General features: G+C 59.1%; 3 protein-coding genes across 4 annotated transcripts; all 3 read right to left on the reverse strand.

Moving 5' to 3' along the window:
- Positions 1–12,105: 12,105 nt before the first annotated feature.
- Positions 12,106–72,318, reverse strand: CACNA1S (calcium voltage-gated channel subunit alpha1 S). Its single transcript, XM_060088688.1, has 44 exons — positions 72,167–72,318; positions 70,487–70,592; positions 57,623–57,762; positions 55,430–55,572; positions 55,138–55,290; positions 53,577–53,782; positions 52,218–52,321; positions 50,377–50,522; positions 49,863–49,944; positions 47,928–48,088; positions 45,782–46,007; positions 45,096–45,303; positions 44,069–44,189; positions 43,634–43,748; positions 43,058–43,151; positions 42,295–42,364; positions 39,426–39,558; positions 38,691–38,820; positions 37,682–37,741; positions 36,393–36,499; positions 35,897–35,984; positions 35,530–35,637; positions 33,444–33,496; positions 33,081–33,227; positions 32,464–32,665; positions 31,898–32,056; positions 30,508–30,618; positions 29,773–29,856; positions 24,001–24,057; positions 23,049–23,177; positions 22,823–22,888; positions 22,056–22,147; positions 21,303–21,462; positions 20,195–20,322; positions 19,104–19,200; positions 18,686–18,788; positions 17,833–17,934; positions 17,461–17,585; positions 15,744–15,872; positions 14,826–15,076; positions 13,616–13,701; positions 12,782–12,873; positions 12,475–12,603; positions 12,106–12,357 (listed from the first exon to the last, which is right to left on the reverse strand). Exons 1-44 carry the CDS (start codon positions 72,316–72,318, stop codon positions 12,106–12,108), a joined length of 5,607 nt encoding a protein of 1,868 aa, XP_059944671.1.
- Positions 72,319–73,821: 1,503 nt separating this feature from the next.
- Positions 73,822–74,364, reverse strand: ASCL5 (achaete-scute family bHLH transcription factor 5). Its single transcript, XM_060088689.1, has one exon. The coding sequence runs from the start codon at positions 74,362–74,364 to the stop codon at positions 73,822–73,824; it is 543 nt and encodes a 180-aa protein (XP_059944672.1).
- Positions 74,365–90,162: 15,798 nt separating this feature from the next.
- TMEM9 (transmembrane protein 9) lies at positions 90,163–102,124 on the reverse strand. 2 transcript variants are annotated; one of them, XM_060091491.1, is made up of 6 exons: positions 102,074–102,124; positions 101,527–101,628; positions 100,404–100,495; positions 97,529–97,637; positions 95,016–95,147; positions 90,163–91,059 (listed from the first exon to the last, which is right to left on the reverse strand). In XM_060091491.1, the coding sequence occupies exons 2-6, from the start codon at positions 101,590–101,592 to the stop codon at positions 90,913–90,915; spliced, it is 546 nt and encodes a 181-aa protein (XP_059947474.1). In that variant the 5' UTR covers positions 101,593–101,628; positions 102,074–102,124; the 3' UTR covers positions 90,163–90,912. The 2 variants fall into 2 exon arrangements, with proteins under 2 accessions (XP_059947474.1, XP_059947473.1); XM_060091490.1 differs by lacking the exon at positions 102,074–102,124 and adding an exon at positions 101,811–102,041.
- Positions 102,125–116,892: the final 14,768 nt, after the last annotated feature.

Raw genomic sequence — 116,892 nt, forward strand, 5'->3', positions numbered from 1 at the left:
CGCGGGCCGAGGAGCTGACCGCGCCGGAGCCTCGGACCCCGGAGCCGCAGACCCTCAGCCTCGGTGGGACCCCAGCCCATTAATGCGGAAGCCGGGACGCAGAGAGGGGAACTACCGAGGTTACACAGGAGTTAGTGGCTAAGCCAGGGTAAGAACCCCGGTCTCGGGGCCCAGCACTTCTCTGCAAAGGGTCCCACAGCGCCTGGCGGTTTGTATTCTGAAAGCACCCAGAAAGCCTCCCTTCTGCATTTATTCCAGTGAATTTGCCAACCTTTATTGAGGGGGATTCTTGCTAGTGTCTAACTAAAATTCCCTCCACCTACACCCTGCAGCGTTTTAAAGTTCATCTTTGGGTTGATCCCCGGCCCGACGGACCGTCTCTTCTGTGAGACCACGGAGGCTCCAGTGACCTTTGTGACCCACAGATAACCCCTCTCCCCGCCTGGCTCACACTCCGCTTGTTGTGGCCATGGGGGCAGAGGGTCAATGTGGGAGGCCTGATCTGCCCCAGGGAGACAGGGAACAAAGGGGGCACTCAGCTCCGGGCACCTGGGTAGAGGTTGTGCGGAGGTGAGTGGGAAGGGGGTGTGGAGGGTGTAAAGGACACGGGGAGCCCCGGGAAGTTGACACACGGGGCAGGGCTGGAGGTGGCCAGTGCCGTGGGAAGTCACAGTGGCCTTTCCAGTCCCTCTGCCCTCCATCTGAGCCCGGCCCCTTCTCCCTGCCCCCCAGCTCCCAACATTGGGGCCATTCACGGGGCCCCTCACCAGCTGCCGTCCCCGCCCCCGCCCACTTCAACCAGCTCCCTCCCTGGAAAGAGCCCAAGAGGAGGACCCAGCTGCAGCTCCAGATGTGGAAGGAGCGCTCTAGGGGGGCGGGGGGGGCGGCGGGGGAGGAAGGGGAGTCTGACTCCAAGCCTCTTGCATCACCCACAGATGATGAAACCATGCCAGAGATTTTGGAAAGGGTACGGGTTAGGGGCTGAGGATGCATCTTTGGTGCCATCCCCCTTTCTTTCCCTCCCCCAACCAACCCACAGATAACTGCTCCGTCTGTAGCCCAGATCCCAGTTTGGTTTGACCTACTATGGTCAAACCAAAAAATAAAGATAATTTCTAGGGCACATTTCAACAGCAAATCAACACCGCCTACTCCCTACCCAGTCCTGATGGAAAAGAGCAGTGCCCCAAGGTGGAGGAGGGCAGGGGAATGGGGGAGGTCTGGGGGGATCCTGCACCTTTCACTAGCATTTGAACCTAGAGGAAGGTCTTTCTGGGGCCAGTAGGTTACTCCTGCCAGAGCAGGAGGCCAGCAGGGTGCTGAGTGAGATCCCGCACGTTCTCTTCCAACCAAGATAAGGTGGGGAGGAGACTAACCTTTAGGGACCAGCTACACAGACGAGGTACTTTACATGCACGTTCTCATTTCACGCTCAACGCCTTGTGAGCTAGGCTTTATTCTTTTCCAGTTTTGCCGACAGGGACACTGAATCTCACCCAGCATATAAGCAACAGACCCAGGATTTGACCTCACGTGTCCGGTTCCAGGCTCCCAGATCACCTCCGAGCAGCTGCCCAGGGAGCACAGCTCCCCAGCTTGTGTTCCAGGCTTGTGCTCTAGGATGACACAACGTTGCATTTTGCAAAGCTGCTCTCCTGCCCACCAGACTCTGGGCTTCTCCGGGGCCCAACTCTGGTTTCCTGCCTCCAGAGGTCCCCTCTGATTTCCGAGAGTAGGTGACCTTCTGACTCACAGTTTCACTGCTGGGAAATGGCGCCAGAGCTGCTGTCTCCCCACCCCCACCCCCCATCCCTCCAGGTCACAGGGTGTCGAGCCAGGAGGAGCAGGGAGGCACATGGGATGGAAGGTCAGGCCTCCTAGAGGTCAGGGCCTCAGGGCAGCTCCCTCCTGGGCCACCAGGGAGCAACAGGGCAGCTAGATGTCCAGACTCCTGGAGCTGCTGTCCCGAGGCGAGGAGGTCAGATGGGGATCCAAGGGGTAGTAAAGAGGCCTAAACCACAGCCTGGGCAGATTTAGTTACAGGGTCAGGGGAAGCCTAGGAGGGCGCCCGCCCTCTTAGTGGGTGTCCAGCCTCAGCACAGCCGTGCTTCCTCCTCAGGTGTGTTCTCACCCCACCCCCTCCTCCCGCTGCCCCTCTTCCCTTCCCTCCTTCCCAAACCCTGAGGCTTCTCCGCATCAGCTGCCTGCATGCGTATCTCCCCCCTCTTATACACACACACACACACACACACGCACGCACGCACGCACGCGCGCGCGCTCCCCTGTGTTTGGCCCCATCCTTCCCCCTACTGGACTGCAGTTTGAGCCTCAGCTCTTGTCCCGAGCCGAGGCCCTCCCCCAGGCGTCTTGGGCCTCCATCATCTCTCCTGACGGGAGCAGTGGGCGTCTGGGCAGATGGGACCCTGGGGAGTTGTGAGGGGAGCTCCGCGGCAGGAGGCTCCCAAGCTACTGCGGTGACAATACTCCGGCAGCACCTGGGGGCGGCCATCTGGCCCAGATCTCTCAGGTTGGCCTGGTTCTCAACCCTACAGTAACAAACCAAAACACCTAAGAGATACCCTTAAGCCCTAGAAAGCTCCCCGATGGTGGCCTTTACTTGAGTCCCTTTCTGTGGTTCTTCTTTAGCATTAGCACCAGGCATTGGCATTTGGAGGAAGTATCTGAGCGTTGACCTGGAGTTCTGGGTGTTCAGGATGCAGAGCTCCCGGCCTCCAGCTGCAGCCCCCAGCCTTGCCCGGCTGGGTTCCTGGGAGATCAGGCCTTAGCCCACCCTGCTGGCAGGTGGCCCAGCCAGAGACAGAGCCCAGTCCTGCTAGCCAGCAGGAGCTCCGAACCCCAGAGAGGGCCTACTGGGGTGCAGACGTGGGGACCTCTGCTCAGCGAGGGCGCAGCCTGACTTCCTCTGTTATGGAAGGAGACAGACTTAGCCATAGAGGAAACCAGAATTTGTTATAAATAGCAAGAAAGAGAGAACTGCTGTGGATTACAAATACCCGACAGTCTTTTTAAAAAACAACAACAGCAACACACTATTTTTGGTTTCAGATGTTGGTGAGGGTTTAATACACCACGTAACCTCAAATACGGGATCTTCGTCCATTCCTCTCTGCAGTGCTTTCTAATACGGTGTTAGAGCCAAAGGCGGGAGCAGGTATGGGCAGCCTCAATGTCCCAGAATCCTAGGGTCCCTAAGGTCATCTAGTTCAACAGCGTCATCTTCAGGTGAGGAAACTGAGGCCCAGAGAGGTGAAGAAACTTGTCCAGAGTCACACAGCAAGCCTCTGAGCTGGCACTAAAAGCCCCAGAGGGGGCAGTTTCCACCACAGAGTGACAGGACCCGAGGGCCGAACACCCGAGCCTGGGCTGTGTGTGAGCTCATGATTTGCGTAAAAGTAAAGTCTGCACAAAATAACAGAAAACAGCCCGGAAGCCGGAGTCACAGAGATCTGGGTTCAGGTCCAGCTCTGCCACTTGAAGCTGTGTGACCTGGGCAAGTTCCCTAAGCTCAAAACGAGGACGGTCACACACCCCCTCATCGTGGTCTATTATGAGGTCAAAAAGGGGTAACCTGGGTGGAGCACCCAGCACAAGGCCCTGCACAGGACAGAAATGAATTTCCTTCATTTCCCGTAGAATCTCCATCCCTTGTTTTATGTGCCCCTGTCCTCTGACTGGACAGAAGGCGAATTTGTCATAAAGACTGACAGGAAGTCAGAGATGAGTGTGGGTGAGGCTGGGAGCAGGGGGTGTGGCGGTGAGATCTGCCCACCAAGGGGGTCCTTGTTGATCTGGGAGGAGGAGAGTTTCCAGCCTCTGCAGGCTGCTCGGTGGAGGGGCCCTGGGAGCCTGGTACGTGTCTGCAGAGGTGGGAGACCCCTGCAGAGCATGGACGCCGCTGGGCTCAGCCTCCCTGGGGGCCACCTGGAGGAGCATCTGAATTTCATTTTACTCACCCCAGGGCTGCCCTGTGCCGAGGGTGTTACGTGTGCTTTTTATAATCCTCACAACAGTCTGTGAGGCAAATACCGTCATTGTCCTCATTTTGCAGAAGAGGAAATGGGCTCAGAGGTCACTTGGCTAGTGTCGTGGTCATTAGCGCCTCGACCACATATTTCCGGCCCTCTGCCTCTGGCACAGGGCAGGCCGGCATGTCCTCACTCTGGTGTTAGACGTGGCCCTGTGACTTCCTTTGACCAATGAAATGTGAGCAGAACTCACATGTATCGCTTGTAGGGGGAAGCTTTCTGCGCCCCTGGCACAGCACACAAGTTGACGTTGTTTAGAGCGCACGCGAGGAATGAACTTTCATTGTGTTGAGCCACTGAAATTACGAGCTTGTGTGTTACCTTGGCAAAGCCCACCCTACCCGAACTAATGTCCTTAGTAAGGCACAGAGCCAGAATTCTGGCCTGGAAAGATGCCTGAGGGCCCAGAGCCTCCCAGGGCTCTAGCTGCCCACCTCGGACTCACAGATGCCCCTTTGGGCTTCTGGTCTCCGTGCTGCACGGAGCCTCGTGGGCAGGTAGAAGTGGGTAGCAGCCTCTCTGCTCCACCTGTCTCCACCCCCATGATGTTTGCAGATTGCTGGCTCCTGGGGACCCACCAAAGGAGCGTGGTTTCCCATCCACCTCTGGCCGCTGTGCTGAGCTTCCCTCAGCGGTCCTCAGGAACCACTAAGAAAAGCAATTAGAAAAATCCCAGGGCCTTTCAGTGCCACTGCCCATTGCCTGCCGAGGAACGGTCGTGAAGCCTGGCCCTGCTCAAGTCACTCTTTCCCTCAGCCCTCACTGAAATAGGGCTGCCGCAAAGGGTTGGGTAACTGCCCAGAGACCCCAGACAGATCCAACTTGTCAGAGGCAGCGTACCAACAGCTGCCATTTCTGAATGTGGTGCCTGGTGCCATGCAGAGCGCTTCAGATCTGGGCCGTCCTGTACGGCTCACAGCTCCCCAGGGAGCTGGGAGCAGCTATCATCCCCGTAAAACAAAGGACACCGAGAGTTGCCCAAGGTCGCACCACAAGGGCAGAGCCAAGGGGCAGAGCGGGGTTCGAACCCAAGCAAGCTGGTTTCCTGCTTCCTCCTGAGTCGGATCCCTGTGGAGGCAAAGGATGGTGGGGCCTCGGCCGCTGCGGAGCTGCCACCTGCCGCAAAGACTCGGATGTTCCAGCAGCTTTTTGCGGCACCAAACTGGGATGAAAGGGTAAATGTGGAGTATCGCACAATGGACGCTACTCAGCAATGAAAGGGACAGGACCACCGGTACCTGATAGGGCGCGGATGAACCGCAGGATAACTGTGCTGAGTGGCAGACGCCGGCCCCAGAAGAGCCCGTGCCTTGTATGTCCAGTGAGGTGAAAATTTAGAAAATGCAACCCGAGCCATCGAGCGGCCCAGCGGGTGCCTGGTTGGGGGAAGGTCTCTAACAGAGTCGGGAGGGGCGGGGGAGGGGTCACCAACAGGCGCCGAGAAATCATGGGGGTGGTGGGCATAGCTATTATCCTGGTGGCGCTGGCAGCTCCACGGGGGTAGACATTTTCCAGAAACAATCCAGCTGTGTACTTTGATTATGTTCAGTTTATTATAAGTTAATTATCACTCAACAAACTGACTTTAAAAGAGGTCATTTGCTCTGACTTCATTGCTCACACAGAGATGCAGAGCGGCTGGTGACTTACCCGGGTCACTAGGACAGTCACCTGGAGTCCTGGCCACCTGAAGGTTAGCTGAGCCCTCTGCCTGGCCTCATGTGGCCTGTGGGCTCACTGAGGGTCCCCCTCCGCCAGCAGGAGGACAGTGGTGGGGAATTAGGAGCACAGAGAGGGAAGGTAGATGTAGAGAAGGAGGGTGGACACCAGCCAGGAGCCGCGCTGGGGGAGCCAGAGACCAGGTGACGCCACAGGCCTGGGGACCCGGAGAGACGAGGCGTGGGGGTGGAGCCCCCCGCCCCACCTGGTGAGGAGGGGGAGAAGGCCCTAGCCAGGGCCCGAGAGGAGCCATCCCCTCCCGCTTCCTCTCGTGAGATTAACAGATAACCCCACCCTGCCCGGGAGCTATGGATTTCTGTCCCAGATGGAGCATCCTTTCCCTGGGTTTTAATAGATATTCGCTTCACCCAAAAGCTGCAGAGCCAGTGGCCAGCAAAGGAGCGTTTAGCACATTAAAAATAGGAGAGGAGGCGGTGGAGGGCGATCACGCAGGATTAACCCCTAAAGTGCCAGCTCGCCAAACATGCAGCCAGATTGAGGATTTTGTGGACAGTCTTGGGTGCCAGCACCCCAGGTGGTGTGTGTGCTGAATCTCACAGGACAATTTTAGGGGAATTTCAAAGGCCCTTTGACCGTGACAGCCTGCATCGGCCTGAGGTGAAATTATCTCTTGAGTCCCTGGTGGGGGGGGCACCCCCCATTCCTGACTCCTGTGCCAGTTGACAGTGGGGACTCTTTGCCTCGAGGGGATTAGGGAGGAGGGAGGGCGTGGAGAGCCTGAAAGAACTTCCTTCCTCTTTGACTTCCAACCTGGGTTGGAGGATCCCAGGAGAAGGCCCGCCCTGGGGGGCCTTCGGGGGTCTAAGTCAGGACCTGAGCTAGCATGAATGCGGAGGGGAGGGGCGCCCAGGTCTGCCTCCCACCCCCAGACCAGACTGATGAGTGCCCCTGGGTCTGGCAGAGGAGGGGTGCCTCCCGGAGAGACAGTTAAACTCACAGTGCCTGGTGCAGAAGCCGCTGGGCCCCCCTGCAGACTCTCCTCATGGCCCCCTCTCAGAGGGGGCCCCTCAGTGGTGACCGGTGCCGGGAGCGCCCCTCTCAGTTTGGGCCTGCACACTGCTCGAGAACAGCCCTGACCTGGCGCCCACCTTGTGAGACTCTCTCGCAACCAGTGTGTGTGATCAGGACGTCAGGACACATATACACAGCCCCCAAGAGAAAGGTGGGGCTCTGTTCCCCAGAGGGGCAGGGGTGGGCTTGTGGTGCTGGGCAGTGGGGAAACCCACCCTCATTGTAGTAGGTTAAATATTGTCAGATGGCTGATTTGTAGACCAAAGGGGAGAATGTTGGCCATTTCAAGCGATTCAATCTAATGCCTGTTGTCTAGCAGTTTACTTAGTGTGTCTCTGGCGGTTGCCCTCCCCCCCCACCCCTCTCTTCCTTTCTTCCTTCCTTCCTTTTTTCCTTGCTGGGGATACAAAGTTGATAAAGAAATCTACTACCTTTGGGAAACACTGTATACTTGGAAAAGACAAGCTGTAGTGTCCTAGTTATGATACAATGTAACAAGTGCTACACTAAAAGGGAGTGCTTAGAGTCATCAACTGAATAAAAAAGCACACGTCGTGGGAGCTGTGAGCTCAGTTTTGTTTGGGGATTTACTGAGGACTGCAGCCCGGGAGACAGGCTCTCCGTAGCTCTGAAGGGGGGTCAGCATGTACGTTATTTGGAAAAGGGGGCGGTGCACTCAGGCACACCTCTCGGTAAGGGGCTGCTGGTCACCAGGAACGGATGTTTCCAATGACGATTTTAGTGCTTTTCTAAGTATGAGAAGATGCACGAAGTTGGGCTCATCAAATCTGAAACTACATAACTCTCTGAAGGCCTGTTCTGCCGGTTCTCACAAAGCACAGAGAGCCTCATCGCTCTGACCTCCTTTCAGGGGGTGTCGAAGGTCGGCGACGCAGCATCAGTGACTTCATTCTTGTGGAACCGGGTGGTGAGTGGCCTTCTCTAGTTGGCAGAGTTTGCTGGGGCCATCAGAGGGGCCCGGCTGAGGCGGAGGACGGAGGGCCACCGGGTGCAGAGGGGAGCTGAGCACGTCGGACTTCGTGGGCTTGGACGGGCGCTTGGCAGGGTGTGGGAAGGGGCTTGGGCCAGATCTGTAGAGGACGGGGTGGGATTGGGTCAGGGATTGTCCTGCGATCCTCCTGATACTACAGGGTGCCGGCAGCTCAAGAGCAGCGTCCAGGCCCCTGTTGGATGCCTGGCCTCACTGCTTCTCAGTGGGTAATTGACTTGGCTTTTCCCGGAATGGGCTCAACAGCAATACCCACTTCCTGGACGGTGTTGCGAAGGCTAAATGTGATATTGCGTCCGTCAGGCACGGTGTGAACTGGCCTTGATATGATGGCAGCTGTTACCATTCTCTGCGTGAGGACACTGCTGGTGGAGATATTTTATTTTATTTTTTAATTTTTTTTTTTGCGATATGCGGGCCTCTCACTGTTGTGGCCTCTCCCGTTATGGAGCACAGGCTCCAGACACGCAGGCTCAGCGGCCATGGCTCACGGGCCCAGCCGCTCCGCGGCATGTGGGATCTTCCCAGACCGGGGCACGAACCTGCGTCCCCTGCATCGGCAGGCGGACTCTCAACCACTGCGCCACCAGGGAAGCCCTGGTGGAGATATTTTAAAGGGCCCACGACTAGAAGTGGGCTGGGCTGGGCTGGGTCTGCAGGTCTCACTGGCCTCCTTCTGGAACCGGGCTCCTTGCACGGACTTGGACGCTGGGCTCCACGGCCCTTTCCTCCTCTGGGTCTTGGTTTCCTTTCTTAACACGGTGGAATCTCCTCTGCTGATCATTTTATTTAAACAAACAGCCCTCAGCTCTCCCTCCTCTGAATCCTCCAAATCCCCGCATCTGACCCTCCACATGCTGCTCTGACATCCTAGCGTTTTGAATTCGTGTTCGACACGAGAATTATTATTTTGCCCTATGTATTTATGGCAGGCTTCTTTTAAAATGCTTCTGTTCCCTGGCTTACTAAACTGGATTTAAGTTCCATTTAGGAGACGGCAGCATGGCACAGGAAAAAGAAGCCATGGGATGAGAAAGCTTGGGGACAAATCCAGCCCTGCCCCTTCCAGCTGGGAGACCCTGCCCCTCAGGCACCTCATCAGTAAAACGGCAGCAGGAACCTTGGTGCAGTGGGGAGTGTCACTTGCCACCATAAGCTGTCAGTCCCAAGGCAGGAGTGGCGTGTTACTGGGATCAGATGCCAGAGAAGGGGTCAAGGTTAGCTCTGGGTTGTCGGTGCCTTTTCTAGTGACCCGTGGAGCCGGCCTCCACACCCGAGGGCTACGGCTAAGAACTGCAGGGCCTGTGGGGGGACCAGGCCCGACGCTGAGATGCTGGGCTGAGAGCCGAGCTGCCCCGCATCCTGTGAGACATTCAGTCTCCTGCCGTCGTAACCTCTGGCTTTTTCTGCAGCCAGCATCTGACGGAATCAAAACAGCAGCTGCTCACCGAGGGCTGGGCCCTTCCAAGGTCACTTTCACACCTTCCAGCAGCCTGCACGTAGGAGTTTATCCCCATTGTACAGGAGGACGGGCAGAAGCTTGAAAGGGTCTGTGAGCGCCTCGCATCGGAGCACGGAGGCAGGTGGAGGGACTGGGGGCCGCACGGGTCCAGCTCCAAGGCGGTGCTCCTTCACCTTGCAGAGGGCAGCCACGCCCCTGCTTCAGGGACCTCTCGGCCCCATCCAGAGCCGGGCCTGGAAACGCACTGGGACCACAGCTGGGGCACCCCCTGCTCTGAGGAGGGCCTGGAACCGAGCCCAGCCTCCTTGGTCCAGAGATGCTCCAACTGAGCTCCGCACCTTCCAGAAGGCAAGGATGGCTCCCCCGGTCCCCACACCTGGCATGAGGCTCAGTGCCCAGCCCTCCCCCAAGCTGCACCCCGCCCCGTTTGGCAGATTCCCCCTGCCCCCACCCCCCAGCAGCGGGATCCCAAGTCTGCAGGGAACTGGCCAAGAGAAGCTAGGCGTGCAGCAGACAGCACCCTGGCCAGTGCCCCCAGGCGACAGAAGGTGGCCTACCAGCCCCTCTGGACACTGGCTCTGTCGGATGGCCCGGCTGACAGGAGGGGCCTGCCTGCTCCCCCCATGGCCCCTGGACCTCAGCCTTCCACACCCGTGTTCCTTTTGTACTTTATCTGAGTGGCCTGGTGGCCCTCTATGGAGAAACCCAGCGATTATTTGAAGGGGCGCTGGGGAGAGGCAAGATTCTGTACATTCTGACAAGTTAGAATGTCCTGCAAGTTGCAGAGGAAACTGCCTGAACTCTCGGAAAGGGTGAGAGCTGGAAGGTTCCTCAGAGCCCGTGTGCACGTGGACACCTGCCACGTGGGCTGGGAGGCCCGGCACAGACGTGCCAAATGGCGCAGCCATTAGGGCTGTGGGGCTGGAGCCACGTCGCCTGAGCTGAATCGCGCCTTGGCCCTCCTACCCGCTGCGGGGCCCTGGGCACGTTACCTGTCCTCTCCGTGTCATACTTGCAAAAGGAGGATGATACTTCCTCGGTATCAAGAGGATTAAATAATTAATCTATGCAGAAGGCTTGGAGCAGGGCCTGCTGTATTGTTGGTATTCTGTACACGTTAGGTATTGATATAAGATGCTCCGGTCCCACTTGTAAATGGAAACATCCTTCTATAGACCTTTGCAGCGTACGAAGCCCTTTCACGTGTGCCCCAGGTCATTTAGTTTTTCAGCCATGCTGCGAGGTGGATTATTTCAGCTCCCCGCCAAGAGGAGGCAGTGGAGGGGACAGTTTGAGCGGCTGGCTGGGTGGGGCTGAAACTGAGGAGTCAGCCTGCACCTCTGGAGGCCGATTCCTGCCCCGCCTCCCCGGGGACTGGGCAGTGAGGGCGCGAGGCTGCACCCTGAGCAGGTGACCCTGGGCGGGTGGGCTGTCAGCCAGGGCAGGGCCACACTTCTCAGCATTTCCCTGCATTTATCTGACAGTGATTGAGCCTCTCGTCTGTGTTGAAAAGTGCTCAGCTCTGGGGTTAAGGGCCAGCCTGGTGGACCTGCTCCTGCTTTCGTGGAACTTGGCCTCAGTCTGGTGAGAGACGGCAGGTAGACAGCAGGTAGCTGGACGGCGGGGGACGGCCAGGACAGACGTGCAGGTGGAGGAGGGCAGTGAGGAGGGGCGGACGGTGTCTGGGCTGGCCGAGGGCCGGCTGCAGGAGAGTGGGCTTCCGCTGGGTCAGGGGGCCGGGCGGGGAGTGAGGGGCACAGCGGGCTGTCCATCAGGCTGGTGACGGGAGCTGTGGGAGGGATCTTCTGGGGGCATCTCTGTGCAGGAGGGAGCAAAGCCTTGCTGAGGGTGGAGTGGGGGCGGGTCCCTGGTGCTGAGGTTTGAGGAGGAGACAAGTGGAAATGGCTCCTCTGACGGAGACCCTGGGTCTGCAGGGCACCGGGGGGGTCATCCCCCTGCCCCGTGCGGCTCCCAGTCTGGGCGGCGGGGTTGCCAGGAGGCGCACGGGAGGCCAATGGGAGAGCTGATGGTGGGGGGAGCGTCTGCCCAGGGAAGAGGGGAGGGCCCCGGTGGGACCCCAGTGCTAACTCTGCCCCTGGCTGGCTGTGTGACACAGGCACGCGAGCCACCTCTCTGGGCCTCCAATGTGGCATCTTCAACCTGGCCTCTCCCGCTGCTGGAGAACGAGCGGGTACCGTGTGCGACCGTGCTCTGGGGCTAGGATGTGTCTGCAGCCGGCATACAGGAGGGAGTGGGGGCCACAGCCCGTGCCTCATCCTGTTACTCACTGCTCCTCGGTGGTGGGGGGAGGGGAGATGGGCACTGCGGGCCCTGCTCCCCCAGGCGGAGAGCAGGGCCCCCCTGAGGCTCTGGGGCCGGGCAGGCCGTGGACTCTGGCCAGGACGGTGGGGAAGGGTGGCTGCAGGGGACCTGCCGGGGGGCTGCCCGGGGACGTCCAGGAGCACCGCCTCCTCCACGGTGGCCCCTCTGCTCCTGCAGGAGGACGACGCAGACGGGCCTCCGTGGAGCGGGGGGGGGAACGTGTGGAGGGTGTGGAAGGGCCCCCAAAAGAGATGAGCAGAGACAGGTGCCCTGTTGCAGGCCTGGAGGCTTTAATGTCCTGCTGGCACTGATCAGGCCTCTTTGAATGACCCCAGAAGCTCCATCCCATCACGCCTCTTGCTGGGGAGAAGGGCCTGTCCATCTACCTCCAGACCTTGTGGGTGGTTCCTGTCCGTTTGTCCGTCTAGCTGCTGAGACGAGGGGCTGCCATGCTGGGCCCACCCTCCCGCGCCAGCCCCCCACCCTTGGCCACGCCGGCTCCAAGCCCGTGGCCTTCACAGCCTGCAGGGAATGAGGGTCTCCTGGGAGCCCTGATGCTGGTCGAGGCTCCCCAGGGAGGACGCGAGGCTCCAACACCCCTGGGCACCGGCCACACCCTCCAGGGTCTCTCGTCCCTTCAGAAGCTCGGCGGCTGCCACCTCCACTTCCTGCAGTTCCATCTGGCAGGCTTCCACCAGGGTGTGGCCCGTTGCCATGACGAAGTTAGCATCAGCCGCCAAGGTGTCCAGGCCCCCTCGAACCAGAGCCTGCAGACGCGAAAGGCGGCCAGGTGGGTCTTCCTGCGGAGCCTCAGTCCCTCTCCACCCCAGGCCATTGCAGGGTCACCCCAGGATGCAGTCCAGTGCCTTCCTAGCCCCCCTCACCTCTCGGATCAGCTGGGCCATGGCTGGGGCCGGGCACCCGGGAGAACGATCCTTGGGGGGCGCTTCCTCGGGCAGGGACCCTGGGGTGGGGCTCCTCTCCTCGGGCACCAGAGACTCTGTCCCCACAAGCTGTTCCAGGTGCACAGAAGCAAAGACCCCTCAGGAATGCCGGAGCCCACTGGGATCAGGAAGCCCCGGCTCTTCAGAGGGAGCCCCAGCCAAGACCCCCAGGAAGGGGGGGACCAGGGGTCCCGTCCCTTCTGCTGTTGAATTACCACTGCAAGCTCCCCGGCCTCTGGCCCAGTACCTGGCGGGGGGCGGCAGGTGCCTGAGCTCCGGGTATCGCCCTCCGGGGCAGCTGTCCCTCCAGCCTCTCCCCATGGGACTTGCTGTGGGGTCCTGTGGGCACGGTGGGCCGAGGGCCAGAGGGGCTGCTGACTCCTGCTGGGAGCCCTGGGTCCACAGAGCTCCCCTTGGCCAGTCAGCCCCGCCCTGAGATCCTCGGGGTCCTAGAGGGTGACACATGCCGAGGCCCAGCCCACCCCAGGCCTGGCAGGACTCCCCACTGCCCATCCCCCCAACTCTATGTGCCCTGGTCCCTGTCCTTGTGGGTTTGGGAGGGGATCAGGGCCAGAGCCTGACCCGCTTTGGCCAAGCTGATCTTGTGTTTGTGTGCGTGTGACTGTGCGTGTGTGCGTGTGACTGTGCGTGTGTGCGTGTGGCTGTGCGTGTGTGTGTGCATGTGTGTACACACAACAAGCACCCTCGTCTCCTGTGAACTCCAGCCTCCTCAGGCCCCCACTGTCACACACAGCGGTCCAGGGCCCACTGAGAGGCTGCCAGGTCACCTGCTGAAAGGCAGAGCTGAGGTGTCAGTGAGTGTGTCCAGGGCTGTCTTCAGCGGGGTGGCGGGGTCCGAGCTTCCCGGTGTGCCAGGGAGGGCCCTTTCACAGTGCACCACCCGCCCCCGGCTCCCTCAGTCACCTGGGTGGCCCCCTTCCTCTGCCTGGGTGAGGAGCTGGTTCCCATCGCCACAGGCTCCCAGCCCTCCCGGCCGCAGGCTCCCCAACTGGACAGAAGAGCGGCTCCCCAGGCCTTCCTGGGAGAAGGTCAGCCCCTCGGGAACACAGGAGAGACTGACCCAGGGCCCCCTGGGGCCGGCCGGAGGCTCCTCCTCTGGTGGCAGGCGTCTCTGTGCCCCCTGGGAGCTCCCCTTCAGAGTGGACGCTGAAATGGAAGCACGGCTGATGGGGCTACGGGCTCCCCCACCCCTGCCCTCTGTGGTCCCCACACCGTTTCCCTCAGGGTCTAGGCCCATCGCTGTGGAGTGGCCAGCCTCCTCTCCTCCGATCTGCACCCCTTTGCTCTCTGGCCCCTCCCACACCTGCCCAGCTCGGGCCTCACACCCCGGAGGACACAGCATCTCAACCTCGGTTGCACATGGGTCACCTGGGAGCCCTGACATCTGGTCGCGGGGGGTCCCGCCCAGAGCCCACAGTTCTGGAAGCTTCCTCCATGCCCCTAACCAGTGAGGTCCTGGGCCCTCTGCCTGCTCAGGACCTACTCTTTGACATCATTTGGTCACAGTCGGATCACATGGCACATTCTCCCAACAAGACTGCGATCCTCTGGGGGCTGGGCCGGGTATGCACATCCACAGCACCCAGCACCGCGGTGACCCCACGTGCAGGCGCCCTCCAAGACTTGTGGGCTGAATTTGAGGGGTCTCAGGCCAGAAGGGGGTACAGGTAGCCCCAGCCTGGGAGGTAGTGGTTCCCCTGGCCTCTCCCCTGTCCCGCCCATTCCTGAGGTGGGGGAACCCAGCCTCTCCGGGCCAAGGAGACGCCCAGTCCCTGGGCCCTCTGTCTAGAATAGAAGCTCTGCTTGGAGCCCAGGCCATAGGCCACGATGGCCGAGACCCTCTCTGCTCATCCTGCTGTTTTTCCTGACACTCATGTAATCACAGGTTATATTCAGCCCTGGGTTGGTGACATGGGATCCACCTGGAACCCAGAGCCAAGGGTTGAATCTTAATTCAGCTTTCGTAGGATGTGCCCTCTCCTTCTAACCTAACGTGTGCCTTTCCGGGACCCGCCAAGGCCACGGAAGAAAAGCACCTCTGGGCACTGACCGACACTGACCCGAGGCTGCCCCCTGCTGGCTATACACGTCTCTGCCGTCCAGGCCGGCCTCCTGCGCAGCAAGGCGTGGGCTGGACCCCAAAGGGCGCCAGGCAAGCAAAGCACACCCTCCACAGTTCGGGGTGCCCCCAAAGGCTCGGAGCCCACTAACCATGTCTGCCCAGTCTCACCCCAGCCCCTACATGCCAGGCTGACGGTTGCCACCACTACCTGGAAAATGCTGGGCTGTTGCCATGGTTGCTGTTGCCACCGGCAACGTTGGCGTTGGCATTGTTGGTGTTGGCACGAGCAAGAGGGTTGGTGCTTGGATGTTGAGGGAAGTCCTCCAAGAAGACGGGCGACTCCAGCTCCTGCATCTCTGTTTCAGTAAACTGGAGGGGTCTCTGGTTGGCCATGTGTGGAGGCAGGGAGTTGGTCCTTTCCAGGAAGTTGTCCACCTGGCCAAACAGGCCTCCGGTCCTCTGGGGGCGAGGAGGACAGGGGAGGGACTGAGACCAGGGACCAGGGATGGATGCGCGGGGGCTGCCACCCTGGACGACAGACAGCGCCGGGAACAAGGCCCCAGGAGAACAGAGCGGGCTGTGAGGCCGGAGAAGAGACCATCGCCCTCAGGGCGTGCTCAGTTTGATGGGGTACACGGGACACCCCTAAGAAGTGTACGGGGACCAGACACCAGGACGGGAAATGCGGGGTGTCGGGGAGCCCGGAACCAGGCAGTCTGGAGGACGGGCTCTAGTCCCACTTCCGAAAGTAACTTGCTGAGCGGTACTGGATTCAGACGGTCTCTCTGGGCCTCCATTTCCTCATGAATAACCTAGAAGGTTCAGCTGGGTGGTCGTGAGGGACCCTCCAGCTCTAGGAGGGAGGACGGTGAGACGGGAAGCAGCTGGGGCATCTGATAAGCGGGGCTTCGGATGGATGGACGTTGCCTCAGGCTTGTGGGGAGGGGAGGCCGGGGAGGCTGGGCAGAGGAAGGTGGGAAGGATGTGATACCTCAAGTAGGTGGGTTGTTGGTTCAGAGTCCTGGGAGGTGCGGGCGGCGGGTATCCTCAGCCCCCCGTTCTGGGCGGCCTTTACGCTCCCTGGCCTGGAACGCACACACACCGGCGTGGCCAGGGCTTCACTCACCCGGAATATCCCTTCCTCCATCGCGGCCTCCGCCATGGCTCTCTCCAGCTCCTCCTCGGCCGTCAGGTCTCCCGAGATGGTGCGGCGGATCTCAGGGGCTGCTTCTTCCTCAAGGGTCCGCAGTCCGGCCTGGGGGCAGAGAGGGACTCAGTGGCCCCTCCAGGCCAGGAGGGGAGGACGCACTGCTTCTCACGGCCTCCCCCGTTTCTAATCCCGGCAACCAGGGCTTCCCTGAAGGCCCAGCTCCGCCCCACCCCCTCCTGCCCATTCGATCCCCCTGGGCTCCTGCTCTGGCCGCCGGGATAGTCCAAACCCTGATGGCTCCCAAGGCATCTTCTCTAGGCCTCACAGGGGGTTTCATCCCCCGCCTAGGCCTCCAGGCTGGGAAATCCTCTCATCAGTACAGTCTTTTAGACAAATGATCTCTTCCGATGGCACGTGACATTTATACCATTTTTTGAGCTGATCAAAGTTCATATCACCAGCAACGGGACAAAGCAAGATAGGTGTCACCTGACAGTTTGCAATGACAAGGCAGCATCACTTCTGGGACATTCCTGTCCAAGATGCAAGCCCTCAATCTGTCACGAGGCAATACTGCACAAACCCAGACCGAGGGACGTGCTGGCTGGGACTCTTCCAAGTGTCAAGGTCATTTCAAGGAAAGACTGAGGGACCACAGACTAAAGAGACGTGACAACTAAACGCACTGTGTGATTCTGGATCCGATCCTTTTGCCATAAAGGACATTATTGGGACCACTGGTGCAACTTGCATGGGGCCTGAGGATTCCATGGGACGAATGCCTCAGTTTCCTGATTTTAGTGGCTGCATCGTGGTTACGTAGGAGGGTTATGGAGGAGAAGGCCCTTGTTGGCAGGAAATGCACGCTGACCTGTTCTGGGTTGATGGGAATGACTCTCAAAACGGTTCAGAAAGGAAATTTTTTTTGTATCATACATGCAACTTTTAAAATTGTGAGATCGTTTCAAAGTAAAAATTGAGATACGTTTTTGAACACACAGCGCAAATACGTGAATATTTTTTGAATGTATCCTTTAGGTGCGTTATACTTAACATAAAAAATTGCAATTAAAAACAGGCAAGATGGGGCCTCCCTGGTGGCGCAAGTGGTTGAGAGTCCGCCTGCCGATGCAGGAGATACGGGTTCGTGCCCCGGTTTGGGAGGATCCCATATGCCACGGAGCGGCTGGGCCCGTGAGCCATGGCCGCTGAGCCTGCGCGTCCGGAGCCTGCGCGTCCGGAGCCTGTGCTCCGCAGCGGGGGAGGCCACAACAGTGAGAGGCCCGCATACCGCAAAAAAAAAAAAAAAAAAAAAAAAAAAAAAAAAAACAGGCAAGATGACCCAAAGCTCTACGTTTCTTTGCGTACCCAATGGGTCCTCTCAAGCACCTCCCCTCCCCCAGGAAGCCTGTCCTCTTTGGAGACCACTGCTTTCATCTAACCTCAATCTCTGCCTTGTGTTCAGGGGACAGGACCATGGTTTTGGGTCGTAGCATCCAGGGCTGGAAGGGCTCCTGGTTCTTCCCTCGAGGTCGAAGCATCTTCCATCCAGAGCTGTCATCTCTCCCCCTACTCATCCCGGCTCCGTCCTGCCCTCTCTGCCTCCACCACTGCCCCCAGGGACACAGAGAAGGAGCTGGAGTCTCGAGACCATCTCAGCATTGGAGCTCCCTGGTGCTCGGCATGGGCTTACCTGGATCTGCACGGTGTCCTTCTTGGGCCGGTACCCATAATATTCCTCCTGGCGCCTCATGAACTTCCGGAAGTGCTCCTGGATGAGAAACGTGGCGTAGAACTTCCCCACCGTCACCTCGTCATCTGCAAGGGGGGGCAACAGGGGCCGGTGGGCATCTGAGGCTGGAGTCAGCGTGCGGGCCAAACGTAGCCGGGTCCAGGTGCCCCTCGCGCCCCCTCCTCTGCTTGCAGATGTGACCCCGATGACTGCCATGGGGTCCACCCAAGGCATTCACGGAGGGCCAGGCTGCTCTCAGACTCCCATGGGGCTCCCTGGAAGCGACCTTTCCCCTGTCCTCGGCCGCCTCTGGTCTCCGAAAGCGGCACCCACCTCCTATGGGAGGGATGAGCTGGTCCAGGAGCTTCATGCTGGTCCTCTTCCAGATCTTCTTGATGATGGTCCGCAGCTCCTCATTGGCCTGTTCGAAGTTACCTGGGGGCAAGGGACAGGCCAAGCCAACCGCACCTGACAAAGCCACCTAGCACTCCCCGAACCTCTCGCTCAGCAAATGTTGGCTGGGTTTTCCCTTGTGGCGGCTGCTTTGTGGGGAGGGCATCGCTGTTCCCCTGGGGCGGCCCGACCCTCGGGTCACATATGCACTCCCCACAGGCCTCGGCTCCCAGCACCTGGAGTGGCTGATTGGAGTGGCTCTCGCCTCCCATCCTCCCCTCCGCCCGCCCAGCAGCCCTCCATCCCCCACACCCCGTGGTCTGTCCCGCCTCCTCCAGGCAGCCTTCCTGCTCCTCTGCTGCATGCCTGCGATGGTCCGGCTCACCTGGGCGGTAGCTCTGATGCCGCTGGGTCCCTGCGTGAGGGACACCCCCATCTCCTCCCCCCTCCCATCCCGTCTGTCCTCCCGGCAGGGAGGCCTGCAGGTTCAGTGGGGCCCTGTGCGAACCCAGCGGCGGTCCAGCAGATCCCGGGGGGTCCCACCCCCGTGCTCACCCCGCCACTCCCTGGCCCACCCGCATCAGACCCGGCTGTGTGGGAACAGAGCCTTGGTGGCCTTTGCCCTGCAGAATTTGGGGGCTCCCGCTGTGCCCTGAGGGGCATGAGAACGTTGTGGCCATGGCCTGGGTCCCCCCTCTGCTTCTCCCCGTGACTCTTGATTCCGACCTTTAGCTCAGATTCTGGTAGAATCCGCTAGAAAACTCAGCCCCTGAGAGGAGGGGACTGCCCGCACCTTCCGTCTTGATCTTGAGCGCTGTGCGGACCAGGGCGAAGAGAGTGGCGTTGAAGGTGACGGTGCCATCGCTGTTCAGAGGCATGTTCATGCCCACCAGCCGCTGTGCAGAGAGGGGGCTCACTGCCAGGCCGGGACCCCTGAGCCAGGGGGTCATCCTCACCCGGTCTGGGGCCCGGCAGGGGAGGGGCGCTGGGGTGAGGATGAGCAGGACGCCCTCCGTGACAGAGGGGAGGATGAATTGGAGACACTGTTGAGAGTTTAGGTCCCAGGGATGCGGGGACCCAGGAGACGACTGCTCTAAAATGACTCACCCAGTCGGGCCCTCGCCAGTGTCCCTGCCCCAGGGCCCCTGTGCCTCTTCCTCCCGGGGGTGTAGGCCAGGTGGGGGGCACCCGTCGCTGGCAGCTCTGGTTACCTTACATGCTACCCTGTGGGGGCAGAACTTCCCGAAGCCCAGAGGGGGCTGGATCCTTCGCAGCAGGGTCACCACGTCCAGGTGTTTGATTCTGCCCCTGAGGGAGGACACCAGACCCGTGCACCTGGCAGCCCCACCCCGACCTCCCTTCCTGCTCAGCAAAGGGCCGAGGGCAGGGGAGCCAGGAGACAGGGGGACGCTTCCTGATTTCCAACCATGCTTAGGGAGTGGAAGCTGAGTGTCCGTTTTAAAGAAGAAACGATGTTTGAATTCACTGTTGCCCACCACCAGGAATGGGCTCTCTTTTTTGGGGGGTGGTAAGAGGCCAGAATCCCCTCAGACATGGGATCTCCGGGCTGGAATCCGGACCTCATTTCTCCCGTGGTGGAGCTTTCGCTGGGTTTTAGTCAAGCTGCCTGGGGGCTCTTGGGATGTATTAATAGAAGTAGAGGGTATGGATCAAGGGAGGTGGAAGCTCACTTCCAGGGACTGGTAGGGAGCTGGAGACCGTGTCATAGGTTGGGAGATTAAGTGAGATAATGCATGTCGTGGTCAGCACAGCACCTGACACCTGGGAAACAGTCATCGAATGGGAGCTTACTACCTTCTTAGAAAGAAGGTAAGGCAGCTGTGCTTCCCAGTGTTAAAGTGCACCCGAATGCCCCGAGGGCCAGGTTAACAGCAATGCAGATTCTGATTCCGTCATTCTGGGGTGAGGCTGGGGAGGTGGTGGGGAGGCTCTGCATCTTTATAGAGCTCAGCTTCTTGGTCAGTGGACCACACTCTGAGTAGCCGGGGCCTAAACTGCCTGGGGAGGTAGTGAGTTCCCTGCTCCTAGAATCATCCAAGCGAAGTTGGATGACCATCTCCCAATAAAGGCAAGGGGGCTTCTGCCCTGGGAGGCTGTAGGATCCCTCCCAACCCTGAGGAACTCCAAGTCTCTGATCCGGGCCCTCGGATAATAAAGGGAGGGGCAGCCCTCTCCTTCTCGACTGGAGAGGGACTTGCTGTCGGACTCCAGGATGGGGTCTAGACCACAGGAGTGGAGGGTTGAGGGAGGGCCCAGTACAGAGCCTGCAGGAGGGACTCACTTAGCCTCTGGGTCATACTCTGCCCAGATGGCCTTGAACTCGTCCAGGTGATGAGGGCCCAGGATGGACCAGTCCCGTGTGAGGTAGTCAAAGTTGTCCATGATGACCGCCACAAAGAGGTTGATGATCTGCAGGAGGAGAACCGTGGGCTCCCTGCTCGGAAAGCCAGGTGGCACGGGGCGGGGGGGAATGGGGGTGTCCACGGGGTCTGGGGTCCGTAGCTTCTCCCTGCCTGGGCCCTGCCTCCGAGCCCTTCTGGCGACTACATCCCGCACACGAACAGCCTGTGTCACTCTGCTCCGGCCGACGCGGTGTGCTCTGCCGGGGCTCCTGGGGCTCATCCTTAAAAATCCCAACCTCATCCTCTCATCTGCCCCCCAGGGGGACGCTGGTCTCCCCCCCGCCATCAACGCCCCTGTGCTGCTCTTGCCTGTTCTGTATTGTTGGGTGTCCCTTTGAAATGCAAGGTGGCACTCAGTGAGCGCCTTCAGGGCTACGGCTGTGTCCTGCTCACCTTTCTGTCCCCTGCACTGAGCCCAGGGAACGTTAGACGCTCAAGCAAGCGTCTTAGTGAACATAGAAAAGAAAAAGAAGGCAGAGCGAGGGCCTGGGGCTGGGGGCTCTCTGTCTCCCACGAGTGCAGACAGCAGCCCTGGAGCCTCAAAGCCACCTGTGCTCTGTTTCCGAGCCCCCTTCGGGACCTCGTTTCCGGAGTCTCAGCCTCCTCACTGGGGGGCAACCGCCTCTTCCAGGGAAGAGGGAGGGGCGAACGGCTTTACTGGAATTTACTGGCTTTACTGGAATAGACTTTACTCTGTTTTAGGGTAGAGCCTCACTAAATTCTTTTGATTACTAATCGCTAACAACAACAGCAAAAAAGGGCCAAGCTCTTAGCAACTCCTCTGGAGCATGCAAACGCACTCAGAAAACGAAGCCACACCCAGGATGACCAGAACAGGGACACCCTAGCCAGAGTCCCGTCTCCTGAGTCCCTGAGCTAGGTCCCTGGAGAGACAGAGGCGACGGGAGGCGGGAGGGGGTGTGCGTGGGTGTCACCCTGCCTCGGCGCATCTCCCCGCAGCCCGGCCGCCCCGCCCTCGGGCCTCACCAGGAAGGCACAGAGCATGTAGAAGCTGATGAAGTAGTAGTAGGCGAAGTCGGTGCCGCAGGTGCGCTCCTCCCCCGGGGCGTAGTCCGACTCGGGGTCGCACAGCTGCCCGTAGCTGCAGGCCAGCAGGATCTCCTGCCACGCCTCACCCGTGGCACACCTGGAAGGCAGGGCGCCGTGGGCCTCTCACTCTGGGCAGCGGCAGGGAGCAGGGCGCCGTGGGGAGCAGGCCGGGCGCCCCTGAGGACCCCGGGTTCACGTGCTGCCCAGTGTGAGCCAGGCCCCACTGCCCCCCTGGGCTGCGTGTGGTCCCCCCCCAACTCTATCCTTCGTGGGGCACCACAGGCAGGAACTGAACAAAGAAAGGGGGCTTCCTGGACAGAGGGGCAAAATCAGTCCAGGACTCAAGTCACCGCTGGGGCAGCAAGAGAGCAAGAGAGCTGACTCGGGGTCGGCGAGGCCTGCCCCTCCCCCCAAGGGACATTCGAGCTCCGTCGCCCGCCTCGGTGCAATGAGGGTGGGGCGATCTGCAGGACCCACTCAGGACCGGCTGCCTCCTTTTCGACCCCCAGGGCACAGTGAAGACGAGGGCCACTCGCGCAAAAACGATTTAAACAGTGGCTCTGGCTGTACGTGGGTGAGCCTCCAAAAAGGACAGCAGAGCCTTGGCGCTTCGGCGCGCTGGGCCCACACACATGAAGCCAGCCTGCCCCCCAGACTAGAGGAGGGGCGGGGACAGCTGGGGCCTCTTGCCTGAACAGCAGCAGCACGGCCTGCGGGAAGGTCTGGAAGTTGTTGTTCCGGTTGATCTGGGTCCCGTCCACCAGGGCAATCTTCCCGAGCATCTGCAGATCAGGAAGCCCGCGACAGTGGCACCCGCACAGGTCTCCCCCAGCCCGTCTCCCACTGCCCCCTACTTCCTCCAAATCCCCTCCACTTCAGGCCCCGTCAGACCTGAAGCCAGACGAACTGGGCTGCAGTTGGCCCTTGCACATCGCAGGGGTATAACTTTACAGTCAGCCCTTGGGCCCTCCGTATCCGGGGCTCCGCCTCCACGGTTCAAACAACCGCAAATCGTGTGGTACTGTAGTACGTATTTACCAAAACAATCGCGTATACGTGGACACGCGCAGTTGAAACCTGTGCTGTTCAAGGGTCACCTGTATTATCAAGGTTGGGTGAAGTTCTTCCCCTCAAGCCAAAGAAATCTGGAGGGGTGGCCAGTTCTCCTAACCAAAAGCCAGTCAGGGACTCAATGTGGGGAGCAGGGTGCTCCAGGAGAACGCAGGCCGAGACCACCCGAACCTCTGACGGGGCCTTGTCCGTCTGCCCACAAAGCCTCCCCCCGCTCCACGCCCCGCGCTGCTTCTGCTTGACTAACGCTGCGCCGTCTGGGGACCACCTCCTTCTCTGGTCCTGCAGCTGAGCCCAGGGCTGCCGGGAGGCAGGACGGGGGAAGGTCCAGGCTGCACGCCCGCCAGGCCTCCAGAGGCTCCCCCCCACCCCCGCCCCTCACTCACCTGCATGCCGATGACCGCGTAGATAAAGAAGAGCATGACGATGAGCAGAGCCACGTAGGGCAGGGCCTGCGGGCGACGACGGAGGCTCAGGGCGCAGGGCTCCGCCGCCTGCCCCGCAGCCCTGCCCTGCCTTCGTTCATGTTCACCGGGACCCCGCGGCCTGGGCGGCACGGACGTCCCCGCGGCCCCCGCAGAGCAAACCCCGTGGGTGGGCGGGGCCGCACACCTGGAAGGACTTGATGAAGGTCCACAGCAGCGTGCGCACGCCCTCCGCGCGGCTCAGCAGCTTGATCAGCCTCATGACACGGAACAGGCGGAAGAAGGCGCTGGAGATGCGGGCGCTCTCGTCGGGGTCCTGCGGGGCGCAGCCCCAGGATCAGTCTGGGGCCGGGGCAGGGGGTGACGGACGGCAGGCAGGCAGGGCGGGGCAGAGTGCGCGGTAGAGTCGTGGTGGGGGACTCCCAGCCCGCCCCGCGGCCCCTGCTGAGCACTCGTGCTGGCCCTCCCGGGGGCGCTCAGGGCCCCGGGCCTGCTCCGCTGGTGGTGAGGCGGGCTGGGCGCCAAGCAGTGCGCGGCGTGGACAGCGATTCTGCCCCCGGGGAGGCGGCGGCCAGGCCCGGCGCCGGCTCTTCTGGGGCTCCTGCCTCATCCCACCTCCTCCCCGAGCTGCCACTCAGCCGAGGACCCTGGCAGCTCTCCCGCCCCTCCCCTAGTGTCCACCCAGTGCCTCCCAGAAGCTCAGCTGCTCTGCGGCCATCAATTCAGTGGCCACACCCTGCCCCACACAGGACTGTCCCAAGCCGGGAGGTCTCTGCCCACGTGCCAGCCTTAGACACTGGATGACTCCGCCAGGGAGAGCCCCCTGCCCGGCGTCCCGTGTCCCCACAGGCTTGATGCTGGTGACCTGTCACTAAGGTTCTGTATCACCCAGTTCTCTCTGGATGTTCCCAACAGCACAGAAGCCCTGTTTCCCAGGGCTCCGAGAAAGCCACTGCATCCATGCACATTCTAGTAGCACAGAGCTCCCACCCGTCCCCACCCGGACCCTCTGGGGCCTGCTTGGGGCAGGGGGCCCTGAGTGCGTCTGCCCCATGCAGTCCAGCAGCCAGGCCCGAGCATGCACGCTGCAGGGCAGAGCTGGCGGGCGAGCCCTGCAGGCTCATGCAGCCTGGAATTACAACGTTCCCGCAGCTGCCACCCAGGCAATACAGTCCCCCGCTGGAGGCCAGGAAAGTCTGTGGAGAGAGAGAGGAGGGGGTGGGGGGAGGAGAGAGAGGAGGGACACGGTGGGAGGGCGGTGAGGAGAGGCGTCAGAGAGGACAGACCCCATAAGAGTTAAAGAGAGAACAAGGCAGAGAGGCAGGGGGTGAGAGGCCCCTAGCGGCTGCCGGTCAGGGTCGGGCGGGTGGGTGTTGAGGACGAAGCTGTGGGGACAGTGAGGCCACAGGCTGGGGGCAAGGGAGCAAGGAGAGGAGGGAAGACCGAAGACGGGCAGGTCCCTTCTCGCCTCCAAGATGCAACCTGTGTGTCTGGGGTCTGTGATGCTGGGGCCGTATGGGGGGCGGCACGTGGGAAAGTACCTGCTCATGGTCACAAGGGGAGTCACACCCCTGTCTCCTGAGTCCAGGGGTGCTGGCCAGCTCCCTTGTGCTGCTGAGGCCCTTACCGGGGTCCCATCCTCTGTGGCAAAGGCCCTCTGGGGGAGTCTGAGACCCCCCAGCAGATGCATCTCTGCCCACACGCCCCAGCTCCCCACCTGGGAGCAGGACCTAGGCTTCCATCTCAGGGCCGGGCCCTTAAAGGGTGGGCACGGGGTGCGGGGAGTGGCCTTTGTTCCTGTTTACTATGAGCTCCTCCCTTGGGCCACATTTCAGGAGAAGCCCTGTTTCTGGAGTCCTGGGATGGGGAATCATTGCTTTATCTCCTAATTACTTGTGGGGGGACTGGTTCCCAGTATGCTATTTCCCCACCAAGCAGCGTTCTCCAGGGCAGCTTTCACCTGGAACACTGGTTCTCAGCCCAGGCTGGGCATCAGAATGCTGGGTCCCCACCCCGGCCGAGTAAGTCAGCTCCTGGGGCCTGGGCCTGGCTTCCGGGTGTAAATGCACCCCAGGTGATTTCATATGCAGCCAGGGGTAACAAGCCACGTTCCAGGCCTGTGCAGCCAACATGGTACCACCAGCCACACGTGGCTCTTTGGGTTACAGTGAAAATTACATAGACTTAGAAATTCATCTCCTCAGTTGCACTGGCCACATTTCAAGTGACCAGTAGACACTTGCAGCTCGTGGCTACTGCACTGGATGGAGCAGAACCGGGATTGCAGAGAGTGCTAACGGATGGTGCCGCCCTAGTCTGCTCCCCGGTATATACGACAGGAATATAAATCAGTATTTTAATTCAAAGTATTAACATGACTTCAAGCAAACAGTCCTGGTTAGGGGCATCTGCTGTCCCTAAAAACCAAAAGGTGACCAACAACGCCCTCGGCCCTCCTGCACCAAAGACACTGCTCTGATGTACCCCAGACTCCCCATCACAGACCTCAAAACTCCAAGAAGTAATTTGTAATTTGAGCTGAGACTGCGCTGGTGAGAAGTGCTGCTCTCAGACCCTGGGGCCTTTGGGGGCTATTTCCCAGCAGGTGCCCTGGTTTGCCCAGAAGGCAGCCTGCCCCCCTCGGCCCGCCCCCTCCGGGCCTGCTTGGATACAGGATGCTCTTCCCCACGCCTCTCCTCCCGGCTGCCCCTGGCAGGCACTCTGGGGGTGGGGGGAGGGGAACGCCTTGGGACTTCAACCTCTGGCTCTGGGACCTGCCCCTCCCTGTCCCCTGCTCCCCTCCTTCACCCGGCAGCCACCTCAGCTTCAGATCCTCAGCGAGGCCACCCTGCAGGGCTCCACCTCTGGGATCCTGCCCTCTGGCAGAACCCCCCCCCGCCCACACCCTGCTGCTTTTCATCCCACCCCCAGGCCTCATCCCCTCTGTCTCTCCTGGGCCAGCTCCTGGGCTCACATACTGGCTACTTGTACTGAGACCCAACGAGCCGGCCCTCAAGACCACAACGATCCCGGTATCTGACCCCTTGTTCCAGGCCTGAGGGCTGCCAAGCATGACTCCAGGGAGAAACTGGGCACTCACCACCACCCCCATCCCCCCGCCCAGACTCAGACCCCTGCCTCCTGGCAGTGTGGCAGCCCCATCAGCTTCCTGCGGTGGGTTCATGACAGCAGCTGTCCCTCAGAGGCAAGTCACACTGTCACACCCACGGCCCTCCCTCCCCAAGGACTCTGCCTGCTCCTCAGATGCCCTCGAGGCACCCAGCATGGACGCCGCCTGCCCTCCTCCCCCACACCCTGCCCCCTTTCACACTTTGCATTCCTCACGGCTTCTGTCTTACACTCATCTTTTCCCAGGGCTCTGAATCGCACCCTTTTCTACCTCCTGTGAGACCCTAACAGTTTCCTCAGCGGTCTCTTCCCTCCTCCATGCTGGCTCCACCCACAGCCTCCGTTTCCTCAAAATGAATGGGAGAAAATATTTGCAAACAAAGCAACTGACCAAGGATCAATCTCCAAAATATACAGGCAGCTCATGCAGCTCAATATCAAAAAAACAAACAACCCAATCCAAAAATGGGCAGAAGATCTAAATAGATATTTCTCCAAAGAAGACATACAGATGGCCAACAAACACATGAAAGGATGCTCTACATCACTAATCATTAGAGAAATGCAAATCAAAACTACAATGAGGTATCACCTGACACTGGTCAGAAGGGCCATCATCAAAAAATCTACAAACAGTAAATGCTGGAGAGGGTGTGGAGAAAAGGGAACCCTCTTGCACTGTTGGTGGGAATGTAAATTGATACAGCCGCTATGGAGAACAGTATGGCGGTTCCTTAAAAAACTAAAAATAGGATTACCATTCGACCCAGCAATCCCACTGCTGGGCATATACCCTGAGAAAACCATAATTCAAAAAGAGTCATGTACCACAATGTTCATTGCGGCTCTATTTACAATAGCCAGGACATGGAAGCAACCTAAGTGTCCATCGACAGATGAATGGGTAAAGAAGATGTGGCACATATATACAATGGAATATTACTCAGCCGTAAAAAGAAATGAAATTGAGCTATTTGTAATGAGGTGGATGGACCTAGAGTCTGTCATACAGAGTGAAGTAAGTCAGAAAGAGAAAAACAAATACCGTATGCTAACACACATATATGGAATCTTATATAAAAAAAAAAGGTTCTGAAGAACCTAGGGGCAGGACAGGAATAAAGATGCAGATGTAGAGAATGGACTTGAGGACACGGGGAGGGGGAAGGGTAAGCTGGGACGAAGTGAGAGAGTGGCATGGACATATATACACTACCAAACGTAAGGTAGATAGCTAGTGGGAAGCAGCCGCATAACACAGGGAGATCAGCTCGGTGCTTTGTGACCACCTAGAGGGGAGGGATAGGGAGGGTGGGAGGGAGACGCAAGAGGGAGGGGATATGGGGATATATGTTTACGTATAGCTGATTCACTTTGTTAGAAAGCAAAAACTAACACATCATTGTAAAGCAATTATACTCCAATAAAGATGTTAAAGAAGAAAAAGACTGAAGGGGGTCTGCTACCCTCTAGTAACCGCCTCCCCCCAGACTCCGGCGAAGCTGTTTCCTGAACTGGCCTCCTTGATTTCCTGGCCCTGCAGCCCTGCTCCATCCTTGTAACTGGCTCCAGTCCCCCAGTCTGCTGTCTGTCACCCCGCAGCTCACGGATGGCTCTCTGGTCCCAAGCCCCATGGCCTTGCCAGCTGGAATGCTGCGGAGCCTCAACCCCCCAGGCTTCGGCCACCCCCTCCCTTCCTTGATGGGGCGGCTGCCACCTTCTGGAGTCAGTGACCCTCGGTTCCTGGCCTGCGTTTCCAATGACGCGCGGCTCGTCCGCACGTGCACACCAGCACCCAAACCCCAGCACCAGAGCAGAATCGTGGAGGTGGCCCCCCATCCTTCTTCTCCTTGGCGCCTTCCTTCCCAGGGCCCGGGGCGGCACTCCCCTCGCCCCGCTGCACCTCCCGGAGCCGTGGGCTCTCCTGCCCGTCCTCACGTCCACCCCAACTCTCATGGAACCCCTCGTGCTCCGGGGGTGAACTGCCATTCCCAGAGCCAGCCCTCCCCGGGACACAGGGTCTCCTGCCCTCTCACCCAAGGGCTTAGCTCCTGCAGTCGCCCCTGTACTGCCTGATCCTCCCATGAGCCCAGGGCGTGCTCTAATTTCTCCCATTTTCAAGAAGACTCTCCTAGGCTGCACGCTCTCCTCCACCTTCTAAGCCATTTCTCTTTGTAGCAAAAAGAGAGAACTGTCCAGGCTCACAGAGAGGCCCTGCCTCTCCTCGGCCCACTCCAGCCGGGCGTCCTTCCCCGAGATTCCTGTGTGACTGTCGGCCGGGCTCCCAGGAGGGACACCGACGGGCGCGGCCTCCGGACCTCCGCTCTCTAAATAACCTCTTCTCTCCGTGGCTGGTCTCACCCCCTCCCACGACTCTAAATGCCAGTTCCTCCAGTGGTCTCCGACTTAGATCCCCAGCCTGAGCAGCCTCTGCGGGCGCCAGGGTCATAAATCCAAGCCTGCTACAGTGTCTCCATCCGGATGCCCTGCAAGCGTCCTGAGTGGTCACGCCCCAAGCGGGACCCTTGGTGTCCGCCCCACGCCTGCTCCTCTGGGAGTTGGCACGTCACAGCAAATGGAAGCTCAGTTTCTTGGGCAAAATCCTTGTACTCACCGTGGATTAGTTTTCCTCTCACCCTGAATCAAGTTCATCAGCAAATCCTATCAGCTCAGGGCTGCAAGCACATCCAGCTGCTGGCTACGTCTCCTCCCCTGACCGCCCCCCGGGTGGCCCTTAGTGTCCCCTACAGCTTGCTGTCAGCACAGCAGCCCAAGGGATCCTCTGAGAACTGAGGTCAGACAAGGTGTAAACACCCCCGGGGCTCTCATCTCCCCCCAGGGTCAGAAGTGTGGCTCTCCAGGGCCCCCGCCCTCTCTCTGAGCTCACCTCACCGCTCACTCCTCACCCAGCCGCCAGGCCTCCCGCTGGTCCTCAGCCGGCCCACGTGCTCCGAGCTCCCTACCCAGGCCTGCGCACTCCCCATCTCACCCCCCACCCCGCGCAGCCCACCCTGTGCTTCATGCAGGGCTGTGCTCAGTACCACCCGACGCTACCTCCCATTCCCCTCTCTCAAAGGCTCCACCTGCTTGAGTTTTCTTCATTACACGCGCTGGCCACACCGGCCACGCGACACGCGACAGATTCACTTGCACTGTCCGTTCGCACCCCCCCCCCGCCCCGCCCCGGGGCTCTTGTCCCTTGCTGTCCCTCTAGCCCGTGGGAGGCGCTCAGTACTTGAGGAGTCGATGAACCACCGCCTCCCAAACTGTGCCCCCTGCTTGCAGCCGCTCTCACCTCCGCCCTCCGCCTCCAGGGTAACGCTTTAGAAGCGTAGCTTTCACCCTTCCACGGCCCTGTTCACAGACCTCCGGCGGCGCCCACACTGCCGGCGACACGAGGTCTGCACGCTCGTGTGCTTCTACTAACCGGACCTCTCCGCGCGCCCCGAACCTTCTGTTTATTCGTCTCCCCCCTGCGCCCTTCCGGCAGCAGCCCTGCCTGTGTTGCTTGCTCCCACCTCCCTTTCCTTCAGGAACCCCTTCAGATGGCGCCACCTCCATGAAGCCTCTCCCGACCACGCCACCCAGGGACGACGTCTCCCTTCCACTGTGGCGCTTGCTGTGGGTTGCCCGGCGCACTCATTGCGCCTGGAATCTGAGGTGTCTGTCTGCTCTACAGGACTTGTAACCCGGGGTGATGGGCTGCACGCGCAGCGGGTACCCCGCAAGGGTCTGTGGCCTCAGCCCCACCCCCGCGATGGCTGTGCCCGCCCGGTACTCACGTCAATCTCACTGAGGATGACGTCGATGATGCTGCCGATGACAATCAGGAAGTCAAACACATTCCAGGGGTCCCCAAAATAGCCCTGGGGGAGGGGCCCGGGGTGAGCTGTGCAGGGAGGGGCTGGGGTCCCCAAAATAGCCCTGGGGGGAGGGGCCTGGGGTGAGCTGCAGAGGGGAGGGGCTCAGAGGCCAGCAGAGTGCAGTGGTCCCTGTCGGGGGGATGCAGAACTGCAGGGCCAGGCAGGGCTGGGCCAAGATGCCACTTCCCACGGGTGTTCCGGGGCCCCACCCACTCCCGCTCCCCTCCCTCCAGAGCATAAAGTGGTCCAAGGGGAGGGCAGTGTGCCTGGGAACTCAGGATCTGGGGTCCTGGTCCGCACGGGGAAGTCCTTCATCCCCCGCTTGAAGCCCAGTCCAGTCTGGGCCTCACAGGCAGACCTGACACGGGGGTCGCGGGTGGGGAGTGGACGTGGAACCCAGGACACAGCAGGATGCTCCCTGGCCCCGGGGGGCTGCTCTTCAGCGGCTTAAGGGAAAGGGGGCCACAAGACAGGCTCAAGGAAGGGGCGGGGGAGGGGCAACCGCATCTAGTCCTGCGGCCAGTTCTGGCGGCCTGAGCGGCCTGCCTGCCCCGGGCTGAGCAGGTTGGGCGCAGAAATGCCGGAGGCAGGGCGTCCTGTAGGACGAGACCGTGAGGGCTCCACGGGAAGGCCTCGTCCTGCCGCAGGACTCACCCTGGCCTTGAACGCCATGAGCTTGAGGACCATCTCCAGTGTGAAGATGGTGGTGAAGGCCACGTTGAGGATGTCTGAGATGTGGTCCATCTGCTCTGACTGGTTGTAGTGCTGTGGAGGCACAGGGAGGGTCTGGGGGCCGGCTCTGCCCCTTGGGGAGACACCCCCAGAGCCCTGCTTTCTTCCTCGGGGACCCTGCCCACCTTCCTTTAACCTCAGAACACTAGAGCCCGCTCTGGCAACGTGCAGAATCCTACCAGGTCCATGGCCACGCCCTCTGCCCTCGAAGGGCCGTGAGGGGAGGTGGAGGGGGCCGACCCTGGTCTTGTGAGCAGGGTTACCCACCCACGTCTGTTCCTGGAGGCCAGGAGGGAGGTCCCCCAGCAGGGCTCTGTGAGCGGCTCCCCCGAGCCGTTTGGGTACAGGACCGGGAGGGAAGACCCCTGGTTCGAGGCTGGGACCGCCACCACCTGCAGGTGGCACCTGAGATCACCAGGCTCCCGTGCCTGCAAGCTACCCCGGGACCCCGAGGCAGCCCCAAGCAACGCCCTCAGCCGCCTTGAGCCTCCCCTGTGACCCTCCTGAAATCGATGTCCTTGTAACATTTCCCAGGAATCTCTCACCCTTCTTAAAATAAAGTTGACACGACCCCACTTCCTCCACAAAACCTTCCCAGGTAGTAGAAGGATCTGGCGTCTCCCTTGCTCCACCCCATCTTGGCAAGGCTGCCTGATTCTGCTGCCCAGCTCAGGCCCCCACGTGAGCCATGGCTCGTGAGCCCCTGTCCCTGCTGGGCCCGCCGGCTCCGTGACTCCCTTCCCAGACCCTCCCCACCGGCAACGTGTGGTCGTGTCGTTGCCAGTGGCTGGGGCTCCGGGGCCAGGGAGCCTTGCTGTGTGATCCCATTTATGCGGGCCGTTAGGGATCAGATGCTTGATTAAGGCTTGATACGGACGCTGCTGATATGACTCGTCTGTAAACTGTGCTCATCTCCTCAGAGGCACCTGCTCCCCTTATCTTGGGACTGGAGTCGACACTGCAGCCATCTGCACCGTCCAGATGAGCAACAGCAGAGGAGAACAGAGAAGATGCTCTGCGCTTCCCACCCAGCCCCGTCCTCCCGCGCAGCCGTCTCCGGGCTCCAGAACAGCCACAGCCGCGTGTGCGCTTGAATTACGGCCGTAATGAGCCGCTGAGTACCTGGCACCCGGGCCTGCGTCCAGTCCACCTCCCTGCCCCACGTGGCACCTCAGCACAACGCCTGGCACAGAGCAGGTGCCAGGAAGAGTCTACTGGGGGTAGTCAGCCTGGAGCCCCGCTCCCCCTGCCCTGCCCAGGCCCTGGCCCGCTGGGCGCTGATCTCGGGGGGCCTGGACCCCGGGGGCCTTACCTGCATGCCCAGGCAGATGGTGTTGAGCATGATGAGGGCGAACATCAGGTATTCGAAGTAGGAGGAGGTGACGACGTACCACACCTGGTACTGGTACGGGTTTTTGGGGATGTAGCACCTCAGGGGGCGGGCCTTCAGGGCGTACTGCACGCACTGGCGCTGAGACGGGACACGATGGGCAGGTCAGTGCCCAGGGCCACCTCTCCCCCTTCCATGTCCACGCCCACAGGCTGCAGAGGCCCTGAATTCAGCAGGCCAAGGGCAGCTGTGGCCAAGGGCCTCTGCTGGGCCGTTGAGGGGAAGAGTTCCACTGGGCCGGGGTTCCCCTGAAACCATCACAGCCCATCTCTAGCACGGCTCTCAGCCAGCCCAGGGGCTCTGGGCATCACGGCGGGTCCACAGGAGACCCCACCCGACCACCGTGTGCTGTTTCAGGTGGGAGATGGGTCGGAGGTGGGGCTGGGCATCCAGTGGAGGGTCTGGGATCACCCCCTGCCCAAGCGCCCTTTTCCCTGGCCTGAGCCTCGGCCCGGTGGGCGGGAGGCCCGGAGCAGGTGGCCCAGCACCTGGTTCTTGTCCAGCTCGCAGTTCTTGTACTCCGTCTCCCCCTGCTCCTGGAAGGTGACGATGACGAAGCCCACGAAGATGTTCATCATGAAGAAGGCGATGAGGATGATGTAGATGATGAAGAAGACGGCCATCTCCACGCGGTTGTTGTACACGGGGCCCTTGTCCTCCTCGTGAGCGTCAATGGCCCTGTACAGCAGCCTGGGGTGGGCAGAGGACACAGGTGTGCTGGGCGGGGCGGCCAGGCAGAGCCAGGCCGGCAAGGGCGGGCTCGGTCCTACCGGCCGTGGGGAGCCAGGGGGCCCTCTGGACAGTCACGGGATGGAGGAGAAGGTAGGGGCCTGCCCAGAAAGGCTGAGCAGGGGGGGGCCTGCCTTCCATCCTCCACGGCATGCGCTGGCTTCCCCCAATCACTCGGGCAGAGAGGCCCACACTGTGCCACCCCTGGTCGGGCTGTCTCTGGAGCGAGCGGTCAGCACCCCGGTCCCGTGCACACGCCACGAGAGCCAGGGTGGCTGCTGAGCCCCCGCGGTGCCCGGCGTGCTGCAGGGGCACGGGTGGCTCCCAGGCCCCTCCCTGGCCTCTGGCCGCGTCTCTGGGCCCCGCCCTCACTCACTCAGGCCACCCCTCGAAGGTGGACACTGTGAAGAGTGACATCATGGCCGAGAACACGTTGTCGAAGTGGAAGTTGTTGTGTGTCCACTGGCGGGGACGCAGCTCGATCTGCGTGGGGTCCCCATCCTTGTATACATAGTAGTAGCCCCTGAGGCGGGGAGGCACGGTCACCGCACTGTGCTCGCGGGTCCCCCTCCACGTCCTCTGGGCCCCGGGCGGTGAGTGTGGGGGAGGAGGGCAGGTCTGGACCGGGGACCCCTCCCGAGGTCACTCGAGGAAGGGGCTTCTGTGAGCCTGAGGGGCTCGGCTTCCCAGTACCCCCCGCGGAAGGGCCACCCTGCCCGCCCCCCGCCCCCCCACATACCTGCACTCCTCCTCTGTCATCTTGGACAAGTCATTGCAGCTGAAGAATTTCCCCTGCATCCAGGAGGGAGGGAGGGAGACAGGTTGTCATGGAGACAGGATGGAAAGATGGGGTAGAAGGGAGGAGGGAAGGCAGGGCCCCAGGACAGTCTCCATCAGGTCACCGTTCCCTCAGCCACCCGCGGGCTCCCCGCCAGGCAGACAGCTGTGAGGCTGGGGGCCAGCTCCTCAGACAATGAGCTTTGCTGAGTGCCCCAGGCTGGGCCTGAGAAGGGAAGTACGGAACCAGCTTGGCCTCTGCCTCCCGCTCAGGAGCCCCTGCCCCTGCCCGCACTGCTGGGGCTCCTCATCATGGAGCAAGAAGAGGGCTGCCCCCCGCTTCCTTCTCAGGCCCTGGGGCGGTGCAGGGATGGAGCCCAGCTGGGCCCGGATGACACATCTTATCTCAAAGTTGACCAGGGGTCCCGGCACGCCCGCTCCCCCAAGGCTGAGTAGGGGAGCTCTGTGACCCTCTCTGCTGACTGCAGCCCAAGCAGTCTCTCCTTTGATTGACGTCACATATTGGGCGCCCACGGAAGATTTTGTTTCAACAAAAGGAGTTGATGGCTAGGTCTGACTGTGGCTAAATTGTTTGAATCCATAGATGCTGGTCCGGGTCCCTCAAAGGTCAGGAGAGGGAAATGCCTTGGCCAGGGACACAGGAGCAGCTGAAAGCGCGGCCACCCTGTCACTGCAGGCTCTTGCCGTCCCGACCACCTCCCCCTAATGTCACGGAGCAGAGGGTGAAGGTGAGGCAGGGGGCGTTGGGGGAGGAGCTGACAGAGGACACTGCTGCTCCTGGGCAGGTTTTGGGGCACTTGAAACCAAACGCCCAATCTAGTACGGAAAGCAAATACAGTACGGACACACGTGACCAGTGCATTACAAATGTGATGTAAATGCCACCTGTACCTGGCGTTTGACTATGGTCTGGGCAGGAACCAGAGCCTAACACACACAGAGGGTTGGGGGTGGGGGAGCAGCTGCTCACTCATTCTTTCGGGGAGTGCGTCTTGGGGGCCCAGATGGGTTCCAGGGTGAGGATGAGTCCTGCAGAGACTCTGCCCTGAGGGGGTCCCAGGGCCCCCAGGCTGCAGAAGCAGAGGCTGGGGATGGGGCGGGGGGCGGCCCAGGCTGGAGCTGTGGGATAGGGCCGAGTGCAGGCCACTGTAAGCGGCTAAGCTGTCTCCGTCCAGACACCCCTCCCGCCCCTCCAGGACAGAGACCAACAGGACCCGGTCCCCTATAGGTCCTCTGGGAGCCCCACCCTGATGGCCCTCGCCAAAGCCTGCCCCTGCCCATGGAGAGGGCCTTGTGGGGTTCGCTCCATGGCCCCCTCAAGCCCTAGCAGAGGCCCGGGCCCAGAGGAAATGCTCCATAAGTGTTTGTTGAATGAATGAGTGATTGTAAGATGATGCCATTGTATGTCTAAGAATGACTGAGGTTACATAATCGTGATGGTGCTTTGCAGGTGGGAGCACAGGGTCATGGAAGGAAGTGTCATGAATGTGGGTGGTGCCCTCAGGTGTCCGCGTCTGTGTCCTGCAGGTGATCTAAGAGCCAGAGGCATCCAGAGGTCGGCTGCACAGGAGAAGCTGATTGCCATGCGGGAACGAATAGTGGAGTTCTCCCAGGAAAGTGAGAACAGAAGCGGGGTGGCTCCCAGATGTGACACGACGGACCCCCACCCGCGGAAGCTTGCGGGAGACACACCTGTTGGCTCAGGGGGTGCAGAGGCTGGGGCGGGCGTGTCCTGGAGGGAGTGGAGAGCATGACGGTGGGCTGGGTGCTGGCAGGCCTGGCGGGTGGGGGCCTTCATCCTGGAGAGCCAGCAAGACAGCAGGTGGCCCGCAGGGCCCCGGGGGCCAGGTGGGGTGTCACCTAGGAACCCAACTCAGGCTCTCCACGGCTTAGCCTTACCCCTATGCATTCAGGACATCTGCCTTCACGGTCTGGGGCTCCCCTCGTTTAGAGGGAAACAGATGGGCTCTTGCCTCGGCCCAAGAGCTGGAGCCAGAACTGGGGGAGTGAGGGCAGGAGGGGCTCACCTTGAAGAGCTGGACGCCGATGCAGGCGAACATGAACTGCAGGAGGGTGGTGACCAGGACGATGTTCCCGATGGTGCGGATGGCCACGAACACGCACTGCACCACGTGCTGGGGAGGGAGGCCCGGTCGGCACCTCTCCCCATCCCCTCACCGGCCTGTGCCAGCCAAGGGGCCCCCAGGGCGCAAGCCTAGTCACCTCCCGGCTTGTTGGGGGCAGAGAGGGGGCTCATGGGGGCACAGCTGCCCAGCCACACCCCACTCCCATTGGGCAGAGGGGATGGGATGGGCCCGGCAATGGCCGGGCTGACTGTCTGAGTGAGGCCTGGCAGCCCTGTTCTCCCCCCGGGGTCCCGCCGGCCCCTCTCACCTTCAGCCCTTTGGCTCTGTTGATGGCCCGGAGCGGTCGGAGTACCCTCAGCACCCTCAGGATTTTCACCACGGAGATGGTGCTAGACCTGGGGGGCAGCCTGCTCAGCCCTCCGCCTGCCCCCAGCTCTCCGCACCCACGCCAGCTTCCCCCAACTCCCCTTAAGCTCCGCCTCAGGATAGAGGCGCCTCCCGGCCCCTGGGCTGGTTTCCTCCAGGGCTGCCCACAGACCCTGTCTCTCCATCAGACTGGAGCGCCCTGGGCACCGGGGCTGTGCTCCCTGTGGGGCTGTGGAGGGGACTCTCTGCTCCTGTCCACATCCCCCCTGGTCTCCAGCACACGCCCTGCCCACCTAGCCTTGTCACTCAGTCCAGGTGGTGACAACCCAAGGGACCCCCCACCCTGGCCAGTGGTCCCGAGAGACCGTCCCCCTGTGGCTCAGTGCCCACCAACAGCGGCTGGGCTGCCACTCTGGGGCCCCGGCTGCCCCGCTCACTCGAGTCCCACGGAGATGAGGGACACGGCCACCACCACCAGGTCCAGGATGTTGAAGTAGTTGCGACAGAAGGAGCCCTTGTGCAGGAAGGCCCCGTAGGTGGTCATCTGGGGAGAGAGGTGGCATCCTGGGGTGGGAGGACCCTGGGGACACTCCTTGCTGGGTCCTCAGGGCACTGCCCTGTTCTCTGCACCCGCTTCTGGGAGCACTGGCACCTCTCACGGGCAGCGAGGCCAAGGGAGCCCTGGGTCTCCTTCCTTACCCAGCCACAGGGGGATGCCCTGCCCTCTGCTCTGCAGAATGATACAATTCTTCCTCCTCCTCCTCCTCTCCCTCCTCCTCCTCCCTGGAAAGCATCCTAGGCATGGTTGGGTCAGGCTGAACAGCCCGTCAAGGACTGAAGGCCTTGCCCAGGCAGCCACCCCCTGCACGCGTGCTATACCTCAGCCCAGAGGGGTCACTTTCTCCTCTCTGAGCACATCCCAGACATCGCTGTACAATGCGTTTGCATTGTATAGTCCTCCTTGATTGCCCCTGCTCTCTCTCTAATGAAGTCCTGTGCAATTTCAAGGCCTAACTCTAAGGTCACCACCTCCAGGAAGTCCTCCTGGACCTCAGGGAAGCCACCATCTCCCTCTGATCAATTTCTTTAATAATCGGGGCCCTGAAAGAAAGGACTGTCCTCACTTCACACTGCAGCCGGCTCTGGGCCTGCTCTCCCCTCACAGCTCCCCTCTCCCCTCCTGGTCCATGGAGGTGAAGGCTGGGGTTACAGGTTCCAGTCACAGATGGGAGGTCTCTGCCCCCAGACCCCATCCCCCACCAATGATGGTGTGAGCCCAGTGTGTCCACCTTGAGAACGGGAGGGCAGCGGTGTGCTATGGACAAGGGGTGGGAGGGCCGTGAGAGGGCGGGGCTGCCAGAAACCCGCCCAGGGCGACAGCCGCTTCTCTGGGATCCTAGGGGAGGCCTTTCAGTCGATGGTAACAAAGGCCCGGGAACAGATCACAGCTCCCGGGTCCACGCTTAGGCTAGTTGTGCCTTGACTGCGGAAGGACGTGCCCAAGGCTTCAGAGACACGCAGGGCGCTCTGCTGAGAGCCCCACAGGCTGCGGGTTGACTGTACCTCATGCCTCCACACCCCCACCTGCTTGCCTGCTCACACCAGCTCGTGCTCATCCCTCCTCCCTGCAGCCCAGCCCCTGGTGAGCACAGCCTGTGTAAGCAGCAGCCACGGCAGGTCTGGCCCCTGGCCTGGAGATGCCCTTCTGCTCACAGCCTTCACTCACCTTGAGCACAATCTCCACAGTGAAGACAGAGGTGAACACGATGTCAAAATACCCAAGGATCTGGTGACAGGGCAGAGGTCAGTGAGAGGAGGGGCAGAGCTGTGATAGCATCACCACCATCCCCACCACCATCCCCATCCCCGTCACCACCCCCACCCCCACCACCACCATCCCCATGGCCAACACCACCATCACCACCATCACTACCACCACCGCCACCACCAACACCCCCATCGCCACCACCACCACCACCATCCCCATCCCCGTCACCACCCCCACCCCCACCACCACCATCACCACCATCACCACCATCACCACCACCATCCCCATCCCCATCACCACCGCCACCACCATCACCAACATCCCCATCGCCACCACCACCATCCCCATCACCATCCCCACCCCCACCACCATCACCACCACCATCCCCATCGCCACCATCCCCATCCCCACCACCATCACGACCATCTCCATCCCCATCACCACCCCCACCACCAACACCACCATCACCACCATCATCACCATCACTACAACCACCGCCACCACCAACACCCCCATCGCCACCACCACCATCCCCATCCCCACCGCCATCCCCATCCCCACCGCCCTCCCCATCCCCACCGCCCTCCCCATCCCCACCGCCCTCCCCATCCCCACCGCCATCCCCATCCCCATCCTCATCCCCATCCCCATCCCCATCCCCATCCCCACCGCCCTCCCCATCCCCACCGCCCTCCCCATCCCCACCGCCATCCCCATCCCCATCACCATCCCCATCCCCATCCCCACCGCCCTCCCCATCCCCACCGCCATCCCCACCCCCACCCCCATCACTGCTAATATCCAGCACCCAGAGCCCTGCAGGGGCCTTGGCCCCCCAGGGATTGAAACTCTAAGCCACTCTGGTCCCTGTAGCCACAGAGAGGACGCAGTGAGCTCTGGGCATCAGGATGAGCTGTGTGGGTGACTGAGGCTGGATGGGGGCGGGTGCCGAGCTGGCTGCCGTCACCTGGTTCCTCACGGACTCAGTCCGGATGGGGTCCTCAGCAGCCAGCGCGGCACTGCTGAGCAGGATGAAGAGCAGGATGAAGTTGGTGAACCAGGTGGCGTTGACGATGCGGTGGCACAGGACGCGGATCCTGCGGGGGGCGGGGGGAGGGTCGGGAGGCTGTGAGCCGGGCGTCCAGGCCTCACCGGCCTCCGTCGCTGGATCCCTCCCTCCTGGTCAGTGGAGAAGGACAGCCTGCAACCGGGTGGTCTCTGGCTGGCCTTGCAGGGCCCTGTCCCACCTTCTGTTCCTGCAGCCCCAGTCCCATCCCGCACAAGCCCTCCCCCAACGCTCCACCCCATCCCGCGGCATCCCCACCAAGACAACGGGACAGGTCCATCTCCATCCCTGAGGCCGACAGCTGAAACTCCATGGGGACTACAGTCTGTATTTTAAAGGTGTAAAATTGTGAAGCCTGGGAGAGCTACAGCTTATCCCCTTGTCCTGCTCTTGGAAAGGAGCCCAGAGATGTGACCCCCCTTAGGAGTAAGTAACTGATAAGGCTTAAAGCATTACTTCTCCCAGAGATTCTAGCACTTTCAACTGGGCACAAGGTCTTAAGCTAAAGAAATGACTTTCTCACGGTGTAATTGTAGGCCCCAGGGAGTCAGGAGAAGGGGGCCTTCTCAGAGCAGGAAACAGCCCTCTCTGAGAACCCCACCAACCACCCTGCCCCGCCACCGAGGGGCCACCCACTTATTGGTGGGGCTGAAGATGAAGAAGGCGCTGGCTTCTGGAATGGGCACCGCCTTCTCCTTCAGCTGCAACTCGGCCAGCGGGCGGGGTCGTGGGCTTAGCGGGATCTCAGGCTCGTCTTCCTCATCATCTCCTGTGGGGGAGGTGAGAGAGAGGTCGGGGTGTCTTTCCACGTTTCACTGCTCCCCTGGCTCTTGTGCTCTGAACCCAACCGTGAACCCCCAGCAGCCAACAAGCAACACGGGGCACGAGGGCGCCAGCAGAGTCCAGCCGGGCACCTCCCTTTCTTGCAGCACACGGGGCTGAACTGTCCAGACAACCGACAGGCTCAGAACCTCCCAGACGTCGGGCCAGGAGCAAGGTCTGGGAGCCTTGCTGTTGCATCTCCTGTCTCGGGGCTGGACGCACCACCTCGAAGGCTCACAAGCTGGGGGTGTGGGGGGGCCCTGCTTGGCACGAGGCCAGCGTGCTGGGCCCGGCTCCGCCCGACTCTCACGCCAGGCAGGCTTCTGTGCCTCCTGAGTGTGAGACCCTCAGCTTGCGACATTGACGAGGGGCAGGAGGCCTGTTGAGGTCAATGGACTCGGAGCTTCTCTCCTGGGGCCGGGTTCCAAAAATCATCATTCAGGGAGGAACCGCCAGCATGAAAAGAAATCACTGCTCTTTTCTTCCGGGGCAGGTGTGGGGTGGGAGGGGGTGGGAGGGGGAGAGGGCCCCTCGGGCTCATTTGCTGAGTCTCAGGACCTTGTGAGAGGGAGCTGTCCCCCGAAGTCCTCAGCTGCAGACTGGGGGCACTGTGGGAAGTTGGGGTGCCCTTTCCTTTGTCCCCTCACCCACAGCTGTCTCCTGCCAGCTCCTGGCGGGGTTCTCCTGTTCTCTCCACACGGCGGCCCCTGCAGGGTCTCCTCCCGAGACCCCACTTCTTCCTCCCAAAGAGCATCCTCACGGGACATTTCCTGCCTCGCCTGGGACCAAGGGCCCCAGAGACACATTTTATGCTTAATCGCAGAGGCTGCTAATTCTTAGAACTCGCGTATTTGCTTTCTTTCTCTGCCCTAATTCTGATTTTCTCCGTCCACGCGCACTGTGTTAACTTCGTTGTGCATATCTCATTGTCAGCCATTTCAGATTATTTTTGGAAAGAAGCAAGATAAACACATTCAGCCCCCTTGGTAAGAAGGCTCCTCCGCAGCCCGCCCCGCAGCCCCTCCCCCCACCCACCCCCTTCTCCCCAGCCCCTGCCCCTCCCCCACCTCAGGTTTCCTGGCTCAGCATCTCCCACCTGCACAGCGGCCACTCCCATCTACTAGGAGATGGTTATTAGATGAAACAGATCAAGTCGAATTATTCTAAAACCGAAATGTCCCTTCTGGCAGGTATTTGAAGAATTATCATGAGTCTTATCTATACCAGCTCCATCCTCCCCACATTTTACTTGGCAAAATCCTTGCATTTTTTCCTTTCTTCTTCTTCTTTTTTTTTTTTTTTTTTTTTTTTTGGATTTCTATAAGGCTTTTTTTTTCAGTTTTAATATTTTTTTATTGAAGTGTAGTTGATTTACAATGTTGTGTTAATTTCTGCTGTACAGCAAAGTGTTCAGTTATACATATATATACATTCTTTCTTTTATATATTCTTCCATTATGGTTTATCACAGGATATTGATGAATGGATAAAGAAGATGTGATACACACAGACAGACACACACACACAATGGAATACTACTCAGCCATAAAAAAGAACAAAATAATGCCATTGGCAGCAACATGGATACAGCTAGAGATTATCATGCTAAGTGAAGTAAGTCAGAAAGAGAAAGACAAATACCATATGATATCACTTATCTGTGGAATCTAAAATATGACACAAATGAACTTATCTATGAAACAGAAACAGACTCACGGACATAGACAACAGACTGGTGGTTGCCAAGGGAGAAGGGGTGGGGATGGAGTGGGAGTTTGAGGTGAGCAGATGTGAGCTTTTTTATATAGAATAGATAAACAACAAGATTCTACTGTAGAGCACAGGGAACTATATTCAGTGTTCTATGGTAAACCCTCATTCTATCTATTGATTGCCTATCGGGTGCCAACACTGCTATTTGGAGCACAAAGGGTCGCCCTGGAGCTTAGAGTCACTGGCGCAGACAGATGCTAATCAGCTGATTCCACAAATAGACATGAAATTGCACCAGTGACCCAGGTCTGGAAGGACCCAGGAGTGAGCTGAGAGAGATCGACAGCTCTTGGGCACCAGCCTCTCCCAGGTGGCCTTTTAACCTTCACCGGCTTGGGTGCTCCCTTCAAGTGTTCCCTCCTTGGCACCGACCAAGGGGATTTCTGCTGCAGCCGCAGGCTGTTTGCACCTACGAGGCGTGTGTAGTGCATTCATGGCTGTGCACCATCCATCCCCCTCCCCTCCACCCTGGTCTCCTCCATGTGGATCTTCCTCGGCATCCCCTGCGGAACACGGACTGCGAGCAGCCTGCCCACCTCCTGCACCACACAGGTGGCTACACCCCCCTCTGTGAGCTATCCTGTGTGGCTGGAGGGGCTGGAACAGAAGACGTGTGTGCCCACGAGTCTCTGGGCTCCTTGAAAACCAGGTCCTTAGCCCTGAAGCACACAGCCAGTACTCAGTAAATACTGGCTGAATTAATTGAAAATAAAATGTGTACCTTTTCGCACCGTGTGTATTGTAAGGAGAGGCAGGCTGGCAGACGGCTCATTTGCAATACGAGGTACACAGGGGATGTCTGAGTCCCGATCTCCTCGTGGATGGGTCCAGGTAGGGGACACACAGGAGAGATCTCGTCCCTGGGGAGAAGTCACCCCAGCACACCCACCCCGGGTCCCAGGACTCTCACCTGGGAAGTCGGCTGACGGGTAGGGGTCCTTCACCTCATTGACATTGGATTCAAACTCATCGATCTTCAGCTGGAGGAAGGAACACGATGAAGGTGAAAACCCAAGCTGTGCTTCCCACCTAAGGAACGTTGACTGGAGGGCCATGTAGGTGTCAGCTCGCCTAAGCCTCCCTATGGCTCAGGGCGGGGTGAGGCAGTGGGTGCTATTATGGTCATTCCCGTCTTACAAAGGAGAAGCCAGGCGCGGAAAGGTCAGCCAGGCTGCCCAAGCTACCAGGACCCCAGCTTGTCTGAGCCTGAGCCCCTCACCCCTGCTTAGTTCTTGAGAGGAGAGTGGACTGCCCAGGCCAGGACTCCTGCTCTGGGGGCCAGTTCCTGCCCCTCTGAGCTCTTGCTTCCTTGGCTCCAGGAATGCGGAGCAGGGCCAGGCTGACAGGCGGGGCAGGGCTAGAGACGGGGGGCGGGGGAGGCTGGTCTGGGCAGGTCTGTGGGGAGGGGGACACCCTGACTGGGGCGGAAAGCTGGGACTCAAAGGAAGTCTGGTTCCCGGATCGGGGCGTCTGTGTCCTCCCTCAGTACAAAGGATTCCGTGAGACGGAGCTGCCCTCACCTGGCTGGTGCCCTCAGCTGGCTGATACCCAGGCAGACAGCCCCTCTCCTGCCTCCCCCTGGCCCCCAGCATCCTAAGGCACCAGGCGAACAGGGGACTTTCAGAGGCCCCTCCCTGTGCGGCCCCTGAGAGCGCCCCCCATGACGGGCTCACCTTGGCCGTGGTGGGGATGCCCTCCCCCTTGGGTTTCTGCTCCAACTTCTTGGCCACCATCGACTTCTCCTCCTCTGACTTGTCTGGGAGCCCCCTGGGTTGGAAAACCAAGAAAGGCCAAAGTGGAGGCCCAACTGCAAGGTTCTGGGGGACCCGCCCAGCCTGAGGACACTGCAAGCTGACCCCGTGCCCACGGGCCGGGTGCATCACATCTTCCCTCCGCAACGGGGGAGCAGGACAGGCGTCCGCCCGCGGCCGCGCAAACCCAGGGGCCGTTGGCCGGTCCCGGGGAGGGTCCCAGGCCACAGAGGGTTGAGCGGCAAACTCACAGGTGCCTGAGGCTCAGCAGAGGGAAGGGACTCCCTGCAGGAAGCGTGGTGACAGGGTGGAGGCCCAGCCTGCCTGGCTCTGCCCTCTGGGTCCCGCCTGCCGACTGGCCTCCCGTCCTGCCCTGGGGACACCTCAGAGACTCAGCCGGCAGCCGCTGCAGTGGTTTGGCGTCTGCTCCTCAGGGAGCTCCTTGCCCAGAGCGGGCAGAACCTGGCAGGTCCCTCCTGCCGGGCGCGCCCCACTCACCTGGACATCTTCCTGCGCCTCCGCTCCTCGGCCTTGGCTTTCTGGGCCGATGTCAGGCTCTCCGCCTCCGCCAGGTTGTCTACCGCGATGGCCAGGAAGACGTTGAGCAGGATGTCTGGGGCGGCCCGCTAAGGAGCTCAGCTGGTGCGGAGGGATGCCTCGGGGGTGGGGGCTTGGCAGGACCTGCCTCCTCCCGTGCTCCAGGCTCCCCATCTTTCTGGGACTGATTCCACCCACCTGTCACCAGTCACCCTGTGTTTCTCTAACCTCCTGCCGGAAGGAAGTGTCCTACAGCTCTACCCGCACTGCCACCTGCTGTGTCCCACCTCCCCACCCCCAGGAGCTCCCCAGCAAAAGGCCTGGGCACCTTGACCCCGCTTTACGCCCAGGCCCCCTCCCCAGGCCCTTTTCTGTGCCCGGCGTCTGGGGGGATACAGTTGCCGCAGACGAACAGGATGATGAAATAGATGCTGACGAGCATCCCGGGGTAGGTCGGGCCGCCGTAGGCCATGATTCCGTTGTACATCACGGAGTTCCAGTCCTCACCTGTCAGCACCTGGAAGGGGAGGGAGGGTGGGCGACGCAGAGGGACTTGAGGGTCTTCTCTGGGGACTGTACTGTCCAAAAGTCCCCTTCCAACTCTGCCCCCAGGCCGGTCCTCTCTTCATCCAGGGTGAAAGTCCCTGCCCTCCTGAACCTCTTCCGGGGGGCTGAAAACCTTATCGTTGGCTCTTCGGGGCCAAGGAGCTTGATTGTGGCGTCAAGGCTTCCCCAAGCTCTGTTCCTAAGGCCCAGGCTTAGCGGTGCTGCCCACACTGGAGCCCTGCCTTTCCGGCCCCCAGACAGAGTGTGAAAAGTCAGGTGCCTTGAAAGACAGGGTGCCCGACCCGCCGGTGGGGTGACTGGAAGAACGAGGGTGACACCATGTGTAGGGCCGGCCAGTTGTCACAACTGCCTTCCCACCGGCAGCACCGAGGTGGCGTCCCCTGAGTCCTGGCCCGACAGAGAGGAGCGTGTGTCTGCTCTGCGCTCAGGCAGCTCATTCTGGAGGCCAGCTGTGGCTTTAGTGAGCGGTGGCTGAGCCTTGTCCCCGCAGTGGGAAGTGGTTTGTGCTCCTCTGTGGCTTTTGCAGCCTTGGGGAGGGACAGCCCGCCTTGTCTGACCTTGTGCTCAGAGATTCTAGTAGCATGTGGGAGAGAAAGCTCCCTGCCCACCCAACTCCACTCATTAACGGCTGCCCTACTGTGGGCCAGGGCTCTGCTGGGTGAAGGGACGAAGACACACAGGACACCCTGGGCACAGCGCCCAGCTTCCAGAGCGTGGAGGACACAGACACGCGACTATGGCCTGGAGGGGATGCGGGGGCCCGGAGGGTGACGTCAGATCAGGGAAGGCTTCCTGGAGGAGGTGATGCCCGATCTCCAACCGCAGGCAGCGGGCTTTTTTTTTTTTTTTTGCCTACCTGGAAGACGCTGATGAGGGCCTGCGGGAAGTTGTCGAAGTTGCTGCGCCGCACCTCCGTGTCCTCAAAGTCGTACCTGCCCCCGAAGAGCTGCATGCCCAGGAGGGCGAAGATGATGATGAAGAGGAAGAGCAGCAGCAGCAGGGAGGCGATGGAGTGGATGGAGTTGAGCAGCGAGGCCACCAGGTTGCTCAGGGACGTCCAGTACCTGGAGGAGACGGGCAGCCCCCCCGGCGTCCCTGCAGTGGGGGCGGCGTGGGGGAGGCTGGGGGCTGGTGGGAGGCGTGGGCCAGCAGGGCTGCCTGGATCCGGGCTGCACACCCAGCATCCCTCCGCCAGAGCACAGATCTTGGTCTGTCATTTCATTCCGTTAGTAGGACGGCCGTTTAGCTGCTGGTGCCACCACTAGACTCTGAACCCCACGAGGGTGAGGACCACCCCTTCCTGTGCAGCCCCGGCCCGGGAGGCCGCCCCACCACTGCCCCCTTCTCTGCTCCCCTTGCATCTTCCTTTCCTCCCTCCCGCTCCCAGGCTCTTCTTTTCCCCTTTCTCCCCTCTTTTCCACACCACAGACAATGGTGAGAGGTAAGAAGACCCGAGACGCCCGAGGCGGAAGGCGGAAGGTGCTTTCTCCTGCAGAGGCGCAGGATGGGACAGTGTGGGCAGGCGGGCAGGCGGGTGCTCACTTGGTGATCTTGAAGATCCTGAGGAGGCGGATGCAGCGCAGCACGGAGATGCCGAGGGGTGTCATGGCCCCCGACTCCACCAGCAGGATCTCCAGGAGGCCGCTGCACACCACGAAGCAGTCGAAGCGGTTGAAGATGGACATGAAGTACTGGCGCAGGCCCAGCCCATACATCTTCATCAGCATCTCCACGGTGAACAGGGCCAGCAGCACCCGGTTGGCGACTTCTGCAGGGTGGGCCACGCAGCTCGGTGTCACTCTCCTCCCTGACCCGCCTGCTTTGGCCAAGCCCTCCACCCTGGACCCCCTCCCTGCATTTTCAGGGCATCTTCCTTTCCCTGCCCTCCAGATCCAGGAAAACCTGGTGGATTTTCACCATTGGAGGAACACAGTCTAGATTTCTAAGAAACTAAACGACACTGTGTTCGGTAGGTCCACCCTCCTCACTCCACCGATCAACCGTGAGCATTTTAACCCCATTTCCCTGATCTCCCAGAAGCACTGACACTGTTGATCAGCCTATTGCTTTTTTTTTTTTTTTTTTAAACTTGCGGGATCTCAGTTCCCTGACCAGGGATCGAAACTGTGCCCCCTGCCGTGGAAGTGCAGAATCCTAACTGCTGCACCGCCAGGGAAGTCCCCTCTTGCTTTTTCAAACGTTCTTTCCTTGGCTTCCAGGATGCCACATCCTTCTGCATTTCTCCTGCTTCTCCTGTTTCTCCGGCACCCTCTACCTCACCCCTGAGTGCTGGACTTGAGCTGTGCACATGAGTACACACCGTCCTCTGGGGATCTGGTGATGTCTTCTAAGACCACAGCTTCGATTGCCATACCTGCCAATGACTCCGGATTTTGACTCTTCAGCCCAGACTTCTCCACTGGGTCCCAGACCTACTTTCCATCTGTCTCCTCAACATCTCACTGGGATGTCTCAGAGGCACCTCAAACTCAACATGCTCAAGTCTAAGCTGATAGGTACTGCCCATCCTCTCCCATCCCCCCAGAATGCCTGGTCACTGACTGTCTTCCCCATCTCAGCAAGTGGCACTATCATCCATCTATCTGCCTAGGCCAGGAACCTCAAATTCATCTCTGACTGTTCTCGGCGGGCACTGTTCACATCTTGTCCACATTTGGTCATTGACGGCGCATTGACAATGCTTGGCACATTCGAGGGGCTCTCAGGAAGACTGGTTGCAAGGAATAAATGGATGGATGGATGGATGGATGCAGGAATGGATGCGTGGATGGATAGATAGATGAGTGGGTGGATGGATGCATGCATGCATGAAAGAAGGAATGGATGCATGGATGGATAGATGCATGCCTGGATGGTTAGATGGATGGATGGATGAATGAATGAATAGATGGATGCATGGATCAGTGGATGGATGCATGCATGCATGAAGGCATCTGATCTGTAGCATTGTTTCCTATCTCCTTTCCATAGAAGAAGACAATCTTCTTTTCTATTTTCCTTCTTTTATCTCTTTCATTATTTTATTTTATTTTATTTTAGGTCACACTGTGTGGCTTGCAGGATCTTAGTTCCCTGACCAGGGACTGAACCCAGGCCACAGCAGTGAAAGCGCTGGGTCCTAACCACTGGACCGCCAGGGAATTCCCTCTTGCATCATTTTAAACATAGTGTCTTCCTACTATCCAGCCTCCCTTCCTCTATAATCCTCCTGTTACCTTATATTTACCTCCACTCTTGCCCTCCCTATATTGACCTGACATCACTTATCAATATCTGCCTTTTCCTCCAGCTCAGGACGCTCCTTGGTGGCAAGAGAGGTACATTCCTTCTCCGTGTGCCCTGCGTTCTTTTCTGGGCCTTACCCAGGGTATGTTTGTAATACATAGTTGGTGAGAGATTGCTGTTTCTGGAGTAGAACTTGAACTTGGATGCATGACATGCTCAATTACTGGTCATCTGTATGTCCAGTGTCTGTGATAATTTGCCCAGACATCTGGCGAGCACCTGAGGTGTCTCCAACTTGTTGCTGTTATGGCCCCTGGTAATGCCACGAGGAAAAGAGTGCCACTGCCTAGAAGTTCTAGAAAACAATGTCAACATCTAATGACTTCTTCTGCAAAACCTGAGGTGCCATTGGCCAGCATTGGCCATCAGCCGCGTGTCTCACCTTGCAGGTGGGTCAACCAGAGAGGCTGGTGGTGGTGCTCCGAGGCAATCGACAGGGTGTTGAGGGCGACGATCAGGATGACCAGCCAGTAGAAGACCCTGGACTTCACCGCATCGTGGCACTTCCAGCGGAATACTCGGTTCCACCGCCTCCATTGTCGGCTGAGAAGGCAGGGGGCGGGGCCAAGGCTGGGCTACTCCAGCCCCTCCCCAAGGCCGCCTTCAGGCCTCTCCAGCCACTCTTAGTCTCACCACCCACTCCCTCCTCCAGCCACATGAGAGGGCCAAGGACGTGAGCTGCAGAGACAGATTGCAAATCTTGCCTCTTACAGCAAACGTCTTCACCTTTCAAAGGAGAATAGTGATGATGCCGACCCCGGAGGGAATTAGAGACAATGCCCGGCGCCGAGCAGGGCTCCATGCGTTTCCACCTTAATTAAAGCAACACTGGCATGCCCCGTTTTGCCCGTCATAAAGGCAATTCTTTAACAAATTGGTCATATCTGGTGTAGGGGAGGGTGCGCAGAAAGGCACCTCCACCGTCAGATCCACCTTTGTGCAGCGTTTACCAAGGTTAGAACCTGCGCGCCCTTTGACCCAGCAAGCCTGTTTCTAGGGATCTGCCCGGCCGAAAGGTTCACCCTTATGCACAACGGTTCCCTGTGGCACTGTGTGTATTGCCCCAAACTGGACAGATTACATAAACAGACTACAACATATGCACACTGTGGAGCATTTTACATTCAAAGATACATCAAAAGACGGCGTGTGAGCTATCACACCTTGCAAAGATGTGGAGCGACCTTAAATGCATGTCACTAAGTAAGAAAAGCTGATCTGAGAAGACCACACACTGTGTGAGTCCAATTAAACGACATTCTGGGAAAGGCAAGACTATGGAGACAGGAAGATCAGCGGTTGGTTGCCAGGGGTGGGAGGTGGGGTGTGAACAGGCAGAAACAGAGGATTTTTAGGGCAGCAAAAATACTCTATATGATACTATAACGGTGGGTACGTGTAAATTATACGTTCGCCCAAACCCACAGAACGTGCAACACCAAGAGTGAGCCCCAACGTAAACTATGCCCTCGGACGATGCAGGTTCATCAGTTGTAACAAATGGACCATCTGCTGGGGATGTTGATGGTGGGGGCGCTGGGCGTGGCGGGGGGAGGGGCAGGCAGGAAATCTCGGCACCATCAGCTCAATTTTGCTGTGAATCTGAAACTGCTCTGAAAAAAGAAAGTCTTAGAGAAATAAAAAAAGGTTTGTGTCTGTATATAGTTGCCCTCAATAGAAAATTCTAAATTTAAAATGTCAGTTGCTAGTTTACGTGTGGATCGCATTCATTTATCCGACGAGCCCTCCCGTGTGCTGGGCACTGTGTTTGGTTCTGAGGTGATAGTGGTTAATATGAGAAACCTCCTCGTGTAAAACGTGAAAACAAAACCAAAAACGACTGGGGGGTGTGTGTGCGTGCGCGTGTGCGTGTAAGAGAAAGGAAAGCGTACAAGAGGCTTCAGAGGGATACAAATCTAACTGTTACCATGGTTACCTCTTTAAAGGGCAGAGAAGGCCTTCGTCTTTTCTTTGATGTATTTCTCTATTGTTGGATCTTTCAAAATCACAGTCATGTATGAATTTGGAGAAGGAAGTGGCCAGTCAAACAGAACACACGGTCCTCTCCAGCTTCCTGCCTCCAGCTCATGGTGCCCACAGGCTAACTCCCCGTCCGGAGCAGAGGTTTCCAGGACTAAGTATCCCACCAGCTCTCAGTTTCTTCCTTATGTGGTGAGTAAATAGCTCATCTGCCCAGTGCCCTCCAACTGCGCTAAGGGAAAGCGACCCAAAAGCCACCTAGGGAGGTGACCGGGGTCTAACTACACGTCTCAGGGAGTTGCGGGCTGGGAGGACCCGCAGCTGGGCAGATACTCACATAAACTGGATGACTTTGTTCAAGCCTGCGATTTCATACAGGCTCTCTGTGTCAGATCCAGCTTCATCCAAAGCCAGCTTCCCTGGGGACAGACAGGTACAGTTGGCCAGGCTTCCGGGCCCCTCTGGGCTGGACACACCTGGAAAGGGCCCGCTGACTGGGGACACCTGTGACAGAGACCCTGGGTGGGCCTGGACCCCTCCCTCTGCGCTTTCCTGAGCCCTAGAGAGCCCGCATCGGCGGGGAGGGCGGGTCACCAAGGGGCAGTGCAGCACTTTGGTACTTTGCGCTCCTGGAGGGCCCAGGGCACAGCAGGCCGCCTCCATCGCAAGGTGTCAGGCTAGGCCTCTAGGGGCTGGGTTTTCTTATCTGCAAAGTGGTGATGCTGTTCCTGCCCAATGGGCCCCCTGGGGCTGCAGCGGGGGGTGGGGGGTCGGGTGTGGAGGTGCCCGTGTGGGAGCTGACCGCGAGGGCAGCTCTGGGGGGGCTGCCGACCTCGGCCCGCGGCTCCAACCTTCTCTCAAGTCGTCCACATCCATGACCTCGCCCTGCGTGATCCAGCTCAGGTAGCCCCGGAGGTCCTCATCCAGCTGCTGCTTCTCCCGCAGCTTCTGGAAGGTTCCCCTGGACTTGGCCTTCTCCCGCTCCTTGGTGAATTCCCTGCAGGGGGGCAGGGGACGGGGAGGAAGAACGCAGTGGGAGGGATGGAGCTTCCTGGGGCGACCGAGCCCCTTCTGCGGCTGGACGTGCCTCCCCCGGTCCAATGTCGCCTGGGGTCCGGGGCCCTTTAGGGAGGCTGAGGGGCAGCCCTCTCCCCCTCACCAGCCCCGCCCTCCAGGCCCACCCCCCCCCCCCCCGCCCCCGTTCCTTCTTTTCCTCCCATCTCATTTCTCCCGCCTTGTCTTGGGTGACCTTGGACATAGGGGTTAATGACATGACCGTCCATTGCCCTAACAGAATTGCCATGGACCCTCCGATTTTCTGTGCTGCCCTGACCCTTTAGGCTGCCTGAGGAATTTAGCTCTGCTTACAGACTTAAGGCCCTGGGGGACATGCTCCTGGGCCTGGAAGAAACCAGGCAGCAGCACTGGAAGGAAAGGACCCGAGGGTCAGCGAGGGTTCAGAGCAGCAGGGGGAGCCCTCAGCCCCCACGCAGGGTGAGGAGGGGAATCCAGCCCGGTCCCCCCTCGCTGGGCTCTGAGGGGTGGGCTGGGGGCAGCAGGGTCGGCTCGCACCGCCTGCACCCTCAGCACTGCCCAGGGCAGGGTCCAGGAGGGGCTCTTGACCATTCTGTGCCCTGGCCCCTTTGGGGGTCTGGTGAACCTATGGGTCACTCCTCAGAACAACGCTGTAAAATGCTCCAAATGGAACCATAGCTTGACAAAGGAACCGATGAGTTAAAACATAGTTGTTGAACTATAAAGTGGTGATAAAGTAACATATATGCTTCTTTACTGAATCATTAACTAGCAAGATCAGCCGCAGTCTAATAACTGTCATAATTCTGAAGTAGTAATATTTGCAACACCTGTGATATGACAAGGGCTTCCTGTTGGGACAAGTCATGGGCAGAGCTGGTACCACTTCATGAAAGGAAGCGCTGCGTTTCAGTTAGACTCAAAAAATAAAGGCAAGTTCTTCCTATCCTAGTCCATGGACCCCCTGAATTCTATGTCCAGAGTGCCTGGAGGGAAGCTCCTGTGGTGGGTGATGGTGAGGCACAACGGGGCCGATGGCCACTTCCAGGCTGCCCACCGTAGCTGGGTGGAGCCATCACAGAGAAATAATGACCATGAGTACTCAGCACTTCTGATGTGCTGGCCTCCATTCTAAGTACTTTATAGGTATTAACTCATTTAATCCTCCCAATAGCCCTGTGAAACAGGCGCTGAAATTATTCCTATGTGATAGATGTGGCTCATGAGGCACAGAGAGGTTAGGTAATTAGTCAAAGGTCACACAGCCACCAAGCAGTAGTGCAAGGGTTTAAACTTGGGCCTCTTGCTCCAGAGTCTGTGTGCTTAGCCCGAAGGCCATGCTCAGTGCCGAGCTTCAGCCCAAGCACCTCCAGGGACAGGAGGCTGGGGTCTCGGGGCTTCACGTGGACAGAAGGAAGTGAGGATGGGAGAAGCCTTGAGGAGAAGGGAGAACGGTGAAGACTGGAGGGGCTCCTGCCTGCACCTGTTCTCTTCCTGGCTAACAGGGAGCATGCTCCTGGCCAAAGGGGAGCCAGGGATGAGCGGGGGTTCTAAGCCACATCTCTCCGCCCACTGCCTCCCCTCCTCCCCCTCCCCCTCCTTTCCCCGCCCCCCGCTTCTTCCTCCCCTCTCTCCCAGCTGTCTTTGAGCCCCTTACCCGCTCAGGACGCCCAGCACCAAGTTGAGGATGAAGAAGGAGCCCAGCAGGATCAGGGTGACAAAGTAGATCCAGGGCCACTCGTTCCCAATGGCATCGTTGACCTGGTCCAGACGCAGGTGTGAGCCCCATCCCCGATGTGAGGGCTTAGGCCCCCTTGTCAAGCTGGCCCACGCACTGCACCCGACCGTGGGGGCAAGGAAAGAGGCCATCTGGGTCCAGAGAGGAAGCCTCTTCTAGCCTGAGGACCTGGGACTGGGCCTTGCTGATGGCTACCTGGCCGGTGGGACTGACCCCTGCCTCTCTCCAGCCCCCGGGCTCCCTGCCTGACCCTGTCATGCCGGCCACCTCCAGTCGGCCTCTTTACAACCGAGATTTCTCACAGTGGAAGAAGCACTAAAAAGCCTCGGCCTGCACTTGGCCGGCTCCTTCAGGAAGCACGTCTGTGACCCTGGATGAGGCGCCAGCGTCTCTGAGCATCGTTCCATCTGCCTCCTGAGCTCGTTCCTCACAGGCTGCTCACGGGCGAAACAACACGCGTGACCGTCCTTTGGAACGTTTAATAATTGGCTCCCATAATCCGAGTTTACGAAAGCTACTCACACTAATCCTTTATATTTGCAAAGCATTTGATGGGTTTACAAGCGTCCCCCATAGGCAGTGTCACCCCGCGGCTGAGCTCCGGGGCTGGAGCCGGAAGGTTAGAGGTCAATTCTTGGCCGTGTCGCTCACTAGTCCAAGAGTGGCCAAGTTACCGAACGTCTCTGAGCCTCGGTTTCCTTATCTGGAAAATGGGATCAATGCCTCCCATTGTTGGAGGATCAAAAAAGAAACGCAACCTAACTCTTGTAACACCAAACAAGTGACCTTCTCCAACAAGAGAACTTCTACAGCACTAGGTGCCCGCACTGTGGTAATTCAGTTAATGCCCCCACTAACCATCGTAACTACCCTATGATGCAGATGAGGAACCTGATATCCAATCATATTTTTATGGGAAAGCAATCTTGCCCAGCAGCAAGAAGAGAGACTCAAAGGGCCCTTCCTTCCTCAGGAAATCTGAGATTCCAGGCCATCAGGAGCAAGTCACTCACAGCCAGGCTTAGGGACAAGTTAGGAGAGGAGACCAGAACCCGCCGAGCTCCTGGTTTCCATCCCTCACCTGCTCCTGAGGCTGCGGACAAAGGTGGTACCTCGGCCGCCCCCAAGGATGCTAGGACACACACCTGAGGCCCAGAAGGGCTCCCCGGAGAGGGGCGAGGAGAAGCAGCAGACCCTCAGCCCGGGACTGGCAGGCCCCACCCGCTCCCGGTGAGCCTGTGGTGGGGAGACAGCCGGCAGGCTCGGGCCCAGACCCACCCAGTAGAGGACGTCGGTCCAGCCCTCCATGGTGATGCACTGGTACACGGTGAGCATGGAGAAGCCGAAGTTGTCGAAGTGGGTGATGCCGTGGTTGGGGCCTGGCCAGCCGCTCCGGCACTCGCTGCCGTTGATGGTGCAGTGGCGCCCTGAACCCGTCCGGGCGCAGGGCGATGGCTTCTCGTTCTCCACCGTGGCCACGATGTCTGTGGGCGGGCGGGGGTGGTAAGCACTGGCGGAGGGGCAGTAAGGGGGCAGCAGGGTGCGGGTCTCAACATCAGTTTAAAGTCGGGGACGTGGCCTTGCTGGGAGAGTGTGGTTCAGACCATGGCGGGCTGGGCCGAGGGCACGGATACAGATACGGCTACGGCTACACGGATACGGACAGGGATACAGGCGTCTGCAGGCAGGAGCTCGGGCCCAGGGCCTCACTGGAGGCGCGGCTTCTATGGACCACAACCGACGAAGCAGATGTGATGTATCGTTTGTACCCAAGGAGCTTTGTAAAAGTAAGCAGCAGCCCGGCTTGGGGCGGAGGTGTGGACCGGGCCTCACACTCCGGCTTGAGAGCTCTGTCTGGGATACAGAAGTGGGGATGCGCCCCGATGCTGGGATGCGCTGGACAGACATCCAGACTGGGGGTGGGTCTGCTCTTAGGGGGCGTCCCCAGCAGGCCTTAGCATCCAGGGGGCCCATGAATGGGGCTCTTATTGTCTCTAAAGCCTGCAATGTGGATGACATCTGGGTCCCCTTTTCCCCTGGGTAGGTTTGGTCTCCTTTTCTGTTCAGAGAGGTCAGCCCGTGAGAGATCGAGTGGCCCTTCCTTAACCATGTCACCAGGGGGCTCAATCCTCAGGAGGTGGGATAGGGGGCACAGATGGTCCTGAGCCTGGCGTGTGGTCCCCAGCCCCACGAAGCTGGGTAGCCCCCAACCCAGAGCGGCTTGGTAGTGCTACTGGTCAGCACTGGTCAAGAACTCGTGTGAACACCAGGCGAGACCCTCGAATTTCGTTTGAAGGTTGTGCTAGAAAGCCCCCTCCTCTCTGCCCTGATAATGGCTATGAGAGGACAGAGATTGTTATGGGGACAGGAGGAGGCTGAGACAGGGCAGATTAGGAACAGGACCAGCGAAAACACCGTGAGAGCTGTCGTTGGAGCTGGGTTGCCTGTCCCCTTGGGGGACCGCAGGGAAGTGCGGAGGGTCCCCACCCTGTGGGCCCTGGACTAAAGCTAAGACTCCAGCTACAAGACAAGTACAGACAGAAATTCGGGCTGATCTTGAGCCTACATCTCAATCAACAAGTGGCCAGAAAGCCCAAGGACACCAGCCTTATCTGGGGCAGGGGTGCTTCAGAGCAAGAACCTGACCACTCACTCCCCTTGCCCCCTGACCCCAGCAGAGCTGTTTTCCCCCCAATCTCCCTTGTCCAGGAGAAACCCATCCCCAAGGTCAGTGGATGGGGGAAGCAACGACCTAGTCCTGGGGCTTCTCCACGGCTGGGTGAATCCCCCTCTCGAGATGTCCCCAGCCCTTCCCGACACCCCGGCCCGGGAAGCTCACCCGTCCCGATGAAGTAGCAGGTCTTGTGCATCTTGCCCTTGAAAAGCTCCAGCCCGATGATGGCATAGATGATGACCATGAAGAGCACGAGCAGGGCGATGTGGAACAGCGGCAGCATGGCCTTGAAGATGGAGTTGAGGACCACCTGCAGGCCTGTGGGGCGGGAGGGCAGGGGGGGAGAAGGCGGACTTAGCCCCCCTCTTGGCCTCCTGGCCCTCCCTTGAAGCCTCTGGGACACCAAGGTAGGAGGGGGCCCAGAACTGGGGCGAGGGGGAGGGGGTCTGCCACCCACTGGGCACCCCGGACACCAGCCGGAGCGGTCTGAGCACGCGGAAGGCCCTCAGAGCCTTGACGTCCAAGCCTGCGCCTTTGCTGCTCATCGGGGCTGTGTGGCTCTGGATGAGGTTGACCTGCTCCAGAATCACGGTGAAGACCCTGAGGAGGACGAGAGGGAGAGAAGACGACCCAGTGGTCAGCTAAGCCTCTGCCCCAGGGGTCAGGGGCCCTGGGTCCCATCCATGCTTAAGGTACCGGTGGAAAGACTGGGGGAAGGCGGGAAGGTACAGTTCATCAGCCGCTAGCTCTGGTTTGGTGACGCCCGTCTGGGGAGTTTTAGAAAACATCCCGAGGCCATGTTCAGGCTCAGTAAGAAGAGTGTTGGGTCCATTTGTGATGGCCACTCTGGGTCCTGAAGGCGGCCGAGATGCTAGCGCCGCGGGCAGCTACGGTCAGGCCGGGGGCTGAGCACACCCCGTGGTGGGTGGAGGGTTCCAGCGGCCCACGCTCGCGGTGGGAGGAAGGGGAAACGCGGAGGAGAGGGCCCGGAGCTGGTTCTCCCTCGGGCTCTGGTTCACCGCATGGCTGACAAAGCCCCTTACGGTCCTTCCTGCGCTCAGGTTACTCAGATTTTGCCATTATCCATTGAGGCCTATCTCAAGTCCTTCTTTATGAATCCTTCTGCTGACATCTGGAGCTCCCTGGGCTGCACCGCGTGTGCAACAACGGTGCGCTGTGTGGCCTTGTTCTGCACAGACTCGTGGCCTCCAGCCAGGCAGTCCGTCAAGGGCAGAAGCTGATTCACAGAGTTCTCTTTTCCCTGCTGTGCCTGGAGCAGCACTGGGCAATTAGTAGATAAGCGATATAATTTTTATTGAGTGGACGGGCAGCCTAGTGGTTAAGAGAGCAGCCTCTGGAGCAAGAGTGCCTCGGTTTAAATCCTGGCACTGCCACTGGCTGGCTGTGTGACTTTGGGTGGGTTGCTTGACTTCTCTGCACCTTACCTTCCTTAAATGGAGAAAATAAGAGGATTGTTGGGAGAATCAAATGAGATGGTACGGCGCATAGTAAGTGTATGATAAACGCTGCTGTTATAATTAGGTCGTGGCTACCAAACCTTATGTTATGGGCTCAACCATGCTCCCCCCACTCCAAATGCATATGTTGAAGCCCTGACTTTTGGGGCCTCAGAATGTGGCAGTATTTGCAGATAGGACCTTTAAAGCGGTGATTCAGTGAAAACGAGGCTGTTCAGGCGGGCCCTAATTCAATCTGTCTGGTGTCCTTGGAAGAAGAGGGAACTTGGGTACACACCAAGGGTGCGTGTGGATGGAGGAAAGACCACCTGGGGACACAGCGAGAAGGCGGCCGTCAGCAAGCCAGGGAGGGAGGCCTCAGGAGAATCCAGACCTGGCCACACCTTGATCTTGGACTTCCAGCTTCCAGAACAGTCAGAAAATACATTTTTGTGGTCTCAGCCCCCCAGTCTGTGGCATCTTGCTATGGCAGCCCAAGCAGGCTCATACAGGTTATTAAACGTCTGTTCTCATGGACCCAAATAACAGATGCTCAACACAGGTCCATGGAATAAATGAATAGATGATAATAAAGCATGAGAAATTTATGAACGTCCAGAAACTGCTGGGCACTGGAGCCACTCACACGTTTCCAGTTTTGTGTGAAGAGAATAAGGAGGGACTTCCCTGGTGGCGCAGTGGTTAAGAATCCTCCTGCCAATTCAGGGGACACGGGTTCCAGCCCTGGTCCGGGAAGATCCCACATGCCGCGGAGCACCTAAGCCCGTGCGCCACAACTACTGAGCCTGTGCTCTAGAGCCCGCGAGCCACAACTACTGAGCCCACGTGACACAACTACTGAAGCCCACGCACCTAGAGCCCGTGCTCCGCAACAAGAGAAGCCACCGCAGTGAGAAGCCCCTGCACCGCAACAAAGAGTAGCCCTCGCTCGCCACAACTAGAGAAAGCCTGCACGCAGCAACGAAGACCGACGCAGCCAAAAATAAATAAATAAATAAATTTATTTTTTAAAAAAAGAGAGAGAGAATAAGGAGACCGGCGGTGCCTGGCTGGGGAGGGTGTGACCCGTGGGCGCCCCCGCTGCCCCCCGCCCACACCCCTGCACTGCTGCACCTGCCTGCGGGCCCTCGGGCATCCCGCTGAGCTCAACCCCACCCCCAAGCCTCACTCACCCCAGGAAGACGATGATGAAGTCTAGCACATTCCAGCCACTGCGCAAGTAGGCGTCCTGGTGGAACAGGAAGCCGTAGGCGATGATCTTCATGGCGGCCTCAATGGAGAAGATGATGAGGAAGAAGTACTCCAGCTTCTCCTGCGGGGCGAGGCAGTCACACCACGGCTCCCCGACCTCCGCGCTGTGCTCCCGGCCTTATCCACAGCGTCCCCCACCGCCAGCTCCCTTCCTCCCCCCGCGGGTGGTCCCTCCCCAGGGGGCCTCTGCCATTTTGTGTTCCTCCTCCCACTTCGTCTTCTTAGCTAATCCCTAGCTGAAAATGCCCTATATATTTCCATCTGGTTCATTTCCTATCTTACTCCCTGCAGTATAAGCTTCATGAGGTGTGGGGATTTTTGTTATTTTTTTTTTTAATGACTTCACTTCTCAGGCCTAGAACTGGACGAGTAAATGAACGGTCAGGGCGGCCCCCAGAGTGAAGGCCCCCAGATGGCTCCTGTTTGGGCGGCTTTCTCCTCCCTCATCCCGAGGACTCACAGTAGGAGGTGGGGGGCAGGCCTCGGGACTCCAGCTGGGCCTCCCTGGCTGGTCAGGGTCTTACCTCTCATGTACTTTTCTGTAACCCCTGGCCCAACCCAGCTGCCCACACCCGCTGCGGCCTACAGGCAGCCACTTAAAGGGCACGAGCACCATTACGCCGGGTGGGTGTTGGGGGTCACTGTGCCTGGACGAGGCCCCACAGGTCGGAGGCCAAGGGCTTCAGCTTAGTGCCCCCTGCAGAAGGCCTTGCCCACTCCCCCAGGCCCTCCCCTGTCGGCCGGCTCTCTCAGCCTCCCATCCTGGCCCGGTCACCCTGCCCTGTCCTCTGGGCCCAGGAGAGAGCTATTTCTGGAGAAGCAGGTCACTCTGTCAGAGCTCCAGGCTGACGCCACTGTCCTTGCAGCCATCCCAGCCAGGCTGGCGGCTTCTGAGAGCCCTGCACACGCGCCCTCACCAGTGAGCCCTCCCTAAGCCCGCCCCGTCCCAGACCGGGCTGCAGCCCTGCAGGACCACAGGAGCACATAGAGAGAACTGGACCACCGTGCTCTGGACCTCACAACCCAAGCCCGTATCACTGTCAGTCACCCACCCCCACCCCAGAAAGCCCGCCACCACCGGGCCAGCACACTAGGGAGCCATCACTGTATTGGGGCCACCCTGCTAGTGACCTGGAAGAGAATTTACTTTAACGTCCGAGTGGGTAGATGTGGAAAGCAAGGGAAGAGGTCGCCAACGGCTCATTACTATGCATCTGGTCCCAGAACCCTCCCAACTTGGTATTCAGAGCATTTTCCTGAAAGCAAGGTCTCCCTTTGTATGTTGAGGGGGACACTGAGGCATATATGGGCTAAGCCTGCTTTCCTTAACCTGGGCCCTAATTCCTTCCACCAACTTGTAATTCCAAAGCTTCCTCCTTCCTCCAGAAAACAGTAAGGTAGGGTTAGAATGCAAAGCAGCACCGTTCCATTCAAGGGCCTGTGTAGGGCCACCGGTGGGAATTGGGGCAATCGCTCCGCGGAGAGGCCCTGCCAAGGGCGTCCGGGTGGCCCCTGCGAGGGGGTGGGCGCAGCACGGCCACGGCAGGGCTGAGGGGGGCGGGGGTCCATTCCCCCGCAGGGCAGGCTGAGGCAGGAGGCGCGGAGTGAAGTTGAGTCAGCGTGTACATGCCCAAGTGGCTGCCACCCCAGGGGCAAGGCAGAAGTGGGCTTGAGGGGAGGGAAAGCAGAGCCCAAAATAGCTGCCGTGCTCACAGGCCAGGCGGCCAGCCACGTACCCGGAGGGCCTCCCGCACCTGCCCCTGCCTGTCCCGCTGCCGCCTGGCTCCCAGGGAGCTCGTCGAGGGCCCTGGGGTCCCGCAGGTTCCGCGGCCCGACCCTGGAGGACTTGTAGTTAGAGCAGTCTGTGTGGGAGCCCTGAGTGCGCACACCCCCCGCCCCCGCCCTAGGAGAGGCAGGGGGACGTGTTCCTTCCTGTGTCACAGAAACTGTGCCACCGATGTCACCTTGGGTGGCCCCCAAGCCTCTCTGGCCTGGGCTCTTTCCCTGGCTGCCGTGGGCGGCGCTGGCTGTCTGTCCGAGATCCACGTCATCAGCCTTCCCAACCCCCCACCTCCCATCCCCGCTCCCTTAGGCTCCCCCTCCAGCGGGCGGAGAGAAGCAGGGGGTTTCTGGGGTTCTCTCGGCAGCTGTTTCTCTGGGTGAGTGCCTAAGCCTCCCTGAACCTCTGTTTCCTCGTCTGTAAAACAGAGAGGACGATTGCCCCCTGCCAGAATCAGCGGAGGACAGGAGACCGTCGTGTGGGAGCGTCCGCCTCGCCGGGCCCCTCCTGATGCTCAGGGGATGACAGCCTTTCCGCACCGCATGCGCTGGTTCTCGCGGAGCTGTGGTCCGAGGTCTTGTCTGGGGGCGGCTCATGGGCCTGGGCTCCGTCCGGCCCACCTCTAACCCAACCAGGCACTCCCTGCCCCAGAGCCTGCTCCTCCGAGGGGTCTCTGTCTTGGCCAGTGGCACTGAGTTGCCCAGTGGGGACAGCCGGGGTCTTTCCGGACCCCTCCCGTGGCTCTGCCCTGGGCACCTCCACCCACCCAGCCCAGGCCTTCCTGCACCCGAACATTTGCTGGATCCGCCTGCACTCTGCACCGGCCGGCCTGTCCCCCAGACTCGCACAGCCTGGGTCCCCATGCCTCCCCGGCCTGCACGACCCCCTGACAGCCCCCGTGTGATGTCCAGACCCCGGCTCTCCCGCTGCCCCGGTCCCGTCGCTCCTGCCCACAGCGGCCCCTCTGCCTGTGTCCCCAGGTCCGTCACCCAGCAGACCTGTCATCTGCCCAGATCCCTCGGGGCCCGCAGGGCGATCTCCCCCTGTGTGTCCCGCAGTCCCCGAACCACTGTGTTGCTCTCCACCACCCTCCGCCAAACTGCAGCCCCCCGAGACCACGAGCGGGGGCCCCAAGAGCGGGGGTCCCCCTGGTTTCTCTGCCACAGGACAGAAGAGGTGACATTCCCCCAACGGCAATGGGAGTTGGGCGGGGGCCAGGGGCACCCGCGGGCCGCTTCCCTGAGTCTCTGTTGGTGGTGGCTAAGGGGAGGCCTGTGGCAGGACTCCCCCAGCCCACCAGGCAATTCTGATGTTCACCCTGGGCACGGCTCCCCTCCCAACCCCGAAGATCTCTGGGGTTCAGGGCTTTTGCCCTTGCTGTTCCCTCTGCCTGGAAGCTCCTTCCCAGAGAGCCCCACGGCTGCTGTCTTCTTTCTTTAGGGCCCCAACTCCGAAGTTGCCACTGAGGCCCTCCGGACCCCTCCTCCCCTCCCCCAGCTGTCTTCTTCCCCTGCTTGGGTTCTTTGTCAGCAGCTGTCACTGCTTGCCATGCTCTGTTTCTCTCCTGGCCTGAATGTACCGTCCAGAGCCTTTGCTGTGTCACCGGCCTCTAGAACCACACCAGCCACCCGGGTGTCTGATGTTTCAGTGTCCCTGGCGCTGGCCCACTGCCATCACCCTGGGATGAGCGACGTGGAGGCTCTGAGAAGCAGCGCTTGGGAACCATCAGAGCGACGTGCCACAACCTACAAGCACGCGGGTGGATCACAGACCAACGTGGGCTGTGAGTCCCACACGGCACACGCTGTGACGTGGTCCCGCGTGGGAGGACAGCTGGTCAGCCCACGGCTGGATGAGATTTAACAGCAAAAAACTGGTCTTTCCCCACAGATTGTCTGCGGAGCTCTGCTCTGGGGCACACAGTACTGCCTGGCACACAGTAGGTGCTCCAGAAATGTTTGCTGAATGAATACACAATGGAAAATTTAACCTCTGCCACCACATACCTCAAAAGCAGGTGTGGGGTTTCCCTGGTGGCGCAGTGGACGGGAGTCCTCCTGCCGATGCAGGGGACACGGGTTCGTGCCCCGGTCCGGGAAGATCCCACATGCCGCAGAGCAGCTGGGCCCGTGAGCCATGGCCGCTGGGCCTGCGCGTCCGGAGCCTGTGCTCCGCAACGGGAGAGGCCACAACGGTGAGAGGCCCGCATACCACAAAAAAAAAAAAAAAAAAAAAGCAGGTGTAGCCTCACGATCTCTATTCCTGAGAAGGTTCGTTAGCCCCCAGGCTCTGGCTCCAGAGCAGGGAAGACACGCCTGCCCCGGCCCCCTGGCCCCCCGACCTCGGGGGAGGACCATAAGCCTGTCTGTCTCTGAGGCGAGGGCTCCGATACCAGCTCCCTAGAAGGGAGGACCTTAATTACCACACGTCCCTCCACAGACAGGCCCCTCACTGGGCCCCTGGGGCCACGCTTGGCCGGAGGTGGGCCTGGTATGGGACCCTGACCCGCAGGCCTTGCACCTGCTTCTGGGGGCGCAGGAGCCAGACGCTCCCAAAGTCCTGGGCTGGAAACAGCAGGGCTCAGGCCGCATCCCCCCCTCTCACTGCCTCTATTTTCGGGCTGAGTCCTCCCTCTCCAAGCGTCAGCTACCCCGACCTGACTGCTCACCCGCCCTGGCAGGCCCCGGGCTCTGTGGGGAGGGGGTGGGAGTGGGCTGGGCTCCCTCCAGGGGGCCTGCTCGGCCTCAGTGTCCCTGTCTGACTGCAGAGGGACCGCACTCCTGCCCCAGGCACTGGGGCTTGCCCGACAGCTGGCCTGGGCCCCAGCCTCCCAGCCCCCGGCAGCCCCTTGGAGGGCTCTGGGATCTGCAGGGTCCACAGAAAGACCCTAACAAGCTGGGCTGCAGAGAAGCCACAGGCATCTGTGGTCACAGGTCCTGGGAAGGCGGCCGACCCATCCCAGGGCTGAGGCTCCTTCCTTAGGGTCAAGGCACTGTGACCTGTTAGGATACAAATCTTACTGGGCGGGGGAGGGGAGTGGCATTCCACTCTATTTGTTAACTCTTTAAGGCACGTCTGCTTCAATGAGCCAAAGTGGGCTTGTTTGAGGGACAGGGAGCTGGTGCCTGTAGGGGGGTGGCCCATGGTGGTCCTCACAGCCAGCGCTCAGAGCAGGCTGGCGGGCACAGCTGCCATGAGATGCTTTTACAAGTCAGTGACTGTTTCCCTCCTGGGGTCATCCCCTGTCTCGCCCCTTAAGCAGATGCTGGGCCCTGTGCCTCGGGAGAGGTTTGGAGGTAAGTCCCAGACGGTGGTTTCCTGAGGCCCGACCCTGGTGTGGGAGGCATGGTGGAGGCGTCTCCCCAGCAAAACAGAGACTCACCCCAGGGTTTGGAGGTTCAAGGGTAGATTGACCTTGGACCTGCTCCCTCACAGCACCCTGAAGATGTGGCTGGGTCTGGGAGAGGGCCCTGAGGACCCCTGAGAAAGCAGGGTCCAGCCTTTCCAAGGCCCCCTGCTTCCTGAACGTGGAGACAGCGGACGGTGGCCTGGGGAGCCATATGGCCAGAACAACATGGCCTCGGCCCGGCTGGGCGAGGCCCTACAGCCCCTGCTTCTTGGTCCTGCCTGAGACCCGGGCCTGGGGCAGCAGGATGACCAGAGAACAGCCCTGACTGACGTTCCCTCCATCCCAGACGGGTGTGGGCTTAGGACCCAAACAAAGTTAGTTTCTAGGAATAAAGATGGTACTTCTTGGGCACCCCAGTGGTGGGTTGAGCTTCACCCCTACTCTGCTGCTTTTCCTATGTGCAGCTGAGGGAGGTGGGGCTTGGAGGGGAGTGGGGCTCCAGCCCACCTGCCCTGACTTGGCCAACAGCGTCTCAGGGAAGCCGGCCGGGCGTCCTGTGACCGCACCGCCCACAGGTGTCCCGGGCCCTGGCATCTGTCTGCATGACCACCTGAGCCTCCAGGTCTGGAAACTGACCTGTTGGAGTGAGGGAAGTGGCTATATTTATCCCGGTGAACTCTCACACAAATGGATGCGGTCTGAGCAGGCTTCCCCACCACCCTGCCTTCCCCTTCTCTTCCCGCAAGGAGACCAGCTCCCAGGGGTCCAGGCGGGTCAGGCGTGCGGGTCAGTCCAGACAAGGGAGCCAGCGGAGCTGAGGGTCACAGAGGAGGAGCCTCTTCGCCTGGGGTGGCTGGTGATGGCGGAGGAGGGAAAGCGGGGAGCCCACCTGGGAGAGGGTGGGAGATGGTATTGTCTTGGGTAATGGTGGTGACAACGGCTCTGGGTCATTAAGCTTGTGTGCCAGGCTCTGTTCTAGCCACACACACACAGTTCATCCTCACAGGGACCCTGAAGGGGGGCACTCTTACTCCCATTTAACAGATGAGGAAACTGAACCACAGAGAGGTTAAGTAATTTCTCCAGAATCGCTTCTGAGCAGCAGGGCCATAATGTGAATCCAGGGTCCATGGCCTCAACCACGCCGTGCTGGGAGGGGGAGAAAGGGCACCCAGGGACCCCTGGAGGGGCTCATCAGATCCTGTCCCTCGCCCCCCAGGCCTGGGCTCAGAGGGGCTTGGCTGTGGGCTAGGAGCACTGTGAGGGCAGAGAGGGGACAGAATGGCCACCTACTCAGCCATCCCCGTGTGCCTGCCAGACACTTGTCACCGTGACGGTCCTGGGAGGGCAGCCCCCTGCTTGCCCAGGCACGGAGGAGGGCGCTGGGGCTCACGGCCTGGAGAAAGCTGCCACCAAAGTCAGCCAGAGGCGCTGTGGCTGATGGAAGGCCTGTGCTTTGCCAGGGCTCCCCCGAGACCGACCGGCTTGGGCCAAGCGCTCAGGGCGTCTCTGAAAGATTTGTTCGTCCACCATCTCGGTGCCTACGCGGTGCCTGGGTTGAGGGGTGCGGGTGAGGGTGGGGGGCTCTAAGTCCCCTCGGTGGGAGAGGGAAGGCTCCGAGCGGGGCCTAAAAGCCAGGCTCTCCTGTCATTTTGCCAGAAGCTTGTCCGGTGGCCCCGGCTGGGACGCCTGTGCCCTGCAAGTCCAGGGTCTCTGACGGGCCAGGCCAGACCTGGGGTCCGTCCGAGGGGAGGTGGAGTGGGCTGTGGCCTCAGCAGGCACATTCCGGACCCTAAAAAAAGACAGCGCCCTGGATGCCAGAGGCTTAGACAGCAGCAACCGGAGCCCCAGGAATGTGCGGGGGCTGCGGTCTGAGGGCAGGCGGGCTTGGGAGGGAGGGAGGGAGGCCCCGGAGGGGAGACAGGCCCATCCAGTCCCGCCGGCCTCCCTGCGCCTGCAGCACCAAGGCTAGCTTGACCCGTGTCACCAAAAATCATTTAGAACACGGAAATCAGGCACCGTGTCCTTGCTGGAACCTTTGCTAACCGGTCTGGCCAAGGAGTCTTCGGCTGTCTAGGGCGGGTTTCTCAGCCTCAGCACTCCTTGTATTTGGGGTGGACAGCTCTTTGTTGGCAGGCGTGGGGCTGTCCTGTGAGTTGCAGGGGGGGAGGTGTAGCAGCATCCCCGGCCTCTGCCCTCTAGTTGCTAGAGGCGCTCAGGACACAGGCTCCTCCCCAAGCCCCAGGCACCGCCAAATGCCCCGCCCTGAAAACCACTGACCTTCGGGGCTGTACCTTTGTTTGAGTCTCAGGATTCTGCCCAGTAGAAACACAAATGGTTTCTGCCTGATAGAAACGGTCATCCCATGGCCACACTTCCATTGCCCTGTGGCTAGCTCAGTGTGCCACCCGGCAGGCAGTCCTAGCCTATCACTTTTTCTCCAATAGCGTAGATTCCTGTTTCTCAAATTCTCCTTGAGCCAATTCTACCCTCCTCCTTGTTCTCTTACGCGTTGAATTAACCTCTGACATGCGTTCCTTCTATATTTTAAGCAGTTTTTACTTTTAGTTTGTGGGCGAAGTGATAGATAGATCATTTCTAGCCTGTCCCAAGAACTGGTCACGTGACTCTGGTCACGGCTGTTATTTTTCCACGTGGGTCCCCTCCGGCTGGCACAGGCTGGAATGGAGACCCTCCCAAAGGTTTCCTTTAATTAATTCAGTCAGGGGGTCCCCCAGGAGCAGGGCTCCTTGAGGTCTCAGGGAGCAGGTAGCCCTTCAAGGGGCAGAGCTGGACTTGCAGGGTCCTGGTCTGGGCTGGGGGCCAGCGCCCTGGGTGCTGGTCTCAGCCTTCACCTCCCTGCGCTTTGCTGGCCCCTAGGCAGCTCAGGGTCTATTCCATCCTCCTGCTTCCCTGACACATGGTGCCCCTTTGTGACCGGTGTCCCCAGCCTCCACTCGGCTGGCAGAACCCTGGGACAGCTGTGTTAGCCACTGGTCCTGCAGGCCTAAAGCAGCCTGCTCTCTGGGGCAAGTAGGGGTGGGGCTGGATCTTAACGTCTGTCCTGGGCTGGATGGGCTGCACCTCCACAGTCAGCAGAAAGTGGGGTCTCACGCAGGGAGGGGCCGGGACCTGCTGTCCTGGGACCCGCCCCCCAAGGCCACTCCCCAGGGAAGCAGAGACCACTCTCCTCCTGTGTCCCATTCTGATGTCCAGGGAGCCACACCCAATGCCCCACTGAGGGTACAGGTCTGCCCACGGAGTCCACTGGGCATGCGCTGTGCCTCAGTTTATTCATCTGTAAAAGTGAGAAATATAATAGTGCTGCCTTATGAGGCCGTGGAGGGTATTCAGGGGGATAATGCCCTGAGAGCATCAGAGCAGCGCCTGGCATGGAGCAGGTGCCCGACAGCTGAGGATGAAGATGATGATGGTGATGATGACGATGGTGATGATTGGCTGGAGGATGGGGCGGGGGGTGGGGTCAGGAAAGCCGTCCAGATGAGTTGGATATTGGAAGGAGAAGAGAAGGGTTAAAGAGATTGGGGACAGATGGTGGGTGGGGTGAAGGAGAATTTTTGTCTGAAATAATCCTTTGGTCATAGCTGCTAGGGATTATACCCTTTGACTCTGGAACAACCTGGGGTCTCTGTGACCAGGGGCTTTGTGGCCGGGGAGCCCACGCCGAGGCACTGTGACCCCCGCATGATAAAGATTCCTTGTGTCGATAGACAACGTGGCATAAGTTATAAGGGCTTGACTCATCCAGAACCTTCTCTGAACTTTACGGTGTTATCCCCATTTTACAAGTGAGGGAACTGAGGGCACAGAGAAGTTAAGTAACTTGCCCAAGATCACACAGCTGTAGCTCCAGAGCCCATTGTCTGAACCACCATCGGCTTCTCCAGCCAGGCAGCTTTCAGCCTCAGTGAGAGCTGGTGGCGGGGGGGAGGAGGAGGAAGAAGCTCCCGGAGGGGCCCCCTGCCTCCCAGGGGAGATTGTTCCCAGGACAGGTGTCGAGCCTTCCCTCCCACGAGCGAGGGTGCCAGCTGCCTCGAGTCTGCACACCAGGCCCCTGTGGGAAGCTTTCTTGCCCCCTGACCTTTCCCCTTTCACCCCAGCTAGTCTGCAGTCACCCAAAGTGAGGGAGCTTCTTTCGCCCAGTGCTCAGACCTGCAAACCTCCGTGCTGGGTGGACGCAGGCCTCTGCACCTGCAGTGTCTGGGACTGACCTCACCGTCCCCCTCCCCCAGTCCAGCCCGCTCCTCCCCCAGGAACGCCTGTCTCGGAAAGCGATACCACCATCTGCTCCGTCACCCCCTCTGAAACCCGAGTGTCACCCTCGCCTTCTTCCTCCCCTCCCCCATGCCTTGTCCCCGAGTCCACAGATGCCCCCTCCTGAATCTCCCACTTCTCCGTCTCCACCGTCACCTGGGCCTCAGTTCCACTGGACACCACTTTCTCTGCTTCCCCACCCCCCAACCTGATGGCCTGAGAGATGCTCCAGACCCCAGCCCATCTCTCTACCTCGTGCCCCCAGCCCTTTGCCCACGTGGCCCCCTCACCCAGAGCTCTCCTCCTGCGGGGCTGCGACAGCCTCTGCTCCATGCCCCACCCTCATCCGGGACCCGCTCCAGGACTGGCCGGCCCAGCGCAAGACGCAAGTGCACGGCGCTTGTTCACAACCTGTGCCATTAAAGGTGCTAACATGCCTTCCTTCCGCGCTCCCTTTGTCAGCCTATCATGGTGGGGTTTATGGCCTATTTAGTGTTTTGTGGAGGGTGCAGACCCTCCCAGGCACCTCCCCTCCGTGACCCAGCGCACACGCCGCCCCCAGCCATGCGCTGGCTCTTCACATGGGCCCAGTGCCTCCACCAGCCTCCCCCATGGAGGCACTGAGCACCGGGAGGGAGGTTGGCGGGAAGCCAGACCCTGCAGGGCCCTCTCTGAATGGGCCATGGTGCCGTCAGCCCAGGCTGGGAACAGCACCTCCGTGTCTGTCCTGACACACTGAAGGACACGTGTGCCAACGCTGACGCTCCCAGGACCACGCCCACGCTCTGCCAGGTGGCCTCCCAGGGGACTGAGCTGAGAGTCTGTCCTCAGAGACAGGGGAGGGGTGGGAAGTGACAGAGGCAGAACCACGAGTGCGCCACGGCCTGTGCCCCGTCCCCGGTGACCCCAACTTACAAAACGTGGACTCAAAGATGAAATTATCAGATGTTTCGCTGCCACGACCCCAGAGCGTCACCCCCTGAGCCCAGGGCCCTCCCGAGTGCAGGTCACACCCCGTGAAGCCGGCCCTGCCCTCCAGGCTCAGGTCAGACGTGCCATCCGCTGGGGCCACCCTGACCACCCCGTCTCACTCAGGTTCTCCTCCAGGACAACGTCTAAGTGCACCCAGACGTTGCATGTTTCCCATTTCATTTTAACTGCTTGTTTGATTGATTGGATAAATTAATCTCTGTCAAGATGGGAATTATGTCTGTTTGGTTCACAAGTAGGTCCCCTGTACGTGCCAGGGATGTAACAGGCACACGACAAGTATCTGTTAAATAAGTAAGAAAGTTGGTGCAGAGTGGGTCCTTGGGCCTCCCTTCTCTCAACCACGGTTCTGTTGGATGATTGGCGGGGTCCCAGACCTTCCTCAGATTCCTACAAAGCGGCCAATAGGGCGAGGAAGAGAGAAAGCCCCCATCTCCCTCCCTCCTGCTCTAACTGCCCTCCCTTCCCTCTTGCTGGCTTTTGTGGAGATCAGCATATAACTACAAGTAGAAGCGGGGAGGCCTCAGCCAGGAGCTGGCTGTGTGACCTTGAGTATCACCTGCCCTCTCTGGGCTTCACAACAAAGGGTCCCTCACCGATGAGCAACGACCCACCCAGCTGTGACCTTCGACGTGATGGTCGTTACTTTGGGAAGGTTTCCGGTCCGGTTCTGCCAGGGAACTCATCCCCCTGTCTCTACAAGCCCTAGAACTTACGCAAGCCTCCGTCACTCAGCCCACAGGCCAAAGGCGAGCACACAATACCGTGTGAACGTTTGAGGGCAGCCGTTTTGTTTCAAGATGGCAGGCTACATACCCACTAAAGTCTGATTCTACATGTTCAAGGAGGGTGGAGTTTCTTTCCAAAATAGTCAACTTCTTTTTTTTTTTGCTGTACGCGGGCCTCTCACTGCTGTGGCCCCTCCCGTTGCGGAGCACAGGCTCCGGACACACAGGCCCCGCGGCCATGGCTCGCGGGCCCAGCCGCTCCGCGGCATGTGGGATCCTCCGGGATCGGGGCACGAACCCGTGTCCCCTGCATCGGCAGGCGGACTCTCAACCACTGCGCCACCAGGGAGGCCCTCAACTTCTTAAGGAGTTGAAATGGAACCGAGGGCCCCTGATATGAACTCCTAAAGGGTGGAGTGGATGCAGGGCCCCCCTGGATTCCAGAGCATAGACAACGGACGGGCCTCATGGGGCCCAGCCTCCGAGGAGCACCTTCCCCGCCTGCCTCACCGCAGGGCCTGCCTGCTTTGGATCCCACTCTCCGAGCTTTTCCACTTATAGCCAAGCACACACTTAGAATCCCAGCTTCTCCCCAGCTCAAGATAGATTCCTATGGAAACCAGCACAAAGCAGAGGCAGAAATAAATGCCATCCTTTCAGGCCCTGGACGCACGCTGACAGCCCTCCTTCCACCCACCCCGCAGACTTAGTGCAGGAAAAGCCTGCTGAAAGGGCGGGTCCATCGGCCTGTCCCCTCAGGAGCCTGGTAAACGCCCGAGAACAACATCTCCAGGGGCTTCCCCAGGGGCCCTCGTACTGTCTCCACGTTGGTGGCACAGCTATCCAGGCCAGGTCTGAAAGTCAGAGCCCCGCGTCTGAGACCCTGGGAGAAGACGCGTGCATGGGGGTGACCCCCTGAGCCTCAGTTTCCTTGTCTTGTAATGGGTCTAATAACGTTACTGACTTCATGGGGGCAGTTACCGGAAGTGAAAAAGACAATAATGTAAATTATTTAGCACAGAACCTGGCATCTAATAAGCACTTAATAAACGCCAAGCATTTTATTATGATCTAGCTCTTGGGTAAGTCCGTCTTTTACCCCCCCTAAGCCTCAGTTTTCTCATCCGTAAACAGGGTGAGCTGGGGAGGAGCCAGGACAGCCTGATTCTGGAAAGCCCCTTCCAGACGCGGCCTTTTCTGGCCTGTGGACTTGTTACCGGCGGCGGGGTGAGGAGTGTGGCTCTAACACATGTGCTCTCTCTCCATCAGACCATCCCAGAAAGGCAAGCTCCCCAGAAGCACGATCCTTCCGGGTTACAACCAGGGAAGGGAACTCAGCATTCAGCCCCCATCGTTGGCCTTACAAAGCCTCAGTTTCCACATCTGTCAAATGGAACTAGTTTAGGGGCCATGGTGAGGAGGACGTGGCTTACTCTCGTAAGGACCTCAGCACAGTGCCCCTGGCACACTGGGTACTTGCCCAGTGCTGATATGATGGAATCCAGCCCGGCCAGGTTTCCCTGCAAAGCTCTGAGCCACTCAGCCAGTCCTGCAGGTGGTGGGGACGTGGGGTCTGTATCCTTGGGGGTTGTAGCTCCAGCATCATCTACCAGCCCGCAGCCTGGGCAGCAGGCCGGCAGGAGGAAGGGAAGACTCATCTTACCAGGCCGAGGTTCAGAGAGTTGCTGTCGTCCTCCGGCATGGGCAGGTACACGGCCAGGGCCACACAGTTGGCGAAGATGGTGAGTAAGATGATGGTCTCGAATGGTCTGGTGCAGGGTTAAGGAGAGCCCTCGAGTGAGGCGTGGGATTCGTGGGATTAAGGGGAAGAGCGCGTTGGGGGTCTGTTTGGACCGACTACAAGGCCAGGCTGATGGGTCCACGTTGCCCTCCTGCAGGGCACAGACGGGGCCAGGCTCCTGTGGGGCACCCGCCTCCCTCTCCTCCAACAGAGAGCATCCGCTGAGACGCTTTGGGACCACGAGGCTCTGGCTCCTGGCTGGGGGCTACTCAGCCTCAAGGCCCGGGGAGTCTTAAGCCCCCATCTTAGTACCGACCCCCTCAACCCCCCGCTCCACTGACCACCGCTCTCCCTGCTCCGCGCAGCCACGGCCAGACACGCCGCGGCGTCCTCGCAGAATCAGCAAGGGAAGCTGGGGCTGCTGCGGCCTGGGCTAAGCACCCCCGGGAAGCGGGCCGGGGGGGGTGAAACCTGGACTCTGCAGCCTGAGGAGGGGACGGTAACAGACGGTAACCGAGGGCACCCGTGGCCCCAGGGCCGTGCGCCCACCCACACAGGCCCTGCCAGCCGTTTTCCGGAGGGCACCCCCACCAGGCTCCCTGGATTTGCTGGTGAGCAGCACAGCCTCCGGGGAGGCTGACCATTAGAGGGCGGGTGTGGACAGCACTGAGGGGGAGAAGGGGCGAGGGCCCAGCTCTTCGTGCGTGGTTGGGGGACGCCCTGTACAGATGGCTAGAGGGAGACCCCATGCCCTTCCCAGCCACCTTCCTCTGCGGTTGGAAGAGAGGCGGCCTCGGGGCAGAGGACTGGAGAGGGGACAGGATGCAGGCGAGAGAGACGGGTGGGGAAGTCCTCCCCCGTCCCCCAGACAGAGGAGGGCACGAGGCTCCTGGGTGCCGCGTAAGGCAGGGCTGGCTCCTACCCAGACCTTCCAGCTCCGCCTGGGTTTTCCTTGTCCCTGCGGCTCCCTCACTCTCCTTGCTTTAGGGAACAGCTGGTGGGAGCCTGGGCTTCCAAAACCCTTCCGAAGTATTTCAAATATCCCCGAGCAGCTCACTCAGCACCCACTTGACAGTGGCCGCCCCCTCTGCAGCTCCTTCCTCTCTTCCCCAAATAAGCTGGAAATTTTCATTATTCTTCCTCGCAGAGCTAATGCCAACATAGAAGGGGGCTCACGTCCCTGTGCCCACGTGGTGCCTCCCACCCAGGCCTGCTGTCGCAGCAGAGCTCGGCGCAGGCCCATCTCTCCTCCCTGCCCGGCCCGCTGTCGCCTCCCCCGACCCCAGCCCTGTCCCATATCCCAGGGAGGCTGAGAGGAGCCCTCGACGCTGGGGACTGGGGATTTGGGCACACCTTCCAGCACCTTCCAGAGACACTACAGAGGCACCCAGGCTGCCTTCAGGACCTGGGCCTCAGCCCCGGGCCCTGGAAGCCCTGCCGGTTCCCCCTGCTCCTCGGTTGAGGGCTTCCTTCGCAAAGGCTCCCAGCTCCATCCCCAGGCCCCGGTCTCCGGCCCCCAAAGCCTGTGATCTGTGAGCCCCAGTCCTCGCCTCCCATGACACACACACACTCTCCGTGCAGCCCCTTGGCCCTGAAGGATACCTCCATTCCACGATGCTGATGCAGGCCTTCCTCACGGGGTTCTGGAGAGTCAAGCAGAACAAGGCCCGGGGCGGCCTGGGCAGGACCTCGGGAACGGGCTTCTTGGGCTGTTTCTTCCTCAGGCCCTCATCCTGGGGCGAGGACGGCTCCATGGCTCCCGGAGCCTCAGCCTCTCCTGCTCTCCACCCGCTGCCCTCTCTTCCCTGAGTCCCCAGTGCCCCTGCCTTGGGGACTGGGCGGCTGAGCCCCTGGGCGAGCCTGCCCTGCTGAGCCAGCCGGGGCGGGCCGGGGATTGCTCTCCCTGCTCCCAGGGAGTAAAATTAGCCTCCACGGGCTCTCTGCTGCCCAGCCGAGCTCCCGTGGCCAGGCAGCTGTCGTTCCTGCCCAGCCCAGCCAGTGACAGCCCAGTATGTCCCCAAGGAGGCTGGGGGTGGGGCTGGGGGCTCACACATGGGTCTGGGCTGGGGCAGGAGACAGGATGGAAGGTTCAAGGCTGGGGTGAAGGAGAGCTCACGAAGTGCTGTGGAGCCTCAGGCTTCAGACTAGCTCCTTGGGGTCAACATTCAACCCATCCCTCCCTGCAGGCCCAGGACACTGTCCAGAAAGGGTGCTGGGTGGTCCAGCTCAGTAGGAGTCCACAGCCCTCCCTCACATCTCTACCTGCAGCTGTCAGGCCAAGATCCTCCACCCTCACCCCATGCCTACGCCCCGTGGGGGGGGGGCTCCTGGGTGTGCCCACCTTTCCCCCACCACCACCACAGCCTGCCCCTAGCTGTGCAAGGGGCGGTGTCTATCTCTGGGACTCTGTGCCCTCCCCACACTGGCCCTGGCATGTACTAAGCTCTCTGTAAATGTTAGCTGAATGCATGAGCTAACTGAACACCCCACACACCCTGGAGGCAAGTGCTTGCGTGGGAAGGAGACAGAGGCGCCAGGGAAGGGAAGGCGGACAACGACCCGAGAATCACAAAAGCCAACGTCTTTATTTAGCCCCGTCGTGCAAACACAGCGCCGGTACACCCATGCGGTCCCCACGCCCACAGAGTACAGTCTGAGGGGGGGAACACGCAGTCCTCACCCACCGCGGGGGCGGTTGGGGGGGGGGAAGGAAAGGGCCACACCGGGGCGTGGGGTGGGTAAGGCTCTACATTAAGGAAGCCAGAGGGCGCCACCAACGCACACACTCCGCCGCCTCCTGGGCTGAGTGCACGTTGAATCTGGCCTGCGCCTCTCCCTCTGGGCTCCTCTGCGGGGGGGGGGGGGGGGGGGTGACAAGCAAGTCCCCGAAGCGGACGCTGGCGTCTGAGGCCATCTCGTGGAGAGCAGGGGCGTGGCGTGCGGACCAGAGCAGACTCGCCTCCTGGGCTGCGCCCGTGGCCACGGAGGACGGTGCAGGACCACCACGACCGGGGTGCCTCCGACCTACCCCGGCGCGGGGCTGAGGCCCAGCCGGAGCCCGACCCCAGGGTGGCCGGCATGGACAGGGCGCGCGACCTCGCCGCCCCCCGACAGCCGCTCTGGCCTCTCTCGTGCCCCTCGTCCCCCCCCCCCCGCCCCCGTCCCCCGGCTGGAAGGGACGGAGCCGGGGTGGCGCTGGCGAAGGGAGGGTGCCGCGGACGCCTGAGCGCCCCGAGCCCGGGCGGCCCCAGCCCCGGTCAGTGACTGCAGTCCTCCGACTCGAAGAAGGGCGAGGAAGAGCAGCACGACGGCTCGGACGAGTCGGGCGCCAGGGTTGGGGCGGCCCGGGGCTCGCGGGGCCCGGGGCCGTCGGGCGCGGCGCGTAGCAGTTCCTGCAGCTGCTTGATATAGCGGATGGCGGCGCGCAGGGTCTCCACCTTGCTGAGCCGCTTCTCGGCCAGGGCGCCAGGCAGGTGGCCGCGGAGACGCGCGTAGCCCTCGTTGACGCAGCGGACGCGCTGGCGCTCGCGCTCGTTGCGCTTCTGGATGAAGGCGGGCTCGAAGGGGTAGTCGCAGGCGCCCAGGGCGCCCGGCAAGGGCGCGCGGGAGAACGCGGCCGCGTAGGCGTCGCAGTAGGGCGGCCGGGCGGCGCCCGGGTACAGCAGGAAGGGCACGGCGCCCAGAGGCTCGGCGCGGGCCGGGGTCGCCGGCCGGGGAGGGGGCCCGATGCCCAGCGGCAGGCAGCCGGGGGGCGCCGCGGGCCGGCGGGCCGCCAGCGTCCGGCAGAAGTCGTCGTTCATGGTCACCCCGACTCGGGGTCTGCGCGCCCTGCCCGCGGAGCAAGTCACATCGCCAGCCGCGGCTCCGGGCGGCCGGACTGGTCAGGGCTTCTTTTCGCTCTGGGAGCAGGCTCCGAGGTCCCCCTAAGGCGAGCCATCGCGGCGGACCGTGAGGCCTCTGCAGAGGCTCCGCGGCCACGTCTCAGAGCAGCCGGCGGGGATGCGGGGTGGGCGCGGGCCTTCCCAGGGCGCAGCCCTGAGGCTCCAGCGGGCCCCGCACCAGGGTCTTGGTCCTCGCGGCCCTCGGGGTCCCCGGGCTGTGCGCCGCGCAGGAGAGGGTCCCGGGTGCCGTCTCTAAGGAAGAGGGTGAACATATCAATTAGGAAAGGCCTTGTTGCATCGTGAGCTCCTTTGTGTCACCCCGCCCTCCAACGCGATGGTAAGTGTCACGAGGGGAGGGAGTGGGCTGCAGAAGACATACGCGCAGAGCAGGGTTCCAATCCTGGTTCACCCCTGAATGCTTGGGTGCCCTCTCTGAGCCAGTTTCCAGTCTGGAGATAATTAAAACATCCCTCCCAGGCGATGAATACTGAGTGAGGATCAAATGAGAAAAATATACCCAAGGACGCCTCCTCCAGGGCCTGCCTTCTAAAAGGTGCCCAGCGATGTCATTTCCTTTGAGGAACAAGTCTGGTCCCTCGCACCTGCCAGGGCCTCACATCTGGAGGCTCCGAACCTGCTTACTGAGCCGGCAGTAGAAACCCCAGCGGCAGCCATAAGGCAAGTAAGGGTCGGACTCTTTATTGAAGGCAATGCATCTTTTTTTATTTTTTTTTTGCGGTATGCGGGCCTCTCACTGTTGTGGCCTCTCCCGTTGCGGAGCACAGGCTCCGGACGCGCAGGCTCAGCGGCCATGGCTCACGGGCCCAGCCGCTCTGCGGCACGTGGGATCCTCCCGCACTGGGGCACGAACCCGTGTCCCCTGCATCGGCAGGCGGACTCCCAACCACTGCGCCACCAGGGAAGCCCAGGCATGTTCAGGAACCCACATGTGGCCTGGACTTTCAAAGCCCTCCCGCGTGGAGTGGCACCACCAAAGCTCTCTGTGCCCCAGTCCTCGGGGCGTGGGGGGGGGTCTGAGATGTGCCTGTGATTTCAGCTCCGTGTGGGCAGAGCCTGGCAGGCTAGAGAGTCTGCACAAATGCTTGTTGGATAACGGAGAGGGAGGATGAGACCGGAAGCTGGGCTGGGAGGGGCGGGACTAAGTCACAGCAGCCCCTGTCCCAGACTCCAGGATGCTCTTATTTTAGAAATAATTGGCCTGGTTTGCACTTCAGTGCCACCAACTCCTCTCACCCGCGGTTATCAGATTCCACTTCTTGTCATTTCCTCTAGGCATTCTCTCTGACCCGCCCCCTCCCCGTGTGTCCAGTGTCCTGTCGATGCCATCTTGCACTTGTCACACTGCCCTCCGCGGGAGATCTCAGGGTTCCCTGAATGAGCAAGTGAGTGGGTGCCGCAGCCCCGTGGACAGTGATGGGGCAGCGGGGCCTCAGGTGCCGGGCCGAGCCTTCTACCTGACGGCAGGGCCGGCTCTGTCCCTGACACACTCAGGTTCCCGGGAGTCCCCTGCACCTTCTCGCCTTTGTCCTTTATCCGGGCCCCAGTCTGTTCCCAGCTAGCTCTGCCCTCCATGCTGAACGGAAACCGGGAAGAATCAACAGCGTTCAAAGCACTGCCCTCGACAGCCTGTGTGCGGCTGCAGGACAAAGTCACGTCCCCCTCCCCCGCTCCACAGCCTCCGAGGGCTCCCCTTGGAAGGGAAGTGTCCTTCAAGGGATGGTTCTAGAACATCTCTTCCAAACACCCCTCGGCTCCGGACGCCCTGCTCATTCCTGACCTCACCCTTGGCTGACACGGACCAGGCGGGTCATGGGGGCCTCTCTGCTGCCCCCAGTCCTGCCCCAGGCTGATTGCCTGAGTTCTCCAGCCCCCAACACAGACTTTGCAGGCTGTGCATTCTGAGTCTCCAACCAGATAGTAAACCACCAGAAGGCAAGGCTTTCTCCCATTCGTAAGTGGTGCCCCTCAGTCCCTTGTCCAGTGCTGGGCATGTAACGAGTGCTCAAAATTATTTGCTATCAGTGCTTTGGTTTTATAAAAATATGGGATCCAGACTCTCCTCTCCTGCATGATCCCTGTCTATTCATATTTGACTTAATTATTTAAATATAATTTGATTGAGGTCAGAAGCTCATTTACATCTAATGACCATTTTAATAAATACAACTTAATATCTATTTGTGTCGATTCAATATTCAATGCCTGTTCATTTTCCTCACATGTTATTTACGTTTTTTATGACTATTCAGAAAAGTCACTCAAGCAAGAAACCTCACAGCTTGACCATGTGTTTCTTGAACTAGTTCTCTTTTTACTGTTAGAAAAGGGCCGATAACCTGGCAGCGAGCTCAGGTGAGGGCACAGATGCAGGTGAAGTGTGATCAGCATTTTCCTCCGCGGAATGCTCTACCCTGGCGAGGAGAAGAAGGATACCGTGTAGTAGGTTATCCTCAAGCGGCCTGAGACCACAGACTTACCAACAGCATCCGTGCATGGGGCTGCCCTAGGCTCTGGGACGGAGCGGAGAACAAAACCCGTGGTGAAATAATAATAATAGTAATAATAAAATAATAATGATAAGAGTGATCGCTTATTACTCTTGATGTGCAAGACATCGTGCCAAGTGCTTTACGTGAAACATCGCACTTAATTCGTACACAATTCTTGTGAGGTAGGTGCTAATCTCATCCTGTTGTACAGGTGAGAAAACGGAGGCTTGTAAAGGTTAAGTTACTTGCCCAAGGTTCCACAGCTAGTGATCTCACGAACTAGTAAATGCTAGTCACCCCTCCCCTTCTCCCCCTCCCCCCGATTCTCTCACTATTTCTCCTAGAGCTTCACGTTTGAACCAGAAGTTCAGAGGGGCTTGTGCTGACCTAACACGAGTACCTTACTAAACTATGACTCCTGTTGAAGGGGATGTTCCACCGCAGATTCTGATGATCACGCTGTTTGAGCTCCTGCCCTGGTAAGAGTGGCACCACAGGTCACCTTGGGAAGGTAATGGCCCCTTGCAGATGCTCTTAGGAGGATGGCCACGGACTTCTCTCGCTGGGAGGGGAGGACCGAGTTTAACCAGAGTCAAGTACCGGGAGCCGTACCCCTGGGAACGTGGTGAGGAACCCCCTCGCCTGAGCTTAAAAACACGAATACTGGGATCCTCCTTAACCTGCAGTACCTGGACAGGATCTGACAGCAACCGAGAACCAGCCCATGGGCTCAGCTCCCAGGCTGGGCCGAACCAGTTGTCGACAGCGGCACCGTGTGGCCGTGAGGAGAAATAGCAGGTTGCGGAAATTCCAGGTCCCGACTCCGTCATAACTACCCACCCTGGCGACTGAGTCCCCAGGTCTTTTGGAAAATTCGGGGTACTGGAGGACTCCCAAGAAGAGCCATGGGGTCTCCCGTTAACATCGACTACTTTCCTCCCTGAGTGGGTGGATCAGTTCACATCACTTAAACGTTCATTATATACAGATACATAAAAGATGCATCATTAAACATATTTCGTTTTCTGCAATTTGTTATTTGTATCAGTATGAAGCAACTTACTAGCTAAAAGCCTGCTTCTGAAATAGTGCGTGGGGGGCCGGCCCCGCCCACGTGAGCACGGAGGAGACTACTGCACTGGAGGGAGGGCCTGAAGCAATACTCTCCACCTTTCTAGGGCCCTAGTTTCTCCCGGGCGGGGCTCTTGCCCTCGGCACCTCAGGTGTACTTTCCCAGGCCTGGGGGCGGATGTGCTCGGTGGGAGAAACCTGACCGTCCACGAAGCTCACTGACCAATGGAGCTGTCCCGGCTGCCCTTTTATGATCAAGACGTGTTCACAGTCATGCCCGGCACAGTCATATATTGTACAAGGAACGTGGTGACACCCAGTCCAACTTGCAGCAGAGACAGTCAGGAAGCCACAAGTGGGGTCTCCTGGGCCTCCTTCCCCAGTCTTTGCTGCTCCTAATTCTGCATCAGGGGGCATTTGCCCCCCAACAACTATTAGCTACTTGTGGTCACATCCTGCCAGAGGCTCTCCCTACCACCCCCCATGGCACGTCATTACAACTTCTTGTTGATGGCTTCATGAGCATGGCCTGCCCACCCCAGGCCGTCCCTCTCCTAGGAGTCCAGCGTCACCCGACCCCATCTCCCCCTTTCCCCAGCCCTGCACTCTTCGTGGCCAGCAGGCAGACAGAGAATACTCTCCCCGGAGCCCTTCCTGACCCCATCTCCCGGCCCAAGTTGTAAACTCTAAGTGCAAGAATTCCTGTCTCATGCTCCATCTTTGAAACACACAGTCCCTGTTGCATAAATGTTCGTTGATTGACACTGGGTATCCCTGGGGAGGGCTGAACCACCTTGATGGAGCAAAGGGGGCTGTGACCTCCGAGTGGGCTGGACCATCTACAGAGCAGGTAACATAATTCTCCCTTTCCAGGTTTTCTCACTGTCTTCACCGGGACCGGAGCCAGAGGTGGGGGACTGAGACCAGAAATTGGCTGAATATGTCACTTCAAACTCAGAACAGGGCTTGGGAAGTGGCTTTGGGAGAGGTGAGTTCACTGCCCTCGGCCTCTCCTTCCACTCAGGGGTTCCTACAGCGGACTGTGTGTGGTGGAGCTTATCGGCACCTTCATGAAGACATCTTCCAGAGCCTCTCCTACCCCTGCCATCCCAAACTGGGAGAACTTGTAGGGAAACCAAGGACGCGGAATGACAGCGCGTCTGGGCTTCACCCATCCCCTTTCTCCAGGCAAGGTAGCCGCTGAAACCTTTCCCCAAAGGGCTCCACGGCCAAACACGTTGAGAAATGCAGCCCCTTTATTCAATCCCTGGAGATCCCCAGGGTGTATCCCAGAGAAAGCCCTGCAGTAAAGAAAGCTGCTTGCATTTAACCCAGAAATCCCCAAGTGGACCTCAGAACGGTTTGTTGTTTTCTTTTTCTCAAGCCTCCTAACATCAAGTAGAATACAGTTCAGGGAATTCTACCTTAAAATCTCCAGGATAAGCAAATGTTTTTTTTGTTTTTAACATAAGAAATGTCACCATCTCCCTTAGGAGTCTATCTTATAGCCTGTAATTACTTCTAGGAGGATAACCTCACCACTTCCTCCTTATGTATTCAACACACCCAACCAAACGATCATTTCAGAGTCGCCTCCATACCACGCTGGACCTGACCAAGGAGAAGTGCAGCCAGGCCCGGCGACCATGACCCCACAGAGTGCCCTTGAGGGCTGGAAACCAACGCCTCCTCTGCTGGGCAGCTGCAGGGCTTGGCTGGCTGCTCTCGGCCTCTGTGCCCCTCTGGTCCCGTGATGAACGAGGCAGTGCTATTCACGCACGGACCTCAGCCCAGAGCCCGCCTAGCCCCCCTCAGGCCCTCCACGCTGTGTTTCCTGCCACGGGGTTTGCCCCAGGCCACTGCCTGCAGCCACTTCCCGAGAGGAGCCGTGCAGAGCTCTGAGGCAGTGATGGAACCAGGTGCTCACACACGGGGACGCTCAGCTGGGACTCTGGAAGGAGGGGAAAGGCGTGGCGAAGGAAGGCTGCCATGGATTAGGTGGCTTTCGATGCCTGGCCTTGCTGGGTGCCCTGCTCTCCTGTCTCCTGTAACCCTCAGCCTGTTTACAGAAGAGGAAATGGAGGCTCAGAGAGGCTGGGACAGCTGCTCAGGGTCACACAGCTGGGGTGCAGCTCACCAGGGTCTGTTCAAGGTGATACACGAGGACCTTCTTAGCCAGGTAGGTGTGCCCAACTTTTTGGCAGGAGTCCTGAGCTTTATAGGATTTCTTGGGGGCCAGAGTCGGGGGAGGGGCTCATCCTCTTCCTAATTTCCTTGAATGTACCCGGCATTTACGATGCTGGGGAGTCACAGGCAGGTGTTTGGGGAGGTGGCTGCCCCCAGTCCCCAGGAAGAATATCAGGCTCCCCGGAGCACCTCACGGGCCCAGGAGCCCCGCGTGAGAGGCAGCCCCACAAGCAGAAAGCACGTTTTAGGCCAGACTCTCCTAGACTGAATCCCGGCTCTGCTTTCACTGGCAGAGGCGCTGATTCTACCGACCTCAGTTTCCTCACCTGCAGAATGGGGGCAGGGACACTTCAGAGGTTATTGTAAAGATAAGAGGAAGCTACGTGGGTCACCTGGCTCCTAAGAGGAACGGAATCCCTGGCAGCTGGTATTGCCAGCACGGCTGGGGCGGCCCTGGAAAGAGCCCCTGAAGCTCTAAGATCCTGGGATGTGGCTCTGACAGGCCTGAGTCAGCAGATGCCACCCCGACACTGCGACTGGACACAGCACCAACGCCCGCGTCCAGCGGCTCCCCAGAGCCCCGTCTGTCCTAGCAGACGTCCAGAGGGAAAATTCTGTACACAAGGGCCTGACCCTTTTCTCCAGTCTTTGAAGGGATAGGGTAACACAGTTCTCTAAATAAGGTGAATGCATTCAGTGTGCGTCCTACCGCCTGCCTACGGATTCACCCGCCAAACCTCTCCTGAGCTCCTTCCAGAACCCCATGGAGGGCGGGGTTCAGCAGAGGACCACCCAGACTGCTGTGCCCAGGTGGGTGGTCAAGGCAGGACTGCACCTCACACCTCCGCTCTGAGTGCACTCACTACAGCCCTGGGAGGTCATCGTCCCCATGTTCCAGACGAGGAGATGGGGGCACAGAGAGGTTAAGCAACCTGCCCAAGGTCACACAGCTGGTACAGGGCAGAGCTGGGATTCATACCCAGGTACTGGGGCTCCTGAGTAAGTGAGAGGTAAGAACCAAAGGACATGAGGAGAAAGTGAAGACACCAGCGTGATGTTCTCCGTGCCAGGCGCTCTTCTCAGTGACGCCTGTGCGTGCACACGCTCACACATGCGTGCACAGTCATTGAGTCCTCACTACAAGGTAGGGACTAACATCACCCTTGTTTTACAGATAGGAAAGCTGAGGCACAGAGAGGTAAAGGAACTTTCCCAGGGTCACACAGCTGATGAGCTTTGAACTTGGCATTCGAGGCAAATTGGCGTACACCTTGGGACTGGCCAGGCATCCCCATCCTGTCCAGGAATGAGTCTTTCTTAACAGCCCGAGAGAATGAGTAAACCTGAGACTCGGGAGAAAGTCTGCTCCAGACGGCGTTCCCACAGCCTCACCCCGACCCTTGCCCCCTGCTGTCAGTTACACCTCAAGGGGGAGGAAGGGGTTACAGCTTAGGTGCCAGGACATCTGAACTCTTGGCCCAAAGCCACCAATAAGTGCTAATGTGACTTGGTGGACAAGCCTTACCAAGAAAAACGGCCTCTCACCGGACTTCAGAGAGGGTGTGTGTAGGAAGAGCTCAAAGGGGTCCAAACCTCGTGGGAGTGGCGCTGGGGGTGCAGGATGGGGGCTGGGGAAGGGAAGACAAAGGCGGGACCCTGACCAAAATGTCCACGGGAGCCCAGCATCCAGACCGCCTCCTGGTCAGAAGGATGTACACTGCTGTCGAGTGCACTTCCGGTGAGGCCCTTCCGGTCACTGCCTGCACATGCATGCCCTCCAGGGTGGTTCTGAGCCCTTGGGATTAGTCAGTGCTAACTTCAAGGGAAAAAAAGAGGAAGGGAAATCATCCCGTGTGCGCTGTGAAGGCACCAGCAGCCTAGACCAGGTGATTCTGCGGAGGACAGCGGCTCTGACCGAGAAATGGGGCTGTGCCTGAGCCTCCCTTGGTGATGACCGGTCCCCTGGGGCGGGGTTCACGGGCGGAGGGGGCAGCGCGGAAGCCTCCGCCCCCTGCCCCGACCCCGCTGGGCCATCAGCGTGGCCATCTCCCCACCACCCCCAGGCCTGCTGCCGGCTGTAGCACCGACATCAGACAGAGAACCGTGCTTGGGGCCCAGGTGATCGCTGACTCAGGGATGGAGGAGAGGGGCTCCCTTCGCCACAAAAGGGAGCCTCCCTTCTAGGTGACTCGCCGGGGTGGGGGGAAGAAACCCCTGGGGCCACAGAATAAATGTTTGAGGTTTCCCAAGGCCCCTCCCGACCGTTGATTTGGGGCATTTGTAGGTGGGAAGTGACCCTGGCTCCGGGGCTCCCGGAACGCAGTGACACCTCGGTCTGCAGGAGTGGGGACGCTAACTCTCACTGCTCACACACAGGTCTCACTGGGTCGTCAGCGTGTCTTACAAGGAAGGGGTCTTCAGCCCCGTGTCACAGGGAGGAAGTGGCTGGCAGGGCCGGGGCAGGCGCCAGGTGGGCTCCCAGGTCCCTCTCCTGTGCGTGCGGGATGCCCAGGACCCTCCCGGCTGTCTCATTCGTGCAGTTACCATGTTTTAGAGAGAATCGGAGCTCTCTGCATCTTGTCGAAAAGGTGGCTTACAACAGGGGCTCTGGGGCCACTTCCCAGCCAGGACCGTGAACAGGCCCATCCCTCCCCAGTGGGGCGGGGGACGAGCAGCACCGTCCTGGGGGAGACCCCACCGGAAAGCATCCTCACCGCCACCTGCCTGGCCCCCGGCTGCAGCCCTGACCGCACACCCGCTCTGGACGTGCACATCACCACGCTCACCTTCCGAAGCATGGCTCTGACCGCGTGGCTCCCGGGGACGATCCATCGCTGCCTGGACCTGCACGCCCTCGCTGGGCGCTGAGGGGCCTCAGCTCTCCGCCACCTCCTGCCCTCTCTCCGCGCCCCCAGCCCAGGCCTCAGCACCACCCACCTTTCCTCTCGCGTCTCCCCTCCCCACCTGGGGCTGCTCCCCTCCTGGGGCGCCAGCCCCGCTTCCAATGCCCATCCACGTCCTACGTCTCCTTCCAGAACAGTCTGGGTCTCTTCTTGTCCACAGTGCCCCCTGCCCTCTCCTGTTCTGTTCTTTCCCTTTCTCCCCCGGAATGCTCAGGCCTGTGCGTTTGGGGACGCTCTCCCGGGGGCCCCCGGCCTGCTGTTCCCCACCACCACCTGTGTGCCTCGTGCTCCCTCAGAAGAGGGGCAGGCCCGTGCCTCCCGCATCCCAGCCTGTGGCAGGGTGGGCCCTGCTCCCGGCACCCAGGGGGTGCCCACGCGTGTGGTCACCTGCGAGCATCCCAAGCTGATCGGAGAGTGTCACCGTGAAGCAGGTGCTCTCACGGGCCACATCTGGTGTCTAATGTCTGCGTGGAGCAGCTCTGCAGAGGTTCTGGGCCTGAAAATGTGTAACTTTTCTATCCAGACGCTTCCTTTGGGAGTGGGGTAAAAAGCACAGGCCCTAAATGGAGGAAACATGGGGTCTTAAGAGGAACAGACCTCGGGTGACTTGACAAGGAGGCAGGGGACCCTTCACTGGGCACCTGCCAGGTGCTCGCAGCTATTTAATCCCCTCGAGATGACTTTTCCTCCCCCATTTTGCAGATGGGGAAACCAAGGCTTGGGGAGTTTAAGTGAGCTCATGTTTCCATAAATGGCAGGACTGAAAAAACAACAAAAATGTTTCTCCAGCCCCTGCTCTGTGCTGGGCACTAGCGTGACCTCTTGGGTCATGTGACCCTCACAGTGGTGTGACGAGGCAGGTACCATGTAACAGGTGATGGGAGAGACCAGACAAGCCGGCGGCCTGTGGTCACACAGCGGCTAAGGGACGGGGCTGGGATTTGACCCTGGCAGCCTGCTCCAGAGGCAGTGTCCCCAGCCGCTGCCCTGCACACCCAGGCCCGGTCCCGCGTCAGACACGGGACAGGCTCTCCCCTGCCCTCACCCCTCACATTCAGTTCCTCTCTGGGACGCCTCCCCCAGCTGGTCCCCAACTGGAAAATCCACACTTCAGTCTCTGGATACTGGCAGGCGGCAGGCATCCAGCCCAACCCAGAAAGACGCCCCGCTCGTGGCGATGCCCTGGGCAGCTCGGCTAACCTCCCCTGCTCCCCACAGAGGTGGGTGCTGGCCCCCGCCCGCAGGTGGCCGGCTGCTTTCTTTCCCAGGGCAGGTGACCGAGCCCTGCCTAGCTGTGCTCCAGGCCGGCGGAGGCATCACGATGCCCGTTACCTCTGGGGCCGCTCCTCACGCGGCGTGGCTCCACTCCGGGCCGGTGACCGGGGCCTCCCGGAGGACCAGCCAAGATCCCGCCGTCGCCCGCGGCGTCCTCGGCTGCCTCTGGCTGGCTTCCCACCCCGGCACAGGAACCAGGTACACTTTACCTGATTAAGCTTCAAACAGTGACACACCCAGAAGGGGAGGGCCCCTGTGATCTGGGATCAGCTCCGAGGAGGAGAGAGGGCCACCCTAGCCTCCGCTGATTGGCTCCTGAGTCCCCCAGCAAGACGCACGAAGCTCCGGCCGGAGCACAGGGCCGGTGGAGATGCTGTCCTCCAGGGCTGCCCGGCCCAGGGCCAAGGGAGGGCTGGTACACCTGGCCCGGCGACGGGAAGCGCGAGAGCCTCTAGGACAGGCGTCCGTGCGGCAGGAGGGCTTGCGTCGGCGCTCGGGCAGTGCACGGGGTCCGCAGTGCGGAAATCCTAACGGTTGGGGGAAGACTGCCCCGTCTCCAGACTGGCTTTGATGATGCCGTTTTGGGTGTTGGGTGATCACTGTGCACCCCTGGGGCTGAACCAAGAGCTAGGATGCCAGCCTCTGCAGGGACGTGGCTCCAGGACTATTGGGCAGCTGAGCCAGAGGGGCCCTTGGAGGTCACCCAGGCCACCCTCCTCGGCGGTCAGCAGACGAAGCTGGCACCCAGCGCGGGCAGGCTTGGCCCAGGACACACAGCTGGCTAGTGTGGCCTGTGGAGCGACAGCCCAGCTCTGTCTGGCAAAGCCTGCTGACCTGGGGGAGTCAGCAGGAAGGGGGCACCTGTGTTCTGGCCCCTGCCTGGTCACACTGTCGCATGTTGAGTTCCGTGCTGCTTCCTTGTGGGCAGAAGGAGAGTGGGGAGTGGGCTGAGGGGCCCACGGCACCCCTTGAGCAGCAGTTGGGAGACACCCCTGCCATGTAGACACAGACCACACCCAGCAGGCACTTACACACTCACCCCGTGAGATGAGTTACTATTCCCGCTTTTCAGCTGAGGAAACAAAGACAGATTAACTTGCCCAAAGCCACACAGCTGGAAGGGTCAGCGCTGGGCCTGGACTCAGGCAGTCTGGCCAGTGTGTCCGTGCTTGGCTGCTACGCGATGAATCCCTTCTGGTAGAGTCCAGGGTTTCCAGCCCGGGGTCTGTTTGGAGCCTGGTCTGAGCCCCCCTGCACCATCAGGCCGGCAGAGCCTTGTCAAGACCCCCTCTGAGTACTCTGTCACCCTATTAGGCCAACGGGGGCCCTGGCATCCTAAGTTGTCCACAGGGGTCCGAGCTGATGGTGGCCCAGGAACCAGCTGGCCTCACCAAACCAGCATCACTGGCACGCGGCTCCTTCCAAAACCTCTTCCCAAGTTCTGCCGTTTCTGCCATGTCTGAGTACCGTTTGCACTCAGTGTCTTCCTGATACTTTCCCTCACATGTACCCACTTCCCTCCTTTTACTTGCCCTTCACATTAACATTCACAGAATCATGCAGTTCACGTGCTCGTTACATTTTGATTTAATGCACAGTAAGATGATCACGTAACTACTAGAAGAAAAAGCGCTCTTCCGGGCACCACCTGAGGTCGCCTTGCACATGTGGGCCGCCCTTGGGGAGCCACGGGCTGGTTTCAGGTCCTCACTCTCCATCTGGAGAAGCTGAGGCTCGGCCAGATCGTCCGCACCCGGTCGCACGGCGAGGGACAGCAGGGCCGGGGCAGGGCCAGGCTCTGGATGCCCGGTGGAGACTTACCCTCCGTGTCCGCCCTGATGCAGGAGGCCGAAGAGGCCAGGGGCCTCGGGTCAGCCGGCCTCCGGCTGCTTGACCCACACCCGGGGACCGGGGGCCCCAGGACTCATCGCCCCCCAGGAAGGTCGGGGCAGAACTCCCACAAGGTGGGATTCGGCTGAGGGGTCAGGGTTTCTGGAGTCCTAGGGCCGCTGATGTCAGTGCAGGAAGTCCCTCTGGCATCTACAGACCCTGCCTGGCTGGCTGGGACTTATGCTGTCACGGTGATGATGTGAGTCAGAAGACCCAGCACCCAGCAGCGTTGTTCTAAGCGTTTTAGACACAGTAACAATGTATTCCTTACACCCCCCATGAGGTGCCTGCGCCCCTGTAGCGAGAGGCAGAGTTGGGGTCTGCACCCGGCTGCTGGCCCACAGCTCACGCTCTTCACACCCCACCCGCTTTACTAGATGGAGGACCAGCCTTCTGGGGTTTTGGTCCCTGCCCCGCGTCTGATGAGCACTTACGACAGGCCAGGCCCCGGGCCACAGTATCATTACAGAAAAGGAGACTGCCTCGGAGAGGAGGGATATTGGAAGGGCCGAGCGGGGTCAGGAAGCCAGGCCCATCCCGCTTCCAGGCCTGCTCCCTGGCCCGCGGGAGTTGCGTGGCACGGAATGCAGGTGCTCAGGGATGGACAGAGAAGCCAGGCCCGGGCATCCCTCTTCCGGCCCTCAGTCACCTCTTCAAGCTCTGGCCCCCCTTCAGCATGCCCAGGGCAGGGCAGCGACCCTTGGGAGCGGAGGGATGCAGGGCCTCCTGGGCACCTATGGCTGGCACCCCCTCCACCCCGGGTGAGCATGCGTCTGGGGGGCCGTCAACGCCCCTCCAAGGGCCTCAGAGTCCCCACCAGTAACTCCCACCAGTTTGTCTGACGTTAATGATCAGAGGGGCAGGTGGACAATGGCCTCAGTAAAGCACTCAGGCCCTAGGGGAGTTCCCTGGTGGCCTAGTGGTTAGGATTCTGGGCTTTCGCTGCCGTGGCCCGGGTTCAGTCCCTGGTTGGCGAACTGAGATCCCACAAGCCACGAGGCGTGGCCAAAAACAAACAAAAAAACCCCTCAGGCCATAGGCCATGGGGAGCCCTGGAGAGTCTTGAAGGAGTGAAGTGACGTGATCAGAGTAAAGCGAGCTCCCCGGTTCTCCCCACGAGAACCCCAAGAGAAATAATGAACTGGGCACTGGTTGTCGGGAGAGGGGAGGAAACAGATGCCCCAGCTGCCAGGACTTCGTGAGTGACCGCAAGTGGGACCTGCAGCCCAGGGAGACTCAAGTCTCCAACGAGCCCCTGGTTCCCGGCTTGAGCACCTTGGCGACTGGTGGCACCACCGATGCAGATCAAGGAACTAAAAGCAGCCAATTTCCAGGCATGGATGCATTTATTTTTGGACGTGCTGATTTTGACAGGCTCTGTGGGCCCCAGGAGGGAGGGTCCAGCTGAGAGCCAGGTAGAAGGTCTGGAGCTGGGGGTCAGGTCTGGGCTAGAGTCGGAGAGTCTAGAATTAACGTCAGGAAACCACCAGAGGGAAAAGCCTTGGAGAAAACTTCCACGTTAAATTGTAGACTGAGCTGAGCGGTCTGAGCAGGGAGGCCCAGGAAGCCGCACATCTGGGCAGAAGGATCCAGTGTCAGCGCAGCGTAAGGGCTGGGAGGGCACGAGCCGAGGACGCGCTCTGGGTCCAGCAGTTACACTCACCAGCACCTCCATCTGTGGAGGGCTCGGGGGAGGGACCGAGTGGGGACAGGGAAGGGACCCCCAGAGCCAGAGTCGAGCGTGGAGCCCACAGATGGGCCTTTCAGGACGGGAGACTTGAGTGTGTTGATAGGCTGGGTGGCACCGGGCAACAGGACAAGCTTGGAGGTGATGGCGGTCCCAGGGAGAGGGGACGGGTGGGTTGGCCTGGAACAGGAAGCAACCTCCAAGATCAAAGCAGTGGAGATAAATAGGAAGGAAAATTGCCGGTGGGGTAAGGAAATTGTGAGATCACACCTAACCGCCTTGATTTTCCCCAAGCAGTGAGGCAAGGTTTCCCACATTAGGGAGAAGGGGACAGAAACACAGGAAGCTTGCCTAGGATGAATGCCGAAGGGCGAATGGCCCCCTGGAGGGGTGGGGGATGCGGTAGAGACGGTGAGCCTGCAGGGGCCCTGCTCAGTCTTGTGAGCAGGAGAACTGAGCTGCAGGGGCGGGGGCAGCGGGAGGGTGCTGGTAACAGGACAGGCTGGGCTGGAGACCCATGGTTGAGGATTCGCAGGGTTAAGAATGATGCAAGGAAGCCAGAGAATGAAGGAGCTGGTCCGGGTTAGGGGTGGAGTGGGGAGGCCAGGGGTGGGACGGCCCCTCGCTCCCCGTTTCCCGCACGTGTCGCTTGACCAATTCCAAGGCTCGGTCCCCAGGGCCAAACCCAACAGGTTCTTCCCAGGTGGGAACAAACCTTTGCAGAACAGTGTGGCTGTTTGAAGGGAGACAAACAGGCCTTCTGAACACAACACAAGAACTTATTTCTCAGATGAGGCGGGGAACAGTTCCTTCTGGCCTCTGCTGAGCTGGCTGCAGGGACCCTGCTCCGAGGTCACTCATAGCAAGGCACCGGGGCACACCTGGGTGCAGCTGTCCGAAACCAGTGCATGGGCGAAGTCAAAGCGCAGTGAGAGGCTGGGTTACTGGCTGAGTCCTTAAGACACTGAAGAATCATTCCTAACCTTTTCCATTAATTTCTTTTCATATACTGTGCTAATTTATAGATAACAACAGCTGCCTGCTACAGACCAAATCCTTGAGACTACCCGACAGGTCAGATCACCTGCAGGACTCAATCAAGACGCACAGAAACAACAGTACTCGAGGTCTCCCCTGGGCAAGTGTGGTTTAGAGGAATATCTGGCAATTTGAGGCACCAATTTCTGGACTGGTGATTGATAAGCTGACACACCCACCTACCCACTGTTGGAAAGCGTCCCCATCGTGGAAGAACTCGCGGCCCACCGAGGCCTCTGAAGCAGTGGGTGGCCTGGCTGGCACCAAGCGTACGCTGGGCAAACTAGGGCGGAGACGCAGCCGGCACTGGGTCCTCTGCGCGGCCACCTGCGGCCCACGTACCTCCCGTTAACCCACCGCAAGCCTCCCGCTGGCCCAGGACCCGTCAACCCCGCCCCCCACTGTGTCCCTCACTCACTTCCAGTGCCAACCCCAAGTCTCTGCTCCTCTGGAGCCCCGTCTACACATCACCCCACCCGTGCGCTTCAGTACCTGTACATGGCTCTGAACTGGGGCACATCTCTGTAAACTGAAATGCCCACCCCACGAAGACCCTGGCTCAGGGCTCCACACGGAGCCTTCTCAACACGTTGACTTGGACAAACCCCACAGGAAGAAAGTCAGTCAGATCCAGCTGGGCCGCCAGGCCCTTGTTTCTGCCTGGGTCCTGGACGCACCCCCACCACACTTCTGGGATGGATGGATGGATGTGACTCAGCCCTGGCGGCCCCTGGAAGCTTCTCCTGGCAGCGCTCTTTCCCTGGCTGCCCCCACCCCTCTCTGAGTACCTGCTGGTTTTCATTTGGGGAAACATACAGGCTTTTCAGTGAGCGCCACGTACTGTATCTGTAAGATACTGCCATCAGACACTGTTCAGAGTTTCAGGGACTCTCCCACAAATAAACTCAGGATAGTTCCTAAGGGCCAGTTCACCCACGGCCCCCTGCAGGGAATGGAGCCTGAAAGGAGCAGCGACCCCGCCCAGGCCCCCCGTGGGCCCCGTCCGCCACAGCCACCTGGACTGTCCGGGCCCTGCCTCTCTGCCTGGACCCCTCAAGGACAATGCTCCTGTCCCCTATCTGGGTCCATCTGTGAAACACTTGTAGTCCCTGAAGTCTCTTGAGAGCCACAAAGTGAGACAAGTAAGACAACTTCGTGATGCTTCCTTGATTTACAAGTAACAGAGGATGACGTTCCTCTCCATGCACTGGTACAATGAAATTCAGGGACAAGTGTCCATCTGAGGATAGGCGCCCAGGTGCTCAGAGCCACCGCTCGGCCTCGGGGTCCTGTGGTCCCACCAACGGCTCAGCAATTGCAGACCGGGGCGGGAGGAGGGGGCACTGCCTGGCTTCCTGAAGTGGGAGCGGGGCCAGGAGGCAGAGTACGCAGGGTCCTTGGCTCTGCCTGCCTCGATGGGAGAAGAGGAAGGGGAAGGTGTGCCCTGAGGACAACGGCCGGGCTGTGGCATCAGCCTTCCCAGCAGAGCCGTCCCGAGGGCTGGAGTGAGGCCATGCCCGGGCCGAGGAGTCGGGTCGGGAGGAGGCTGGCTGTGCCTTCCTCTCCCACACTCGGTTCCTGACGACCGAGCTCCCAAGGTCTGCAGCCGGGAGGGTGGCGAGGAGGGAGCAAGGTGACGGGGTCGCTCCAGTCCCAAGAACCCCAGCCCTCCCTCCCCTGAAGACCACCTGCGCAGGCAAACTGAGACCATGGACCCAGCGCTTTTCCTAGATCATGCAGCTGAGCACATGTCAAAACAGAGGGAGAAGGGAAAATGCCCCGGGCTTTAAAGGGGAGACTCGGAGGGTGGCACCGAGTGGGGAGAGTGGCCAGCTCCGTCCAGCCCTGGAGGCTGGCAGGCGCGGCCTCCGGTCCTGCCTTGACCGTGACCCGGCGGCACGGCTGCCTAGCTGAGCATCTTGTGCCGATCGAAGACCGTCTTCCGCTGCTCCTGCACCTGCAGCTTCCACCGCTGCTGCGCTCCCTCCACGCGCTCCAGGACCGTGTTCGCCCGCGGCCCGGAGAAGGTGGCGGCCGCCACAGAGCGAGCGTCCTGTTGCGGGAGGAAGAAGAGGCTTGGCACCCAGAGCCGGGGGGGGTCTCAAACGCCTGACATGGAAAACAAAGCCAGGAGAGCGACCCCGAAGGCCTCCCCGAGGGCCCACCCAGCACAGGGCGCCCGCGGCTGTGGGATGGGCGGGGGCCCGGGAAGCGGGGGCTCTGGTCGGGCCCGGCCGCACCCCAGACTGGCTCCTGAGCCTCGAGAGGAGCGCGGAGGGTCAGCACAGAGGACACGATGACCCTGTCATCCGAGGAGAGGCACCACGTGCCCCCGCAGCTGGTAGCGGGCTGCAGGACTCCTCGGCCCTGCCGGCCACGGCCAGGACAGCAGGGAAACCCCCAGGACCTGCTCTGCCGGGGCTAGGGCCCCAGCTCGCTCCCCGAAGGACAGCGTCTGGCAGGTGGAGCTGGGCGCTCGCCCTGCGTGCCCATCCCAGAGCCAGGGCCGCGCCGGCCGCCTCCCGGCTCTGCCCTGTGCCCTCCCCCCGCCCTCAGAACTGCGCTGTCGTCAAAGGCAGCATCTTCCCCTAATGACCACTTCTCTGCCTCTGAAGCGCCAGAGCCCATGCATTTCCTGCAGGACCCGAACCTGATCCCTGGGGGGAACTGGAGCCAGGGCCAGGCCCACAGCCCGGGGGATTTCCTCCCCAGCTCTCCCTGCCTCTCATCTCCTGCCACACGCCTCTTAAGGGATTAGCACACCTCTCTAAGCCCAGGGCCGCCCAGCAACTGCAACTCTGCTTCTAATGCCCCAAGCTGGCACAGCTTCTGTCGCCATGCAGCTGCCAGGCTGGGGAGGTAGGGGCGGGGGATGGGGGCGAGGGGAGGGGAGGCAGCGCGCTGGCGGCGGGCGGTGAGGCTGGCAGGTCGTCACTGCCGCCCAGAGCTCTGCCCAGGGTGAGTTAGGGACGGACGCTGCCCCCCGGGAGCCCTCGGCCCGGGACCCCGAGGAAGCCTCTCTGCCAGGCTGGACGAGGACCACGGCAGCACCTCAGGGGCAGGTGCTGGAGCATCAGAGTCGAAGCCAGGATCCTGGGTTCTACAGCTGGCCACCTTCTCCCGGCCTTGGCCACTTAGTAGCTGTGTGTCCCTGACAAGCCACTTGATTTCCCCAAGCTCCAACTTAGTAAACCCGGTCTTCTTAGGCTTTTCTGCCTATACTGTCAACAGGAATTACATGCACCTGATGACCCAGTGCAGCAAACACACACACACACACACAGAGCTTCACACGACACTCAGCATGACGCCCTCTGATGTCCTCTGCCCTGCTCCATGTCACTGTTTTCAGTGCTGGTCATGACTCAGGACCTTGTGGGTGGCGCCCCACACCCTGACACACACCGTTTGTGACCAGGAGCGGGATACAGCAAGGTTACATATACAGTAACACGTGTAATGGCCTCAGCACACTGCTGTCAAGAGTTGGAGCCCGCGGGGTGTTCAGTCTCCTTCCTCCCCAGCAGTTCACGGTGGGAAGACGACCGTGGAATCAAACCTGGCTCTGCACCTGGGCTCTGGCCCTGGAGCACGACCCTGGCTGACACCCTGTCCTCGGAACCTGCTTCCCACCCACGGATGGAGCCTGCAGGAGCGTCTTCTCAGGGACAGTGGGCACACAGCGTTCAGCGGTGCCTGGCAGATCCCAAGCGCTCAATTCACAGCCACTGTCAGCGTGAGACCCACTCCTGGAGTCCCCAGGCAGGAGGCGGGACCTGCCCTTGAAAGGTCACCAGTGTCACTACTATTCAGATCGTCCCTTCCCTCTTGGGCTCCTCGCCGCCCTGGGAAGGGAGGGGCCGTGCAGCAGCCCAGGGTCCCCCGCTCCCGCCCAGTGGGCTGTGGTCTCGGGGGACCCTGCAGAGCTGAGGCCCACGCAGCGAGGCCCAGAGACACCCACAGCCGTGCAAGAACCCTTCCTTCTCTCTCTTCAAAGGGGGCCAAACCTACACATCTAGCACAGCTCTGCTTCCGTTTCTGCCCCAGCAAAAAGGCTGGCTTCCTCCTTTCAAAGGACGTCTGAGCCGGGGGATTAGTCCTGATGCTGCTGGAATCAGGAAAGGCAGCGCCGGGCACCGGGGGCCCACCGGGCCGGCCGGCACCTTCAGAGGGAGCGGGGCTTTCATCTCCTCAGCGCTGTGGGCCAGGCCCCCTTCCTCTCTGTCCTCGAGCCCCAGAGCAGGAGCTCCCGGCTACAGGAATGGGGGGACGAAGCCAAAGGGCCCCCATCCTGGGATGCGATCGACCCCCCGACTCCTGGGGTGTGGAGGGGAGCCTTCTCAAGGTCACTGAGTTGCACAGGCCTAGAGCCTGACTTTCTTCCTCTTGGGGTGAAAGCTAAGTCCCCCGCCCGGGGGGGACCTCATCCCTCTAAAGGGAAATGCTCTTCAGAGCATTTCCAGAGATTCAGCTCAGCCAGGCAGGGCCTCCTCCCCTTGCTGGCCCCAGGCCCGGGCGCCACCGCGGTCCCCGCTCCACTCAGCTCCAGCGGCCCCAGCACTTAAGCGGCCCCTCCCCACCACGGAAGAGCCCCGCTGCCAGGAAGCCTTCCCCCACTAACACCGAGGAAAAGTCAGCCCCCGGCTTCCCCCGCCCCTCTCTGCCCCGGGCTCGGACCCTGAGGGCGGGCCCGAGGTCTGTGCCTCTGTCTACATGGGGCACCTGCAGGATCTGAGTACATCAGGAGGAAGAGAAACAGGGACGGGGCGAGCCGGGGTGCCCAGGGCAGGGCCCATAAAGAGCAGAGCGGCTTGCCCTCCCTTCAGGCTCCGCAGCCAGGTGGCACACATGCCGGGGAGGCCGCGGGGGGAGGCCGCGGAGCCGTGTAATCACGGCCCATCTCTCAGCCGCTCCCCAGCCAGGACTGCAATTACCGCACGCAGCCCCTAATCACGGGGCGCTCACCCGCGCCACTGCGCCCCCAGCAGAGCTGCTGTTACCGCACGTTAATGACCAGGTAGGCGCGCGAGATTTCCTCCTGGACAGAGACCACCCAACTGCCAGCCCCCCCGCCTCCCAGCCCCAGCTCCACCGGCTGGGCGCATGTCAGCAGGAGGCTGGGGGCACCCACCCCGGAGGGGCCGTGGGGTCCAGGGACGGGCCAGGCCCCGTCCCTCCCTGGCCGTGTGCAGGCCTGCCCCGTGCGGCCGGGCAGCCCCTCTTCTCGGCGGGAACCTGCCCTTCCCAGCTCCACCCGCTGCGTGAGATGCTCTCAGGGGCGACAGCCCGCCGGCGCTGCAGCCCAAGCCTGGTGCTCTAGTGACCACTCACCCCTTCACCTCGCTCACGTATGTCTCTGCAGGAAGAGCCCCTCTTACACGTGTTAGCCTCCCGGCTGTGGTCCTTCCACCCCGGCTTTACGTAAACCAGGGTGAGGCCAAGCTCTCCGCACCTGCGCGCAGCCGGTCCCCAGGGCAGGAAGCGTCCTGAGCCACACCTGCCCGCAGATGCCACCCTCTGGGGCACCCCTCCTCCCTCATTGCTGTCTCGGGCACACGTGGCAGCTGTGCAGGCCCGAGGGGGCGAGCTCGAGGGGCACAGGCCAGGAGCCCGACACCGTCACAGCTCTGTGCACGGCACACACCACCTCTCACTCCCAGAGCTGCCTGCGCCTCCTGTGTCCCACCCTGGGCTCCCCTGACTCTCTGGGTACGCTCTCCAAGTCCACTGTCGGCCTGACACCAAGGTCTGAGCACCCACATGCGGCTGCCTGGCGGGCTCACTGCCCCTCTGCTAGGAATGCAGGGCGACAAGGAGGCTCCCGGACCTGTGCACTGAAGCTGCCTGATGCCAGACCAGGGCAAACTCAAGGCTGTCCCCGCTGAGGAAACCCTGCAGTCCTGGTGACGCGAACGGGAGAAGAGGCGACTGGAGTACTGGGGGAGGGGAAGGCGGCCCCGCCCAGGCCCCAGGGACGCCGCCTGTGGGCGGCGGGGTGCGGCCCGCTACCTCGTTCTCCTCCTCGTCGTGCAGCCGCTCGGTGTAGGCGTCCGGCTTTCGAATCAGAGGGTCCACCAGCATCAGGAAGGCCATGTACAGCAGGAGGGCGCCCACCACCGACAGGTAGACGACGATGATGACCTGCGAGCGGAAGAGACCCAGCTCGCCCTGCGGGCCGCCACCCGCCGCTCCTGTCCCCAGCCGTCTGTCTTCAGTGGGCAGCGGGGCCTCAAGTGCTGCCTGCAGACGGGCCGGGAGACCGCGGGCGCGGAGAACGACCCACTCCACCTTTACCGACTGTGCCCTCGGCGGTCGGGACCCCACAAGAGCCACCAGTTCTCGGGCAGCACAAAGATGACAGATGAGGCGCCCCCAGGAGTGGAGAGCGGGGAGGGGAATGTGCCCGGCCAGACGGGGGCGGGGGGGGGGAGCGCCCATCAGAGCGGGGAGAACCGAGCCCTGCCGAGGACAGCACAGGGTGCCGGGGTGGGGGCTTCAGTCCCAAGAGGGCGAGTCACCATCAGGGGGCAGAGGGGACAGGCAGGCGGCCACAGCCCCTCCCCCGTCAGTCACAGCAGGAGGTGAGGCTGGGGCAGAAAGAACTTCCAGAACCTCTTACATGCCTGGAGAGCCTCCCAAGCTGCAGTCATTTTTGTTTTACAGGAAAAACAGAGTCAAGGAAGCTATGAGATGTTTCCCAGCGCGGGTACTCCGGGCACCTCAGGCAGGACTCCCCAGGACACTGCCCTCCACGGTCAGTAACACGCCGCAGTTACTGGGGCCACAGTCCATCTCCAAATGTCCCCCAGGGGCTGACACTCACCTGATGCAGACCCCCCAGGCCACACCGTCACCCTCAGTCCCAAGAATACTAAGTGGCGGATGTGCCTGGAACCCAGATTTGCTGACCACAACTCCTATGCCTTTCTGACACTCACCTGATGCAGACCCCCCCAGGCCACACCGTCACCCTCAGTCCCAAGAATACTAAGTGGCGGATGCGCCTGGAACGCAGATTTGCTGACCACAACTCCTATGCCTTTCTGACACTCACCTGATGCAGATCCCCCAGGCCACACCGTCACCCTCAGTCCCAAGAATACTAAGTGGCGGATGCGCCTGGAACCCGGATTTCCTGACCACAACTCCTATGCCTTTCTGACACTCACCTGATGCAGATCCCCCAGGCCACACCGTCACCCTCAGTCCCAAGAATAGTAAGTGGCGGATGCGCCTGGAACCCGGATTTACTGACCACAACTCCTATCCCAACTGCCATCCATCGCTGCCGACCCCAGCCCCGCGTCTACACTGTGATGGGAGCCGAGCTTGGTTCACGGCCAGGTCCAGCTGGACCACACGCCTCCCTGACTGGGGCATCTTCAGACAGGGTACAGGATCAGAACCCTTGCCTGTACCCCAGGAAGCGGCGGGGGGGGATAGGGCTGACTCTCTTTAACAGGCTGAAGCTGGAAGGGGTTCTCTCTGGTCTCTTAGCAAGGACTAGAGGGAAACTGGGGGATTAGGAAGTGTATCTGATGAGGTCCCCACATCAGGAAGCCCCTTGAATCTAAGGTCTTGGGGACCTGGCCCCCCAAGCGTGGGGCCAGTGGATAAGCTCAGAGGGGAAGGGGTGATGGCAGGGAGAGTGGACAGGGGAGAGGACGAGCACCGCGGGCCAGGCAGGGAGGACAGCGGTGAGGACCACCTCGCCGCCAAAAGAGCCTCAAAAGGGAAGCCCGATGGCAGGCTCAGGGCTGTTGCCAAATCCCTGCGGGCTCTTTCCTGATGCTATGTCCCGATCCTTCACCAGACACACAGAACTAAGCTTAAAAGCTGGACCAGGAGAGGCTTATGTTGGAAATCGGCAAGCATGGCCAAGCTCGCCCTGGTTGGGGTGTGGTGGTGCTGGGGGATCAAGTCTGCCTGGAGGGGACCAGGGACCAGGCCTCTCCATGTCCTCACTGTGTGTTGGTGGCCATTCCACCACCTCCCCTGAATTCACTGATGCCCAGGAGAATGGGGTTCAGGGGAAGCAAGGGGGGCGTCTGATGCCCATCCTGCCAGGCCCGCAGCTCTGGTGTCGCTCTGGAAGCTTAACCAGACTGCAGGCTCCGGAGGGCGGGCTACCTCCGCTCCAGCATCCCTTACAGTGCCCGAGACACAGCAGGAGCCCCGGAAATGTCTACTGAACAAATGGAAGGCGAGAAGGGAGAGGAAGACGGGAAGCGGGGGGAAGGGGTCTCCAGCCCCCCTCCCAGGTCCCCCCTGCGAGTGTGATGGCGTCAGAGGGGAGAGCGGCCCCAAGGGGGGTGGGAAGGGGGTCCCTGGGTTGCCACCTGGCCAGCCTCGGGGCCAGCCCCCCAAGCCCGAGCAGAAGGAAACAGGACAGGACAGGACGGAGGGCGGGGCGGCACCCCCCACCCCCCCCGGCCCGGACGCGCAGGCCCCCCAGGGAGAGGGGGCGGGGCGAGGCCGCGCAGGGGGCGGGGCCGCGCAGGGGCGGGGCGGTCGCCGGGCACCTTGATGGTGGTGGTGCTACGCTCCTCGTACTTGCACTCGCACAGCAGGCAGTAGGCCTCCACATCGTGGCCGGGCACCGGCATGGGCTCCACCACGTGCAGGCAGTTGCTGCAACAGACAGAGGGCTGTGGGGGCAGCCGGGGGGCTCCCCAGGGAGGGGAGGGTCTCTGAAGGGTCAGGCTGGCGGAACCCCTTTCCCAACCCACAGCCTCTCGAGGACCTTGCCCTCCGCGACTCACGGGGTGAGTGTCCCAGTGGCACAGACTCCACCCCCACCCCACCCCAGTCCCTCGGGTCCAGGGTCTGTCCCCGTGGCAGGCAGCGCCTCCGCCAGGCCTCCTCTGACCCACGGACCCACCACAAGCCAGTGACTCTGCCTTCTTCAACATCTCTGAACCCCACTTCCCTATCCCCTCCCACTGCTGTGTCTCAGCTGGGCCCTGCCACCAGGAGCCTGGTGCCCTGGGCCTGAGCCTCCTCTGGGAACTGTGCCTCTGGGAGCTGCAGGGGTGGTGCCGGATGACCCTCCAGGCCCTTCCAGCTCTGGCCCGGGCTGTCCCAGGGGCCCTCAGGCTCAGGCAGGGTTTCTGGCAGAGGCGCCAACAGCGTGGGCTGGCATGTCCTCCACAAGCCTCTGTTCCCCCTAAAAGTCCATGTGTGGAGGGTGTGATTTTACCTGAACCTCTGATGACCCCACTTCCAGCGCTGGGCACGTGGCTCCCTGCTGTAACTCAGCCCCTGCCCGGGGAGGGGCCGCCGGACAGGGCCAGGTCCACACCCAGCACTGGGTCATCACTCCTGGGACCTCCCCTCTCCGGGGACCCCTACCAGCCTCCGAGGCCCAGATTTCTCCCTGGGTCTGGAAGGTCACTCTGGTGCACCAGTGGGACTTGTGGGTTCCCCACAGGGATGTGTTCTCTCCCCAGGGAATCAGTGAAACCGTGACGTGTCCCTTTTTGGGGATCAGTGATAGCACCTTAGGGGAGAGGGTTACGGAACGGCAAGCTGGTTTAAGTCTCTGCCTTCTGCAGGTGATGTGTGTAACTTCTCTGGGCCTCAGTGTCCTCATGGACACAACAGAGGCTGAACTTGATCAGTGTCCTTCAAAATGTGCTCCCTGGGGCACCCCAGGGCCCTCTGTGCCGGAGGGTGGGAGGGAGGGGCCATGGACGCTCCTGCTCAGCCAGGGCAGTCCTGACTTTTACACAATGTGTTTCCAAAACAGATTTGTTTGAAGCCTGTATTTTTAGAAGTGTGAGAGACACTGCACTAGCCAGCTCGGGGACTGTGTCCATAGTGTACTCCTCGGGAGCTCCACCATCAGGGCGAAGGTGTTGGGGTTTCTGCCCCTCACAGGCACGAGGACCCCCAGCATGAGACGGCAGAGCGCCTGCAACACAGGAACATGGCCTGTGCCGCTCAGACACCCTGGCTTCACGCCCCTCCACCAGGGGAAGGCCCAAGTGTCCTCCTCGCAGTGGAGGGACCATGCGGAAGGGGCCTGAGGACACAGCTGGTCTCCTCTGGTCCTGGCCTGAGGTCTAGGATCTAGGTTGGTCTAGGACCAACCGCCTCACAATCACTTATTTAAGAAAAGGTTCCTGCCATGCCCCACCCCCCCATATTCACTGAATCAAAATCTTGGGCGGGGGGGTGGTGGTGGTATCTAACGTACAGCATGGTGACTATCATTAACAATACATGTTAACAATTATGTACACTGGAAGTTGCTAAAAGAGTAGATCTTAAATGTTCTACCACACCTACACCTGTACGGTTACCCTGTGAGGCGATGCAGGTGCTGTCTAACCTTGTTCCACAATAGATACATGTATCAAATCACGTAACCTTATACAACGTCACATGTCTGATTCATCTCAATAAAGCTGGGAAAAACAACAACAAAAAAGAACCCAAAAATCATGGCGGAGAGGGTGCTGGGACTCTGTATTTTCTCAAAGCCCACCTGGTGATCCTGACACCTGACTAAGTAGAGGCAACGTTGACCTGGGCTCCCCCGTGTGGCGTAACCGCTCCGCGGGGACCGGATGCAGGCATCACCGCACCTGCGCGCTCAGAGCCCTCCGGGATGAGGCGCCCCTGTTGCCCCTGCTCCTCAAACGGCCTGCACGAGAAACGCCCCAACTCACACTTCAGTCTGGTTCCCTGGAGCTCTCCTCGCTGGCCCCAGTCCTACACCCAAACCACACGGTGTGCCTCAGAGCACGCCAGCCCCTCTCCTGCCCTCTCAGCTGTGTGTGTCCCCAAGTCCTCTCCTTCTCACACTGTAATTCCTTAAACCGTTCTTTGCAGGAGAGCATGTTGAAACTTGCCTTCAACAAGCTGATGTCCTTTCTCTGATGATTTTTTGATTATTTCTCTCTTTTTTGAAGTGAGGCATCCAGAAATGAATTCAAGACCCCAGGAGTATAATGTAAATTCTCTTTGTGCCTCAATCTCTGCAGCTATAAAATGGGATCACAACCCATCCCACTGCCTTACAAGGTGGTTAGACACTGGCATCAAATGACGCATGTAACAGAGCTTCGCCAAGAGCACGCAAGTAGGCGAAAGATCCCACGGTATGTGGCTCTAATACTTACCTCTCCCAGCTTCTCTGTTACCATTTCGCAGATATGAACAAACACCCAAATCCAAGCAAATCAAAATAACAAAATCCACTTCTCTGACCAGGAACCCCTCAGCTGGAATTAAAGACACGTGGACCCTATTTCTAATCGGTTGTGTGACCAGGGACAAAACATTCCTTTGTAAGGTTCTCCATAGAAACGGGAGAGCAAGCTTATCCTCCAGGGGTCCACAAACCCCAGTCAACACCCACAACCTCAAGGGCCAGCCTGGGCAGTGCCTTACCAGTCCTTCTGTGACACATTCTGGTTGTAAATGTGTCCACTGATGTTTCTATATGGTGGACAGATGCATTTGCACCGGATATCTTCAGAACTCTGCAAGAGGAAGCACATATCAGGTGAGCAGGGCCCCTGGGTTCAAGTTCTAACAAGACTCAACTTTCAGTTCCCTGTTGCATAAGGTGACCATATGAATGCTCTTGACCTTCCCCCATGCCCAAGTTCAGCAGGAACGACTTCTGCAGGAAGGATGCTACATCACAGGGTCCTCAAGAAACTGTCTGGGGGCGCGAATGATACTCACGGAAGGCTACCCAGGGCTGCCACTCCCAGGTAGGGGGCTTGGGGGAGGAGCAAGCAAGGTGGCAGTCCTCGGCTCTGGGCCTCACACCTGTGTGTGTACCCGGGTCCAGCAGTCTTGGCGGCTGGCCTCTTCCCCCAACCCCACCTCCAACTTCCTAGGTTAGGATCAGGGAAGGAAAAGGCTGGGGTGAACCAGAAAAAGTGGACGTTTCCATGGAGACACTCAAGCAACCCCTCTGGAAGTTCTCCCTCCCTGGGATGGGTCAGAAACAACAACACAAAATTTTCATTCGAATTAGCATTCCCAGGAGGAAGCGGAAACAAACCCTGAGACTCGGTCTGATTCAAAGCCTCAGTGAATCATAATCTCGAATTCCAGAGACCTACCCAAACCCAGCTCCGGGCCATTACCCCTAAGGAATGGAAGTTACCTCGAGTCCCAGCTCGAGTCCCAGCTCGGGGGTGGGTCCCCTCCACCCAGAAACCTGCATCTGTGCAGACTTCACACTCCTCACATTACGCCCACTCCTTAGGCTACTGGAAGCTCCGACTAGGGCAGTGGGCACCCAGGAGGAGCAAAGGAAGAAGGTGCTGAGAACTTTGACAACTTCCCCAAACACAGAACCCGGACTGGAATTCCACCTCCTGCGTGCCAGATCCACACGCGTGCCCCGCAGACGCCCCCTCTCCTGGAGGCCTGCAGCCTAGGGCCGAGAGAATATGCACCGACACGGCCCGAAGGGGAGTGAGGGGCCGGGCTGGAGCAGCAGCCCCCCCCCGGGATGCCGGGGCGCAGGCAGGGTGGTCGTGCATGGGAGCTGCACCTTGTTGGCTTGGGCTGGGGGCACCAGCAGACTTCCGACCACGGCCACCAAACACAGGAGCTTCATGCTTCTCAGACTTTCGGGGCCGGCAAGACCGCCCACCTGAAAGAGAAATACTGAGGCGGAGAAGCGGCGGGCGGCCACGCAGCACCCTCGGCCCCGGAGCGAACCGCCCTGCTCGGGCACGGGAAGTGGGTGGGAGCTGGGCCCGGGGTCCTGGGCCTTCCAAGCCTGGTCCGCGAAGGCGCTTCCCTCTCCCCCAGGCCTCGACTTCCACAGCCCACCTGGCGCGCCGGGCCGCGGGGCCTCCCGGGCGGGGCCCCGGGCCTCGGGTCCGCCGGACAAGGCCGGCCAGCGACCCCCATCTCGCGTTCCTCCGCCCTCCCTCATCACCGCCCGCAGCTCCTCCCGCTCGGGCCGAGGAGAACTTGGGGCGCGGAGCCTGGGAGCCCCAACCCCACAGCCAGGCCGCGGGCTCCGGACCCCAGGGCCCTCGCGACCCGCGCGACCCCCGCGACCCCAGCACCCCTCCCGCACGTCTGCTAACCTGCGAACCCTGCCTTGGCAGCACTGGACCCGGCCGGCCCCGCCCCTCCAGCTTCTATTGGCTGCTGGGGATGTCATCAAGGCCACAAGGCCCGCCTCCGCATGGGCGCCGAGGCTCCGCGCAAGGGAGAGGGAGGCATTTCTCAACCTGACCAAACAGGAAAAGGGAGCGTCTGCAAGCGAACGAGAAGCTGGGAAGGTGTGGCCTCCTTGCGGCCGCAGAATTCCACCGCCGAGCTCGCTCCTCCCCGTATTCGAAACCCGGGGTTTCGGAGGGGGCCTAAGCTGTTCAGTCTTGCCGTTTCATAGAGAAAGCACTTGATAACCAATAAGCTAGTAACGACAATAACGATAAGAGCAGATTCAAGGGCTCTGTCCTCATCCACAATTTGGAGATGTTATCTGAGTCGCATCTTTGCTGCAGAGGGCGGCCCCACGTCTCCTCCCCATCCCCGGCAGGAGGAGGAAGCGGGGCGGCGAGGGGCGGCGAGGGGCGGGCTGGGCCCGTGAAGGGTGCGCCCGCAGCTCCCAGCCTGGTCCCCTGGTGCTGGTTCTGGACCCGGCAGATGGAGGCAGGATGTGCGGGGGGCGGGGGAGGTCCGGGCCGCTGAGGGGCAGGGGTGAACTCGGTCCAGCTGCAAAGGAAAGAGAGGGGAGTCGTCCGAGTCTAGGGCACCGACCCTGGTGAAGACACCTGGGCTTTGGTCCCGCTCTGCCACTAAGCAGTGGTGTTACCTGGAAGACACCTCCTCTCTCCCGCCTCTGCTTCCTTGTCTGAAAGGAGTTGGTTGGATGCAAAGACCCTTCAGTCGATATTTTGGGATTCCGTGGTGGGGGGGGCTTGACGTGGCCCGCCCCTCCCCGCAGGTACTGTGGATTGTGGTGGGCACTTCCTGTGGGGATCGTTGGGTTTGTGTTGGTCCTTCCTACTGATATGTGTCCCTGCCTGTATCCCCTCCACCTGCACAGTCCCTGTTTGCTGAATTGGGTAGATTTAAAATCCGCCAGCCGGAGGACCGGCAGGAGGCGCCACAGTGGCACACAGAGCTTGTGGGCTTTGGCCCTAGGCCAACCAGGGCACCAATCCTGGTTCCTCTCGTACTAGTTGTGAGAATTGGGGTGGTTGGCTTATCCTTTAGAGAGCCTCGGTTTCCACATCCATAAAATGGGGATAATATGACCTACTTTCAGGATATAACGAGTCTGTATGTGCAAAGCACCTGGAACAGTGGGGGCTCTGTCAATGGAGACCGTAGCTCATTCTGGAGGTCAGAGTGGCTGCTTTGGGAGGCGGGCTGGGACAGAGAGAGGATGCCTGTCCCGTGGGGGCAGAAGGGACAGTTCAGGCACTGGAAAAACACCGTCCCCCCATACACCTCCTATGTGGTGGTGGAGACCTTCTTGGGGACAAAAGCAGAGGGCCGAGTCTCTGTCACCTCCAGCGCATGGTCCTCTGACACCCGACGCTAAAGGTACCCAGTGCTGGTCTCACCATCTTCACCACAAAATGGAAGCGAGGCCTCCCAGCTTCCTCTGTGCACCATCATCCTGCCCTTCTCAGGAATGCGAGGACGTGTGCATCAAATGATCTTTGACTCTGTTCCCTCCTGTCTCCACCTCGAGTCTATGCCGGCGACCCTAAGGGACAGCCATCACTGCCCCGCTGGCATACTGCACTCTGTCCTCCTGCTTCCATCCCGTCTTCCATCCAGTCCTGTTTTCAGCACCTCGCTCACTGCTCTGTCATCCCTGCGAGCACCGTATCGCATCAACTCGAGACCCCTCCACCTGAGGTCCGAGCCCTGGCCCTCCCATCTCAGCTCTGGTTACCCCGCACCAGCTGTCTCCCACATTTGGCTTTGCTCATATGAGTCCTCTTGGCAGGATGTCATCACCCCCTCAGCCTGCATCTCTTTCAGACCTCTGCCCCAAGCGCTTCTCTTCCAGAGACTTTTCCCAGGTAGCCCTACCTGACCCAGTGCGCCTCGTTCCTACACGTCCTCCGTGGGCCCTGCGTTTCAGAGCCAGGCCATCGAGAGGAGGCTGAACCTCTTTATTCAATCCAATTCCACAAGCGAGTGCAAATGCTGTCCAGACGCCCCAGGGGACACAACAGACAAGCCACATGTGAACCCTGCTTTCAAGATGTGTCTTGTAGAGAAGGCATGTAGCCAGAACGTAATTTAATATAGTTAAATTCTATAGAAGAGTTTCTGCACTAAAATGTTTTTAGAACACTATGCACCCGGCACTGTGCTAGTTGCTAGGATATATCAGTGGACAAGAGAGACCCTGTCCCTGCTGTCATGGTACTTGGCATTTATTGCAGGAAAATGACAAATCAACAAGCCGTTACAATCCAGGGTGCTGGAAGCTGTGGAGAGGAAGATCTACAGAGGCCCACGGGCCAAGTCAGCCCGGAAGGTGGAGAGGATGCTTTGAGGGTCTCGGGGGCTACCGGAGCTGGGCCAGTGCGGGCCAGAATAATGCCCCCCCCCAGATGTTCATGTCCTAATTCTGGATCCTGTGAATATGTCACCTTACGTGGCAAAAAGGACTGTGCAGATGTGATTAGGGGAAAGCCCTTGGGATGGCGAGAGGACCCTGGATTATCGAGGTGCGCCCAGTCTAATCAGGGGAGTCTTTAAAAGAGGAGAAGCTTTTCTGGTTGTGGTCAGAGAAAGATGTGAGGACAACAGCGGAGTCAAAGACATTGAAGGTGGAGGAAGGGGCCACGAGTCAAGGAATGTGGTGTCCTCTAGAAGCTGGAAAAGGCCAGGAAGCAGATTCTCCTCTGGAGGCTGCAGAAGGAACCAGCCCTGCTGACACCCTGACTTGAGTTCAGTGACACCTGGGTAGGACTTCTGACCTACAGAAAAGGGACATCCTAAGCGTGTTTTCCGGGTTTTTTTTGGCCGTGCCGCGCGGCATGCAGGATCTTAGTTCCCCGACGAGGGATCGAACCTGTGCCCCCTGCAGTGGAAGCGCAGAGTCTTAACCACTGGACCGCCAGGGAAGTCCCAAGTACGTGCTGTTTTAAGCCATTCAATTCATGGTAATTAACAAATTTAGAAAACTAATCCAACCAGGAAGGGTGGGCCAGGTTTGGCCCAGAACGCAGGAGCAGGGTGGTAAGGGGATGGCATCCCGCGTGGAGATGGGGTGGGGAGCAGAGATGGGCTGGGAGAAGGCACGTAGCGGAGCAGCATGGGGTTCGATTTGGCTCAAGCCCAGGGCTCGTGATAGGAAGGGAGGGCAGAGAGGTGAGCTGGGGCCAGACCTTCGTGCCAGCAGAGCCTGGGGGAGCTGGGGAATGAGCGGGGCTGCGGCTCGGGTTCTGGGACTGGATTGAGACCAGGCAACCTCAGGAACAGGCTCTGTCCAGCAGAGGAGGCCAATCCTGCTGCTTCCTTGTGGGACTGTTAGTCTTCATCCTGCCCCGAGTTTGGAGCCCTAGGGCTCAGGGCAGAACGCAGGCCCTGGTTTCCCTCTCCCGTACCTGCTTTTACACGAACAACTCTGTGTCAGTTTGGCCTTAAAGGCATCGGAGACAGAGCTGAGGGTCTAGTTTCCTCCCCACTCTCTGTACCCATTCGGGGCACTCCTGGACAGAGACTGGGCTGCTGTCATCATCCCCAGACTGTGCCCACCCTCCTGGCACCCTTGGCACGGCCCTGGTCTCCCTCTAGAACCCCGCAAGACCTGTCTGTCCCGTGTCTCGTGGCCTCAAGCTCCTATGAGATGACTAAGTTCCTGATTGTTCCATTAGCAGGCATGACTCAGCCTTCCCAGGGGACAGTCGCCCCAAGGGGTCATCCAACCGGAACAGAGAACAAAGCCCAAGGGTAGAATTCAGGCACTGTGTGCTTTCCGGATCACAGAGGAGCCCTGACCCACCCCTCGCAGATGGCAGGTCGGGGTCCCCAGAGGCCCTGTGAGGCCGTGAGTTTCCCTGAGGATGTCTCCCCTCTGCCCACAGCTGGACTCCCCAGCATCAGGGCAAGAGGGGCACAGGGGGCCCTGCTGACAAACACACGCCCCCAGCTGGGCACTGGCCTGGACCCGGCCCTCCAAGCTCACCTCCTCACAGATGCGCGGCTCTCCCAACACTAACTAAGTCAATGCTTGATCAAAGAATAACTATATTGGGCTTCCCTGGTGGTGCAGTGGTTGAGAGTCCGCCTGCTGATGCAGGGGCCACGGGTTCGTGCCCCGGTCCGGGAAGATCCCACATGCCGCGGAGCGGCTGGGCCCATGAGCCATGGCCGCTGAGCCTGCGCGTCCAGAGCCTGTGCTCTGCAATGAGAGAGGCCGCAACAGTGAGAGGCCCGTGTACTGCAAAAAAAAAAAAAAAAAAAAAAAGAATAACTATATTTATTGATAGTTGAGCAAAACTTTGAATCAAAGTGTTATTCTATCTAAAGTTTAATACGGGACATCGATTCTGTCCAGTCTAATATATGCACATACACACATGTACGTGTGTAATAACACACACATGCTCACACATATGTAAATGTAAACTGTGGACCCACTTGCTGCCAGACGTTCTACCCGCGATTACTCTCCAGGCTCGTTATGTGCGTGGCCTTGCCCTGCACCCCCCTCCCTCTGTTGCCCTGTCTGGGCTCAGCCCGCACCCCTGCAATGCTTTCTGGGCTCAAGCATGAGGGTGCTGTGGAGTGTAGGATAACAGTTCTCTCTTGGGTTTCCATTTTCTTCTTCACGTCAAATATCTTGGGTTTGGATGGTTGGTTGTTCCACTTGCAGTGGTGTGTTAGGCAGGGTGGGGTTATAGTAAGACTCTGGACCAGAAATCATAAGATCTGCGTTCAGTTTGAACGATGCACTCCTGTCCGAGCACCAGCCCCTTGGGGCTTCATTTTCCCCGGAAGGGATTTATTTAGAATAGTAGTTTTAAAACTTTTGGGTCTCATGTCCTATGAAATAATAAGAAAAAAAATTTATGTATATATAGGTCTCTTCCCCAGTTCCTGACACAAGTCTCCTAAAATCTTTAATTTCCTGGATGATCGGATGGTCTGACATCGAGCTCCCAAACCCGTGGAATCTCCAGGGTGATGGGAGCATCTTTTGTTCTAACGAGCCAACTCCTGGTGGCCTCCTGGGTGCGGGCTGCTCCCTAGGAAGACCAAGCCATGATGAGAAGTTTGGAACTTTCAGCCCCACCGTCTGTTCTCCGGAGAGTTAGTAATCGATGGTGCCTACGTGATGAAGCCTCTGTAAAACCCCCCCGAAGCACAGGGTCCAGAGAGCTTCTGAGTTCCTGACACGTGGAGGTGCAGCGAGCAGGACGCACCTGGAGGGGCTTGGAGTCCCCGGCGCCTCCCCCGGGGACTGTCCTACAGTCTCTCCCACGGCTGTCCCCGAGTTGTATCCCTGCATAGTGAGCTGGTGATCTGGTAAGGAAAGCAGTTGCCTGAGCTCTGTGAGCAATACTAGCAAATCATTGAGCCCAAGGACGGGGTGCAGGAACCCTGATCTACGTCCATTAGTCAGAAGCACAGGTGACAAGCAGGACTGGTTACCGGACCTGAAGTGGGGGGAGAGGGGTCAGCCTTATGGGAATAAGTCCTGAACCCATGGGTCTGCGCTAATTGCAGTTAGTGTCAGACAGCCAGCGGGCATCGAAGAATTGCTTGGTTTGTGGAAAACCCTCACATCTGGTGTCAGAAGTGTTGCTGCACACTTCTGAGTACAGTAAGGGAAACAAGAGTGTTTTCCCCATTTTCACAACCCCTTTACACTCTTAAAAATTATTGAGGACCCTCAAAGAGCTTTGTTTATGTCGTCATGTCTATCGATAGTTACAGCATTAAAATTAAAACAAGCATTACATTACAGCATTAAAATTAAAACAATTAATAGTTACAGCATTAAAATTAAAACAATTAAAAGAAATTTCACATTCATTTACTTGTTTTAAAATAACAATAATAAACCCATGGCAGACATACACATCTTTTGATGGAAAAAAAACCACCCCACTACATTTTCCAAAACAAAACATTGAATGAGGGCTTCCCTGGTGGCGCAGTGGTTGAGAATGCGCCTGCCACTGCAGGGGACACGGGTTCGAGCCCTGGTCTGGGAGGATCCCACATGCCGCGGAGCAACTAGGCCCGTGAGCCACAACTACTGAGCCTGCGCGTCTGGAGCTTGTGCTCCACAACAACAGAGACCGCGATAGTGAGAGGCCTGCGCACCACGATGAAGAGTGGCCCCTGCTTGCCGCAACTAGAGAAAGCCCGCGCGCAGAAACAAAGACCCAACACAGCTATAAATAAATAAAAATAAATAAATATTCTGTCTTCCTTTAAGCCCCTATTACATTAGAACAATTTTTTAAAAAAAGAAAGAAAACATTGAATGAGAAGAGTGGCATTGTTTTACATTTTTTGGTAAATCTCCTTAACGTCTAGTTTAATAAGAGACAGCTGCTTCTCCACTCAGCCCCTTGTGATATCACATGTCACCTACCCTCTGAGAAACGCCACTGTATGCTTGCAGTGGAATGAGAGTGAAAAAGGCAAATCACATCTTAGAACTGCTAGGAAAATAGTTTGATCTCTTGATCTCCCCAAAAGAGCCTTACAAATCCACTGGGTCCTCAGGCCACACTTTGAACACTGCTGGTTTACAAAACCCTGTCTCCTAACATTCTGTGGACTTGCTGACAATACTCTATGATAGTGATTTTCAAAATATGCTTCTGGGAATAATTCATGGGATGCTACTGTGTTGGGGAGAAATGTGGTTTCTATGAATAAATTAGTTTGGGAAGCCTTAGCTTAAAGCAAATTACATAGATGTATTTTACTGCAGGACTTTTTAGACGCTTCAATGTGGTAATACACATTGTGAATCCCTTAAAACAATACAATTGTGTATAATATTTCTCCATCATTTTGACAATAAACTCTTTCTCAGAAACATCTTGAAAGACTCATGAACCGAGGGATATACTTTGGGAAATGCTGCTCCAGTAACTCCCGGACAATTTTCCTGAGTATTAGCAGGTCAGATTCTACCATTTGGAATCCATTTTTCTGTAAATTAAATTCTACATGCACACTTTTTGGTTCTTTAAATGTAGAGACTTTTTGGTAGTCATTTCTAGGACTCAGAGAACCTCGGATTCCTAAAATTTTGGCCTCTAGATACGTTGCATTTTCCTGCAAATTAAATAGAAAGAATATGAGCAGTTATATTAGCAGTAATGTTTATATATATTTGATGAATGAATGAATAATAATTACCATTTCTTGACATCTACTACACACCAGGAACCTTTTTAAAAAGCACAGCAATCAAGACTGTGTGTTATTGGTAGAGGGATAGACACATAGATCAGTGGAACAAAACAGAGGAGCCAGGAATATACTCACACAAATATTTGACCCATTTTTGACCAAAGTACAAAAGCAATTCAATGGGGGAAAGATAGACTTTTCAACAAACAGCGCTGGAGCAACTGGACATCCAGAGGCGAAATGCCGGACCTGGGCTGAAGTCTCACATCTTATAAAAAAAATTAACTCAAAATGTATCACAGACAAATGTAAAACCTAAAACTATAATTTTCCCCTTTTTTATTGAAGTACAGTTGGTCCACAATGCTGTGTTAGTCCCAGGTGCACAAAACTATAATATTTTTAGAAAAAAAGTCATAAGAGAAAACTATTAGACTCTAGGGCAAGGAAAGGCACTCTCAGGCTTGGCACCTGTAGAAATAGTCAAAAGCTGGAAATGACCCAGATGTCCATCAGTGCGTGAATGGTTAAGCAAATGGCAGTACATCCATAGCACAGAAAGCTACCCAGCAATAAACAGGAAAGAACTCTGGAGACATGATGCAGCCTGGATGGATCTCCAAAGATTATCTTGCATTTAACAAGCCACTCCCAAAGGGTTTCACACTGTATGGTTCCATTTATATAACATTTATATTTATATAACATTATTGAAATGGCAAAATTATAGAAATAGAGAATGGCTTAGTGACTTCCAGGTATTAAGGAGGGTGTGTTGGTGGATATGCCTATAAAAGGCCACATGAGGGATGCTTGCCGTGATGAGAATGTTCTGTGTCTTGACAGTACCAAGGTTAACATCTTGCTTGCGATATTGTACTACTGTTTTGTAAGATGCTAGCAATGCGGGAAACTGGGTAACGAGTGTAGGTGATCTTTGTGTATTATTTCTTATAATAACACAGGACACAGGAAGCTGTACTTATCTCAAAATAGAAAGCTTAATTTTTTAAAAGCCTACTTGAATTAGTCAAGCTGGTAACTGTACTAGAAATCTAACTCAAATGTATTTAAATTATTAAGCTACACAATATAAAGTTGCCAACATTTGACTGGTTTTGGCATACAAAAATGACAATTTCATATGGTTCAACCTAAAACAAGAGGACTGTATTAGCTCACATACCTGGGAAGTTTACATGTAGCTCAGGCTTCAGGCATGGTTGGATCCAGCAGATCAACTGGTATCCTCAGGGCTCTGTCCCTTTGTCCATCTCTGGTTATGCTTTCCTCTGTGACCTGGATCATTTCACACAGTTGGAAAGATGTTGCTAATAACCTCAGGCCTACAGCATCATGGTTTGTGGACGCCAAAGAAAAAGTGATCTATCAGAGCATAGATGTGGCCAATCTCAGGGAAGACCCTAACTGGCTTTGCTTGGGTCACAAGTCGATCCATCAGCCAATCACTGTGGCCAGCGTGGTGAATAACTCTGATTGGCCAGCCTGGTTCGTGTGCCCACCTCCCTGGGGAGGGTGAGACCGTGTGATTGACTCCTATCAGGACCAATGGGATGCAGAGCAGGCAAAATGACAGATGTCTGCTCTCCTATCTAAATGAGGGTTGGATGGATGGTAGACGGCTGATAGGTAGGTAGGTAGATCTAAGATAGAAAAAGAAATAACATTCATACAAATGTTTCTGTTCATTGTTTGCTTGTTTTTCACAGGGGTGGGAAAGGGAAAAACAGTGAACAACCTGTTTTACTTCAGAAGTAACTTTGCTTGTTTAGAATTTTTTCTTTAATGAGCATGGCTCACATTTCATCACTTTTTTGAGAGAAAATATATATATGATCATTACTACTGGGTAATATTCAGGGAAGTCCTAGTTGAGCTGAGGTCTCCCAACAATTCTCAGAATACTCAACAGGCCTCTTTCCTAAAGTTAAATTTGTACCTTAGAGATGGAGGAAGGGGTAAGCCTGCTGCCTGGAGCCAAGCGTGTAATGCTCAGGGCGGACACAGAAAGAGAGAGCAAGCCTGCAGACAGCGTTTTGTGTCTGTAATTTCTGCCAGAGGGAATTCTTTTCACTTCACGGGGGGGTGGGGGTGAGGGAGGGGGGCCTCGATCGGCTAGATGGCAGCCCAGGGTGGGTTCAGTGGTCGTAGCGGGTTGCTCTCGGCCAGTCTCCCCCAGATCACATGTCTGAGCTTCACGAGTTTCCCTGTGTCCATCTAATACTTGGCATTTTTCCTGACTGGATTCAAGTCAGCTAACTTTACGTTTCTGAGCTTCGCCTTGGGGTGCTAGTTGCCGTGACCCCTAATGGAGCTGCTGTAAGGAAGTCCTGTGAAATAGTCCAACAGAGGTCTACTCCCGAGGCGTGATTGATTTCTTACTTACGACCAGCCTACCAGGGGCTTACTTGGCTGTTTAGACATCTGTAGGATAATAACATGACTTGTAACAGTACAATTTGTGTTGTCAGAAGAATGCTAACTTTTAGGTGATTGTCTGCATAATGACTCGGACTTACTGTCTGGCTAAGGACCCTCTTTCCACCAGCAGCCAAAAGGGAGAGAAGAAACCCCGTCCTGCCACATACTGTCATTTCTTTAACTTTTTCTTTTATGGAGGTATAACAAACCTATAGTAAAGTGTATAAACCCCAAGTGTCTAGCTCGACGCATTTTTACGTTTGTAAAACTCAGGTCTCTGTACTTTCTTGAGCAGGGCGTGTGTCCCATCTGAATTTCACTTTCCCCAAACATAAGGCAAGAGCACTAAACTAGATTGTTATTTCACCAAGTGTGGCGCGCGTGTGTGGAATGAGATGATTCTGCATGCATGTGGATGGGAGAACATTTTTTACTTGGATAGATATGTAGTTTTTTATTTTTTAAACTTTCGCATGAGTTGTAATTCCCATACAATAAAGTGTACACATCTTTTTTTTTTAATTGTTTATTTATTTAGGCTGTGCTGTGTGGCATGCAGGATCTTAGTTCCCCGACCAGGGATCAAACCCTCGCCCCCCGCAGTGGAAGCATGGAGTCTTAACCACTGGACTGCCAGGGAAGTCCCTAAAGTGTACAAATCTTAGTTGATGCAGGTGTATACTTGTGTAACTACAGGTATAAACCATCTCCAGGTCCCTAGAAAGCTACGTCTCCATCCCGGTCAGCAGGCATCCCCTCCCTCCCAAGGAACCCAGTGTTCTGAGCTCTGTCAACACCACCTGTTCCTGCCCGCTTTTGAACACCCTGTAATGAAACCATAGCGGATCTACTCTTCATCTGCGTCTGGCTGTTTGCGCCCATCGTCTGTTAGGGAGAATTACCTGTGCCGTTGCACAGAGCAGTAGTTCACGCATTTGCATTGCCAAATAGCGTTCCATCGTATGACTATACCGCAATTGTCCATTCTGCTGCAGGTGGACATTGGGGTTGTTTCCAGTTTGAGGCTGCTGGGAGCGGAGCTATGGTGACTGCGGTGTCTTTGGAGGACCTGTGCTCTCATCTGTCCTAGGCACGCCCCTGGGAGGGGAATTGCTGGGCCGCGGAGTCCTCACACGTTTATCTTCCGTAACTGCTACCAGATTGCCAAACCAGATGTGCTGATTTCCTCTCCATCCGGACATGAGACTTCCAGGTGACCCGCACCCCTGCCCCCTGCTGTCTCATAACTTTGCTTGAAAATATGGAGGTGCATCTGCCAGGGGAGGAATAGAGACCATCAAAACCTTTTTCAGATTCTTGTAGGGACTTTCTGACTAAAAGGGGGCTTTTCAGTGTCCCGGTAAACATAATTCTAAGGGAGAGTTTTAGGGGGGAACACATTTGGCTAAAGAACTTGGAGGGAGAGCATACGCCCAGCAGACCGCAAAGCTGTGTGCAAGGGCAGAGGTGGGCGGGAGAGGTGGGTGCAGGACAAGGGCTATTTGACCTTGTGCCACTGAAATGAAGGCTGAATCTAAGCTTCGCACTTATACAAATACAGGCTCAGAGACCTGAGTAAGAAACAGGATACGCTGGTGAATAACACAGCGAAACGGGACAGACAGACTGATTCGGCAGGAGTTAGGACCCAAGAGGTCATTTGGCCCAGACCGAGGGAGGTGGTGACGGGCTCCGTGCTGCACCACAGGCCCACGGCTGGATGTTCTGTTCCACTTTACGGACTTGCCGTGAGGACAGGAATACATGGAGGGCACAGTGGCCAGGTGGGGAAGGCCTCGAAACCCTGCCACACGAGTAAGAGCTGTAGGAAGTGGGACACCGTCCTGGAACAGAGAGATCTTGGGGCGGGTGGCTGTCTGCGGCCATCTGAGGGCTGTCGGGGGGAGAGGAATGGAATTTCTAGTGCAGGACCCCAACGGTGGACACAACAGAGAAAACTCTCAGGGGAGCATCACAGGGGGTGTCTAACGAGGGCCTCTGGAGATGGAAGGAGCTGCCTGGAGCGACGGTTTTGCTGTCACTGAGGTGTTCGCACGTCTTTCGACAGTCACTTGCTGAAGCTAATTCAGGGGAATTTAGGAGTCGGATGAAAAATTGGATGGATGACTCTAAGCTCCCTTTTAACTCTGAGAGCCTGTGAGTCTGACTGTGTGACCTTGGACTTCTTGGAACCTCAGCTCTGCGTCTACAAAACTGAGGATGGATTAAGGATTCTTCAACACCAGACAAATTCACTGAGCTGCTTCCCAAGGGAGACCAGATGATGAGTGACGCGTGTTCCCAATCACTGGCTGTGACTCGGGCAGTCAGGGTGTTTGGTCGTAAGCAACAGAAACCGATTGCTAACCAAAGGGAAAAGGGGGTTTGCTGGAAAGAAGTGGGGAATCCATGTAACCTAAGAAACGGCTGAAAGGCAAGGCGTGGAGAGGACAAGAGGTACAGCAGCCCTGTGGCAGGCCGCAGGGGCAAACCGGCCGCAGACGGGTTCCCCTCATCCTTGGACCACAACTCAGTACTCAAAGTCCAGGGAGGGACTCAGTCCCCTGGACTAGCCAGGTCTCACATCTGCCCCTTGACAAGAAAGGTCAGCCCCAGGTCAGCCCCCAGACTGAAATCGGAGGCCTTTACCAGGGAAGGGACGGTCAAGGGTCCCCCACGTATACCTCCCTCTTCTCTCTGGCTCAGGGTAGCACCTCAGAGCTCAAGGGAGTGAGTACGTGATACATTTCATCAGGAATAATCTTCATTCTGTTCTAGCTTATCTTTAGAAGTGAAAACTGCATCCATCTGGATGCTTGAGTTTTCACCGACAGCACATGTGATGTGTCCTCACTGTGCGGGGGGTGCCAGCGGGCTGGGAACATGACTCCCCCAGGAGACAGATGCGCTGGTGGACTCGCCATCCACAGCGGGTGTCGGGTGCCCACTGAGTGTCTAGGGCCGTGATCGACACCGAGACTATTTAAGCCGGTGCAAAAATGGAAAGGTTACCTATTTGCCCCTTGTAGATGCAAAGGGCAAGTGCACCGTGTGGGGGTGAGTGGGGTAGGTTGGCCCAGGAGGATGCCTGTCTGGCCTGGACCCCTGCGGCCCCAGCGTGGCCCCCGCCCTACCCATGGACCCCCTCACACCATGACTGTCCAATCCCCGTCCCCCACCAGTGAGGCTCCGCCCATGACTGGACAGCTGGGGTCCTCTGGGGAGGTGGCGCCCCCAGAATAAGGACAGTTCTGTCCCAGGCCAGCAGCTGTCGCCTGAGAAAGACTAAGATTCCCCACCCGGCAACAGCAAAGAGGCTTGTTGTGCCCAGACGGGCGCAGCTGGGATTCCCTGCGGTGGTAAGTAACCCGGGGAAAAATGTGACAAATCCCCGGGCCTGGGCTGCGGTGGCCTCTCATCCCTAGGACTTCCTGACAGGGCCCCAGCCTGGGTCTGGCAGGCTGGGGGAGAAAGCTGTGGGGTGGGAGTCTCCTCCTTTTCCTGGAGCCATGGGGGAGCTTGCACGGTCCCGTGGGCGTCCTGGGCTCCAGCCCTGGCCCCTGCCCATCCAGAGGGCGGCTGGAAGCAGACGCTCGGGTTGCAAAGCGAGCCGGGCACAGTGGGGGGCGCTGGCCGCGGGCTCTGGCGCCGCATGATCTACTGAGCCCAGAGGTCACCGCTCCTGCAGGCCCCGCTGATGCCAGGGGACACAGCAGCACAGAGACACTAGTCAGCAGCTTCTACACGAGATAGTACTTACTCTTCCTTTCACACCTCCAGGTGCTGTCATAGCTGGAGGGACCGACGGTTTTAGAGGATTTTGGCTCACGTTCTCAGGGGCCCGTGGGACAAAGACTCCGGGAGGGGTCAGAGACCCCGACCCCAATCTCGGAGCTGCCCCCGCTCCAGATCACAGCCTCTCTCTGGACTCAGTTTTCTCACCCGTCCAATGGGTGGAACCAAACCTGAGGCATCTCACTGCCTTTTAGGGATAAAAGAGAGACCCCAGCGAGTGTTGGAAAGTTAAAGCCCCTCAGGAGTAGAGAGGTTCCCCTGCTTGTGAATCTCACACCCCTCTCTGGCACACTTGCTAATTTTGTTTTTCAAAAAGCCTGTAATTGACTTGAAGGAGACCAACCTACCTTCTTGGTCAGAGGAGGGTAGGAGGTGGGTGTGTGTCGGGGGCTCGACTTGGTGGGAAAAGGCTTCTTATTTGCAGGGATTCTCTCGGGGATGAAGTAAGGGGAGGAGGGCGGGGAGGGTGACTTCATAAATGTCCCTGTGATCAGAGCCCTGGGCGAGTCCAGTTGGAAGAGGAGGCTCCTAGCAGGAAACTGAGGCCCAGGCAGGGTGTGAGACCTGCCCAGGGGACACACCTGCCCGCAGAGTCGCTCTGGAATGTCCTCCCTGACTGGCTTTCCTGCCCCACCGCAACCCAGGAGAAGTCGGCTTCCAGGATTTGGGCTTTTCTCCCCAAGGGCTAATGGAGTGGCTTCCTGCTTCCAAAGTAGTTTCGAGCCTGGCAGAGCCGTTCTCTGATACTGTCCTCAGGCCGGGGGCAGCAGGTTGGGCAGCTGAAAAGCGTTCCCTGGGGTGTGGGGATTCAGCAGGGGGAGAGCCGCGTGGCACGGCGCACCCGATCGGTTTACAGCCTGCTGTTAATAGAGGCCATCAATCACGGCCAAGTGCAGCTGGCCTGCCGGCTGGGCCCGAAAACAGAGGCCACCTTCTCCTTCGGTCACCCCAGGGCCCGAAAACCCATCCCAGGAAGGAAGCTGGAACATGTGCTCCCGACCTGATGACATGCGCACACACAGCTGGGGTCTCCCTCTTGGCAGTGGGCTCCCCCAAGTGCCCCAACCTGAGTAGAATGCCTGACACAGTGGCTGGCACACATTAGGTGCTTACTGAATACTTTAGAAAGGAGTCTGGTATTTGGGAGGCTTTGGCCCCAAACGTCAGGAGAGAGGGAGGGAGAGCTTCTGGGGGTTTCAGCCACCGACTAGATGGCAGATTCCCCATGGCAGGAGAGGCGTCCACTTAGCGCAAGGCAGATCCTTCCCTGCAAGGGGACAGTGGGGTGGGGGCCCCGGCCGGGTCAGTA

The sequence above is a fragment of the Mesoplodon densirostris genome, chromosome 2 (genome assembly GCF_025265405.1).
Source record: "Mesoplodon densirostris isolate mMesDen1 chromosome 2, mMesDen1 primary haplotype, whole genome shotgun sequence".
Taxonomy (NCBI): Eukaryota; Metazoa; Chordata; class Mammalia; order Artiodactyla; family Ziphiidae; genus Mesoplodon; species Mesoplodon densirostris.

Bases quoted from the DNA above. Each gene is read 5' to 3' on its own strand.
- CACNA1S (XM_060088688.1), bottom strand. From the start codon at position 72,318: ATGGAGCCGTCCTCGCCCCAGGATGAGGGCCTGAGGAAGAAACAGCCC. The intron at 52,322-53,576 runs GTGGGTCTGGGC...CGTCTGGACCAG, and splicing joins GGACCGACGTCCTCTACTGG to GTCAACGATGCCATTGGGAA. The intron at 21,463-22,055 runs GCAAGAGGCCCC...CCTGCCTTCCAG, and splicing joins GCCGTGCTGCTGCTGTTCAG to GTGTGCCACGGGTGAGGCGT.
- ASCL5 (XM_060088689.1), bottom strand. From the start codon at position 74,364: ATGAACGACGACTTCTGCCGGACGCTGGCGGCCCGCCGGCCCGCGGCG.
- TMEM9 (XM_060091490.1), bottom strand. From the start codon at position 101,891: ATGGGGGTCGCTGGCCGGCCTTGTCCGGCGGACCCGAGGCCCGGGGCC. The intron at 97,638-100,403 runs GTAAGGCACTGC...TGTCTGTTGCAG, and splicing joins AATGTGTCACAGAAGGACTG to CAACTGCCTGCACGTGGTGG. The intron at 95,148-97,528 runs GTGCCCGGCGAC...TTCCGCTCGCAG, and splicing joins GTAGCACCACCACCATCAAG to GTCATCATCGTCGTCTACCT.